The sequence below is a fragment of the Vigna unguiculata genome, chromosome 10 (assembly GCF_037176805.1).
Source record: "Vigna unguiculata cultivar grain cowpea cultivar isolate G323 ecotype 2 chromosome 10, ASM3717680v1, whole genome shotgun sequence".
NCBI classification, from domain to species: Eukaryota; Viridiplantae; Streptophyta; class Magnoliopsida; order Fabales; family Fabaceae; genus Vigna; species Vigna unguiculata.
The window spans coordinates 38,285,151-38,429,329 of NC_140801.1; the positions used below are offsets into that span (position 1 = coordinate 38,285,151).

At 33.8% G+C, this 144,179-nt stretch overlaps 6 protein-coding genes, 1 long non-coding RNA gene and 2 pseudogenes across 9 annotated transcripts; 6 read left to right on the forward strand and 3 right to left on the reverse strand.

Moving 5' to 3' along the window:
* Window positions 1-15,433: 15,433 nt before the first annotated feature.
* LOC146882533 (uncharacterized) lies at window positions 15,434-17,346 on the reverse strand. The gene is made up of 5 exons (XM_085667619.1): window positions 17,036-17,346; window positions 16,317-16,947; window positions 16,078-16,239; window positions 15,899-16,003; window positions 15,434-15,823 (listed from the first exon to the last, which is right to left on the reverse strand). Exons 2-5 carry the CDS (start codon window positions 16,448-16,450, stop codon window positions 15,742-15,744), a joined length of 483 nt encoding a protein of 160 aa, XP_085523745.1. The 5' UTR covers window positions 16,451-16,947; window positions 17,036-17,346; the 3' UTR covers window positions 15,434-15,741.
* Window positions 17,347-27,293: 9,947 nt separating this feature from the next.
* LOC114167022 (uncharacterized) lies at window positions 27,294-48,387 on the forward strand. 2 transcript variants are annotated; one of them, XM_028051926.2, is made up of 14 exons: window positions 27,294-30,359; window positions 30,434-30,682; window positions 30,817-31,527; window positions 31,708-32,520; window positions 32,650-33,264; window positions 33,506-34,150; window positions 34,271-34,987; window positions 35,074-35,712; window positions 35,985-36,785; window positions 37,028-37,501; window positions 37,635-38,519; window positions 38,767-38,824; window positions 38,913-38,958; window positions 48,082-48,387. In XM_028051926.2, the coding sequence occupies exons 1-13, from the start codon at window positions 27,369-27,371 to the stop codon at window positions 38,939-38,941; spliced, it is 9,627 nt and encodes a 3,208-aa protein (XP_027907727.2). In that variant the 5' UTR covers window positions 27,294-27,368; the 3' UTR covers window positions 38,942-38,958; window positions 48,082-48,387. The 2 variants fall into 2 exon arrangements, with proteins under 2 accessions (XP_027907727.2, XP_027907729.2); XM_028051928.2 differs by having other exon boundaries at window positions 48,116-48,387.
* A 4,416-nt stretch (window positions 48,388-52,803) lies between these two features.
* On the forward strand, window positions 52,804-53,394 carry LOC114167469 (uncharacterized). Its single transcript, XR_003600229.2, has 2 exons — window positions 52,804-52,957; window positions 53,023-53,394. It is a non-coding gene; the product is annotated as an uncharacterized LOC114167469 (long non-coding RNA).
* Window positions 53,395-59,035: 5,641 nt separating this feature from the next.
* LOC146882534 (disease resistance protein RPV1-like) lies at window positions 59,036-62,966 on the reverse strand (annotated as a pseudogene). Its single transcript, XR_014984944.1, has 5 exons — window positions 62,422-62,966; window positions 61,197-62,319; window positions 60,770-61,045; window positions 59,925-60,641; window positions 59,036-59,491 (listed from the first exon to the last, which is right to left on the reverse strand). The product of XR_014984944.1 is annotated as a disease resistance protein RPV1-like (transcript).
* Window positions 62,967-68,110: 5,144 nt separating this feature from the next.
* LOC146882535 (disease resistance protein RUN1-like) lies at window positions 68,111-72,066 on the reverse strand. The gene is made up of 5 exons (XM_085667842.1): window positions 71,498-72,066; window positions 70,302-71,394; window positions 69,881-70,156; window positions 69,017-69,745; window positions 68,111-68,671 (listed from the first exon to the last, which is right to left on the reverse strand). The coding sequence occupies exons 1-5, from the start codon at window positions 72,004-72,006 to the stop codon at window positions 68,477-68,479; spliced, it is 2,802 nt and encodes a 933-aa protein (XP_085523968.1). The 5' UTR covers window positions 72,007-72,066; the 3' UTR covers window positions 68,111-68,476.
* Window positions 72,067-74,883: 2,817 nt separating this feature from the next.
* LOC146882536 (uncharacterized) lies at window positions 74,884-80,917 on the forward strand. The gene is made up of 7 exons (XM_085667441.1): window positions 74,884-75,065; window positions 75,156-75,396; window positions 79,005-79,447; window positions 79,543-79,669; window positions 79,809-80,087; window positions 80,180-80,284; window positions 80,373-80,917. Exons 1-7 carry the CDS (start codon window positions 74,884-74,886, stop codon window positions 80,904-80,906), a joined length of 1,911 nt encoding a protein of 636 aa, XP_085523567.1. The 3' UTR covers window positions 80,907-80,917.
* Window positions 80,918-103,025: 22,108 nt separating this feature from the next.
* LOC146882537 (zinc finger A20 and AN1 domain-containing stress-associated protein 9-like) lies at window positions 103,026-114,715 on the forward strand. Its single transcript, XM_085667442.1, has 3 exons — window positions 103,026-103,069; window positions 114,334-114,443; window positions 114,585-114,715. Exons 1-3 carry the CDS (start codon window positions 103,026-103,028, stop codon window positions 114,713-114,715), a joined length of 285 nt encoding a protein of 94 aa, XP_085523568.1.
* A 27,000-nt stretch (window positions 114,716-141,715) lies between these two features.
* Window positions 141,716-142,999, forward strand: LOC146882538 (uncharacterized). Its single transcript, XM_085667443.1, has 2 exons — window positions 141,716-142,355; window positions 142,446-142,999. Exons 1-2 carry the CDS (start codon window positions 141,716-141,718, stop codon window positions 142,997-142,999), a joined length of 1,194 nt encoding a protein of 397 aa, XP_085523569.1.
* Window positions 143,000-143,196: 197 nt separating this feature from the next.
* The window catches only part of LOC146882539 (uncharacterized), a 7,905-nt pseudogene continuing 6,922 nt past the window's right edge, over window positions 143,197-144,179 (forward strand).

The following is a 144,179-nucleotide window of genomic DNA, read 5'->3' on the forward strand; positions in this document are numbered from 1 at the left end:
CATAATTGATGGTCTTCATAATTAATGTTTTGAAGTAAGTATGACAACTTTATAAACCTTTACAAAGTTTATTGGAGAAGGTAACTAATTTTTATAAAATAAAATAAATTAAAAATTGTAATACAATAAATTAATTAGGATTTGGTGTGAAATTTACGTATATTACATGACCGAAATATTTTATAGAATTGAGAGTAAATACTTTCAAATATAATATTTGATGTTATTTGATAAGATAAGATTTACTATTTGAGAATCCAAATTTCAAAATTTTCAAACAAAAAAAATTAAAATCAAGTTCCTCACTCCATTAATTTGTTTCATTAATGATAACATAGACTTTTAAAAACTTCAAAGTAGAATAACTATTTATAACTAACAAATATTTTTAGTTAAGTATTAATATTTTCTCTTCTTCTATAAAAAAATCATGTATTTTATTAATTTATTTTAAAAATAGTCATTAAATATTACACTTTTTTTTTAAATTCGACCAGTTAATAGTTTCTTATTAATTAATAATAATATTATTAATTAATGCAAATAAAATTACTTACCTTAAATATATTTGATTACCAAATTAAAAATTAAGACTTTGTTTTTTTTACCTAACTTACTGAAGAAGCTTTTTATATTTTTTAAAACCTACTTTTCATCTTTCAAAATTAAAAAGATGTTAAGAGGAATAAAAACAACTTTTTAGTTTCTTTAAAATCTAATTCCAAGTTATATTTTCTCAACTTCTCAAAGATAAAGAATTTTTTGTCTCTTCCAACATGTTTTCGTCATTAATTATTAGCATTAAGTATGATGAAAACAATGACTTTTTGTCTTTTTGTGTATCTTATTACAATGTTGTATATGAATTTATTGTATTGTAATTTGAAACGAAAAATATTTTAAAAATCTACCTACCTTTTAAAAAAAAAAAATCTATACAACATTCAAAAATCTTCTTAAATTTCAATTAGCTTTTGAATAAACTTTCATAAATCAACACTTAAATCTTCCATTATAAATATCAACAATATAAAGAATAAATGGAAAACTTTTGGTCACACTAACAATGAAAAACTTCTCATATTCTTTTTGTCTTCTAGTATTTACGTTGTCAATGTCAAAAACTTTTCGTAATTCTAAGAATTTTGCATCATTAGACTTCAAAGAGTATAAATTATGAAGAAAAACATTTCAATATTTTTCTCTCTCAATGCACTGCTAGCATAAAATAACACAAAGTCACACAAAATGAAGAAAATTTACCTCAAATGTTCATTTATTATGAACAACAACAATTGTGATTTGTGGAACTCAATGGACTGTAAAACATTGATCAACATATAATTAGGATTTAATACATTCCAAAAAGTATTATTTATCAATTTTAAATATATAAAAAATATAAAAAATTTATATCATTATGTTGTTCTTTGGAGATATTACCTATTTCTTATTTATCATTAATCATTAACATTCAATCTTTTATTATTGTTATATATTATTAATTAGTAATTAGTATTATTAAAATTGAGAGATTGTTTAAAAATATTGTATTGGAAACCAAAATCTGCTACCATTAATGTGCTTGAAAACTGAATGATTTAATATTACTTATTATGCTTATATTCTTAACTTTATATCAATCTATGATTAAATTTAAATATTAATTTAAGAATAAATTTATATTTATATAGAATTAATGTAATATTATCATTTAATTTTTTTAATATAATATTACATTACATTGAATTTACATTGGAAACTATTTTTTTTTTTCATTTAATATTCTTGAAAATCAAAATTTATAGTCGATTTTTTCAAACATCAAGCAGTAGATAATACCAGGTAATATATTCCTTCTTAATTTTTTAGAATAAAATTCAAAATTAATTCATTGGAATTCAAATCATACTCTGATTTGAAGTTGTGAAAAATTTCTCATAATATATATAATAGTAATAAATTTTGGATTCAAAATTGAAATTCTAACACATAGTAAAAGAATTTAAATTTAATATTTAAAATAAAAAATATATAAATTGAAATATATAATAAATTTGATGACTAATTACGATATAATAAAATATTATAAAATCTAATAATATTTAATAAGAATGTAAATATAAAATATAATAATATTAATATAATAAAAATAATAAAAATAAAATTTATAAATTTTTTTAACTTTTTAAGATATGGAAATAATTAACTATTTGAATTTCAATCTTATTCAAAGATTAAGATCTATATATTGTCAAAATGGAAATTCTAAATATATACAACAACAAATTTTTTAAAATCAAAATTTCAGAAAACTTAAAAAATATAATAATGAAGTTTGAATTTGAAATTCAAATTCCAAAAAAATTGTAAATTTGTGTAGGTTTTTTAAGAGATATATTTTAATGTCAACAATTTTCAAATATTTTTAACGTATGGAAAAGGTTGGTATTTAAGATATTGTCAAAATCTGAAAAATGGTAAATTGAAAAAATTTAATGAAAATATATTAATAATTACAATTAAAAATATAAAAATAAAAAAATGATATAAAAAATAAATAAGTAATATAAATATTTGAGAATAAAAATTTTGTGGTTCTTAATAATATAATAATATATTATTAGCCCTAATATAATAATAATAGTAACAATAATTAAAATACGGTATAAAACAAGAAATAAATAATTGTAAAATTTAAATTTGAATTTTTAAATGTTTTTGAACAACTTTAACATATTTTCAACATTTCACACAAGATTAAATAATAATTTAAAAAATAATTTTTATAGCATAGACATATATGTATCATTACAAAGTAAAAATTATAAATTCTTAAAATTTTTAAAGATATAAAAATTACTAATGATTTCAATTTCAATTAGGTTACATATTGTCAAATTCGAAATTCAAAATATTTAGCTATAAATTTTGAATTTAAAATTTAAAATTGTAAAAGCCGTAAAAATATGGGAGCAAAATTTAAATTTGAAATTCAAAATCTAAAAAAAAATTGAAAAATGACTCCAATAGATAAGTCTACAAGACGTCTAACCTTTGTATTCTTTTAGAGTCTACACTTTATATTTGTCTACATGGTCTACATTTTGTAGTTTTCAATCATTTACTATTTATATTTTGTAGAGTTTACGCTCTATACTTGTCTATGTGGTCTACATTTTATAGTTTCCGATCGTTTACTATTTATATCTTGTTTGGATCACGTAACATTTGTATTTTTAAAGAATCTACTATTTACATTTATATACACGATCTATCATTTGTAGTTTATATCGTCCACTTTTCATATTTTTTTGTATCGTCTAACTTTTCTATTTTTATAGCGTCTATTACATTTTTCTACATTTTTTACTGAATATTTAATTTAATTTCTTAATTTTAATTAACTAAATTTTTTAATATATTATTTAAAATAATTATATATAATACATTTTATTAAAAATATATATAAATAATTTAAATAAATTTTTATCGTAAAATTAATTAAAATATTATTTTTGAATTTTCTAAAATAAAATATTTATATTAAATTTAATTATAATTTTATAATTTCAAATTAATTTAATAAATATACTATAATTTTTAATTTTAAAAATTCGGTGTCCCGGATAGAAATACTAATTAATTGAAAAAGTCAAAAGAAAAAATTATGAAAAGGTGAGTATGTTGGCTTGATTAGTTGGCGCGGAAATAGAACTTTTAAAAGGCAAAAAGATATAGAGGAAATGCTAAACAACTAAACACTACCTCTACCTCTTGTGTTTCCCGATAATGAACAAGGACGGTGTTCCATAGTCCTGAAGAGAAAATAGTGAAAAGAAATTGAAGTTACATGTTATTGGCAAATTAAGAGCAAAACGCCACAAACGGATTTATTTCCAAATGAAAAATACTACACAAAAAGAAAGATGGATGGCTGGATCATTATACAAAATCATATGAAAAGATAAAAAGCCAAGATAAATTAAACATCGGTCAATTATCCTATCTACGATATGTTAAAGAAAAGAAGAATAATGTTTTGAGAACTAAATTTTGACAATTTTATTTTATAATCTTTAAGTGTCATTTTTTAAATGATTCTCTATTTTTTTCATCTTTTTATTTTTAATATTCCAAAACTGAGTAAAAAATATCACTTATCTTATAAAAGAAAATTGTCAAAATTTAATAGTAAAATTTGTTTACGATTGAAACGGCCTCCACCAGGATTCACATCAGATCTTATAGTACCAACATCAACACGTGCATTACACCGGTTAAGTGCACCATCCACACCGGTCAAGACAGCATCTAGAACTTGACATATGTTGTCATCACCACAATCGCTCTCTTAGGATTCTTGCTCCAAACGGCGACCTCTCCTCATTGATTATGTGATACACCTTCAACACGTCCACAGGATTTAGGTGCAATCACGGTTGGATTCAGATCTCATGCTAACAATCACATAGCTCGCGGTGTTCATTGCGTCGTCCGATTCGTAGTCGGAGAAACATTCAGCGGAACCACAATTTTTGCTTGCTCCACAACTAAATGGAGCTGTGCAGAGATTGGTAGAGGTTGGTCGAACAAAGAAAAGAAGATTAGTTAAAGTAACTATCGCTTGATTAAAGGTATAATATAAGTAGGACTGGGTAAAATAAACCAAACTGCACTGCACTACCAAAAACTGTACTGAACTAAAAAACTGTTCGCATGAACTGCACTGAACTGGAAAACAATTCAGATGAACTGCACTGAATTGTTATTCTTAAAAATAAACTGGACTGAACTGCACTGCACTGAACTGCACTGCACTATAATATAAACTGAACTGAACTGTTATAAACTGAACTGTTTTATGAACTGCACTACGTCAGAACTGAACTGCATTATTTTTGGATTGAACTACACTAATTTTTAACTTAACTACACTGTTTTTGAACCGTTTTTGAACCAAATTGCACTACTTTTGAATAAACTTCACTCTTTTTGAACTGAATTGTACTATTTTTGAACCGGATTGCATTGATTTTGAATTGAATTGCACTATTTTTGAACTGAATTACACTATTTTGAATCGAATTACACTAATTACATATGATTGTACTACGCAATAATAATCTAAAGTTTATAATTTGAAAATGCTTAGAAAATAATACTTGAAATATGCATCATACTTCAATACACCAATTAACAGTTTTATAATTTTTTTATTTATATTAAAGTTTTTTGTAACTTAAAATGTAATTAAAATATTAAAATTAATATAATAAATATAAATATCAGTATTAACTTATTTTTTATATTTTAAAATCTTATGTAATATTACTTTTTAGTTTTACAATGTTTATTATGTTGCATAAATTTTTTTAAAAGGATTTATTTTAGAAAATTCTCAAAATTAATATTTTTTTAACATTTGTATTCATTAATATTTGTGTGAAAAATGTTATAGAAATTTTATGACGTTCTAAAATTAATATTTTAAGAATTTTTTAAAATAAATTCTCTTTAAAAAAGTTGATGCCACATAATGAATATTTTAAAACTAAAAAATAATATTATATAAGATTTTAAAATAAAAAATACGTTAGTACCAATATTTATATTTATTATACTAATTTCAATATTTAAGTTGCAAAAAACTTTAATATAAATAAAAAATTATAAAAATGTTAGTTGTCACATAATTTAATTTTTAAAAATAACTTCTGTAAAATCATAACATAAAAATAACATTACATAGTAAAATTCATTCAAAATAAATTAAGATATTGAATTAATTTATAATTTTTTTTAATAAATTAATTATAAATATTTTATATTTTTCTCAAAGAAAGAGTAAAGAAAAAAATTAAGACAAAATAAAATAAATATTTTAATATGAAAGAGAAAGAATAGAACGTAAGATATAAAACACATAAGTCCAATTCTTATCCTACTACTAATATTTTATTTGAGGTATTTTGCTCTTTCAATCTATTATAGTTCAATAGTTAACTTAGTTAACTTAACATAAGTTTAGTTTCTTAAAACTGAACTATTTTATAGTACAGTTCAATTATTATTATGAATAGTTTAGTATATTTTAGTTTAATATAGTACAATTAACTATAGTTTAGTATAGTTTAGTAAATTATGTCCAGCCCTAAATATAAGTTATAACTATAAAATACGGTGACTGTTACAAATAATTGACAAAAATAAATATATTATTATCGCTTTATTTCACCGCTACAAGAGAATGACTGATAAAAAATATATTTTTTTTAGTGACTAACTATCATGTAATCCCCTATTATTTTCATTTTCATTAGTTACCATATAAAATAATTTAATAACAATAATAATATAATATAATTTCATTCAATGAAATATTTATTTTATCAGGAAGTTAGATTTCAACTTTCCCAAAATGTGCTGTTAGGAAACTTAATAAAATCTTCTCGCTTACACTTTTATTTCAATATCATTTTAAAAGTATACAAACATTATTACTACAAAATCATTAATTTATTACTAATAATTAAGCCTATTTAATAGAATAAAATTATGTTTTATAAGTAACATTTTTTATAATTTACAAAAGTTGAATTTTCAGTTCCGTAAAAGTGTTTCTTTTAAAATTAACTCAAAACATTCCAAAAGTATTATTTCTTTGAAACATTTCTTTTAAAAGTCATCCAAATAAGAGAAATATTTTTTTTCAAATTTAAAATAATTCAATATTATTAAATAAAGTCCATGCATTCAATAAAATAAGAGAAATAATTCTGAAAATAAGGAGAGTAAGGAGAGAAACAGAGAACAAACTCAAACAAAGTATTCAATAATATTTCATGTCACAATTTCCATAATTTAAAGAATATTAAAACTAAACAATATAAAATAAAATATTACAAAAATACATTTTTTCTTATTTACTCTGGAGTCATGGTCGGCTAATATCTCAAGAACTCTGCATTTAAGTGTTTCAAATTTTCTTCTTAGTTGATGCTAAAAACAGAATGTCATCAAAGAAAACCAACACACATTTTCAGAGAAAATGTTTCAATAGCTCATTCATTGAAGATTGGAATGTGGAAGGAGTGTTTGATAATCTAGAAGGTCCTCATGTGACCTAAAAGTTGTTTTTTCAATATCTTCCTCCGACATTCTTATTTGATGCCTCCCCATTTTAAGATCCAATTTGGAAAAAATAGTAGCTCCCACAATTTCATCTAATAACTCCTCTATAACTAGAATAAAAATTTATTGATTACGACAACTTTGTTCAAAGCTTTATAATCAACATAGAATGGTCATCCAATACAAGAATTTTTTTTATTAGAGACCGGTTTTAGAGACTAAAAATAATTAGTTATTATAATGAACAATTTAGATACAAATTTATAAACAAAAATTATTGATAACTAAAATAATGTCTAAATTGGTTACCATAATGAATTGGTATCTAAATTAATTATTAACATTAGTTATCAAGACTTTAGCTACAACAAAAATTAATTTCTAGGTTTGTCCAATTAGTGACCAATTTGGATACAAATTTAGAGATCAATTTTTTTTATAGTTAAAACATTGATAAATAATGTTAGTAACTAATTTATAGAACAAATCACTATAATAACCAATTTAGAAACTATTTTAGTTACCAACAATTTTTAGTTTATAAATTAATATTTAAATTTAGTCACTATAATACTGATTATTTTTTATCACTAAAATTGAACTTAGAAATTTTCTAACAGTGATCTTCCTAATTTCTTTTTGAGCAAAATAATAGAGCAACCGTTTGTTTATTTACACATATTTATAATTTTACATAAAATTCAGACAATAAAAAGAATGTGCTCTAAAATATCTTTCTAACCTTTCTCATTCAGATTATATTTCTCTTGTTTCGAGTAAGCCTCTGTAATTAGGTTTAATTAGTTAGTTACATGGTTCTAAATTACGGCTGTGATGGCTATATCCTAATTGCAGAATTGGCGATTATGCATATGCACTAGGAGTAAAATACTTTGTAATTATTGATGTATCTTTTACAATATTGGAATGCTATTTTCTACTATTTATGATGTATAATGAGATACCTCTTGGTGTGGTATATTTCTTACTGTAACAACCATCCTAGAATAAATTGGACATTTAATCGTTGATTACTTTATTAAGTAGGTGGAACGTTGCCTGATGAAACAATATTTAAAAGGACTTCAGCTGAAGTCGTTCAAAGCAGCCATGTAAAAAATAATAAAATAAACTGAATACAGGACCATGATAGATCTAACTAATGTTTAAGTACGAAAACATGTTTTATTATTAACCCAAAATTTAATCATTCTTGGTTCACAGTTACCAGACAGTAGCACGTGAACACCACAAGGGGAAAATAATTAATGAATAGATATCCAGCTAATCTTTAAGGGATGTATGTTTTATTAGAACCTGAAAGTTATTCTCTCAGCCGCCGAAAGTCATTCTCTGAGCTGCATTACACATGAGTGAAACTTTCTCAAACAAAAGTGTGTGAAATATATATCCTTTAACTCAATCGAGAGCGCTGGTGGGAATCATTTCTGTTAGTACTCTCCTCTTCCTCATATGCTCTCAGTATTCTCTTACAGTGTTGCTCGGTGTTACGCTTGGGAACAATGGCAAGTAAATGCGAATCACAACTTAATTAAGGTCATCCATTTCCAATAACAGGTGTGTTTCGTAGCTCATATAAATATCAGTCTATCAATCTGTGTATCGGCTAATCTTTTTAGTTCGTTTTTTTTAAGAAATTTGACTCATACAAAGATGGATATTACGTATATACAAATATTATGAAGTTAACAAACAATAATAATTTGAAGTTTTACACAGCAGCAGCGGCAGTTCTTCAACGAGGGGAATATTCAGAAAGGGAAAGAGAACGGAAAAGGAGAAAAGAAATGGCAAAGGGAGCGCTTGATGGTGATGAATAGGAGATTTCTTATTCTTAGGTTGTCTCACATTCAAGGTAAGATCCTTAACAATGCCCCTAGGTTACTAGTTACTTTACCTTGTGTTTGTACGAGGAATTTTTAAAATTCCAAGAAATTAAAATACATAGTATTTTTATTAAATTTCCTTCATTTCTTAAGTAGTTTTATTTTTATTAAATTTCCTTCATTTCTTAAGTAGTTTATTTGGATGGAGTAATTAAAAATTTCATTTTATTTATAAAGCAATTAATTTCTATTTTAGAACTAATCAAATCTATCATTGAGTTTGAGTTGAATTAGCTTGCTCGATCTTCGATTTGGGATGACTCATCTTGACTTTTGGTTTGTGTCAACTCACGAAGATTCAATAAGGGTTCACTAGGTCTGACCTTCAACATGTGGTGACTCGACTCGACCTTTGGCACAAGCCAACTCAGCTAAACCCTTGCCTCACGCATGACACCACACGACCTCCGACCTAGGTTAACTCGGCTCGATTTGGTCAGGCCGACTCGGCTCGGCCTCTGGCCTAGGCCGACTCGGCTCGGCCTCTGGCCTAGGCCAACTCGGCTCGACCTTTGGCCTAGGCCAACTCTGTTCAGTCTTTGGTCTAGGCTAACTCGAACTGCCCATTGACTTGGCTTTGTTGACATGGCTTGACCTTTGACCTAGGCCGACTCAATTTGACCTTTGAATTGGGTTGACTCGGTTTGAACTTTGATCCAAGCCGACTTGGCTCAACTTCAACCCAGATCGATTCAGTCCAACCTTTGTGAGTGGAGTGAAAGGAGTGGAATTTCAATTTCCTCCTCTTTTGAGTGAATTTCAAATTCTTCTATTTTTGTTATTTGAAATAGCTTCTTGAAAATTTTCAAATTCAATTTCTTTGTAATTTTCTCATCTAGTCAAGTCATATTATTTCAAACAATTTTAAATCCTCCAAATAAATAAATTACTCTATTAAATTGCATCCTCCAAACCAACGTTAGGTCTTTCAATGGATCCATTACTGAAATGATAAGTTTCGGTTAGTGTAAAATTTAGTTACGGAAGATACAAAATAAATAGTTTAGATGACAATTATTAAAAAATTTAATCGACTATAAGAAATCATTTTATGATTATCATCAAATAAAAATATCATTTATGGTGATGATTTAGATTGTCAGTCTATATTTATTCATAGACATTTTCATAAACATGCATCATATAACCAAAATATTCGGTCTCCTACAGCAAATTCTAATAAATCTAGCATGTGTATATGTATAACAACATTTCACCGCCATTACCAAATACAGAAGCATCCCATAAAATCTCCGCTGGGTTTGTCGTTATGGTGCCAACAATCTCTTATAATTTAGGTATAGGATTGTCAGTAACTATACATAATTTCTTTATCTAAGGACTTTATTTGTGATGATGTTATTGACACGTGGAAAACAACTTAAGTTTCAACTTCAAAAAATGCAAACTTAAAAATATAATAACACAAGCTAAGAAAGTTTTATTGGGAGGTCAAAAATAGGTCTAACAAGTCCAACAAGTTGTTCAAGTGAGATAAAACTGCTTTTAGAAAAGGAAAGTTCATTGCTAAACCAAAAAGGCAACGGTAAAATGGCTTGAACAATGGGACATAAACTTTAAATACTTTCATTTTAGAATTAGATGGAGAAGAGTTAAGAATGAATTAAAAGAGGTGGATGTGAATGGCTTATGGTGTGAGGATCCAGTTAAGGTTAGAAAGGAAGTAAGGAAAGTCTCTGTAAAGTGTTTCTCTGCACCTAAGCAATTTAGCCTCAACCTTCAAAACATGGAGTTCCCAACCATATCAGAAGATGATAATAGGCTTTTAACGAAGGATATAGGTGACCATGAAATAAAGGAGGCAATAAACAAATGTGGCAGAACCAAAAGTCCTGGTCCAGACAAATTTAATTTCCTTTTCTTAAAGCATAATTGAGATACCTTGAAGACTGATGTCTATCAAGCACTAAGATGGTTAAATGTTGAAGGGAAGATACTAAAAGGGTGTAATGCTTCTTTCATAGCACTTGTTCTAAAACATACTAAGGGATGTATGTTTTATTATAACCTGAAAGTTATTCTCTCAGCCGCCGAAAGTCATTCTCTGAGCTGCATTACACATAGGTGAAACTTTCTCAAACAAAAGTTCGTGAAATATGTATCCTTTAACTCAATTGAGAGAGCTGGAGGGTATCATTTCTGTTAGTTCTCTCCTCTTTCTCATATGCTCTCAATATTCTCTTACAGTGTTGCTCGGTGTTACGCTTGGGAACAATGGAAAGTAAATGCGAATCACAACTTAATTAAGGTCATCCATTTCCAATAACAGGTGTGTTTTGTAGCTCATACAAATATCAATCTATCAATCTGTGTATCGGCTAATCTTTTTAGTTCGTTTTTTAAGAATTTGACTCGTACAAAGATGGATATTCGTATATACAAATATTATGAAGTTAACAAACAATAATTTGAAGTTTTACACAGCAGCAGCGGTTCTTAAACGAGGGGAATATTCAGAAAGGGAAAGAGAACGGAAAAGGAGAAAAGAAATGGCAACGGGAGCGCTTGATGATGATGAATAAGAGATTTCTTATTCTTAGTTTGTCCCACATTCAAGGTAAGATCCTTAACAATACCCCAGGTTACAGTTAATTTACATTGTGTTTGAATGAGGAATTTTAAAAATTCCAAGAAATTAAAATACATAGTATTTTTATTGAATTTCCTTCATTTCTTATGTAGTTTATTTGGATGAAGTAATTGAAAATTTCAATTTTTTGTTTTGTTTCGATAAAGCAATTTAATTTCTATTTTAAGTCTAAATCAAATCTATCATTGAGTCTGAGTTGAGTTAGCTCGACCTTCGATTCAGGACGACTCGTCTTGACTTTTGGTTCGGGTCAACTCACGAAGATTGAACAAGGGCTCACTAGGTCTGACCTTCAACATGTGGCGACTCGACTCGACCTTTAGCATAAGCCAACTTAGCTAAACCCTTGCCTCGTGCATGACACCACACGACCTCCGACCTAGGTTAACTCTGCTCGATTTGGTCAGGCCGACTCGGCTCGACCTTTGACTTAGGCCGACTCGGTTCGGCCTTTGGCCTAGGCAAACTCTGCTCAGTCTTTGGTCTAGGCTAACTCGAACTACCCATCAACTTGGCTTTGCAGACATGGTTGATCTTTGACCTAGGCCGACTCGATTTAACCTTTGAATTGGGTCGACTCAATTTACACTTTGATCCAGGCCGACTCAGCTCAACTTCAACCTGGGCCAACATGACTCAACCTTTGGCTCAAACTTCGCACTAGATCGACTCAGTCCAACCTTCGTGAGTGGAGTGAAAGGAGTGGAATTTCAATTTCCTCCTCTTTTGAGTGAATTTCAAATTCTTCTATTTTTGCTATTTGAAATACCTTCTTGAAATTCCTCAATTTCAATTTCTTTGTAATTTTCTCATCTAGTCAAGTCATTTTATTTCAAAGAATTTTAAATCCTCCAAATAAATGAATTACTCTATTAAATTGCATCATCCAAACCAACGTTAGGTCTTTCAATGGATCCATTGCTGAAATGATAAGTTTGAAGTAGTGTAAAATTTAGTTACGGAAGATACAAAATAAATAGTTTAGATGACAATTATTTGAAAATTTTTGGTGATGATTTAGATTGTCGTCTATATTTATTCATAGACATTTTCATAAACATGCATCATATAACCAAAATATTCGGTCCCCTACTGCAAATTCTAATAAATCTAGCATGAGTATATGTATAACAACATTTCACCGCCATTTCCAAATACAGAAGCATCCCATAAAATCTCCGCTGGGTTTGTCGTTATGGTGCCAACAATCTCTTATAATCTAGGTATAGGATTGTCAGTAACTATACATAATTTCTTTATCTAAGGATTTTATTTGTGATGATGTTATTGACACGTGGAAAACAACTTAAGTTTCAACTTCAAAAAATGCAAACTTAAAAATATAATAGCACAAACTAAGAAAGTTTTATTGGGAGGTCAAAAATAGGTCTAACAAGTCCAACTAGTTGTTCAAGTGAGATAAAACTACTTTTAGAAAAGGAAAGTTCATTGCTAAACCAAAAAGGCAAGTGTAAAATGGCTTAACAATGGGACATAAACTTTAAATACTTTCATTTTAGAATTAGATGGAGAAGAGTTAAGAATGAAATTAAATACTTTCATTTTAGAATTAGATGGAGAAGAGTTAAGAATGAATTAAAAGGGGTGGATGTGAATGGCTTATGGTGTGAGGATCCCATTAAGGTTAGAAAGGAGGTAAGGAAAGTCTATGTAAAGTGTTTTTCTGCACCTAAGCAATTTAGCCTCAACCTTCAGAATTTGGAGTTCCCAACCATATCAGACGATGATAATAGGCTTTTAACGAAGGATATAGGTGACCATGAAATAAAAGAGGCGATAAACAAATGTGGTGGAACCAAAAGTCCTGGTCCAGACAAATTTAATTTCCTTTTCTTAAAGCATAATTGAGATACTTTGAAGACCGATGTCTATCAAGCACTAAGATGGTTAAATGTTAAAGGAAAGATACTAAAAGGGTGTAATGCTTCTTTCATAGCACTTGTTCCAAAAAAGACAAGACCCTTTAAATGTGGATGACTGTAGGCCTATATCTCTAGTCGGTTGTATGCATAAGATTATCTCTAAGATCCTCGCCAATAGACTCAAAAGTATGCTACCTAAGATTATAGATTGCTCTCAGTCAGCATTTATTAAAGGAAGAGGACTCCTAGATAGTATCATGGTAGCCAACGAGGTTGTGGAAGAATGCAGGCTTAAAAAGAAGAGGCTAGCAATAGTTAAGGTAGATTATGAAAAAGCTTATGACTTAGTAAGTTGGGATTTCCTATATTACATGTTATCTAGATTGGGGTTTTGTGCTAGATGGGTTGGGTGGATTAAAGAATGCTTGGAATCATCGTTTATATCGATACTGGTTAATGGAAGCCCTACCAAGGAGTTCGTCCCTACAAGAGGCTTAGGTAAGGAGCTCCTATGGAACCTTTCCTATTCCTTCTAGTTGTGGAAGGCCTAGTAGGGCTAGTTAGACAGGTTGTCAAGAAAAACTTGTACTGTGGTGTAGAAAGGGGTTCTAACGGAACCAAAGTGGGGCTATTACTGTTTGTAGATGATACTCTCTTTATGTACGACACAAAAGTTCAAAATGCAAGGGTTATAAAGGCAATATTAAGAAGTTTTGAAATGGTATCAAGGCTTAGAGTAAATTTCTTCAAAACCAAAATCAAGGGGTTGGGTGTAACGTCCTGGGTTGCGCTGCAACAGGCTGCATAACATCAACCATCCTATGAATTGCCTGTACAATCTCGTCAGCACCGACATCGTTCCTCCTCCTTCTATTCGCCATAGCCTGAATGCGCCACATATTTAACTGGTAAATCACACAATTTAACTTTAATAACAAAAAAAGTTAAAACAACACATATACATATCACGTGACAAGCTCACTCCCCAAAGATCCCATGAAATCATTGAAATCACGGCTCTGATACCAAATGTAACGTCCTATCCGGAAATTACTTATTTAAAATAAAACAAAATAAATATAATAAAACAACCTCATTTATTCTCAACACTTTCCCAAAATGCGGGAAAATTAAAACTTCAAAACATCGCTTCATTAATAAATAAAACTGCAGTGCTTAGTTATTACAAAACCAAACCATTCGTAAAAGTATTACAAAAGAAAATCCATAACAAAACATAGTAACAATCCCATAGTGATCGCCACTCCCACCAGTGCAGGAAGGGCCTTTGGCAGCGGTTGTTTTCAATATTCTGCACCGGTTCGGGAACCGAAGCATATTGGGGCGAGGCCAAAAGGTCATAGCTTTTGGCCTCGGTTAAGAACCGAAGCCATAGAGGGAGCTTCTGCCTCGGTTTTTAGGGCACCCGAGGCCATATGGGCCTTTTTTCTTTTTTTTTTTAAAATTCCAGAACCCTTTTGGCCTCGGTTTTTGCTGCAACCGAGGCCATAGGGGCTGTTTTTGGCTTCGGTTTTTCTGGCACCCGAGGCCATATGTGTTTTTTTTTTTTTTTTTTTTTAAAATTCGATACTCTTTTGGCCTCGGTTTTGGCTTCACCCGAGGCCAAAAGGACCCTTTTTGCTTCGGTTCTGGTATGAACCGAGGCCTAATACTCTGTTTTTTTTTTAAATGCAGTTTCTGTTTTGCTGTTATTCCCACATTTAAACCTGCAAATTTTGTTCAGCACCCAGCACAGACCAGAATAGACCAGAACAAAATAGTTTAAAACACATCCACAATTCAAATTCATTTAAAAGACAATTACAAATCATTTACAATCAAGATACATGTTCTAATCAATAGTATTGTACATTTCAATTATATATTTAGCACATGCTATCCTACCAAACTTGATGGACTTTGCGGGAATTGCTGCAGGACTCTTGAATGTCTACAAAATAATAGATTAAGTTAAGTTAGTATATAAAAAGGAAATATTGCAAAGTATTCATTTTAATTCAAATATATATTACCGTTTCCCAATTTGTTGTAATACGAGCACGCACAGTGGTTGTCATCCATTGCATTATATAGTAACCGCACTCATATGAGCCGGTTTGTCTATTACACTACATTATATTAACAACGTTACAATTAATTAATGAAGAAAATCAAGCAAACAATCATGAAGATATGGATAGAAATATCAAACCTGGAGAGAACACCATACAAGACCTTTTGCCTTAGCCGTTGATCTCCCTAACAACATGTTATGTGCAGCAATTGAACTATGATATAGGGAATAAGTTAGGATATTTTTATATAACATGTCATATTTATAAAATTGATATTGAGGTTCTTACCAATCTATCACTTGTCTAAGATGGTTGGGGGGAGGGCGATGCAAAGAGCAAAACCACACAGCAAGGTTCTCCCTTAGGGAAACCACAAGTAACTGCCAATGACGCCTGATAAGAAAATAAATTCATTGTTATGCATTAAAATGACTTATTATATTCATAAGTTAACAAAAATGACTTACCCAGCAAGATAAGGGACAAAATAAATTTCTTTTCCACGTTGAAAGCATTTGGTCACATATGCTTGAATGTCATCAAACTTGTTGCCTTCATGGGTGAGTTGGGGGTCTATAAACCCATATACATCATTCAGCCCCATAGTTTCAGTGACACCAGACAGATACCTAAACCAAAAATTGATTTGATATAAGTAAATACATAAATATATCAAATAACTATATATAATGACTAAAAGACTTACATCATCCATAATTGAATAATGGTAATATTGAGTTCTTCTTGTCCTCGTGCAAGCTCCAAGACATCTTGGGAATGCAAGTAAAGTGGGATGTCAAGATCTCTCCCAAAAATGTTAGCATCCCAAGGAACCTGCATCGGCTTATCAGCTATGATTTCTGCAAGTTGGAGCAATGCACCAAGAGGATCATCCAAAGAGAGAAGAATCTTCTTTGATTGAGGTTTTTCCTATATTGATGCAATTTCAGTTAAAATGGAATATAATTTAAGTTTGAATATAATAAACATGTAAACTTAAAAATGTAGTATATTTGTGGGTTTAAGAGTCTGTACCGGGGGGTCAGTATCAACCAAATCTCTAGGCCAGGCGAGGAAACACTGGAATGCCTGTGCCACAGTATACACCTCATCTGTTGGCACAGGAACTAAAGCATGCGGCATGAGAACCTCCTCTACCGTGACCTTAACCTCATCCTCTGATAACTCCATGCCATGAAGAACTGTGGCTGCCTCAAATACTTTTCCACGAGCCACTAGTGTCTTCTCTGTACCATCCCAAATATATAGCTGACATGGATGAGTGTCATCCATGTCATCCCCGGGTGGAGCTGAACAACTCCCCTTTCCGCTTCTACCTGTTAGAGCCAACGATTTATTAATGTTATTCAATTACTTTATTAAATATCATTTATTCAATTCATAACTTATAGAAAACAAATTTACCCGTGGGAGGCACAAATGGGTCTAGTTCTGGCGGATGATCCACTGGCGAACGAATGCCATAATGCTCAAATTGGCGCATTAGTTCTTCTCTCACTTGCGCCGTGATCATTTCCTTTAGTCTTTGTTCATAATCAGCACCATGACTGCATGAAGACTGACGAAAGGAGGAACCAAAAAATTGGCGTATGCCGACTCCTGATCCAGCACCACGCACACGTCCAGGGTGCTCAGGTCGTCCAATTGCAGCAGCAAGTATGTCATGACGACCTTCTGGAATGAATCCTCCTTGGGAGGTCTGCTCAACCAACGAATCCTACAAGGTAACAAAAACATTTATAAATCAAAATACAATATAAAACATGAACGAGCAATTTAGATAAAAATTGTATCTTACAATTTTCTCAGAAATTTCTCGTGCAGAGTCAGAAGTGTAGTCGCCTGATGAGCGTAAACGGGCTAACTTCCACTTCTGATGACGTGATGGTGGTGAAGGAGGCTCAGTATCTTCACCCTCAGAAGGTGGGGGCCTAGATTTTTTCTTTTCTGTCATTATCTTCTCTTCAAGTTTTCTATACCCACCACGAGATAATATGTGCGGGTTTGTATTTTGAGCACTTATGCTTTGAGCCTTTTTCCTCTTGACCTGTAACATATAAAACCCATTTTATGAATTAGTTAAAATGTTGCATAATTATCAATTGTGCTATTCATGATTTCAAATAAACATACCTGCCATCCCTCAGATGTCCGAAGCTCAACAAACTGACGCCATGTGTCTTCATCAATCCAAGTGTAATTCAACAATGGATTTTCATTCTTTTTGTGTCCAAAGACATACCTTGACGTCAACTTGGTCTTAAAACCACGAAATTTCTCAGCCACCGATGACAAACATTTTTGTCTTAAAGTCGGCACATTTGGAATATCAAATGTTAGCTGCAATATAGAAAATGTCATCAACAATATTTATCATATTATCAACAAAGTCAAAGTATAACTTTAATAACATTAATATTACTTACCAATAAATCTTGCCATATCATTTCCCGATCAACTTCAGTGACATGATCAAAAGATGGCGTAAGAATTGATATTCTCTCTCGTGCCAACATTCCTAAATAGCTTTTGAAGACGTCCCCAGAACGACCACTAGGTTCACCAGTGTCGACGTTAATATCAACATGTGTTTTCTGACCTTTAGCTCTTCTAATTAAGAGCTCTCTCAACCTAGTGGCTCCTCTAGTGGGTCTCTTAGTAGGTGCTTCATCCTCTGATGAAGTATGTTCAGCCATGTATCTGTGAAATGAAAACATAAAAAAACATTAATAAGCAACTGACAAATTAATATATAAAACATTATTTAACAAAACACCTAAATGTTAACAAGAATATGAAATTCATACATAAAGTTATTGATTGGTCATATGTATATTCCTTCATCGTGATCTTCTCGAATTGCATGTACATCATCAACTAGATGGATTTCATCAATATTTGTCGTTCTTCTAAATGGATGGGTGACAGCAATATTAAGATCACTCATATTCTCTTCATTAGGATCAATTTGTTTTTTTCCATGAAGAGCGACAAACCAATGTTCAGACGCAGGATCTTTAACATAGAAAACCTGAGATGCTTGTTGTGCCATGATAAATGGCTCGTCTCGATAACCCACCTTTCGAAAATCCACTAAAGTCATTCCTGATTCATCTATTTTGACACCACTCTTATTGTCAATCCACTTACATTTGAACAGTGGAATAGTAAACATGGTATAATCAACCTCCCATATCTCTTGTATTACACCATAGTATGTCATTGATCCTACTACGGGATTTTGATCTTTAGATGTAGAAAATTGTAGCGACTCGGCTTCAAGACTGACTCCACTATTTTGTACTGTGCTTTTATCATCAAGACACTTTGTATAGAATGTGCAATTATTGATTTCATAACCTGTACAACAGATGACATCAAATTTCAACCCATTTGCTAACCACATCAAAGTCTCAGAGCATTGCGCATCTTTCAAAACCTCAGATTTAAACCAAGGCATGAATGTTCTATTATGTTCCATCAAATGCCATTTCTCTGATTGTCTTGGATTGTTCTCTTTCACAATGACTTTGTGTGCAGATAAGTAAGGCATTACCTCATTTGTGTTGTTCAAAATGTATAGGTGTGCTTGCATCAACTCTTCGCGATTTTTGGTAACCACACTCACACCTCGTATGCTGTTACTTATAGAACACCTGTTCAACCATGATCTGTGAGGAACTCCTATCGGTTTTGCTTTTGCCATGTAATCTGAACAGAACTCGACACTTTCTTCAGCAATATATCTTTCGATCATTGAAGCTTCTGGACGATATTGATTTTTCACATACCCTTTCAAAATCTTCATGTAACGTTCAATGGGATACATCCATCTTAAGTATACTGGTCCACAAAACTTGATTTCTCTCACCACATGAACAAGTAAATGTACCATGATGTCAAAAAATGATGGAGGGAAAAACATCTCTAGCTGACACAAGATGATAACAATTTCGGCTTGAAGTTCATCTAACTTTAAAGGATCAATGACTTTGCTACAAATTGAAGAGAAGAATGCACACAAACGCGTTATAGTTTGTCTAACATTTTTGGGTAAAATTCCACGAATAGCTACAGGTAACAATTGTTGCATTAAGATGTGGCAATCGTGAGACTTGAGGCCAACAAGCTTCAAGTCTTGCATGGACACTAAACTCTGAATATTTGAAGAGTATCCTTGAGGTACCTTGACACTCTTTAAACATAAGCAAAAACTTATCTTCTCTTGTCTGGACATAGTGTAACATGCAGGGGGCAAATAAGTGCGCCTACCAACCTCCCTTGGTGCCAAGTCTTCTCGGATCTTCATTTCAACCAAATCCAAACGAGCATTTACTCCATCTTTTGTCTTTCCCTGAATGTTGAGTAGTGTACCAATCAAGCTATCACACACATTCTTCTCTACATGCATGACATCTATGCAATGCCTAACTTCTAACTTCGACCAATATGGAAGGTCAAAGAATATTGATTTTTTCTTCCAAGGGCTCGATGCAGATGACTTCTTGGACGTTTTACCAAATACATGGTGTACTTTATTAACTTTTTCATGAATTTCAATGCCAGTTAATGGAGTTGGTGCTTTGTCATTCTCTTGATGTCCATTGAATGCTTTCTTTAACCTTCGATAAGGATGATTAGCTTGTAAAAACCTTCGATGGCGCAGATACACGGTCTTCCTTCCATTTTTCAATTGATGAGATGCAGTGTTTTCTTCACATATAGGACATGCTTTATGACCCTTGACACTGTACCCCGACAAATTACCATAAGCTGGAAAGTCATTAATGGTGCAAAATAACATTGCATGCATCATGAAAGTTTCAGAAGCAACAGCATCAAATACTTCAACACCATCAACCCACAACACCTTCAAGTCTTCAACTAGAGGATTGAGATATACATCTATGTCATTTCCAGGCTGCTTTGGACCAGATATCATCATAGACAACATCATGTATTTTCTCTTCATGCAGAGTCCAGGAGATAAGTTGTAAATGAATAATATAACAGGCCAACAACTGTGATTTGTACTTAAATTACCAAAAGGATTCATTCCATCGGTAGCTAAGCCAAAACGAATATTTCTACATTCTTCACCGAACTTGGGAAATTCCTGATCAATATTTTTCCATTGCATTGAATCAGCTGGATGACGAAGGAGTCCGTCACATCTTCTCTCAATTGCATGCCATCTAAGGTTTTTAGCGTCTTTAGGATTTGCAAACAAACGCTTAAGTCTAGGCACGATTGGAAGGTACCAGACTACTTTCAAAGCAGATCCTTCCTTCTCTATTTGACCATTATCTTCACTGTTTCTTTTCTGCTTGTACCGTGATGACCCACACTTTGGACATTTTTTCAAATCTTCAAATTCTTTTCTGTATAATATGCAATCATTAGGACATGCGTGTATCCTTTTATACTCCATACCCATCGGACAAAGAATTTTCTTGGCATCATAGTTTCGAGTGGGTAGAGTATTTCCTTCGGGAAGAATTTCATTCAAGAGCACGAGCAATTCTGTGAAGCTTTTATCTGTCCAACCATTGGTCGCTTTCAAATTCATAAGTCTTAAAACCGCTGATAATCGCGTGAACTTAGTTGAACCAACATACAGCGGAGTTTCCGCATCAGCAGACATCGTCTCATACACATGCGCTTGTGCAAAAGCTTCTGCGCCAACATCCCGTATCATGTCCTCTATATTGTCTTCTTCTACTCGCTCTTCACATCGCTCTTCACATCGCTCTTCCCGTCGCTCTTCTCGTCGCTCTTTCATGGAGGAATTGGCAAGATATTCAGATCGAGAAACAGTTGGAATGTGTATTAATTCGCCGTGCCATGTCCATATTGTATAACTTTTAAGGAAACCATCACAAATAAGATGTTCCCTAACTTGAGTTGCATTCAATTTTCTTCCATTCAAACAGTTGACACACGGACATCTGAACTTCACCTCATCATCACTTCTCCCCTCATAACGTTGCGCAAATTTTATAAATTCTTCTACTCCATTCTCATACTCAGCGCTAATACGTGGTAAACTAATCCAATCTCGATCCATACTGAAATTGCGTGAACAATTTCAGTAATCTTTGAATTAATGCTCACGTCGTAATCAAGGTGTGACCCTATCCCATTTAAGAAGATTCACTTTCCTTATTTTATTGGTACATATTACTTTTAAAATACATATCTTAAATTTCACGAAATTTTGCCAGCATTTCGCATTGGCCTTCAGGATACACGAAATGAAAGTGATTATAAACCACAATCAAATATGCACCCGAAGATCAATACAAAACACAATTGACAAATATTCATGAATTTTAAGATATGTATTTTAAATATATATGCACTAATAAATTACTAGAAAGTGATTAATCTTCTTAAACTGTCCAATCGGACAATTCAAGATTCAATACATTTAAATTATTAGCATTGTATCCCCTTATATCTAATTTTAAAAAAATGTAATTTTTTCAAAATGAAAACTCGGGGACAATACATAATTTACGTATTGAATCTCAAACGGGAAACTAAGGCTAACTCACATATAAGAAAAAACAAACAACATGTTTTAACAAATAATTAATAAAATATATAAAGCAAACATCAGATTGGCATAATAGAAAAATATTAGAATTAGGAACCTGGGAGCGCGTAAAAAGAGCAGATGACACTGGAAGATGATGCAATTCAACGCGTTCGAAAGCTACAAGAGATAACAAAAAACACAAGAGAAAGTCATAAGTAACAAATAAAAGCAAAAACAACAATTTCCTTAACATCATATATTACCTATTTAATTATAGTGTTTGTACGATTCTCTTAAATTAAATTCAGACTTAATGCTCTAACACACAGTGCTCTTAAATTGAGACTCAATCCTTTCACAAAATTAATCAAAACACTCCAAACAATTTCTATCTCAATCCAAATTAACACTCACAATAACTAAAATTTAAAATTAACATACACAAAAACAGAAAATCAAACAAAAACGCGTTCAAAATTTACCTTAAAGAAAACCGCGGCGCGACAATTGCGGCAAAAGAACGAAAGTGTTCGCGTGGTGGTAGAGGGACGCCGGAACACTTGCAAAGAGACAGAGAGAGGGACGAGACAGCGGCACGACGAGACTGCGGTGGCCGGTGGAGGCTCGCGTGGTGGTGGCTGGAGGCGCGAGGAGACTGCGGTGGCTGGTGGAGGCTCGCGTGGAGGCTCGCGTGGTGGTGGCTGGAGGCGCGACGGAGGCTCGCGTGGTGGTGGCTGGAGGCGCGACGGAGGCTCGCGTGGTGGTGGCTGGAGGCGCGACGAGACTGCGGTGGCTGGTGGAGGCTCGCGTGGAGGCTCGCGTGGTGGTGGCAGGAGGCTCGCGTGGTGGCAGGAGGTCGCGTGGTGGTCGCCGGAATTTGCAGAGGAGAGAAGAAATGGCAGCTGCGCGCGCGAGGAAGAAGGGGTTCTGTTTTTGAGCCCTAGTTAAACGATATGGCCTCGGTTCCACGTAGAACCGAGGCATATAACCACTCTTTGGCCTCGGTTTCCTTACACCCGAGGCCTATTCCCCCTCTTTGGCACCGGCTTCTCCCAACCGAAGCCTATAGTTCAACCTTTTGGCTTCGGGTCTTCCCAACCGAGGCCTATAAGATGCATTTGGCACCGGTTTCTAATGAACCGAGGCCTAAAGATGCATTTGGCACCGGTTTTTGAATGAACCGAGGCCTATAAGTTCGCTTTAATTTCAAAATTGCCACCGCCTCCTTATAGGCTTCGGTTCCGCCATAACCGAGGCCTATAAGGCGAGGTAAAATCCCAAATCTGCACTAGTGTCCGTCTCTACGCATCTGCATGCTCACCTTCATCAAGATATGCTCCCATGTAACAAGTTACATGATCATCGCCAAACACATACAAATAGGGTGAACTCATTTAAATAAACCAACCAAAACATGACAATAAATATAACATCTCCAAAAATTATAAGATGTGTTAGCATTCCCCTTTTTCTTAGCTCCTCAACTTTCAACAATTGCATTAGACGTCTATTATTTCCATATGTTGGACAAAAACCAAGAGGAGGGTGAATTGAGTTCTTAATAAAAATTGTGCTTTTAAAATTTTTCCTTTTAATATCAAAGATCAACTAAAATCATTTCCTTTATTTTAATAAACACAATAAAATAAAGAGAGTAGAGAAGAGAAAATTGCACAAAGTATTTATACTGATTCGGATCAAAAGACCCTACGTCCAGTTGTTAATCTCTAAAAAACAAGATTAACTTAATCACTAAAATAAAATCAAACTTATAATCAATGATAAGAAAGATTAGGGTTTAGAAAACACCTCTCTTGAATCACACAAGAGATGAAGACACTTCCCTTAAAATCCACAAGGGATGAAAACACCTTCCTTGAATCACACAAGGAATGCAGACACCTCCTTTGAATCACACAAAGGATGACTGGCTTCTCCTAGCAACAACAGCAATACTCAATTACTCAAGATCCCACTTGATGAAAGTTATCGCTTTACCCACACTAGGTTTTTCAAAGCCTTCCCACAAAGAGTTCTCAACTACTCAGACTTCTCTAACTTCTGTGTATTTACAATGAAAGCCTACCACTCTATTTATAGAAGCCTATTTAGGAATTAGGTTAAGAATATGAAAAGTTAAGTCGCAACTGCCATGGATAATCGATTATCATAAGTGATAATCGATTATCACAGAAACTTTTACAAAAATATTTTTCTCGCTGGTAATCTATTATCAGCTAGGATAATCTATTATCAGCAAGTGATAATCGATTATTAGCAGTGATAATCGATTATTCCAGAGGCTTTTCTCAAAAATCAGTTTTAACTAAGATAATCGATTATCACTAAGAATAATCGATTATTCCAGTGAGTTTTGCAAATAAATAAAATTCTCTTAGTGCTCTACTACTTGGGTTTTGCCTTTTGACTCTTGACATGCTAATTTAACTATTTTAAATAACATACACATATTACAAGACCTAAACAATTAAACCCTTAAGTCTTCAATGCATCTCTTGAATCAAAGCATTCTTTTAAGTCTTCAACATTTTTCCATGCATCATCATCAAGTCTTCCATACTTCTTCATAAGTCATCATCATCATCATCAAAACTCCTTATTGGAGGAAGATGTCCATCTTCTTCTTTTTGTCAACAATCTCACCCTTTTTGATGATGATAAAAAATTACTGAAGACTTGTGATGTGTCATGTTCTTAATAAACAACTTAAGAGAAAAGAGTAGTTAATCCAAATAAAAGATAATTAATTTTTCTCTCCTTTTTAAAACATAAGGGATTACAAGATATCAATAAACACATATCTTCCCCTTAAATAGGTACCACTTATCACAAGATAATAACACAAAAATATCTCCCCCTTTTTTATCATAATCAAAAATGAATTCTTTAGACAACTCCCCCTAAATGAAATAACTTAAGTTCCTCTTAAAAAAAATTGTTTAAGATATAAAAATCCTCCTACATGTAATATTTCCCCTTTTTGATAAACACAAACATTTCAAGAACAAATACTCCCCTTTAATCAAAGACTCCCCTTTAATCAAAGACTCAACCTAAATGAAAGACAGACACTAAATATTAAAAAATATGGGTTTAAAGAAGGAAATTTTATATTAACAAAATGAACTCCAACATACTAATTTGCATTTATGAAGTACCTACTTGTTGCTCATGGTTTAAATTTTCGAAAAGCTCACTCAAACGATAAAAATTTGAAAATATGTGTCCTACTATGCAAGATAATCGATTATCAGCTTAAGATAATCGATTATTGGTTCATACCAATAAATAAAAATTTCCAGATTTGCTAATAATCGATTAACACCTGAGATAATCGATTATCATAAAGGAGTTTTTCGGAAAATACTGAAATCAATGATTTTTACCACTTTAGAAAAATATAATTTTCCCAAACCCAACTAAGATCATAAATCTTACCAGTATACCAAAAGTTAGGTGAATATTTTAGCTCTTGAACATCAAAGAGACTTTCTTGATTTTGAAATAACCTGCGAGACAAAAAATAATAATATCTTGGTCCCCAATAAACTTATTTGGGTCCTTTGAGGTTAGAGACATGTTACTTTATAATAGGAATTCAAGCACATCTTCCATTAGGGACATCAAAATGTTTGATTCTACATATATTTGAAGTGTGCCCCTTTTTCATATAATAAAAAAATGTTACATAATTTATATTCCTAAAATAAGGCTTACCTTTTTCTACCCATACCTTATGGGCTCTTTTATTCTTATTTTTAGAAGCTTGCTTGTTGTTACTTAAATCATTTTTCTTAAAATTAGGCTTTTTAACACTTTTATTTTCTAATGCATCTTCCAGTTGTTTTTCTAGAATATTTAAATCAAACATATAACTTTTACAAGATGCACATTTAATAATTTCAGTCTCTTTATTTTCTAAAATTGAAATTTTATTTTTCAAGACTTCTTCTTCCTCAAGAGACTTTTCAAACTTACTTTGTAACTCCTTAAACTCAAATTTTAATTTCTTGTGAGCAACATCTAATTTACTAGATTTAAAGAGCAATTGTTGAAATGCATTATACAAAGAATCATAATCATTGTCATTACTACAAGAGCTTACCTCACTATCAGAAGAGTCATGGTCAGCAATGAAACATAGATTTGCTTCCTCATCAGATTCACTAGAGCTGGATGAGCTTGAAGAAGAACTTGAATCATTATCCTCCCATTTCTTTTCCTTGAAAACCTTTTTGCCCTTCTTCTCTTTACCCTTTTTAGCATTTGAGCAGTCCGCTTTTACGTGACCTGTTTCACCACATCCATAGCAATTGAAATTTGAAACAAAGTTTTAGTTTTGGTTTTTATACCTTTTGTGATGACCTTTGCCATTGCTCTTCATAAACTTTGTGAACTTCTTTATCATTAGACTCATATTCTCATCATCAGAGTCATTATCTTCTTTGGGGCTTTTGCTTTTGATGATCTCAAATTTGAAAGCTATGTTCCTTTTCCTTCCTTGGTCCTCTTCTTCATTTAAACGCCCAAGTTCAAGTTCATTCTCTCTCAATTTACCAAAAAGAGTCGTCATGGACATTGTTGTAAGATTTTGAGATTCAGTGATCGTCGTAACCTTTGGCTGCCATGTCCTGTTCAAAGATTTTAGAATTTTTATATTTAACTCATCAATATCAAAAATTTTACCTAACCCAGAAAGATGATTGACGATGTGCGTAAAACGCTTTTGCACATCAATGATGGTTTCGCCTTGTTGCATTTGAAACATCTCATATTCTTGAATTAATGAGTTCTTCCTTGCACGCTTAACATCATTTGTTCCTTCATGGGTTACTCGTAAAATCTCCCACATTTCCTGGGCGATATATTATCCTAAAAAGTAACTTTGTAGGAAAGAATATTTTATGCTATTTATCTCATAGAAAAATAAAAATAATAATTATAAATGATTTTGGATACTTATTATGAGTTTAAAATGAATCTGTAATATATTATTTAACATAATTATCATGCATTTATAAATTTTAACACAATAATGATTTGATTTTATCATGTATACTTATGATAATTTTTATTAATTAAATTTCTTGTTTACCTAGACTAATAAGTTTCTACTTGACGTTTTGTTGGGAAAGATATGTAGCCAACTTTTTGCTTGATAACCAGGTTCCAAGGATGGATTGTTTGGGGCCTTTTGGCAAAGCTGCTGAAGGAGCGATTAATGTTGTATGGAAACATGGTGTTCGACATGTGACTTACATTATCAATTACAAGCAAAATGTCCTTGAACTAAATGATAGTGCTAAGGATCTTGGATTTGAAAAAGAGAGAATAAATCATCAACGTGATGAAGCTGAGAAAAATTTAAACAACATTGAAGGTAAGGTAACAGAATGGGTTCGAAAAGTGGGTGAAATTGAGACCGTAATCGATGAGTTTGAGAATGACGATGGCCACAAAAGGGCCCGATCGCCTAATTGTTATGTTTTTCCATACTTGTGGAATAGACACAAGTTAGGAAGAAAAGCAAAGAAGATGGAAGTGGATGTTAAAAAATTAATTGATGAGTCCCCTGAGTTTGATGAAGTTTCCTATAGGCAAAATATAACATCTAATGATGCCACACTATATAATTATGGCTTTGTTGAATTTGGTTCTACAAAATCTACAATGGAAAAAGTAATGAGACAACTTGAAGATTCGAGTGTTAGAATGATTGGATTGTATGGGCCAGGGGGTGTGGGTAAGAGCACTTTAGTCAAAGAAATTGCAAGGAAAGCTAAAGACGAGAAGTTGTTTGACGTGGTGGTTAAGGTTGAAATAACAGTCAATCCGAATGTACAGAAAATCCAAGAAGAAATTGCCTACGTGTTAGGATTAAGACTTGAAGGGGAAGGTGAAAATGTGAGAGCTGATTGTCTACGAAGGAGGTTAAAGATAAAAAAAGGGAGCACCCTTTTAATCTTGGATGACCTTTGGGACAAATTAGACCTAAGCAAGTTAGGGGTTCCACTTGATGATGATGATGACGATGATTTAAGTAATGATAAAGTGTTGGAAAAAGACGATAATAACAAGGATCCCAATCGTAAAGTGTTAAAAAAAGAAAAAATCCTTGGTGGTGTCAAGGGGTGCAAAATTTTACTAACTTCACGTGACAAAAAAGTATTGTGTGATGAAATGGATGTAAAGTCGGCTTTTTGTGTAAAAGAATTAGATGACAAGGATGCTTTGATGTTGTTCCAAAAGTTGGTTGGAATACAAAATGAAATATCTGATTCTAAACAAGAAATTGTGAAGAAGTATTGTGCAGGATTACCCATGGCAATAGTTACAGTTGCAAGGGCACTCAAAAGTAAGAGCGAGTCAGTATGGGAAGCTACACTAGAAAAACTTAAAAAGCAAGAATTGGTGGGAGTGCAGATATCTATGGATATTTCAGTGAAGATGAGTTATGACCATCTAGAAAATGAGGAAATCAAGTCAATTTTCTTACTTTGTGCTCAAATGGGTCATCAGCCACTAGTTATGGACTTAGTGAGGTATTGTTTTGGTTTGGGTTTACTTGAAGGTGTCTCTTCACTCTGGGAAGCTCGGGATAGAATTAAAACATCAATTCAAAAGCTAAAAGACTCAGGCTTGTTGTTGGATGGAAGTTCTAATAATCATTTCAATATGCATGACATGGTTCGAGATGCTGCTTTGTCCATAGCCAGCAAGGATAGAAATGTTTTTACTCTACGAAATGCCAAACTAGACGATTGGCCTGAATTTGAGAGTTGCACTTCAATTTCTATATGTAATTGTGATATCATTGATGGGCTTCCTGAAGTCATAAACTCTCCTCAACTTAAATTTTTCCAAATAGAAACTAAAGATACATCCTTAATAATACCTGAGAATTTCTTTGAAGGAATGAAAGATCTCAAAGTTCTAATATTGACAGGTTTTCGTCTATCAAGACTACCATCTTCAATTAAATGCCTATTAAAGCTTAGAATGCTTTGTTTGGAGCGATGCTATGTAGATGACAACTTATCTATTGGAGAGCTGAAAAAATTAAGAATTCTCAGCTTCTCTGGATCTCAACTTCAAAATTTTCCAATTGAGTTAGGGTGCTTGGATAAGTTACAACTGCTAGACATCAGTGATTGTTCCATAGAGACTAATATTCCACTTAATCTTCTATCAAGTTTGAAACATTTAGAAGAGCTGTATATAAGAAAGAGCTTGATCAAAATGTTGGCAGAAGGAGAGACAAGCCAATATCAAAATTTATTTTTTTCTGAGCTAAAGAATTTGCGTGAGTTAAAAGTGGTGGACTTAAGCATCCCATGTGTTACAGTTTTGCCCAATCACTTATTCTTTGACAAGTTAAAAGATTACAAAATTGTGATTGGAGACATGGAAATGTTTGAAGACTTTATCATGCCTGATAAGTATGAAACATTCAGAGTTTTGGCATTGCAATTGCATGATAACACTAACATTCACTCCCAAGAAGACATAAAATCGTTGTTTAAAACAGTACAAAGTCTGTTGTTGGGAAAAGTCGATGGTGTTCAAAATGTTGTTAGTGATTTGAATATAGATGGATTTCCAGATCTGAAGCACTTATCCATCATAAATAACAATCACATCAAATGTGTTAGTTCATCAAAATTCTTTAATAGTGCGGATGTTTTTCCAAATTTGGAATCTCTATGCCTCTACGGTCTGGGGAACTTAGAGATGATATCTTATGGTCCTATTACAGTTGCGTCATTCGCTAAATTGAAATCCATTAAGGTCAAGATGTGTTATCAATTGAAGAATCTCTACTCCTTATACAATTTTAAATTTTCTACTGGTGGGAAAATATCTGAGATTTCTGAATGTGATTCTTTCATGGATCAATTTCGTGCTAGCCTAGAAACAATTGAGGTTTGTGAATGTGGATCTTTTAAGGAGATTCTTCAAATACCAATCGATTATGGTAAGGTTGAGTTTCTTAAGTTGCACACTTTGACACTCCAATCGTTACCATCATTTACATCTTTTTGTACCGAAGTGAAGACGTCTTGCTCACCACATCCGGCAGAGCCTCAAACTACAAGTAATGGTAATAGAGAAATTACCAGTGAAGATGAAGATAGTGTCAAGACACCTACTGTTTTTGGTGAACTGGTATAATATTTCCTATAATTTTAAATACTTTTTTTAGGTTTTGTAAATATATTAATTATGTTGTGCATTTGCAGGTTGAAATTCCAAACTTAGAGAGCTTGAATTTATCTGCACTCAACATTCATAAGATATGGAGTGACCAACCCTCGTCAAGCTTTTGCTTTCAGAACTTGATAAAATTAGTTGTGAAAGAATGTGATAAATTGACATATCTATGTTCATTATCTGTGGCTCACAGTTTGAAGAAGCTAAAGAGCCTCGTCATAATTGAGTGTGCAATTATGGAGAAGATTATTGAGACGAAAGGAAACATTCTAGAAAAGGTGTGTATTAATGCAAACAAGTAATCTTAGTAGTTGACTCAACATTACTTTTATGGTTCTTGATCACAGTCTACCTTGTGTATTTTTGTTCAGCTTCTATATGTAACCAATAATTTATTTTTGTCAAAATGTAGGTTTGTGTTTTCCCAAAGTTAGAGGAAATTCACCTTACCAAAATGAATGCATTAACAGATGTGTGGCAAACCAACGTGAGTGTGGATTCTTTTTCTAGTCTCATTTCTGTGACCATTGAAGAATGCAATAAACTTGACAAGATTTTTCCAAGTCACATGGAAGGATGGTTTGAAAGTTTGGAGAACTTGAGAGTTTCTAGATGTGAGTCGGTGGAAGTGACTTTTGAAATCAATGATTCTCAAGAAATAGATGCATCTGGAGGGATAGACACAAATTTGCAAGTAATTCTTCTTAACGACCTACCAAAGTTGAAACAATTGTGGAGTATAGATCCAGATGGAATTCTTAACTTCAAAAAGTTGCGGACCATAGAAGTATATAGTTGTGGTGAACTTAGGAATTTGTTTCCAGCTTCTATTGCCAACGATGTTCCTAAGCTTGAACGCATGTCAGCATTGTACTGTGACAATATGGTAGAAATTATTGCAAGTGAAGATGCATCAGAAGATGACAAAGATCCATTATTGTTTCCTGAACTAACATATATCAGATTATATTGGCTACGAAACATCAAACATTTCTACAAGGGGAGACGTCCTATAAGGTGTCCAAAGTTGAAGGAGTTTAGCATAGACAACTATGTGAACATATTTATCAAAGAAATCAGTAAAACAAACGAAGAGGAAAATTTTGTTTTTTCAGCTCAAGAGGTATGTTATCCTTCATCTTTGATAAAAAGATATTTGGTAAATTATGATATGTTTGGCAGATAATAAAAAGATACACACAAATAAGTTAAAATAACGAAATACGTGAGAAGTGAAGTGAAAACAAACACAAAATTTACTTCATTCTTCATAGTATTTACTTTTATTTCTTTTATTATTTAGGTATTCTCCAACTTGGAGTGTATGGAAATTGACTTCTACCAAGCACAAAAATTGTTACCCAAGTTCCAAATGCACCGTCTAAAAGAACTTAGTTTGATTTCAGTAAAAAGTGTAAATCTTCTCCACCAATTTCCGTATGCAATGCCAAATCTACAAAAGCTAAAATTGTTTTCCTCTTATGGTGAAGATTTAGTGACAAGTGCAAACTCTGTGCCACAAAATGGATTGGGAATCGTACTAGAGCTGAAGGAACTGGTTTTGCAATATTTAGGGATAAAAGATCTAGGATTAGGACAACTTCCGGTGCTACGAAAGCTAGAGTTTTTAAGCTTAGAACATTGCGACGAATTGAAGAATTTAGGTCCTTCCTCTGTATCATTGACTTACTTGACACATTTGGAACTGAAGTCCTGTCAAGGATTAAGAAATTTAATGGCATCCTCCACAGCTAAAAGCATGGTTCAACTCAAGACCATGAAGGTAATCGATTGTGATGGCGTGGACCAAATAGTTAGTAATGAAGGAAGCGAAGAAGTCAATGTGATGAAAATTGTATTCCCCAAATTGATTTCTATAGGACTTGTGGGGCTAAAGAACATGACAAGTTTTTGTCGTTCCAAGGAGTTTGAATTTGAATTCCCATCACTCGAAATATTGATTGTAAGAGAATGTCCAAAGATGGAGAAATTCAGTGAAAGAAAATCAATAACACCAAAGTTAAAGAATGTGTTTGGTGTGGAAGGAGATGAAAAAACCAAATGGCAATGGGAAGGTGACTTGAACGCCACCATACAGAAGGTTTTCAATGATAAGGTACGTACTCATTTTTTCATTTATTTAATACAATTTCTCCTCATATTGTTATGTTTTCTTATTCTTTTGAGAGATAGAGATGCATGATTGAAAATTATAATATCACCTCCTTTTTGGCTGATTTTACAGGTCACTTACGCATACACTGAGCAACTAGCTCTGGGTCGTTTCAGTTATACTGAATTTATACAGCAAATATGGCATGACAGTCATTCGGTGCACCAAAGTAGCTTTCGCTCTTTGAAAAGGTTGTCGGCATACAAAGTGAATCTACTACGTGTTATTCCATCTCATTTACTTTCTTGCTTTGAGAATTTGGAGGAGTTAGATATACGGAGTTGCAGTGCAACACAGTTCATATTTAATATCAATGAGAACAGGGTGAGAAAACCTTCGGGAATATTCCGTTTGAAAAGTTTGTATTTATTTAATCTACCAAAACTGGAGCATGTATGGGACAAGGATCCGAAGGGAATTATTGGCCTTAAAGTGCTAAAGGAAGTTCGTGTTTCAAGATGTGAGTGTCTTAAAAGTTTATTTCCAGCATCGGTGGCCAAAGATCTTACCAGACTTGAGGTGCTTGAGGTAACAGAGTGTGAGGAATTGGCAGAAATATTTTGGAAGGATGAAAAGGGTGAAGAAGGAGAAGGAACAACACCACAGTTTGTGTTTGCTCGTCTCACCTCATTGACGCTAAAACAACTGCCAGGCTTCAAATACTCTATCCGCTGCTCCAAAGAAGAGGTAATTTCACAACTTTGCCTCCAACTAAAATTAGTTTATACATACATACATAATCAAATGTATAAGAGAGTTTGGGATTAGCTATTCATTAACGTGAGAAGCGTAAACATGGAAAAACGAAATGACGAAAACAAGAAAATATCAATGGCACCGACTTTGTAAACCATTTAATAGTGTGAAGTTTCTATTCATGACCTTTTCTTTTCTATAACGAAATTCATGAATCTATTTTCTTTTGCAGGAGATTATATCAAATTTGAGTGAAAGAGATATAGAAGAGTTATGTCTTGGCTCACGACCCATCCCAAACTCCTGCTTCGGTCTCTTAGAATCTCTGACGGTGGATGGTTGTCAGTTTTTATCAAATGTACTTCTACCATTCAATTTACTCATTTCCCTAACTAATTTGGAAACATTAGAAGTTCGAAACAGTGATTTTGTCAAAACCATTTTCGATGTTAAATGTACAACACAAAACAGAGATGTGACTTCTGTGGGACAAACCCTTCCTTTTTCCCTGAAGAAACTGACTTTATCCATGCTACCGAATCTGGAGAATGTTTGGAATGAAGATCCTCATAGAATTTTAAGTATGCACCATCTAAAACAAGTGTTGGTTGATAATTGTAAATGTCTTACAAGCCTGTTTCCGGCATCGGTAGCCAAAGATTTTGTGGAACTTGAACATCTAGAAGTGGAAGACTGTGAGGGATTGATGACTATTGTTGCAGAGGATAATACAGATCCAAGCGGAACAAAGCAAGAGCTCCCCTGTCCCCCTGTAAGGTCATTGCTACTGAGGGGTTTGCCCAAGTTCAAATATTTTTACTACAGCTCGCTGCAGTGCGATAATTTTGCCACTGAGAATGAAGTCTACGTAGAAAAGGTTTGTTCTACTCTCTTACGACTTCCTCATGAAAGGTTATTTTTTTCATTGTATACAAAATTGCTTGATCTCTATTTGCCATGACCTGTTTTTGCTTGTGCTTTTGCACGGTTATTACAGTGCTTATCACTGGGAGAAAAAGGTCTGGAGATGATTTTAAGTGGAGAATTTCAGAGAGATCTTTTATACAACTTAAAAGTTCTTGCTCTCTGGTTTGAGAGGGATGTATTTCCACATGAAATTCTAGAACTGGTGCCCAATATAGAGAAGCTTGTGCTGTGTGGTGGTTCCTTCAGGGAGATGTTTTGTTGTGAAAGTCCTAATAATGTGGATTATAATGGACTTCTATTACAACTGAAAGTATTACACTTGGAGTCCCTCGGAAATCTCATTTCCATTGCAGCATGCAAACTCACTTTTTCCAATTTGACATATTTAAACGTAAAAGGTTGTAATAACCTACGATATTTGTTTAAATCGTCAGCGGCCAAAAATTTAGGTCAACTCAAAAGAATGGAAATAAAATGGTGTGAATCAATTGAAGAGATAGTGTCTAAAGAGATGGGGGACTTGTCAAATGAGGATGAGATAATATTTCCACAGCTCAATTGTTTGAATTTTGAAGATTTAGAAAATCTGAGAATATTCTACAAAGGAAACTTAAGTTTCCCATCCTTAGAAGAATTTTCAGTAACAGATTGCCACCAGCTGATAACTTTAAGTACAGGTACGCTAGAAGTACACAAGTTGTCTCATGTTACAATTGATTCCAAAGAGATTATTATTCCATTAAAAAGTGATCTCAACACTATTATGCGGAAGACATTTCTCGCTGAGGTATGTGTTTAATATTTTGTTGTTGCACATTGTTGTGATTCTTCTTGTAATATGTTATACTTTTATTTATTCTTTTGCATTTGCAGATTTCAGAGCTTGAGCAACTTGATCTAGAAAGCAGTCCAAAACTACAAAAGATATGGCATGACTTGGTGTATATCCCCGACTTGTGTTTCAGTGAGTTGACCACATTAATTGTGTACAATTGCCAGTTTTTATCTGATGCAGTGCTACCCTTCCATCTACTTCCTTCACTACCCAAATTGGAAACATTGCGAGTTCAAAACTGTTATTACGTTAAAGCCATATTTGATGTAAAATGTGCACAAGAAAGAGTGAATTTTCCTCTTAAGAAAATGATTTTATGGGAACTGCAAAATCTGAAGAATGTTTGGAACGAAGATCCTCATGAAATTCTAACCATGCATCAATTACAAAATGTATATATTAAGAAATGTAAAGGCCTTACAAGTGTGTTTCCGGCCTCAGTAGCCAAAGGTATTGTGAAACTTAAAATGCTAACTGTGAAACGCTGTAAGGAATTGATGACAATTGTTGCAGATATGAAAGGAACAAATGTGGAGGTTACGTTTCCCTGTCCTTGTGTTAGATCATTGAAATTACGACGTTTGCCCAGGTTCAAGTATTTCTACTACTGCTCACTCAAATCTGACGTTTATATGCATCTAGAATCACACACTGAGGATCGAGTCTCAACTGAAAAGGTATTATTGTTTTAGCACTTTCTCCTTGTTTCATAATCTGGATCGGTGTCTGCAAATTGAATATATAATTAATTAGATTTCACAACTTCTATTACTACAGTGTTTCTTCTTCATTTTTTTTTTGGGTTTGTGGCAAATTGTTTTGTTTTTGAAATTGACCTATTTGCACCTCTTTTGGTTGAAATAGTTACTGATTATGATTTGAAATTAAAAGGAGTTGTGTCTTTAATTGTCCTAACCAGCTTTTGCTTTTGTTTTGTTGGTTACTTCAGTGCCTGTCACTGGGGGAAAAGGGAATGGAGATGATTTTATACGGAGAGTTTCAGAAAAGCCTCCTTTACAACTTAAAAGTCCTTACCCTCTATTTTCGGTCTGATGTATTTCGATACGAAATTATAGAACAGGTTCCCAATATAAACAAGCTTGTGGTGCGTGATGGTTCCTTCAAGAAGATGTTCTGCTCTCAAAATCCTAATTATAATGTGGAATATAGTGGAGTTCTATCACAACTGAAAGAATTACGATTGGATTCCCTTAAAGAGTTGGTTTCCATTGGGTTAGATAACTCTTGGACTCATCCCTTGGTCAGAACTCTAGAAACCTTTGAAGTCATTAAATGTTCAAGTTTAGAAACCTTGGTAGCTTGCAAAGTAGCTTTCTCCAATCTTACATATTTGAACGTGGAAAGTTGCAATAGCTTATCATATTTGTTCACATCCTTAACAGCCAAAAGTTTGGTTCAACTGAAAAGAATGGTGATAAAACAGTGTGAATCAATTGAAGAGATAGTACTGTTTATGGAGGCGGATGAAGCAGACGAGGATAAGATAATATTTCCGAATCTTAATTGTTTGAATATTGAATATTTAACAAATCTGAGAAGGTTCTATAGAGGGAGCTTAAGTTTCCCGTCCTTACAGGAACTGTCAGTAACAGAATGTGACAAGATGATAACCCTATGCACAGGAACGCTAGAAGCAGATAAGTTATCACAGGTTACAGTTGATATCTCAGAGACTATTCCATTGCAAACTGATCTCCACCTTACCATGCGAAAGAAATTTCTGAGAAAGGTATGTGTTTAATACTTTTTAATTCAACATTTGTTCAGTTATAAGTGGCGAAATACAATTGTGATAGAGATGTGATTTGAAAAGAAAAACTATCAAATTGCATTTCTGAATAACTAGTTTTAAGTAAAGTTGGTGGTTTCTAGCAAAACTGTTAAAAAAAAGATCTCAATTTTGTTAATCCTTATAAGAGATTAATTTCATATTTTTTTTATTTATTCGTTTACATGTGGTGATTTCGAAAGAATGGATGGCAACAGAAGCTTGAGTTCAGAGATAGGACAGACCTACCAGAAATATGGCGTGTCTCACTGCAGATCCCATACTTCTGCTTCAGTTACTTGGAAACCTTGATTGTGAAAGGGTGCCAATTTTTATCATCTGTAATCCCCTTCACTCTGCTTCCTTTATTACCTCAATTGAAAAAGTTGGAAGTTGGAAACTGTGATTCTGTCAAAACCATATTTGATGTTAAATTTACAACACAAGCCGCAATTACTTTTCCTCTCAACACATTAGCTTTATGGAAGCTGCCAAATCTGGAAACTGTTTGGAATGAAGATCCTGCTGAAATTGTTACACAGGCTAATCCAGCTCATCCAAAACAAACAAATCTTAAGCTTACGTTCCCCAGTGTGACCTCACTCACACTATGGGATTTGCCGAAGTTGAAGCGTAATAGTATATATTGCATTCATCATGCAACACCAACATTTGAGGTTTGGACATTTTTTCCAAGTCAATTACATAGGCTTCTTTTACATTAAAGTTCACATAATTTCAATTTTATAGAGAGCTGAATCTACGACTATCCTAACTTTCTTTTACTTCGTTATTGTTTTCTATGTGTAGCTAATTACACCCAACTTACAGCATCTATCAGTGGGTGAAGATGAATTGAAGATGATTGTGGATGGAGAATTTCAGGAAAATCACTTTAACAAGTTAAAAATTCTTACTCTGTGCTTTCTTACTGAGTCCGGTGTATTTCTTGAATTTCTACAATTGGTACCAAATGTAGAGAACCTTATAGTGTACGGTGGATCCTTGAAGGAGATTTTCTGCTCTCAAAGTTCTAATAATGTTGATTACAGTGGACTTCCCTTACAGTTGAAAGGATTACTCTTTGAATCACTTGGAGAATTGATTTCCATTGGGTTCGAGAACTCTTGGACTGAACCCTTTGTAAGAAATCTAGAAACCTTTGAAGTCATTAGCTGTTCAAGTTTAAAAAACTTGGTTGCAAGCAAAGTGTTTCTCTCCAATCTGACATATTTAAAAATTGAAAGTTGTGATAACTTGTCATATTTATTCACATCCTCAACAGCTAAAAGTTTGCGTGAACTCAAAGAGATGGTGATAAAAAGGTGTAAATCAATTGAAGAGATAGTATCTAAGGAGGGAGAAGAATGGTGTGAGGATAAAGAAATAATATTTGAGAAGTTGCAGGTTTTGTATCTTAAAAGCTTAGATGAACTGAGGTGCTTTTACCCTGGCAATTTTACTTTAAGTTTTCCATCCTTGGAGAGAGTCCACGTCATCAACTGCAGCTCCATGAAAACTTTCAGTGCATTCAACGAAATAGATCATTCCACACAGTGGTATAATGCAGAATATGCGATACCCCTCGAGGAAACTGATCTTAATTCTGCTGTGCATAGAACTCATGAAGAAGAGGTGATACCACCAGAGGAAGGTGATCTTAATACTGGTGTGCAGAGAACTCTTGAAGAAGAGGTACGCATACTTTTACGTCTTAATCATTGTTCGATAGAGAATGATAGAATTAGAAGTATATGGGCCTGCTAATTTGTAACCTTCTTGATTTCTTTTTATAGAGTGGTATGTAGAATTGAATTTATCATTTTCGTAAAAAGTACTAAGCATCTTTTCTCCTTTGAAAAGTATAATTCAATTCATTCACAAAAGTATTGATGTGCATCATCCTTGAAATTAACTTGTATTATTCTTTTGTTTTAACTAGGGTCTTGATCATTGGAGTTTCTCAAGTCCAAGTTCATATAGTGATGGATATAAAGATGGTACATCAAATGTTAACTAATGCAGTGACAAATTGTTAATTTATTTATGGTCACTTATATTATCTTATGCGCTTTATACCACTTGCAGGTGATTCAGTTTATGACAGCATACCATGATTATCAGTCTGATTACTGTAAGCAATTTTATATTAGTGTCATTTTATGTTTTGTTGATATTTATTTAAGTGGATGATTCTTTGTGATGTTTTAGTTATGAGACTTCTGCATAGAATCTAATGGGAGAAACCAAACAAAACAACAACAAATATTTAAGTATTTAGAGAAATGACTCTCCTAAATTTGCAAAAATATATGAGGAGTAACAACAATAGAAAATAGCAAAACTCTAATACTTTTAAGGTACAAAATCATCTCATAACACATCTTTCTCTCACAACGATGTGGAAGTGACCATTAATTTAGCAATCTCACAACGAACTTCAAACTTTTGTCTTTCCTCATTAAAATCAACAACCTTTTTATGTCTAAAATCTTTCACAAGTAGTATGACATTTACCTTAGAAATGTAGAATTAACTTCTGCCTTCACCCTCAAAATCCTCCTGCTCCATATAATGCCCTCTTTTTGTTTAGGCAATTGTACCATGCAAAGATTTCATCTCATCTTGCATTGCATTCCACCATTATGATTGTTTTCTTCATTTTCTAACACTTCTTCAAAACACTCATATTCTCCATCAATAATCAATGTTACATACTCGTCAAAAGGATACTTGCAATTTGGTTTTATTAGTTTGGTAGGGACTATGGTAATTTAGGTGTATCTCCAAGATCATCATCATGTAACATTATGTTAGTCTTGAGCTTCATCAATCAGAACCTCTTCCAACCTATTGATCATCAACATTGCTAATCATTTTGAGCATCAGTCTCAACATTATGCAAATTGTGAACATGCAACTATACCATCAATAAGATTACTATCTTTCTCGATGTAGTCTTCTCCACCTTGTTAATGTATTCAATGATTTGGTCTTCCATAAACTACACATCACGAGTTTTTACTAGCTTTTTCTCAATAGGATCATACAACATGTAGCCAAAAAATCAATCTAACCATAACCAATAAAGATATATACAATGTTGTCTTTGCATCTAATATGGATTTTTCATCCTTTGGAACATAAACAAATGTCATGGAACCAAAGACACAAAAATAAGGGTTAAGTATGTTTTTAGTTCCTGAACTTTGACCCAAAATTGGAATTCGTTCTTGGTCGAAACTTTGATAAATTTTGGTCTCTAAACTTTAAAAATGAATGAATATAGTCCTTTTAACCTAATTTTGTTAACTTTTTTTTAGGTTTCGAATACATTTCTCAATAAATATTGAGTTGAGAATGTGTGAAATGGCGTAAACAACTCCAATATTTACTGAGAAATGCGTTCGAAACCTAAAAAAAAGTTAACAAAATTGGGTTAAAAGGATTATATTCATTTATTTTTAAAGTTTAGGGACCGAAATTTTTCAAAGTTTCGACCAGGGATGAATTCCAATTTTGGGCCAAAGTTCAGGGACTAAAAACATACTCAATCCCAAAAATAATCATAGCTAACATTCATTTAGTGGCGGATCTTAACCAAAAGTTTTGGAGGGGCCAAAATTATATAATTCTTTGATCATTAGATTGTTGGATCATTAGTATAATGTTTCAAAAAATGGTTTAACTGAACAATTTGATCATTAGTATAATGTTGTGAAGAAGTATAATCTATCTTGTTGCCATCTTCCCAAATAGCTTCACTTTTATCACTTTTAAATAATCAATCTATTCTTTTATTCTTCATCAATATACCTATTTTTTTAAGAGTTAAATATCTTTTTGGTCATTCAACTTTAAGTGAAAATTTGAATTAGTCCCTCTTGGAAACCTTGAACCAATTTAGTCCCTCAACTCTCTAAATGCATGGATTTAGTATTTTAATCAAATTTTATTAAGTTTATTTGACGTTTGAAACACATTTCATTATAGTATTTTAGTTTGTTTATACATTTGATACATTTTTGCTTCAATGTTAGTTGAGAAACGCATTTCAAACGTCAAAAAAACTTATAAAATTTGGTTTAAAGAACTAAATCCATGCATTTCGAAATATGAGGGACTAAATTGGTTCTAGGTTTCCAAAAGGCACTAATTTCAATTTTCACTAAAAGTTAAAGGACCAAAAACATATTTAACTTTTTTTAAAAAAATAATATTAAAAATAGTTTATAATAATCTAACAAAAAATTGAGAGTCGTAATTATTAAAGGAAAAATATATTATAGTTAATTCATAGTTAAAGAAAAAACACATAAATCATCAAAGGCTCATAAAAAATGAATATACCAAAGACTCATTAGATATAAAAAAAAAACAATTTTAACTATTAAATTAATATTTCATTATCAAGTAAGATAAAAGAGAGTTACTTATTTTTCTTCAAAAAAGAAATAGGAGAGATGAAAGAAAAATAATGATTTTATATCTAATTCTCTTTTTTTCTACAAAAACAAAAAGAAAATATATGAGAGTGACAGATGAGTACAATTTGTATAAAACTAACAAGACAATACGAAAGGAAATAAAAATATCTTAATAAATATTTTTTAATCTTTTGGTTATTGCTTTCGTTAAAAAATATTAAGTTGGTTCTCTAGTTTTTTTTAGTCTCATTTTGGTTTTGAATTTTGAAAAAACTGATGCAATTTGGTCATTTTCATTAAATTTCTTAAAAAGAATCAATGTTTTTCCTTAAAATTGAAGCTGGAAATAAAGATGACTTGTTTTGGTTGTGTGAAACGGATCAATGCATTTTCATTAAAATTGAAGTTGTAAATAAAGATGACTTATTTTGTTGGTATAATTAACGTAATCCTACTGTCAATTTTGGCGAAAATCCTTGATCCTCTTCAATAAATTTAAAGAAAATGACCAAATTGTATCAATTTTTCAAAATGGCATGGTGGCATTTTTGCAATTTTTTCCAAGTTTTATTCATCGATTTACCATATACCCGAAGCAGAAAACGCCTTTCTTCTTCAGTTATAAGAAAATCGGTGCCAAAAAGTTTGTCAGTATTTCCAAAATGCCACTATAGTGATATTTGGCCTGGGTGAAATTGAACCGGTGCCAAAAAGGGTTTTCTGCCTTGGTTAGAAATTGAACGGAGGCCAAAAAGTTGGCCAGTATTTCAAAAATGCCACTAGGGTGATATTTGACCTCGGGTGAAATTGAACTGATGCCAAAAAGCTTTTATGCCTTGGGTAAAAATTGAACCGAGGCCATATCCTTTAGTTAGGGTTCAAATCGTGAACCCATTTCACTCTTCTTCTTCTTCCGCACAACTCCAACCTCCATTCTCTCTTTTCTCTCTCTCTCTCTCTCTCTCGGAAACCAGCATCCACCACAGTGCCACCATTCTACTCCGACGAACGTAGCCACTACTTCGACGAACCTCTACAGCGCCTTCTTCCCCACTTCCAGCCACCGTCGTGCCACCATTTCTCGCAAGGGGTAAGTTTAAAATGTTTTCCCATTTTTTTTTGTTTTGAAAACGCGTTCCACTTTTGTATTTCTTCCATCACTGATTGCCAACTCTTCCACTTTTGGGCTGAACCTTGATCTGACCAGCGCACGTCACTTTGGGGGAGGTTGGTTCTATGATTGTCGAGCCCATTGACTTGGTTTTGGACCATAATAAAGGACTGGCTTGACCTTCAGCGCCACCTCTATGGTGGTGGTTGTTATGGTGGCATTATGGTAACGAAAAGAGGCAGTATATGGCCTTGGTTCTCTACAGAATTGAGGCAAAAAGAGACAGTATATGGCCTCGGTTCTCTGTAAAATCGAGGCAGAAATAGGGTTTTGCTGCCTCGGGTAACACCTGAAGCTAAAAGCTTATCCTTTTTTGCCTCAGCCTTATATGTCTCAATTCTGGAACTGGGGCAAAATAGTAAAAATAACTGCTGTCAAATACCCTTTCTGCATTGGTGTAATACCATGCACGAATGCAAGTGATGCCTCTCCCAAAAAATTATTATGTAACTTTGCTTCAAAAAGCACAACCTAACTCTATCAACAAAGTCATGTTCATTGTCTTTGCTAAACCATTCAACAAAGAAGTTTTGGGATGAGTTTTCTTATGTTTGATACCCTACTACATGCAATAAACATCAAAGGGTCCTCGGTACTCACCACTGTTACCATTTTGAATACATTTTAACTTCTAGCTTGATTATCTCTCGATCAAAGCATGATTTTCTTTGAACTTTTCAAGTACTTGATCCTTTCTCTGAAATACACAAACTTATAGCTTATTGGAATAATCATCAATAAAAGTAACAAAGTAAAGTGCACCACTAAACCACTTTACCTTTAATGGAGCAAAAAGTCAAAATGCAACAATTCAAACAACTTTTCCTTAAGGGAGGATCCTTCTTCAATGATATTTGATTTATTTACCAACCATGTACAAGAACCTTTCTCCAATCCCAAAACACATATTTTTAGCTAAGCAATTAATCTTTTTTTTTTCATTGATATAACCGAGCCTTTGGTGTCAGAAAGATGCCTTCATACACATAGCATTTACATTGTCTTTTAACAACCAAAAATTTAGTCCAATTTAACTTACAATTTTTCTCCCTTCTAGCCACAACCAAGTTACCTTTAGTGAACTTCCATTTACTAGAATGAAAGTGATTTTACTAGAATGAAAGTGATTGTCATTAGGGGTGAGCAAGAATATTCAAACCACCTGAAACCGTTAAACCCAAAAAAGAAAATAAGGACTCAATTAGCTATGTTTGAATTAGGTTCAAGTGGATAAAACAATGCAGATATAAACGGTCGGGTTCAGATACCAAATTAAATTTTTGTGGATACCCAACCCGATCCGGAACTACTAAAACATTTTCTTAAACCCAAATTTGTTGATCTCCTCAACCGCACCTGCCAATAACCTTTAAAAGCTAAAGCAACGATCTGTCAAAACCTTCTCTGGTTTTACAGGAACAATAGACAATACAAACGTCTCATATCTTTCGTGTGCTCCTTTCTTGTATCTCAACTTGCAAGTAGGTCCCCTAACTCTAAGAAATGATTTTGCTTTGGAGGAGGGGTGCCAAAGAAGACAGTGGAATTGCCTACCAAGCTTGTAGCGTCTTAGGCGAGTGTGTGGTAGGTAGTTATGAATCGATATGCTGTGATCTACCTTGATCAGCTTCGATCTACCTTAATCTGCTCCAAATCGCATTTAACTACTTTGATCTACCTTTATCTGTTCTGATTTGCTCCAATTTATGTCGTAGGTGGTAGTGTAGTGGCATTTACACTATTTGTGCAATGACATAGTAATAAAGAGAACCAAGGATAGTGGAAAAACTATGGTTGGAAATCATCTTCCTCTCTATTCGTCACATTTTTTACATTTCATTCGGGGTAAACCATCATCCATCTGCATTTAACCAGATCTGAACTAACCCAAACCCACTTAATCTAAAAACTAAAAAAGTTGGATACGGATTTTAATTATTAAATTTGGGTTTGGTTGGATTGGTCATATTGGACCCGAATCTAGCCTAATCCAATTGTTGCTCAGCCCTAATTGTCATAACCACTATCATAACGAAAATATAGAGGTAAAGTTAAAGCGAACATATGAAGCTTGTTTATCTCCTTAAAGTAATAATTGCACTTCAATCTTCATTTGCAATCAAACATTACAAACACCAATAACCTTTGAAACAACATCATTATTCGTCTTCGAAACTCCAAAATCACCAAAAGTGAAAGATGTATAGAAATCATTCCTTAGTGTAACATGCAGTGTAGCACCGTTATCAATTATCTATATCCTCACATCAGATACAAGATTAATAGACTCATAGTCACAAAAAAGATCAAGATTGCTACATGTAGTAGTAGTAATAGTATCATCATCATCATCATCATTGTGATCATTCTCTCTTTACTTGATCTTTTCATCTTTGTTATCCATTTTCCACTTAAAATAGTATCTTTAAATGTGCCCATGTTTATTATAATAATTACAATCCACATTTTTGTATCTTATGTTGGACTTGATCTTATTTTTCTCCTTCACCAAACATAGAATTCGACTTCATAGTTTTTGCTAACACATCCATATATGATGGAAGATTGTGTGTGTAATGGAAGAGTTATGCAAGAGTGGGGGAAAGGGCCTGAGGGGAAGAGGCCAGTGTCCACGATGCCTAATATTAATGGCAAAGTTTTTGTTAAAGAGGTGGGTGGTTTAGAGGGAAGAAGGTTGTGCGAGAGCGAGGGAGAAGGTTCGAGGTGACCCCGACCCCAATTTGACTACATTGGACTGAGTCGACCTAGACAAAATTTGACCGTATTTGGCCAAGACGGTCGTGACCACAATTTGGTCGTATTCAACCTAGTTGGTTCGGTCAAAATTTGGTTGAATTCAATCGAGTTGGCCCCGATCGAGATTTGGCCGAGTTGGCCCTGACCCAAATTTGGCTGAGTAGGCCCTGACCCAAATTTGGCCGTATTAAGTTGAGATGACCTAGGACGAAATTTGGCCGTATTCGAACGAGTCGGTCACGATCAAAATTAGGTAGTATTCAACCGAGTCGGCCACAATCGAAATTCGGCCGAATTCCATCGAGTTCGCTTTGGTTAAAATTTAGTAGTGTTGGCCTCGACCAAAAATTTTGCTGAGTTGGTCCTATCCCGAATTTGGTCGTATTCGACAAAGTCGATCGCGACCGAAATTTGGTCGTATTCAAGTGATTCGGTCTCAACCTAAATTTGGCCAAATTCAGTCGAATTGGCCATGAGCAAAATTTGGTTGAGTCGGCCCTAACCCATATTTATTCGTATTTGATCGAGTAAGCTCCGAACAAAATTTGACTGTATTCAACTGAGTCGGTCTGAATAAAAATTTGCCATATTCAGCTGGACCGACGAATTTAGTGGAATCAACCCTGATCGAAATTTGACTGATCAAGCCCTGGCCCAAATGTGGCCATATTTGGCCAAGTCAGCTCTGGCAAAAATTTGGTTGTATTATGCAGAATCGACCTTAGCCGAAATTCGACCAAATCTAGTAAAGTTGATCCTGACTGAAATTTTGTCGAGTCATACCTAACCAAAATTCGGCTAAATTCGACCAAGTTGTGCTCGACCAAAATTCGGTCAACCCTAACCGAAATTCAATCGAGTTCGTCCCATGCTGAAATTTGGCCTCGTTGGCCTCGACAAAAAATCTGCTGAATTCTATGGTGTCGACCCTGTGGACCCAAGTTTTAGAAAATTCAATTTAAATTTATTTTATAAAAAATGAATTTTGGATTTTGAACTTGATCCAAATATTTTGATCTGGATTTAAACTCGATCCAAATATTTTGATCTAGATTTTAAAAAAAATTCAATCTACTTTTTCTAAAAGAATGGATTTGGATCGAAAATCTAATCCAATTATTTGGATTCAAAATGAATGTGGATTGGATCATTAAAAATTCAATCCATGATCACCCTTACCCGTACTACATAGGTTCTACACTAAAGTTTTTGCCAGAGGGAGGAAGAAGATGGTGTGGAGAAGAAGGGTGTTAAGACTCCGACAAGTGTACCAGGTCGCGCAAGTAGTAATCGGTGAGACTGGGATATCGTTTCCCAAGAGGCTCGTGTATACTAAATAATCATGCAATTAATAACTAATTTAAACTAAAGAATAAATCCATATTTTAAGTTTCATGTAAGAAATTAAATTTTTGCATAAATGATTCAAATTGAACTTTGGAAGTTAAATGCACTTATTGAATGGAAAAGATTAAAAATGATATGAATTGATATTGTCGGGGTTAGAATTCACCAACTATGCTCTCATGAAACTAAAATTTTACATCTTCTACATTAATATGCTAATGTTAACCCATAATTCTACTCAAACCCTAATTCCTTAATGGATTGAGCCTAAATTTCCTTATTAAGAGTCAATCCCTTGAACTTTTAATAAGAAAATTTGCTTTATGCACTAGAGTTTAAGACAACCAATGAGTCAAGCTCCATTCCTAGATACAAGCTCCATTGAGTTTTCTTGTTCCAAATAAAGGTTTTAAAAGATATTTCCACACCCAATGAACCAAATATCATGCAATGGATGACCAAATAAATGCAAGCATTAAGTGAAGAAACAAGAAGACTAGCATTCAATGAAAGAGGCATTTATATATTCAAAACATTGCAATTACAAGAGAGTGTAGTGACTACATCTAACCCCAACAAAAATGGGTTTAGCTCTCCAATGTCATGGAGAACTTAAGCTTACAAATGGAAGAAAGGGAAGAGAAAGGAGATACAAAGAGAAAGAAGGAGTCGTTCCCACAAGCCCTAATACACCTTCAAGCTCTCCAAAATGTGTTCTTTGTGCCTCCACACTACAAAAGATGCATTCCCCTCGAGAATCCAGAAGAAATAGGTTTAATTTTTTCACATCAACACAAGTGTCGCTTAGCGCTGTCCCCGCATTGCTCAGCGTAAAAAAATGCGAACTAATCAGCGCTCAGCACCCAAAAGTGCGAACCAAATGGTGTTAAGTGTTGGCGTTAAGCATCTAAAAATGCGAATCAACTTACACTCAACGCTGATTCTGGCGCTCAGCGCTGAAAAATACCAGAAGAATGGTGCTCAGCCTTGGCGCTCAGCCTTGAAATGCTATGTTCATATCTTCAATTTTGGTTTTTTTCTTCTTTCTTCTCTGGTTGACAGCTTCTTTGGCTTGAGACAAAAGTTTCCTATCATTAAATTGGAAACAAAAATGGAGATTAGTGGTATAATTAGATCTATGTAACCCATATTGTATTTATTCACAAAAGTAAAGTAAAAGTGAGGATTAAGTGGGTTAAAAGATCAAGAGGAGTTGAATTTGTTAGCAAAAGATAGCTAAGATCATGGTAAAAATCAACATTATCAAGACGGAGGAGGAAGAAGATGATGAGAATAAGATAAGGAAAAATGGTCTTTTTACTTTGCCTGTAGAGTTGTAGGGAAAAACTATGAAGGTGTGGGAAAAAGGACCATTAGGTTAAGTGAGGCAAAATGAACTTAACTAATTTGAACCTTTTACAAAAATAGTTTGGAGTTCAATCCAATATAGTCATATTAGCCATTATGCTACTTTTACTCCTATAATTAAATTTATAATTTGTTTTTCTTAACTACCGTTATAAAAGTAAAATAGTTGTTTTTATAATTTTTCTAGGTTGAATATGAGTTGCGGATTCCAATATTTGCAGTAATAAAGAGGAGATTGAAGGCATGAAGATATGAAGATGAATATGCCTCTGTTTTCCTACGCATGTCTGTATGTTCAACAAATAAAAAGTGTGTTGTTCCACTTAATTGATGATGATGAAATACATTCTTCTATTACATATACTATTTGGAGATCGTAAGTGTTATACGGCCATGACCGTCTAAAACGATGAATTGATGAAGTGTGTCACTAAATATTGACATTGACGGTTTAAATATGTATGTATGTTGTATTTTATATTTTCTCAGTTCATATACATAATTTTATCTAAATTTTAGGTTTTAATACCTTATTTTAATTTATATTTCCTAGGTTTATTTGTATATAATTTTATCTATATTTTAGGTTTTGACATTATACTTTATTTTAATTGATGTAAAACAATTTTACTATAACAAAATGTCAAATTAACTTCTAAATATTACTGTTAGTTAATTTGCAACGTTATTAGAATATACTAAAACTAACTATAATGTGACATAAAAGCTTAATTTGCAAAAAGAAATGTTAAAAAGTTAAAAAAAAAAAAACCTTGTTCGTATAATGTTAAACACTAGTATCTAGGTGGTCATTAACTATTATTAATTGTTTTTAGTAATTGAATATTTATGTTAGTATGGAATTAGTGTCCACTACTATACTCTTGGACAATAATAGAACCAATATCTATCTAGTCAATTCTAATTGCCCTTTATTTTAAAATAGTGGGATTCTAGTCCAAATTTCATCTTGAGGTAAGAAAATCCATCTTTTTCAAGACTTCCACCTGGAAGTGGTAAGAAATGGAGAATGCATGTGGTTAATGTGGGGTTCATATTTCCTGTGCTTTTATTTAGTTGTGGTTAAAAACATGTAATTAAAATGTATTCCTACAATTCTCAACAAATTTAAATTTTATCTTCCCAAATTTAACTTTATTTTTAATTAAAAATATGAATATCCATTTAATTTTCATATCATTTTCATTATTTAATTTAAAATTATACCATATTTTTTAGCAAATGGTAATCACTTACTTTTATCTATTAAAAAAAATTAATCTATCATACACATCATATCATATACTAACTTTCACAAAATCTCATCTCAAATCTACTTAAATCACATAATCTATCCCTTAATACAAATAACAACACAATTCTCTCTATCTCCTCAAATTCATCCGGTCATTCTACTTCAAATTCACTTCCCAATCCAAACACACCCTTAGTGACAAAATTAGAAAAGAAGGTGAGAGGGGTTGTGAGTTCAACTTTCTACACTAATAAAAAAACTAACATCTAACAATGACGATCAAAACAAAAAATTAGTCAACATTAAGATGATGTCGATTAGTTTTAAATTTTTTAAAAGGTAAAAAATAAATATTAAAAATAAAAAATTTTAATGTCAATATGATCGACTGTATCTAGAGATGGCAAATAAACTCGTCCCCGTGGGTATTGCCCGAACCCGTTCCCCTTTTTGATGGGGAATCCGCTTTGATTGGGTATAGGTATGAGTATGGAGAATCTCCGACTTTATCAATTGGGTATGGGGATGGGTATGGGGATGTACATTTCCGCCATATCTCTGTTTCCGTTTAAATTATGAAAATATTCATAATTAATTAAGTAACCATATATATATATATATATATATATATATATATATATATACACACACACATATGTACTTTCTATTTTTTATTTCTTCTAATTATTTGGCTTGTCATCAAACACATTCGCATCTCCAATATATTTTTTATCTTATCATAACATTTATGTAATTATGTTAACATGTGTGTGTGTAATTATGTTAACATTTATGTAATTATGTTAACATGTGTGTGTATGTTATCTTCAGGGATCCGAATTCTGAACTTGGGTTTTTTTTTAAAAAAAAAAATTAGAATAAATTTTTTAAAATTTTTGTAATAAAATAGATATAAGATTTATTTTTTATCTTTTATCTTATGTAAAAATTTTATCTTAAAGGTTAAATATATATTTTTTAGAAATAGATATAGAATTATATTTTTAGTTATTTTAGGTATTATTTGAAAGAAAAAAAATAATAAATAATATTTTTTTATTTTTAAATTTGTGGATTTAAAAATAGATTTTATATTGTGTAGTAAGTTATTTTTATGTGCAATTTGAAAATATAAAAATCAATTTAATTTAATTTAATTTTTTTTATAATTTGTGTAATATTAATTATTTTTAATAGATGTTTATAAATATCAAAATTACAGTTATCTTTTAATTTTTGATAATTTTAAAAAATTGTATATTATAAACATTGAAAATTTGTTAAAAATATTTTAAAAATGATGGAAATAACTAAAATAATTTAAAAGCATTTCATTATTGTATTTTAAATAATTTTGTTATTTGTTTTTGGTTTATATAAAATAAGTAACAATAAAAGATAATAAGAAAAGATGTATCATTGAATTGAATCAAGTACAAGTTTATTGAACACAATTAAAAGTACAACATAAACTAAGTGGTTTGATGTGAATCATCTAAGTGCAGGGTTATTAGGACAATGATTTCTTGTGTGTCATTCAGTTCTACAAAAGGAACACTTTTTTGATTGTCTTCCTTCCTTAATGTCCATCTCAGTCCTAATTGTACTTGATTTAGGACGACCCCTCTCGCTCCTTTTTGTGGTAGGATGAGGCCAAACCTGTGGCCCTTGGTATGGTGGCTAATATTCTTCATGTCTTAACTCGCCAAATAAATTGTCATATACTTTCATGATGACATCCAGCCTATAATGGGGACTGAAGTCGTGATGTGCATGCTTGCAAGCTGCAATAACATGTGAACATGGTAGATGTATTTTTTGAAACTTTCCACAATCGCACCACCTTTCATCTAATCTAACCACAAATTTTCCTACAGGATGTACTTCTCTGGGATTGGCCTCACTTACACCTTCTAATTATGAAAAGACTTGTCAACTTTATTGGGAGGTGCTAAGGCTGATATTTAATTCAGAAATTTACTCTTACCTTGCAATTTGGACAAGACTTGTCAATGATATTGGGATAGTGTGCGAATAAAGATACATAATTTTACCACTTCATAAAGGGTTATATGAACGGTGGACCTTTTTGAAATTGTGCTAATACTGATATTGTTTGTAAGTGAGGAGTACATAGGTAGTAAGTGGGGAGTTGTGATGACTATTTTGGTCTTCACTCCTCACACTAACCTTAACATAATACAAATTCATTTCCATGACCATGACATTAAATGTTGGGTAATGTGGCCACAGGGTTTTTTAGAATTTTCGAGTCACACTATCTTCGAAATTGAGGAGTGAAGAACAATGAAGTGGGAAGTTATGTTGGATATTTTGGTCATTAGTACCTGTTTTTGTTTCATATTTTCAGTTACTGCAACCGATAATAAAAAAATTTACAATAACTCCCCATTTAATCTGACACGGCTCCCCACATACCATTTACGTTACTTATAGGATAATTTGTAATGTTCACCATCCAAATAAGCTACAATTAAATTTGGTCGTCATGGAAATAATTTACTTTTGTTGTTCATAACTCAATATCAAAATGTCCATCGTAACTCCCCACTTAATCCATCATTAGTCCCTACCTACCTCATTCATTAGTTATGAGACATTTTTCCATTATCCCCATCCAATTAACATTTAGTAGTCTTGGAAATATTATTGTGTTATCATATGATTACAATGAACATTTTTCTCTTGACTCTCAAGTTTTATATTTTCCATTTTTATACTTTCCATTGAATTACTACAACTGATGTTAAAAATAATAAGAATAACTCACAACTTAATCTAACAAGACTCCTCACATACCTCATACATACTTTAAGGGACATCTTTTCATTACACCGTCCAAAAAAGCTACTTTTCAATTTCGTGGTAATGAAAATAGTTTTTTTCTATGATACAATGACAACGAACATTTTGTCTTAACATTCAAGTTTCATATTTTACATTAACAAAACTGTTAGCGATGTTCATAATATTAAGAAAAACTCCTCACTTATTCCAGCATTACTCCCCACATATAGAACCCACAATAAAATGAAAGTTCACGAAGGAAAGATTCCAAACATAGCACCAAATTACTCCTATTAAAAAAAATCAATACTACACAAATTATTAAAAGAAATTAAATTAAATTGACGTTTATATTTTCAAATTACACATAAAAAACTTACTACACAATACAAAAATTTATTTTTAAATCAACAAATTCAAAAAGAAAAAAATATTATTTTTTTTCTTTCAAATAATATCTAAAATAACTAAAAACACAATACTACATCTATTTTAAAAAAAAATATTTAACCTTTAATGTAACATTTTTTACAAAAAAAAAAACAAAAAATAACTCATATATATTTTATTAAAAAAGTTTAAAAATATTAATTTTAATTTATTTACAAAAAAAAAAATAACAAGTTCAGAATTCGGATCCTGCAACCGAATTCTGACTTGGAATAAAAAAAAAAAAAAAAGCATCATAAATTGAAATTCGGCCGCCAGAGGACTGAATTCTCAACTGAAAAAAAAATCATGTCATCTATATAAATTTAAACTACAGTATGCTATTTAAGTAAAAAACTGGTCAACCGTGCTTTTTGGGAAAAAAAAATCTATATTTTTACGGTCTCTCTTCAATTTCACTTTACCTTTTCGACTTTGAGCTTTCCCTCTTCGATATCACTTTCCCTTTTCAAAAGTTCCGCTTCCATCCTCCATGCCCTTTTTGAATTTGTGCTTCCATCTAGCATGCACCTTGTCGCTGCTGAGGTGTGAGGTCCAATGTATCAATAATGTAAGCAATTTAGCATAACCCTTACGTATCTCTCGTAATTTGAGAAACCCTCTTGTGCATTGAAGGTTTCTGCATCGGGGCTGAAGTTTGTCATCATTGGGAGGAGGCGAACATGCAACATGCAAGCCACGATGCCTTAGCAGATCCACGAGATTAAGGATTTCTGATAGCACGGAGGAATGATGCAACGTTGATGAAAATCGAGAGGGGCAGAGATGTTCTTAAGTTCAAGGTTTGATGCTCCAAGTATTTGTACACGCTTTGTTAAGTAAAAGACCTGTAAAGGTGCTCAATGCGACACCATTAATTTATCTTTTTATCCCTTCATGTTCTTGATTTGTAGCTTGGTTTTTACGTACTAGTAATTTTTACGCAGTGATGGTCTGGCAGAAGATTTTTTTTCTCAATTTTAGTATTTTACACTTATTCAATTTTAATTTGCTTTCTAATGTTGTAAGGCCGATTTGATTTTTTTTTTCTTTTTGAATTGTTGTTTTTGAGTTTAAATCCAGTTTTAACTAACTCTGGTGTTGCCATCGTAGCTATTGTTTATATTTGTATGGTAGTTATATAATTGTTGTATTTAATTTTAAGGTTTAATTATGCTCTTTATTTTCATTATTTTTTTAAAATATCGATTTAATTCCTCTATTTTTATATATATTAATTAGGTCTCATTTTCGAAAAATAGTTATTTTCGTTAAGTTGGCTTAAACAATATTAAGAGAACAGTAACATTAAGAGAACAGTGACTTGACTTAAACAATATTAAGAGAACAGTAACATTAAGAGAACAGTGACTTGACATGTTTATGTCTGCATGAATAGTGACAAAGAATTTACTAAAACAAATTACTGACATGGAAAATTAAATTTTAATAATTAAACCTAATTTTATATTTAGGATTTTTTCAAGAACACAAATTAGGTACGAATATGTGAATTTGGGATTTTTTAGTTAAAGAAAATGGGGTCTCAAGAGTGATACAAGATTGAGCGGATAGGTGAAGGGGAAGGAATTTGAATGCCAGATGGGTGAAATATTCTTGATGCCATTTAAACCCAAATCATTCAAAGATACCTCTCCAAAGGAAGACACATCTCATTCATAAGAATAGTGACTTTAAGTAAATTAGTGTTATCCGCCACGTCTCTATTCTTCATATCACTTTTCAAAATGTCATCTCCTGTAAGGAAATAAATAGTTAAAATACAGAGACTTTTTATGGGGATGGAGCCATGAGGGTAGAAAGATTGTATGGATAAAATAGAAATCCATATCTAAGCCCAAGGAAAAGGGATGATTAGGAATAAAAGACTTGGGAATATTTAATAATTTATAGGCAAGTGGATATGGAGACTAGGTGATAGCCTCCTCCTCAAGCTAGGTTGGGCCAAAGCTTGAAATGGTGATTATGATGGATGGTGGATGTGCGAAAGCTTGGTGTTGAGAGAAAATGGATCTCGGTTCGTGGTACTAAGAAAGGTTAGGCCAACTCTAGAGAAAGGGGTGCTATAGAGACCTCTTGGGATGCTCTAACAAGTAACTAAGATAAGAAGTATGACTTAAATTTGAATTTGGCAGCATAACATTAATATTTTCAAAGTGAGAAATACATGAGGGGCACACTTCTATTTATAAACTATAAGGTGTCTACAAAATGGTCCAAACACTAAAATGCTAACATGTATCAAAATCCAAAAAATGCTATCTTGGTGAAGGAGAGCTTGACATGTGACAATCCTCACTCTCACAAAATGAACCACTCATATGTTGCCATGTGGAAAGCTACTTTATTAAAAGTCTCTCCTAAAGGACAATGACACATGGCCACTACCTTTGTAAGAGAACTCTCCATTAAGGGGTGAAGGAGAGCTTGACATGTGGCCATCATCACTCTCACAAAACAAACCATTAATGTGTTGCTAAGTGGAAAGCTATTTTATGAAAAACCTCTCATATAAGATAATGACACATGACCACTTTCTCTATAAGAGAACTATCTATGAAAAGCCTCTTATATAAGATAATGTTTGAGAATTTGTGTCCTCCTTTATATTTGCTGGATATGGTGCTTTATGTTGATTCATTGGCAAAGTTTGAGAATTTGTGTCCTCCTTTACAGGGTTTCATATGTTTGAGATTATGAATATAACAAATTTGGATGTGTGGTCAGCATATAATAGTAGTTGGATACCATTTTCATTGGTTAGTCTCTCTTCCAAGGCAACTTGTGTGCATTGTATCCAAATCATGAGCATGAGCAGAGTCTTTTGAGGTTAGACTAGGTACAATCTTATTTGCAGCCCTCAGATTTATGCCTTTCTTATGGTTTAACTATGCCTATATGATAGAGTTGTCTAGTAGGATTCGGGTAACATAGGTTTCAAATGTGCTCTATATTGGGTGGTTGGGCTAATTAATGTTGAGGAAAATTGGTGTTAAGAGTTTATGATGCAGCAACATTTGGAGGAATAACTTAAGCCCTATAACAATATGATGCGAATGAAGATTAGGTGTAGGAGTATTGGTGTGACCTTTAAAGATGTAGACAAATATATAAGGGTGTCATGGAAAACAGAGGAAAATATTGTGGTCGCACTTTGTGGCTGGTATGTTAGCAAGTACACAAGTGATCTGGTTTTGAAATGGCACTTGGATAAAGACATGAAGCAGGGAGAGTGAGGCATACCTTCAAAGGAAGATGAAATACTCAACCACAACAATTGTCCAATGCTGGTTTTTCAGAGAAAGATGCAGTCGCTTAAAGTAACTAAAAAAAGTTGGAATAAAACGGCTTTTGGCAATGTTGATAATATGGTCGTGGAGAAGCAACAAATCCTCCCTTCTATTCAAAGTCAGATTGAGGCTGCTAATGTTTATGAGTTGGATTCTTTGCTAATTAAGGAAACTCAGATCATGAAACCTTAATTTTGCATTAGATTGTCAGGTGTTTTTCGGAAAGAAAAAGTTAAGATGAATTGGTTTCAGGATGGGAACCAAAGTACTGTTTTCTTTGTGTAAAAGATACATAGCGCTAGTTGTATACACAAACTCGTTGTTAATGAACACATTCTTTAATATACGAAACAAATAGAGGAACATGTTTTAGCCTTTTACACAGATCTATATTCCGAAAATAATCATAGGAGTGGTTCTCTTTCTGAGATGATTAATTTCGTTTCCACACATTCCATCTTTAGTGACTGCTAAGGAAAATGATATATTGATAGAAACCCATGATAAGGTAGAAATAAAAAATAAAATGTTGGTTTGATAAGTTCAACTCCCAACTAACACTTGGGAGATGTAAGGTTGATGTGATGAATTTGGAAGAAAGAGTGAGAGAAGTTGTAGATTTAACTTTCCTACTAAAAAATACTAATAACTAACATTGTCGATAGAAAAAAATATTGCAAGCTAAAAAGTCATTGAATATATATTCCTACATGGACTTAAGGGATTATCACATAATCTTTTTCCTTTTTATCATTCAAGTCGAATATGTTTGGAAGATGCAAATAATTATTCAATGCTGTCAGCGATAGTGTTTCTGAGATTCTTCTCTTTCTTTGCCTTTTGTTCATTACCTTCACCATTATCTTTAGCTATTAATTAAGAGAACAAATATAACCCTAATGAAGTATCTAGCAGAAACTACTATTCTAAGTTTTAGCAGCCACCCTTCGCTTCTACAACCACAGAACTTCATCGAAATGTATCTAATAATAATAATCAACTAACCAAGTGATTTTGCTTATACTAAGTACTACCAAATTGATTTCCACTTTCTTGCTTTACAAGCTCCATGACTATTATTCCCAATGAGAGTAAAAATATAAACTAAAAGAGACAAAAACAGAACTACATATTCCGAACGAATCCTTAAAGAAAATGATGGTGTATATAAGATACACAGTTATAATTACAATCACTGTCATATGTTGACAAGAAATTTAAGAGAAAAGTAAAATAGAAACTAATTAAAAGAACCGGTTTATAACACAATTGTTGTTTTATTTTGCATAAACGAGGACATTTAACTATAGGTATCGTCATATATTGAATTCCAATGACAACTCAACAAATCTTCTCTTTTCAATGATGCCTATATATTAATGACAATTCTAGGACTATTGTTAAAAGATCATTTTAACCATTCTTATGTTCTCTTACCCTTGCTTACGGTTTATAATTTAGGAAATATCTGAGTTGATGCACTATATCGACATGTTCTTTTTACAATGGATTACTCTTGTTGCACACCAACTAGGTGTGTATTTTGTAACTAGTACCCCCAATTTTAGGCCACATGCAGCAGTAAAAGGAAAACAAAGAAAGAATTAAAAGCTTCAAATGTATAGAGTGGCTAAGGAAATATGATCCACTCAAATTGAATTCCAAAATACAGCATAAAACTAAGAAACAAGGTAAAATAAACATTGAATTTCATAACTATAAACTTCTACTCAACAGTAGGGCTGGGCAAAAAATCTAATTTTCTTAATTCAATCCACTTTTGCTCCAATCCAATCCATTTATAATCCATTTTATTAAAAATCCAATCCATTTAAAATCCATTTAATGGATCTGGATTTCAATCTAATTTACATTTTATATATCTTATGGATTGGATATCCATTTTATAAATCAAGATTTTTAAATGTGGATAATCCAAAAAATCCAATCCAAATTTTCAATTTAAATTTTAAGTTGGGTTAGATTAAAGGTTGAGATGGATTATGCTAAATTCAGACTTGGACGGGCCTTGCTCGACGACCTATACGGATCGGGCAGGCCCGACGACCATAAGAGGTTAGGCGAGCCTAAAGATATGAACGGACTAGGCGGGCCCAATGACCCGAATGGGCCCAACGATCCGGAAAATTCGAGTGAGCTCGATGACCTGAACGGGGCAGGCAGGCCCAATGACCAGATGAGTCAGGTGGGCCCGAAGACCCGAACGGGCCATACAGGTTCGAAGATCCGAATAGGCCAAGCAGGCCCGATGACCTGAACGGGTCAAGCGGGCTTGAAGAACCGAACGGGTCAGGCGGACCCAAAGACTTGAAAGGGTCACGCGGACCCGAAGACCCGAACGAACCAGGCGGGACCACTGACGAAAACAGGTCAGGCAGCCCAAAGACCCGAACGGGTTAGGCAGGCCCAGAGACCCGAACGGACCCGACGACCCGGACGGGCCCGACGAACCGAACGGGCCCAAAGACCCGAATGGGGCGGACGACCTAGATGGGCCCGACGACCCGGACGAGCCTGACAACCTACACGGGCCTTACGATCTGGATGACACGACGAAACAAAGACTTGGACGGGCATTACGACCTAGACACTCCCTACGACCCGGACGGGCTCGACGACCCAAACGGGCCTGACGACCCAGACATGCCCGATGACCCAGATCGGTCCGATGACCCGGACAGGCCTGACAACCTTGACGTACCCGACGACCCAGACGGGCCCACGACTCGAACGTGCCCGACTACCTGATTGGGCCGGACTGTTTGGACGGGTCTATCTAGGTCGTCTGGCTTGTCTGGCCCATCCGGGTTGTCGGACCCATTCGGGTTGTTCGGCCCGTTCGTGTCGTTGAGCCTGTTCGTGTTGTCGGGCCCGTCCGGGTTGTCTAGCCCGCCCAGGTCGTCGAGCCCGTTCGGGTCGTCGAGCCCATCTGGGTCGTCCGGGTCCTCGGGTCATCCGGGCCTTAATGACACAAGTTTTAAAAAATTCAATTTAAATTTCTTTTATAAAAAATGGATTCTGCATTTTGAACTTGATCCAAATATTTGGATTGGATTTAAATCTTGATCCAAATATTTGGATCTGGATTTTAAAAAAATCCAAACTACTTTTGCTAAAATTATGGATTTAGGTCAAAAATCTAATCCAATTATTTGGATCTAAAATAGATGTAGATTGGATCATTAAAAATCCAATCCATGCCCACCCCTACTCAACAGAAACAAGAAAACGGTGCAAAGAAATAAATTATAAACAAGGATAGGATTTAATTCCATAACTCAAGGGATCATGTCCTGCTGTCAATGAAGAAAAATAACTTAATAGAAATCACACCTTCCCATTTTCTTAATGAATTTATTTAGGGCATTTTCCTTTGGCTCGGCAAGGCTCTATTTCTATGTCATTTGATTCACCATATAAAAGATAAACAGCTGTGTTCTTGACCACCAATCCATGACCAAAAGTCAAAAGTCTCCGGGTCCTAAATTTGATATTATGCCACGCCAATCTTCATCATTAAGGGAATATACTGTGTCATGGTTGTGCATGTGTAGTGTGCACTTTGTGTAATTAGCAATTAAGATACTTGTAACACATTCAGTTGCCACGATTACAGGGATTGATAGATAAACAAAACACAAAATCATTCCCTTGATCTCACAATCCTGAGGCACAGTGAAAGAAACAAAATATCCCTTACCCATATGGGCAAACCAATAAGGATGGTTGTCACCTGGACGAGAGAATTCACAAGACTCACTGCTTGCCAATTCCTATACCATGAAATCAAAGGGTTAGTCATGTATGTAACTTTGCTATTCATTATTTGATCATTCCAATTCACAAATATGGGCATTTTTTATTCAAATTTCAATGTATTACAAAACACAAAAATAAGCTTTTTAATTAAACTACAATGTAATACGCAGTTCAAATTTAACCAAACTGTTAATAGTTTTTGTTGTACATTTTGTTTAATTATTACAAGTCTTTGAACCAAGTGTAGCATGATCGTTTAGCTAGTCAATCATTAAAACCAGGTACTTTTAAATGAAGCATTGCAACTATAGAAACCACAAATGCAAAACAGTGAGTATTGTAGTTTTGTTAGATACTGTATTTGGATCATTTCATGTTGTATTAACTAATGGCCGAAATGAATATGGTGATAATATGTTAACAAAGGTACAGAGATAGAGAAGGAACCTCAGAAACTCTAGTGCTGAGTGTATTGAGGAATTCATTATATCTCCCGACACCAATCAAAGAAAACCTCAAGCGCTGGTTTGAAATTCTTGAGTCTGTAAAATTTATGCCATATTTGAATACAATTGAACCCACTAGCAAAGATAGTTTACTCTCAGTGTCACATTTAACCAAAATACTTCGAAGATTTGCAACGCCGGTATACAATGGCGAAAGCACACGCCAATTAGAATGCTTTATTTTCCACCTATACAGACTTTAAGACAGCGGATTCAATGTTGGTGACATCCAAGATTGAAGGATAATGTGAGAAAATTCAGCTTCAAATCCTTTTGGGAATATATATCCCGTGCTTTGTGAACTTACAATTGAAAAAGGAAGTTATCTAACAACTGTATTTTCTGCAACTAGCATTATCAAGGATTGCATCTGCGCTATATCTTCTTCCAATATGTCAATCTTCAAACAACCAGAAAGGATGAAAGTTGTTAAAGATTTCAACTTGTATACCTCTTTGGGGAGATTGCTTAGACTTGTACAGTCCTTTAAATTTATCAATAGCAGATTGCAGAGATTTCCAATGGATGGGTGTACCTTGCACAAACTTGGGCAATCTTCTAGAATGAGTTGTTCAAGATTTGGTAATCCGGAAAAATCAGGTGTTTCTCTCAAGTACATAGAGTGACTGAGATTAAGAAATTTTAGCCACTGTAAAAGCTACAAAGATTATTGGTAGAAGATTAGAGAAGAAAATAAAACTTTAATTGTTGTAACCAAAACCAATTATATTATTCTTGTTTAATGAACCTATTGAGTTTTAAAAGAAAGGAGCATGAAATATATACCTGGGGTTTTTTCCAAACGAGATGAAGATAACTATGTTTTAAATCAATTGCAATTACACTTTCCATATGAAAGTTGTTTGGAATGTATTTAGAAGGAAACCCCTGCCAACAAATCCATCTCAATTGTTTAGAAAGGTACCCATAATCTCCAGTAAGTTGTACATGTTCCAGTTGTAGCAGTCTTAATCTCTACATTTCCTTGAAAGCATGAGCTTTGAAGATATCTCTACTGGTTGAAAGCAGTTTCAAGGACAATCCCTCAGTAGCTTCTGTTCCCTGTGATGAAAATAACAAATAGAAACAATTGAGAAATCCCTAATATCTGTTGATTAATAATACTTAATATTGAGTCTAATAACAAATGCATTGCCCATGAAAGAAAACACTTTGAGGAGAAATTTCAAAATCATATAAAGAATGTTCTTACAGTATTGCTTGTCAGTATATCTTTTACATCATCATCAAACCATAATCGACTCCTGTTCTCTGGTTCCACTGGCCATCTTTCACGAATAATTTCTCTTCCCATGTCTCGTAGCAAAGGATGCATTCCAAGTTTGTTGTTCCTTTCAACTCTAATGAGAGCCCGCTCTATGAGAACTCTTATTTCAATATCACCTCGTAGTCCACAACCATTTAGTATCTCTGTAACATAGCCTCTTTCTTTACCAATAAAGAAACAACATATATCAAGAAATATATCCTGTTCCACCTCATCACTTAAACCGTCAAAACTTATTCTCAACTTCTCTTGAACTTGTTTATTTGGAATTATTTTTAGTTTTGAAAACACACTTTTCCACTCCTTCTTTTTCCTCTCACTTAAATAAGTACCAAGAACCTCTAGAGCAAGAGGCAGTCCTCGACAATAACCAACTACATTTCTTGCAACATCATTGAAATCTTCTATTGGTTTTTCTTCTTTAAAAGCGTGCCAACTAAAAAGCTCGAAGGACTCATTTTCGTTCATTTCCTCTGTCTTATAAACATAATCTACTTTAAGTCTCTTGAGAAGACCTACATCTCTAGTTGTAATGATTACTACACTTCCTTCACCAAGCCATTCACCATTTCCAAATATGGCTTCTAATTGGTCAAATTCATTTACATCATCAAGCACAATGAGCAGGTGCAACTTTAAGCCATTCACCCTTTTTCGAGAAAGTTCCTTCATGATCGTATTTGTTCCCATCGGAATGTTTTTCAGGTGCAACTTGGATTTTAGGACATCAGAAAGAAGATTTTCTTGCAAATGAATGTGGCTTCTACTTACTCCATCACAAACTTCTCTAATATTTTCAATAAAACTCTTACCAATGAATGTACGATAAATTCGATTGTATACAGATTTGGCTATGGTCGTTTTACCCGATCCTCCCATTCCCCATATCCCTATCATACAGACTTTGGTGAAATGATTTTCAATACGTTCAATCACCTTTTCCACACGGGACTCTAATCCAACAGGAAATTGAGTAATAAACAAGTCTGTATAATCCAGTAATGTTTGAACGCGGTTAACAATTACCTTCACAAGTTCACCATCATGCCTTCAAGATGAATGCCAATGTATTAACAAAATTAAACCACAACTTTAACATATGCTGCATTCAGTCTCAAACGAAAAGAGAACGAAGGATTCATTTGTTTACCTGAAATCTCGGACATCCCAACCAGTGATAACTGCAGCTTTGGCGAGTGCATAGCGCCACCTGGATAATGCATGTTTCAGCTGTTTCTCTGAATAGCTTTCCTGTGCAGCTGCTTCCAACGCTTTTCCAAAATCATATTTAGTACATACATCGAATGGGTCAACATGGTAAAATACGGGCATAACTATTTGGCCGAAAGTTTCGTGGCATTCAATGATTTTTTCAAGCTCTCGAAGACACAGGGCAGATTCAGAGTACGTTTCGGAGAAAACAATTATTGCAATCTTAGAGCAAGCTATTGCTCCCATGTGTTCTTTTAGCTTCATTCTCTCCTGCAGATTCTCCTCGTCAACCAAAGTTTTGACTTGAGCTTGTAAAAGAATATTTTTTAGATGCCAAACAAACTTTCCACTGATTTCCTCTTCCCGAAAGTTGATGAACACGTCGTTTATGAAGTGGGGTTCAGATTTTAAGAACGATGAAGATGAAGATGAAGAAGAAGTAGCAATCTCCATCAAAGGAATTAAAGTCAAGTCTTTTCCAAAGTAAAGCAATAATGGGAAATAGAGATAGTGCTAGTACCTTCTTGTTACGACTTTTAAATTGGTTTTAATTTTTAACAAAGTCTTCGAATTCTGCCATGCTACTCTCTGCAATCTATTATTAATCAGTTAAAAGATGTAACTATAACAATTGTTCGTAAACTTTAGAAAAATGATATATTAACCAAAGTTTTTTAATAAAATTTGACAAACTATTAAATAAGGTAAAAAATTACTATTTTTATTATTTTTTTATTAAAAAATAATAAATAATCTACTTTAATATTTATTAAAAAATTGTTAAATTTGTCGAAACCTCATCTTCCTAAACTTTATCATCTCACTAAGGAATTTCAGAATAAAATACTATATGTTATTAATGTATCAAAATTTAAAATGGAATCACAGAATATAAGTTGTCATAAAACAAAAAAAAGCTTAAATCATTCTATTAGTTCTTATTTTCATAGAAAAATCTTAAGTAGGTCTTTTCTCTTTTTTTTTTTGTCAAAATTAGGTTTTTATTTTAAAAATTCATTGCAATTATGTTCTATGATTACTACACTAGCAACAATAACTATATATTACGTGGTATTTTTGATTTTTTTTAACTTAATTTTTTTTTTAATTTTTTTATTTAGTAGTACACTAATAGAGAAAAGCTTGTTTTAAACTACTTGTCTGACATTTGAAATGGTTGCTGATGATTAGGCCCGTTTGCTTGTTGAAAGTGTTGTTGAACTATTGTTAGGATGTTTCTTGAAGACAGTTGGTGTAGTAAGAGGTAACGCAACTGGTTAGGTGTATAGTCAAAGTGGGAAAGTGCAACCATATATATAGTCCATGTGTGATAGGTTTATATATTTCATCATATATGGTTTATGGTTATAGTCATCTTATAGATTGTGGTTTCATATGGTTATATGACATTAGTCTTTTACACATATAAGACCTTAGACACCACTTTAACTCCAAAACCTTAAGGCAATGTTGTTATGGATATTTATTCTTATATAGTGTTTAACTTTGTCTTTTCTATCCAATGTGAGACTTTTGACTCTTTTTGACTCACACTTGGATTATTCTCAACAATCTCCCCTCAAGGGTGAGTCCCTTGTTTTTTTTTTCATATGATATATTTCCCTTCAGGTGTATATTGAATAACCCCTTTTTGGTTATGGTTATGCGATCAGTCACTCCGAACCATCGGCTACTGAAGAGAATGCTCTCATAGTCAAGAAAAATAGAAGGAACAAATACAACAACACACAGATTTTTCCATCTTGTCCCCATTGTAAGAGAAAAGGTCATCAACCCAACTGGTGTTGGTAGAGGCCAGATGTCAAATGTCACAAATGCGGTCAATTAGGACATGTGGAAAAGGTATGCAAATCTAAAGATTCTCAAGAAGATGTTCTGATTGTGGAGAATAAATCAGATGAAGATAAATCAAAGGAGGATCTAGTTCTTATAACATCATGTGTCACAACCAACGAATCTACAAAAGATTGGATTATAGATAGTGGTTGCACAAACCACATGACTCATGATAGAGAACTTTTCAAGGAGCTCAATAAATCAAATATTTTCAAGGTAATAATTGGGAATGGAGAACAACTTATTGTTAAAGGTACATGAACACACTAGTGCAGGAAGGACTTTTGACAGCGGTTATTTTTGTCATTTTGCCCCGGTTCTAGAACCGAGGCATATTAGGACGAGGCCAAAAAGGTTAGCTTTTTGCCTCGGGTCTCAACCGAAGCAGAAACTCCATATTCTGCCTCGGTTCTGCTAAGAACCGAGGCCATATGTGCTTCTTTGCCCATCTTCTCCACCAGAAACCCTAGGTAGTCACCATGGTTACACCATAACTCCGTCAACCACCACCAGATCTAAAACTCAAAACGAAAGATTCGTAGCCACTGTAGTCTTCTCCTTCATCGTAAGAGCAATTTTTGAATCGTGCAACCACCATGGAACCTCCATGTTCTTCATACACAAAAATGTGAAGATCACACTTGCATAAATGCAAACAAAAATCAACCATATGCAGCAAATCACAAACCCTAAATCGCGTCTCCTCCTCCAAATCGCGAAACCACCTCCTTCGCAATGACAAGTTTCTTCACGCTACTACCACCTACACATCTCGCCACCATCAACGACAGATCTCCATCCACGCACAACACCAATCTACCACGCACATGTAACACAACGAACTGATGCCCACTTCGCGAGCCCCAAATCGCACTTCGCCAAGCCAGAACACGAATGAGCCAAACGTCTAGTAGTTGTGAGTGGTCGGAGTGCAACAACAGCAGTTGAGGTGGGTGGTTGAGAGAGAGAACGCGCACGCGAGGAAGAAGAGGAAAACAAGTGATTCACGATTTTTGAACCCTAATGAACCTTTTGGCCTCGGTTCAATTTTTAACCGAGGCAGAAAACTGGTTTTTGGCAACGGTTCAATTCCACCCGAGGCAAAAAATACTTTTTGGCCTCGGTTCAATTTTAACCGAGGCAAAAAACAATTTTTGGCAGCGGTTCAATTCCAACCGAGGCCAAATGTCACTGCTATAATGGCATTTTTGAAATATTAGCCAACTTTTAGGCTTCGAGTCTTCAAAACCGAGGCATATTAGACCTTTTGGCACCGGTTTTCTAATGAACTGAGGCATAAAAGTTGAAAAAAATTGCAAAATTGCCACCGCACCATTTTATGCTTCGGTTAAGCGACAACCGAGGCCTATAACGCGAGTTAAAAGGCCAAAACTGCACTAGTGACAGTTTTAATTAAAACTCATTCAGGTATAAAATTAATTTTTGATGTCTTATATGTTCCTGAGATTACCCGAAATTTGTTAAGTGTTGCTCAATTGTTAGAGAAAGATTATAAAGTCTCCTTTGAAAATAAAGTATGTGTGATAAAAAATGCTAACAACATAGAGGTATTCAAAGTCCACATGAAAGACAAAAGATTTGCGCTGGATTTTATGAAGGAGGAATTTGCTACAAAGAAAGTGAGTATGAAAGAAGGATCAAAATTAGAAAATAAATATCTTTGGAAGAAAGTAGATGTCCGAGTGAAGAAAGTAGATGGGGGTTCACATTCTAATATTCACAAAAGGTCCAATGCCACTCCAATGAAATCCACACCGGACAAAGAAAAAGAAGATGATGCTAATGTAAGAAGAAATATGAAGGATGATGCCAAATTGAAGAAAGATGTGATGCTATGGAAGAAGAAAATCAAGCCTCAAAAGATGGAGAATCAAATATGAAGATATAAAATTTAAATAAACAGATATTAAGCAAGGAGGAATGTTGAGAATATTACTTAATATCTTTTTTATTTAAATTAGCTTTTAGGAAATATTTCAATTTTAGAGATATGTTTCAGTTTTAGAAATAAGTTATTATTTTAGATTAGGAGTGAGATATTCTAAATATTTTATACTTGATATTTGTTATATTTTGCTCTATATATAGGGTATATCAATAAAATACAAAAAAATGTTCCTCCGTACAACATATCACATATATCTCTCAAATATTTTATATCTCTTATATTTTCAAAAGCCTTAAAAATCCCAACGTGTCTCAGGGTTTGTGGTTTCTGATTCTACTTACTGCCCGTTGGGGTGTATTCCTGATCAAAAGTGGTGCAATAATAGGAGTGATTATGTGTTTTGGGATGAAGTCCATCCCACTGAGGCATGGAACCTACTCAATGCAATCCCAACTTATGATTTTTTCTTTTCTGTAAAAAATTATCAATTTGGACCCTTAGAATTAAAAGCAACAGTTAGCACTAGTTTCCTACTTCGTAGCATTCTGTCCGAGAGAAAAAAGATTGATTACCTAAAGAATTTATGTTGTTGTAACAAGTAAATGTATGCTTTATTATTCGACTTTTTTTTATTGTTTAACACAAGATGCATGACTGATTGAAATTTTGAAATAGAACTTCATTCAATGAGGGATAATAGTCGAATATTCAAGATGAATCATTTATCAAAATACATTGTTTTTATTGTGGTAAACTCTTATCTCTGCCTCTCTGAAAGTCTACTTTCACCATACTTGGTCATTATTCCCATGATTTCTTTGGTTGTAGTTATAAAAGTCATTGATAAGAAATCGATTATGAAAGGTGGTAGATGAATTTTGTTAAAGTTTGGATGATTCGACCATTTTGTCTATTTGTATGTGAAAAATAATAGTTATAATTATGAGATGTTCAGCAACATATCATTAGAGATTACTAGTTTTCTTATTCATTCTCTAGATTTGAATTATCATCAAACAGTAAATGTGTGTATTTGTTTAGTCTAAGATAGTTTCTCAATAACGCTGTATAATATTAGTTTTTTTACTCCTATACTTATGTATTTTTATCAAGTAACATAGTATATTAGTAACATTTGTTAAAATGTTACAGTTTCATTAAATAAATTTGACTAAAGGTATCTAATAATATTTTTATAAATGTTTCAATTGTAAAAATATCACTAATAATTATAATTATTAGTAACATACGGTATAACATGTGGTATAATGTTTTTAAATCATATTAATAACATTTTTTATAATTTAGTAACATTTTATAATTGTTACTAATTATTATACATGTAGCAGTGAAAAATACATCTTCACTTCCTTTCCATTCCTTTATCATTTCTTTTCAACTCTTCAAAACATAATATTACCTTTAAAAACTACAAATTAGGAGTGTTTTGTCGAAATCGTATACAATTAAAAATATTGATATAAAATGGACCCAATCACTATAAAATATTGGAAAGTTATAAAAATTATACCCGCATCAGTTTATCAACTCCACGCAATCAAGCTTAAAAGTGATGAAATACTTTGTTTAGAAAATTAGAAACTAAACTAATGGAATTCTCCAAACGAATAAAAGTAAATTAATCATATAGCAAACTCCATTTTTTTTACGTGGAGTTAGTATATAATTTTGTTTAGTAAATATATGAAAGAAGTTGGTCTTGTACACCTGATTTTATTACAACCACAATTAATATTATTACACATAAAAATAAGAGAATGAGCAACTAGAATGGCAGTATAATAAACAACTCAACCACCGCCAAAAAGATATAATATGAAAAGTGAGAGACAGAGCAATATAAACATTTAATTTCTTAACTATAGCAATCAAGGACACAAGGATTAATTCCATAACTAAAGGGATCCTGCTGTTCCAAAGAAGATAATGCCTTACCAGAAGTCACATATTACAATTTTATTTATGAATATGAATGAAACTATTTTTTTTTTTTCGCCAATGTTCTCTTTCCAAGTCATTTTCAGTCACCGTATATCAAATAGACTGCTGTGTTCTAGAACACCAATCCATGACCAAAACTCACAAAAAACTCCACCTTGTCTCCAGACTCTAAATTTGACATTATGCCATGCCAATCTTCATCATTAAAGGACATTACTCTGCCATGGTTGTGTATATGGCATGTGCACTTTGTGTAATTAACAATTTACACACTTCTAAGGCATTCAGTTGCCACCATTTCAGGGGTTGATAAATAAACAACACACAAAGCTATTCCCTTCATGTCACAATCCTTAGGCATAGTGAAAGAAACAGAATTTCCATCACCAATATGGCTCAGCCAATAAGGATGGTTGTCACCTGGAAGAGGAACATCACAACACTCACTCCTTGCGAATCCCTGTACCAGCAGATCAAAGTCTTAGTCATGTATGTAATTTTTCTACTCAAATAATCACCAACGATAACTATTTTATCATTCCAAATTACAAATATGGGCATTTAGTTCAATTTATAGTGTAATACACAGATCAAATATAAAACCAAATTGTTAATGGTTTTGTTGTGCATCTCTGTTTTAAATATTAGAGGTCTTTCACTTTATATCTTTACTATCAACGGGAATCCAACAAAACGAACCAAGTACAACATCATCGTTTGGGTTGTCTATCATTAAAATTAGATACTTTTAAATGAAGCTTTCAGGCTATAGAAACCACACAAAAGTCAGAGGTAGAGAAGGAACCTTAGAAACATTATCGTTGAGAGTGTTGAAGAATTCATTGCAACTTCCAACACCGATCAAAGAGAAACTCAAATGATGATTTGAAATTCCTGATTCTATAAAATTTGCACCGTATTCGACAAGAATTTTGTTTAGTTGCATAGATAGTTGAAGCTCCGTGTCACATTGAACCAACATACTTCGAAGATTTGTGAGGCAGCTATGCAATGGCGCAAGTTCTCCCCAATTATCATTGTTCGTATCAAGGCACAATGGACTAATATAAGATTGGGAATTCATTGTTGGGGACATCCAAGACCGAATGATAGAAGCAAAAATATTACGTGAGAATCCTTCAAATCCATGCAGGGATATATATGCCATGTGTTTTGAGCTTACAATTGAACAAGGCACTTGTTTCACAACAGTATTTTCAGAAATTAGTGTTGTCAAGGATTCCATCTGCATTATATCTTCCTTCACTATGTCAATCTTGAAACAACCAGAGAGGATGAAAGTTTTTAAAGATTTCAATTTATATACCTCTTTGGGGAGACTGGTTAGACTTGTGCAGTCCCTCAAATTAATCAGTAGTAGATTACAGAGATCTCCAATGGATGGGTGTACCTTGCACAAACTTGGGCAATCTTTTAGAATAAGTTGTTCAAGACTTGGTAGTCCTGAAAAATCAGGTGTTTCTCTCAAGTACTTGGAGTGACTAAGATTAAGGAATTTTAACCCCTCTAAAACCTACAAAGATGGTTTTTTGAGAAAAGATTAGAGAAATAAAATAGAAAAATGCAGTAGTTATAACAAGAACCAATTACACTATATCTATGTTGATTAAGTCATGGGTTCTAAACGGAAAAACTATGTAATAAATACCCGGGGTTGTTTCCAGACGAGTTGAAGATGACTATGTTTTAAATCAATTGCAATTACATTTTCCATACGAAAGTTGTTTGGAATGTATTGTGAAGGAAACCCTTGCCAACAAATCCATCTCAGTTGTTTAGAAAGGTACCCATAGTCTCCAACAAGTTGTACATGATCCAGTTGTAGCAGTCTCAATCTCTTCATTTTCTTGAAAGCATGAGCTTTGAAGCAATCTCTGCTTGTTGAATGCAATTTCAGGGACAATCCTTCAGTCGCTTTTGACCCCTGTAAAATTGGGAAATCTCTCAATATTTGTTGATCAATCATACTTGGTCCTGAGTCTAACAAGTTAACAACACATGCGTTGCATTGAAAAAGAAAACACTTTCCAAAGAAGTTTATAAATCATATATATAAAGAGTGTTCTTACAGTTTTATTTTGCAGTACATATTTTACATCCTCATGAAACCATAATCGACTCCTTTTCCCCGGTTCCTTTGGCCATCTTCGACGAATAATATCTCTTCCCATATCCCGTAACAAAGGATGCATTTCAAGTTTATTGTTCCTTTCAACTTTTATAAGACCACGTTCTATGAGAATTGTCATTCCAATATCAGCATGTAGTCCACAGCCATTTAGTATCTCTGTGACATAGCCTCTATCTTTACCAATAAAGAAACAACATACATCAAGAAATATATCCTTTAAAATGTCATCACATAAAGCATCAAAACCTTTTTCCAAATTTCCTAGAATGCGTTCATCAGGAAATATTTGTAGCTTTAAAACACTTTCCCACATTTCCAATGTCTTATCGTATAAATGGGAACCAAGGACCACAATAGCTAGTGGTAGTCCTCCACAATAAGTAACTATGTTTCTGGCAAGTTCACTGAAGTCTTCACTTGGTTTTGCATCTCTAAATGCATGCCAACATAAAAGCTCAAGGGAATCATTTTCGTTCATCACATCCATTTTATACACAAAATCAACTTTGAGTTGGTTCAGTACTCGAACATCTCTAGTGGTAATGATTATCACAGTTCCTTGACCAAACCATCCACGATTCCCGCATAGGTTTTCTAAATGGCAAAACTCATTCGCATCATCAAGCACAATGAGCAACCTTTTTTTAGAAAGTTCATTCTCGATGATACTTCTTCCCATCCCAATGGTTTTAACCTCAAACTTGGATTTAAGAACCTCATAAAGAAATTTTTCTTGGAAATCAACATGCCCATTTACTTGATTCCTAACTTCAATATTTTCAATAAAACTCTTACCAATAAATGGATGATAAATTTGATTGTAGATGGCTTTGGCTAAGGTAGTTTTACCTGATCCTCCCATTCCCCATATCCCTATCATGCACACTTTGGTGGAATGATTTTCAATACATCCAATCACCTTTTCCACACGGGACTCTAATCCAACAGGAAATTGGGTAATAAACAAGTCTTTATAGTCCAATAATGCCTGAACGCGGCTAACAATTTCCTCCACAAGTTCAGCATCATGCCTTCAAAATGAATTTCAATGTATTACGAAAATTAAATCAAACCTTAACATATGCTTCATTCAATCTAAAAAAACGAATCAAAGAACGAAGTTCATTTCTCTACCTGAAATCTCTGACTTCCCAACCAGTAATACTTGCAGCTATGGTGAGTGCACGGCTCCAACTCGATAATGCATGTTCTAGTTGTTTTCCTGAATAGCTTTTGTGTACAGTTTCTTCCAACGATTTTCCAAAGTCATTTTGATGATAAATTACATCGAATGGATAAATCTCGTAAAATACTGGCAGAACTATTTGGCCAAAAGTTTCCCGGCATTCGATGATTTTTTCAAGCTCTCGAAGACAACAGGTAGATTCAGTGTATGTTTTGGAGAAAACGATTATTGCAATCTTAGAGGCTGCTATTGCTCGCATGTGCTCTTCCAGCGTAATTCCCTCCTGCAGGTTCTCCTCGTTAATCAATGTTTTGACTTGAGCTTGTAAAAGAACAGAATGAAGATGAGAAACGAATTTTCTCGGGATGTCTTCTCCCCAAAAGTTGATGAACACATCATATATGAAATGGGGTTCCGATTTTAGGAAGAATGAAGATGATGAAGAAGCCAACTCCATCAAATAATTGAAGTGAGTAAAACAGTCTATGGACTTATCATCATTTCGAAGAGTATCATAAGAAATTTTAGGACGAAATATATATATTATATAAAAGTTTATACGTGAAAATTTAAAGGATAATGTAAAATAAATATTATATTCAAAAATCCAGGTTACTGCTGCAAAGATTAATATTTTTTACATGTAATCTCGAAGTCGGTTATGACAGACCCATATAAGTTTTATATATTTGCTCGTGAACCCAGCTCAGCGTGCATACTTCACGTTAAACCTTTAGAAAGGCACTTTAAGGGGTGCATTATTGATCAATTAGATTTCAGAATTCAAGTCAAAAGACTTTTTTATAGAAACTATCGCGGAATGTTTTTAAAGATCAAAATAGTTGGTGAAGAAGTAACAGATTGTGTATTATATTTAAGGTTAAATTATATCTTTGGTTTCTATTTTCTTAGCAAAATGTTAATTTGGTCCTTCTATTTTTTTTAACTCAATTTGATTTTTATTTTGGGAAATTTGATACAATCAAGTTGTTTCCATTAGTGGTGTAATAACGGCCTTAAATGGGGTGTCACGTGTCAGTTTCTAGATTTTTTGAATTTTTTATTAATTTTTTTTGAATTATTTAATTTTTTTTGAATTATTTTTTAATTTTTAAAAAAATTTAAAAATTGTCCAAGTGTCAAGCTGACATCGTGCCATGTGACAATGATAGTGTCACGTGTTACTATTATACCAGGTGTCATTTTCTCTTTCTCAATTTGGTCCCTCTATTTTAATTTCGTCTCAATTTAATCCCAATTTTTGTTAAAATTGTATAATTTCGTCCCCATCCAAATTGAAACAAAAATTAATTTTTATATAAATGTTATACAAATATTTTTATTAAATTTGATTTTTTTTATACAAATTGATATTTTTATTATATATTTTTAACAAAATTAAGTTTATTTAAATTTGTTTCACATTCAATTTTACTTGAAATTATTTTTCAATTTTTAATTTATTTGTTTTTGATTGTTACATAAACTAGTTAATTTTTTAAAATTTATATAATTGTTATTTTACACCAACTAAAACATTTATATAGAAATTATTGAATTTTACACATTTAAAAATATGTAATTATTTAAAATATAAATTCAAATAAAAAACAATATTAAAGTATGATGTAATAAAACATCAATATAAGTTATGAATTTTTTTTGTTATTAGCATTATTTTCTATTAACAACTTTAAAACAATTTTAAATAAAGTTTAATGTAAAATATAAATTAAAATAAACTTAATCTTGTTAAAAATATTTACTTGAAAATATCAATTTTGATAGAAATATTTGTGTACATTTATATAGAAATTAAATTTGGTTTCAATTTGGAGAGGGACAAAATTGCACAATTTTAACAAAAATTAGGACTAAATTGAGACAAAAATTAAAATACTAGTACCAAATTGATAATAGGGAAATGACATCTAGCATAATAGTGACATGTGGCACTGTCACTGCCACGTGGCACGATGTTAGCTTGACACGTGACAAATTTTTAAAACTTTTAAAAAATTTCAAAAAATTCAGGAACTAACACATGACACCCCATTTAACACTGTCACTACACCACTAACGGAAAGGACTTGATTGCATCAAATTTCCCAAAATAGGGAACAAATTGAGATAAAAAAAAATAAAAGGACCAAATTGATATTTTGCTACGAAAATAGGGACCAAAGATATACTTTAACCTATATTTAAAGAAACCAGGTTAGTCTGCAAGATTAATATTTGTTATATATATGTTTTATATTTTTTCTCCTGAACCTAGCTTAGTGTCCATAATTTTCTTTAAAGAAGCCTTCACGTTAAACTTTTAGAAAAACAAGTGTCTTTCTTTCTCTTTTTGATTAAAGTGAAGTGCTTGGCTCAAGATTATGGCTATGAAATTATTCTAGAAAGTATATTTGTACCTAATTTCCTATTAGATGATATCTTGAAATCTTGCACCATTCAAGAAAGAAATGTCTCTGAAGCAATAGTTTTTTTATCAATGCATCTACAAGATCATCCCCTTCAATTGTTACTTCTAAAAGAAAATTAAGAAATTGAGTCTCCTATCCTACCATGTGATGGTTATTCAAGTAAATAATTTTTAATTTTGTTAGATAACCTTAGATTACAGACTTGTTTTTATTTATCAAAGTTATTAGGTAGTTTATACTTGGTGAGTTAGATTTAAGTTAGTTTTTATTTTAATTAGTTAGAATATTTAAGATTTAGTTTGGTTTGTTAATATTTGGATTGTGCACGGGTATATAATACCCCTTTATGTATCAATGAAAATACCACAGTGAACTATGTTGAATATTCTTCTTATGTGTATGTGTTTTTTCAAAAAGTGGTATCAGAGCTTTATGCTCTGATTATCGAGTGCAAAAAAAAGGAGAGAGAGTGAAATAGTGTGAGAAAAAAAAGTGTGCGCTTGGGTGCTTTGAAAAGAAAAAAGGAAAGATGACAAAAGTTGTTAATGGTATGACTGTGCTACAATTGTCGAAGATAACCAATTATGATAATTCGTGTTTACAAATGAAGACCCTTCTAAGATCTAAGACATATGAGATATAGTGAAGAGCGAATACCAAGAACCCGCGGAGGACACAAATTAGACGGTGGCCCAGATTACCACATTGAAAAAGATGCGAGTGAAAGACAAATTGACCTTGTACTTCTTGTACAATGCGGTGGATGAGTCAGGCTTTGAAAGATTGCAAACGTTGCATCTCCAAAAGAAGCATGGGATATTCTAGAGGATGTATACAAAAGGAACGATCGCGTTAGACAAGTCTGACTTCATGATCTTAGAGCAGAGTTTAAAGGGCTGAAAATGGAATATAAAGAGCAAGTAGAGAAGGTGGCCAACCAACTCGACAGCAATGGAGAACCAATGTCGGCAAGTCAGGTTGTGGAGAAAATCTTGAGATCACTAATAGATGATTTCGAGAGCATCATATGCGCCATCGAGAAGTCAAAGGACTTGTCAGTTCTCTTAGTGGAAGAACTTGTTGGGTCACTTAAGGCCACGAACAAAGGAAAAGGAAGAAGCACGAACCGTGTGACCAAATACTACAGGCGCAACTTGATTTGAATGAAACTCAGAACACTCAGGGTCGAGATCCTAGAGTTAGAGAACGAGGTGACAGAGGACGAGGTGGATGTTATCGAGATGATGTTGAAGACGACACAGATCAGACTAGGCTATAGAACAGGCGTGACCGTGGTCAATAAAGGGGTCAAGGAGATTAGTCCAAGTCAAAAGTGGAATGCTTTAGGTGTGGCAAGCACGACCACTACACAAGAGAATACAGATCGACAAGTTGTTACAACTATGGCAAGGCTGGTCATATAACGAAGTTTTGTCAAAATGAAGGAAAAGAGAAAAATATTCTCATAGAGGAAAACGACGAGGAGGAGATAGGAATTTTGATGACGTGAAGGAAAGGAGATCAGGTGACAAGCTTAGTCCAAGCTGTTTAAACAGCTCGATTTGGTATTTAAACACTAGATCGAGCAATCACATGTGTGGAGATGAGAGTTTCTTCAACGAACTTACCATGATGGAGGCCAGATTAGTGTTATGTGGAGATGATTCCAAGGTAGCGGTAAAAGGAGGTGAAACAATTTGGCACATGCCTAAGGATGGACGAGTTAGAGAAATCAGGGATGTCTACAATCTTGAGCTGAAAAGTGATATTTTAAGCATAGGTCAAATAGTGGAAAAAGAAAACTCGATTCTGATAAAGAACCGGGAATTGTACTTGAAAGACAAACATGATTGGCTAGCAGCCCGAGTAGAAATAAAGAAAAATTAAAGGTGAATAAAGGTGATCATGACTTCGAATGACGTGCAAAGTAAATGTGAACCTAAAGACGCTCGAAATAGTTCAAAGACTATGCAGATTGAGTTTGCCTCTAATTTAGTAGAGTTAGAGCAAGAGGATGATGGACCTTTAAGCCCCAACCCTCATTAGAGAAAAAGTAAAAGAAGGAGGTGTGGAGCTCGAGTACGTAAGAAGCAAAGAGTAGAAGCTAATATGTTCACAAAACCACTACCTACACCATCATTCTAGGAATTCAGGAAATTGCTCGGATGAAAGAAGGAAAAGTTTAAAGCTTATAGGAGAGTTTTGTTAGATAATCTTAGATTATGGAGTTGTTTTTTTTAGCAAAGTGATAGGGTAGTTTATATTTGGTGAATTAGATTTAAGTTAGTTTTTATTTTAGTTAGTTGGAATATTAAGATTTAGTTTGGTTTGTTAATATTTGGTTTGTACGTGGCTATATATTAGCCCATTCTCTATAAATGAAAATACCAGTGAACTACGTTGAATATTCTTCTTGTGTGTGCGTTTGTTCAAAAATTGAAAGTGACCAAAATGAAAGACCTAAAGTTTTCGTAAATTGAAAATCCTTTTTAGAAAATGACTCTAGACCATTGAAGGCCATTGAAGTTGTTAATCTATTCTTGAAGGCCATTGAAGTTGTTAATCTATTGACACTCACTTGAGGTTCTCATACTGGGGAAGACTCCAATTTAGGAAAATTTGTTAGATGGAATATTTTTAGATGTGAAAGGTTTTGTCATGCATTGCCATTTGAGATGGAGAAGAATTTATCTTGTGTTTGGATAAGGAATTTTAACAATTTTAACAAATTCAATGGTATTTGAATTAATTACAATTGATTTTTTTTTCATTCCTTAGTTTGTTTAGATGGAATACTTGAAATATCTTAGATTTTAATTTTTTTTTTGGATAAAAAAATTAATTTCTCCTTTAGGAAAAGTTATATTCTAAAAAATATTTCAATAATTAGACTCTACATTTTAGCCCGAGTCAACTTAGCTTGACATTTGACTTAGGTTGACTCATCTCGAATTGTCAACTCTAGGCTTGGAACGAATCGTCTCAACCTTTGACATGAGATAACTCGACTTAACCCTTTGCCCCATGCCAATTTGTCTCGACCTTCCGTCTAAGCCTAGTCTTCACAACCTACGATTCGAGCCAATTAGTCTAGACCTTGGACCTGGGACAACTTGTCAAAACCTTTGACATAATGAACACATTTGTACCTTCAGTTTGAACTTAATGTTGTGTTGATTTAGCCCAGGATGAAGGTTAAGATCATTCGACCTGGGCTAAAGGTCGAGACTAGCAGCCTACGTGTAAACAAACCTCGTTCAACAGGCGGCCAACATGCACTAGATAACCTAGTGCACCACAACATATAACACCTTCACCCTTTAACGCTCAAACCAAAAGGGTTTTCCACTTAGTGTACTTTCATGGGTCATCTAATACATGCATTCCACACTTAACCATTTCTCAGTGTACAATACACATGTCATCCAATCAATGCAAACTACAATTAGTATTTCCCCATACTCACTAGACAAAAAGCATACACCGACCCAAATGGGTCTGCTTGCCTCAAAGCATCATTTCCTCTAGCACCACACTCGTTTAATATCGCATTAGATGACTCCACCTCTTCTAGTCCTACAATAAACATCCCCATTTCTCTTAGTCCATACATGACCTACACGACAGAGCGATGCTATGATCGATGATACTGGGTGGCTGCTTTTATCCTTCATTGGAACAAATATGCATTGCACGTTCTTTTTTCCATTCTAGATTGTAGATAGGGCCTACAAGCAATGTTGTTTGGAGATTCAAGGTTGTTGGTCTCATGTTGAGTGTTGGTTGCACTTTCGTGAGTATGGGTGTAAAGGGTTAAGTCGTTGTCGGTGAGGACTAGGTGGTCGGAGTGGAGTTATATGGCGGTTAATTGTAAATGTTTAAATATTGTTTGACTATCAACTAAAGTAATGTCACATCATTTAAAATTATTACACAAGACAATTTACATTGGATCTATATAGAAGGACACCAAACCTCTTCTTTTAAAAGGGTACCTATAAAAGATATCAAGATTTTCGATGAAAAATTAATATTGTGTAAGTGAAAATGGAGATAATATTAGGCTTGGTTAAACATATTTTCCCTAAGGTTTTCTTACATAGATTGGTCTGATTGTGAAAAAATGTACTAAATCTCTATTGTAGAAATTATTGTAAACCTAGATTGGGATTGATGATTTGATGAAGGAGAATCTAGGTAAAGCCAAAGAGACTTGGGAATAACATAGGAAGTAGAGGGGTATGTGATGAAGGATTATCTTGTTTCCTTTTAAGATTATTGAATATGGTGTGAGTTGATTAAGAAAGCTAAGTGAAATCCCCACTGGACATTAAGATAGCAAGCTATCTAGATGTGAAGGTTCCTTTCACAAAGCTCAAGAGAAGAAGATGATGGATTGATTCAAAGCGAAAAGGAAATGGAAAGCACATAAACCATAGAAAACCAAGAACAATTAAAGGAAGAAGAAAACACAAAATGGAAAGGAAAGAAATGGTAAAAATGTGAGAAGCACGCCACTACAAGGCTAGGCTAGAAGCCATGACAACCTTGAAGATGAGTGGATGTGTGCCGCCACTTGCTATGCAAGATAAGACTTAAAAGTATTCACTCCATAGGGAGAAAACTCTCACAAATGGTTGAGACACAAGAGTGTTTTTACTTCAAAATGTTCAACCCTTTTACATGTTTAGGAGCACCCCTTATATAGAAGAACTTAGGGGCCTCTAAGCAAATAACAGATACATAAGGATGTCTCGACAAAAACCTAACCCTAGGTTCTAGAAACTAGGTCAAATAAGGTTACAAAAAATGAGAGACAAAAAAGCTAACTATGGTGTGTGCAAGGCTAATTTCGTTCTAGCACAAAAGGAGACAAAGAATGTGTCTCATATGTCTCCAAAAAGTGGCCAAAGTGTGCTAAAAATAAAGGAGACGTCCATCTACTTCCGATAAAGGGAAGAAGACAAAGCCAAGAAGACAGCCAGCACGGTATATCATAAGGGTTCCTGGCCAAATACCACAGAGTGCGCCCATTCAGGCACCATCACTTGCTAGGGTACCCACACCACACCTTGCCGGGGTTTCCACACCATCTACATCCATTCCGTCACCACACCCTATTGTGGTACCCACACTAGATCCCACCATGGTACTCACACCACCTACCTCCACACCACACCCTACTGTGGTTTCCGCACCCCCTACCTTCACAGCACACCCTACTATGGTTCCCGCACCAGCTACCTTCACACCAAACCCTACTGTGGCTCCTGCACCACCTACCTACACACCACAACCTTCCCATCAAGGACCCTCCCCTGTTGTGGTTCACACTTCTTCTAGACCTTCCTCATCCACTAATCCCTCTCCTGATGTTGCTCCTACAGCAGATGCTCCTGATTCAGCTGCTGATGATGTTGACCCTCCTCTCCATGAGCGACCGATGATTGAGCCTTTTAATCGGGGGTAATATCTATTTAGATCTTAAATACTAATTTGTATGCCATGACTTGTTATTTGCCTTGCCTTCTTTTTGATGACTTTTATGCATTTATATTTAGGTTTGTTCCTTCTAGAGTTGCTTCTCAGGCAATCACAAGATCTATTAAGCAACAGTTCCTTTCGCCTTGGCCATCATGGGGAGCCATACCTCCAGAAGAGAAAGAACCTTTTTGGCAACGATTTAAGGTAAAACGTCATGAAACTTATTTTCATTCTATATTTATGTATGTATTTCAAAGGAAAAGTAGATTGTCACTGCTATTAGACTTTAAATACCATGCATATTGTGTTGTCAACATCATATGTACTTGATTTATTGTTACAGAGATCGGTTCAGTGGAGACCTGAGCACGAAGGTCAAATCAAAAAAAATTTCCATTCTAAAGCATCTCATAGGCTATCTGAGATGTTTAGAGATGCCCGGATTGCTGGAGAGCGCCCTTATTGGATTGGGGACCATATCTGGAATCGATTGCTAGAACATTGGAATTCTCCTTCTTATCGCAACAAGCAAATTACAGCCCAGAGGAATAGAGCTTCAGAAAAGGGTGGCACCCTACACACAGGTGGTTCCATTACCACTCATGAGCATGCCCTTCGTATGGTATAAACCTTAATCTTTTTTATTTTCATATTATGATATAATTTACTTCTTTTAAAATCGATGTATACATATAACCATTTAATTTGTTAAAGGAAAAAGAGTTGGGGCGAGAGGCATATATTGATGAGGTATTTTACCAAACTCATCTTCGCAAGGGATCTGGCCAGTTTGTTGATGAAAGGTCTCGAAGAACACATGTAAGGAAATCCTTTTACTATTTATTATTTCCTTTAAACTTAAATGTTGTACCTTATGTAACTAATTTGTCATTGTTTTCTTTAACAGGAAGAATTTTCAACTAGACTGTCACAGGTTAGATCTGAGCAAGGGTCCTGTGCTGAGGCGTCAGAGCATAATGATGAGGAAGACGTCATTAGGACACAGTGTTGGGTTGATGTTGTCGGCGGAAAAAATAAAGGAAGACTTTATGGCACTGGAGAACTTGGCAAAGGTTACACTGCTGGAAGAGGTATCCACAAACAACAAGCATCTTCTTCTAGCAATGCTGAGGAGGCCGTGAACCGACTCACGCAACGACTAGAAGAACGTGATCAAGCTTATGAAAATTTGACAAGGCAGTTTCAAAACTTCCAAAATCTAGTCATGGCCTTTCTACCTCCTGATGCCCAGACCCGTCTTCAACAACAGCAGTCCAACCCAACACCGCCCCAGCAACAACCCACTCCAGTCCAACCCACACCAGTCCAACCCACACCAGTCCAACCCACTCCAGTCCAGCCCACTCCAGTCCAGCCACAGATTGAGCAACAAGAAGACCCTACAGAAGAAAATCATTCAGATGATTATGTAGATTATTAGGACATTTTTCTATACTGAGTTTGTTATTTATGTCTGCTTTTACATTAGTTAAACATATATAACCTATGAGATTGTGATTGAAAGATGTGTGTGATGTATGTTTATTTGACTTTTATATGCAGACTCTGAAAATATTTATGCGTGTGATGTATGTATAAGATACCTGTCTGGATTGGCTATGGATAACTATCAAATGGGCAGGTCTGATTGTATTTGTGAGATTGCAGGTTTGATAAATTTTGTGGACAGTGCGAATACAAACTGCACTGGAAAACAGTTTTCAAATTACCGACGGATTATTCCGTCGACAATCCGTCGGAAAATGCTGCGTCAAATGCATGTAAATACCGACGGATATCGCCGTCGATAATTTCAGACGGATCCCGCGGTCGGTAATTACCGACGGATTATGCGGTCGGTAATTACCGACGGATACCGCGGTCGGTAATTACCGACGGATACTGCGATCGGTAATTACCGACGGATACCGCGGTCGGTAATTACCGACGGGCACTATCCGTCGGTAACTGTTAGCTACGACCCTTTTACCGACGGATTTTGGCTCGTCGGATATCCGTCGGAAAAAGTAGTTTACCGACGGATATATGTTGGTACCGACGGATCTAGACCGTCGGTAATATCTATTTTTTTTGTAGTGGCAATTGAGTTTCAACTTTGATGGCCAAATGTAAAACTTTGTCAAGAGAGGAGTACTCATATAACTCTACTAAATCTTGTATGTCCCTCCTTAACCCACTCACAAATCTAGCTACCTTTTCCTTTTCACTTTCAAATTGGAGTCCTATTTTTAGAAGCATGGACTCCATTAACTTGTAATATTCATCCACACACATGGACCCTTGTTGAAGCATTTGGAGCTTAAAAAGATTCTTCCTCCTATAGTAGGAAGGAACAAATCTAGCGCGCATCAAATTTTTAAGGTCCCTCCAAGAAGTCGCGAGTGACTCTTGTTAATATTGTCAATACATAATTGATGCCACCAAGTCATGGCATAATCCTCAAACTCTAAGACTACCAAATCTACTTGCTTTTGACCACTAAGTACATGAATGGTAAAAATTTGGTCCACTTTTTGTTCCCACTCAATGTAGATGTTTGGGTCATTTTCTCCTTTGAACTTAGGAATCTTTGGAGTTTGCTTCTCTTGTGATGGGTTGCGCCTAAAATGCCCTCTTTTCCTAGCCTCTCTTTCTTGCTCCCTAGCTTCAAGCCTTTGAATGTGCTCTTGGATTCTTAGGTCACTTTGCTCCTTGTCCTTTCTCAATTGTTCAAAGGCCTCCTTCCTAGACAGCTCCAAATCCCAAAGCAATCTCATCAATGTATTGTTTTTGTTTGGTGTAGGTGCATTTGATGAACTTGCCATGATTCCTACAACAAAAACACTCACAGCCAAAACAAAATAAATGAATTAGGGGTTATACAACATGAAAACCAAGACCAATTCCAACCCAAGTGTTTAGATCAGTCTCCCAAAGTAACAAGGCAAGGCTAGCACTCAAAATCCACCAAAGGAGTGAAGCAAACACTTTTCAAAACTTGTTCAAAACCTTTCAAATGCAAGACAAGTGATTCGGCCACAACATCCCAAGAGTTTCAAGAAAAGAAAACTACTAAGACACAACAAAGAACACCTAGTGACAAGCAAGAAAAGCACAAAAACAAGAAAGTTTAACTTCTAAGGACATTTTGTTTTAAAGACAAAACTTGAACAAGACTAAAGCAATGAAAAACACTTTTAAAGACTCTATGGAAAGCATTTGAACAAGCCAAGATTATACCTCAAATTATGCATACACCAAGAAAGATCATAACCAAGTTAAAGCATGGAACTAATTTGCCAATATCACCCAAAATTCAAGTATAAAATTTGGTAGCATAACACCTAGTAAAAATGGCCAAATGGATTCACCAAGCAACACATTAGCTCTCAGCCAAACTATTTTTGGTCATGAAAATAATTTTTCTTTTCAAAACTAGGTACTTAAGATGATGAGAAGGATATTTTAGGGTGTCTTGAACACTTAGTTCCTTAAAAATTAGGTCAAAATCAATTTCAAGGAGCATGCTACAACAAAAGGCATAGATCTCATGCAATAGCTCAAATACTTAGAAACAAGAATAAGAAAACTCAAAGAAGCATATGACATATGACTCAAGCAAAAGTTAGACACATTTAAAGACTCAACATGACATACACAAAGACACAAACATGTAGTTATCATGCATTTAAACTCATGGATTTGATGCTCAAAGACTAAGCATCCAAAGATATGTTATCCAACCACATTTAGGAGTAAGAAGAGTAACAAAAACAGTAGCCAAAACTGCCCAACATAACCTGAAAAACGTTGATTCGCGGTGATCTCGGTAGCTCTGACCTTTGCTCATTATTTCAATCATAACTCTCTCCACAAAACTCCAAATGCATTGATTCTTTTCTTGTTAGAAACTAGACTAACATAGCTTTCGTTTGACATCAAGAACGTAATTTTTGGATCACTGAGCAGGTGCAGTTTAATCTTTTAAAATCGTGAACAGTTTCTGCCAACATTGTTTTTGTGTGCAATGGAAGTGGATTTGAACCATACAAAGATAGCTACAACAAGACAAGGTTAGCACATGAAAAACACCATATTCAAGATAACCTAGGCTCTAGATACCAAATGATAAAGGATTATCTTGTTTCCTTTTAAGATTATTGAATATGGTGTCAGTTGATTAAGAGGGCTAAGTGAAATCACCACTTGACATTAAGATAGCAAGTTATCTAGATGTGAAGGTTCTTTTCACAAAGCTCAAGACAAGAAGATGATGGATTGATTCAAAGCGAAAAGGAAATGGAAAGCACATAAACCATAGAAAACCAAGAACAATTAAAGGAAGAAGAAAACACAAAATGGAAAGGAAAGAAATGGTAAAAATGTGAGAAGCACGCCACTACAAGGCTAGGCTAGAAGCCATGACAACCTTGAAGATGAGTGGATGTGTGCCGCCACTTGCTATGCAAGATAAGGCTTAAAAGTATTCACTTCCTAGGGAGGAAACTCTCACAAATGGTTGAGACACAAAAGTGTTTTTACTTCAAAATGTTCAACCCTTTTACATGTCTAGGAGCACCCCTTATATAGAAGAACTTAGGGGCCTCTAAGCAAATAACAAATACATAAGGATGTCTCTACAAAAACCTAACCCTAGCTTCTAGAAACTAGGTCAAATAAGGTTACAAAAAATGGGAGACAAAAAAGCTAACTATGGTGTGTGCAAGGCTAATTTCGTTCTAGCACAAAAAGAGACAAAGAATGTGTCTCATATGTCTCCAAAAAGTGGCCAAAGTGTGCTAAAAACAAAGGAGACCAAAGGTACATAGGTACACTTGTTTTATGCCTTTTACTTTATGCTTTATGTCTTTGCTTTACTCTCTCATCCACATCATTTATGCTCCCTAATCACCATGCACCACCTAGCATTTCTTTCTTACTCCTAATTAACCTACAAAGCAAATAAACATAGATTAGTATGTTGGCTTAAGTCAAGTCAACTATAGTCAACAAGTCAAACCTAGTCAAAGGTTAACAAGTCAACTAAAGTTGATTCAACTAAGTCAACTTAGGGAATCAAAAATAACAAACACAAATGAAAGGGATGAAGGATTAGTGAACTTCCTTTCTAAACATGCTTAGTCTTCTTAAGCATGTGCCTCCATCCTTGGTTGGGGTCAATCCTTCATCAGTATGTATAACTCAAGATAGTGCAAAAATAGGCTTTTAAACTTGTCAATTTAAGTCTCTTTAGAAGGGAACAAACCTAAAACATGTGCAGTGGCATTTTTGTAAATAAAAGGCACTATTAGTCTGATAATAGATTTAAATTTATGTTTCAAGTTTGTTCAAAGAGAAACGGACTTAAATTTTGCATCTTTTCAATTTTTTAACATACTTAAATCGATGTATTTAAGTCTGCTAGGTAGGGATGACAATGGGGCGGGACGGAGATGAGTTTCATTATCCCATACTCATCCCTAGAGAAAAAATTCTTTCTTATCCCCATACCTAAATCCAATAGGTATCAAATTTTTGTCCGATCCCACTAAGTATCGGGTATATTATAACATCCCCGTAGGATATTACTTAAATAAAATAAAATAAACAGGGCAAAAATAAATACATCATTTATTAAATAAATCATTTCTCAAAAACACGAAAAAATTCAAAAACATTCAAATTTAATATCCAACATAAGCAGATAAAGTATTAATAAAATACTCAAATCGTCTTATTACAAATTTGAAGTCCAAACCATAAAGAAATTACAGAAAATTATTTAAAAATGCTTTATAAACAATCTCACGATCTCTATTCCCACTCTCCGCTACTAGGCATCTTCTGGCCCACCTGAAACATCGTCTGCTCCTGGATAACAAGTTACTCGATCATCGCCACACACACATAGATAGGATGAGCTATGCACAAATATATATATATATATATATATATATATATATATATATATATATATATATATATATATGTCATCCATCCCAAGGAAAATAACATCACTAAAGTATTTCATTATTCTCAAATTACACATCCCTGATCTCATAGTCCTTCACTATGCACCTTGTAAGACCCGTGAAATTTAATTAATTAAATAAATAATTAATTAATAAATGAGGGTCGTGGAAGCCTTTATGGAATTTAATAGTGGTTGATATGATGTGGAAAAGTACTAGCTCAACTGGTTGAGAGTACTTTGATTGTGTGAGAGGACTTGGGTTCGAGTCTTATGTATGCCAATTATGTGTTATTTAATTATTATTGTTTTAATAATATGAATGTGCGTGTTAAGTAAGAATATAGTATTTGAATTATGTTAGTTAGCACGAAACATGAATTTGCTTGATGGTTTAGCATTAACTTAATATTTGCATGGTTAGGGGTTCAAACCTTGGTGAGACTTAAATTAAGTTTTCTTTTTGCTAAACTTGATTTTTGGCAAAGAAGAGAAGAGATAGAGAACCTAGCAACCACGTTAAGGCAGCCAAAGGGGCTGAAAAACAACCCCATAATATTTTCGTTTTTGGCTAATTAACCTTCATTAAGAAGTAATTAAAAGACAAAATTGAAGGGAGAAAGAGGGTTTTCTTGGTCTGGACTGGTACTGCACGAAAAGGGAGAGAAATCAGAGTGATGAGAGTGAGTTGGGTGAATCTGTGAGGCATTTTTCAGGAGGACTAAGAGATACCTTTGGAAGCAAGTGGAAATCTAGAGCCATTCAAGTTTTAAGCAAAAGGATCCAGGTTAGGGGAGTTCCTTCGTTGTTTTAAATTGTGATTGTTGCGTAATCATGTAATGTATGGAATTGTTAAAGCCTGCATCTCTGTTAATGCCGAGTTTTGCTCGCGTTTCTGGATTTTCCAGAAACCGCCTAGCGGTAGGTCATGTGCCGCCAGGCGGCCTATGTGTTTTAGTCTATTTTCTGGGTTCGCGTATGAACCGCCTGGCGGCTGAGGGTGGCCCGCCAGGCGACGCAACGTGCATCTTCCCATTTTCTTGTTTTGGTTGGTTTGTCAGCGATGCCGTGGTGTTTGGGTTGTATTTCTATTGTACATATTTAATTGGCATGATGAATTATGGGATTGTAGTTACTAAATTGATTGGACATTGCATGAACTTGAGAATGGAATTGGGGGTTAGGGTTTATGCGGGAATTGGGGATAATAAGCACGAAATATTTCAATGATTGGTGCGATGATTATCCAGAATTGACTATAATATGAATGTTGTACCAACCTTGTATGGTGTGTGCATATAGAAATACGTTGGGATGAAGGTGCGTACTGTAATTGGAAAAATTGGGGTGCAGTTCGGTGCTGGAAAATCTGGGCAGAACCCAGATGTGTATGCACCGCCTGGCGGCGCATGAACTGCTGCCAGGCGGCCTGTCAATGCAGTGAATTTTTTTGGGCAGTCTTGTGTGGGTTTCGTGTCTTTGGGTATTTAATTGGCAAACTATACTTGTATGATTTAGAAATTTAACAGGTAGGAAGAATTTTACTTAAACGAGACTAGGGGAGACTAAAATAAGTGAAAGTGTGATATAGATAGTGGTGATCTTTGAACATTTGGGTGCATGTGGTAAGTTAAATTCAGAATGTATGTTAATTGGGTACGAGTGAGACAATTATGTGAGATATGGTATGGATGGTGCAACTTTACCCTAGTCATGGTTTTGTGCTTGTGAATTTTTATTGAGGTACATATGCAATATTGACCAAAGTCTGGTGTCATGAGTTTATACAAATATAAGACCGTATGATCCTAAGACTGGGTGTATGTGGAATGTATGTGGCATGTTTAAAGGGGTAAGTGAAGGAGAGTATGGGTGCATGACAATACTTGATTTGATGGCATGTTTGAATGGGTGTGATGCAATCCTATTATAGTTGTATGACTGGAGAAACCAGGTTGTGTTATAAAATGTTGTATTGTATGATTGGGATCCCTTGGGGATCTGTTTAAGTGCCAAGAAACCAGTAGCAGTGCGCTACTAGTATGGCGCCTGGTGGCGCAAGCGATGGACGGAACACAAATCAATGACAGTGGTCACAACGCGAGCAGGGTGCCTGGTGGTAGGGAGGGTTCCGCCAGGCGGAATGGTATAGCAGACACCCTGACGATGCGGTGGTGCCTGGCGGCGCGGGAAGGGTGCGCCAGGCGGTGGCGACGAGTGGCACCTGGCGGCATGGTGTAGTCCGCCCAGCGGTGACAGTGCAGTGATGATGCTGCATGCACGTGGTGCCTGGCGGTGTGTGATGCCCGCTAGGCGGTTTGGACCAAGTCTCCGCCTAGCGACGTGGGATGTGCGCTAGGCGGTTTTGGTTCAGTGATGGTGCACAAGTAAAGGTTTCTACACAGCTTTAGGTGATGTTCATGATGTGAGGCTTTGGCTGGGGGTCCAGTTACGAGTGTAACTCGTATTGGAGTAACATGTGACCACTCTAGGTTGTAGCCTGGTGGTTTAGGAAGTCCAGTGCAGTGTGCGAGTTGTGGCTCGTACGGCGAGGTTCGGGTGATTGCCTTCTTTAGAGCATTTTGATAGAGTTTTTGGTAGTCTGGAATAGCTACAAACATTATGTTTGTTTCGGGGAGCTTCACTTGGTGTCACGGTGAGATGTTGTGGCAAGGTCATTCCCACGTGTGGACTATCAAGTGGTGGCCTATAGTCGGAGGGGCGAGTAGACACTCGTGTAGCAAAGATCGATCATTGTTCTCACCTAAAAGGTATAGAAATGTTAAACGTCTAATGAAAGTATTGGAAGTGGAGAAGTAAGGAAAAAGGGAGAAGAATACTAACCCGGGTTTAAATGTTTTGATGTTGTATTTAATAATTTATTGGTTGGTTTTATTTAAATGAGCTCACCCTATCTGTGTGTGTGTGACGATGATCATGTAACTTGTTACAAGGGAGCAGATGTTGATGCAGGTGAGCGGACAGGTGCATAGAGACAAAGTGGGGATCTCTTGGGGATTTTCTCACTAGTTTATTTTATTGGACTATGGTGTTATTGTAATAATTTTATAGACCATTTTAATTGTATTACAGTATTAATGCGAATTATTTAATCTGTTTTGGCGCGTTGAACTTAAGGTTTTTAAATATTTCCCGCGTTTTGGGAAATTGTTGAATGATAAATGAGGTTGTTTTATTGAATTTTATTTTTGTTTTATTTTAATAAGTAATTTCCGGCTAGGATATTACACTCCCACGAAACTAACCCTTTGGTGGTCCGACCCTACGAGCTTATCCTACTCATAGTCCTGCCCTACAGACTACTCGTCCGTAGTAAAACATCCAAGCCTCCCTCGCTCGGACCATGGCACGCACACAATCACCATACTATGGACTCCTCGTCCAATAGCAGCCGACGGGAACATAACAGTTCCTTGCCCATCGTGCCTTCAACGCATGTAATCACCATACTAAGGAATCCTCGCCACTTAGCAACCAACGAGAACTACACAGTTCCTTGCCCATCATGCATCCAACCATCAAGCACATCCCAGACCCGTATTGGACTTAGTCCTTCAAGCCCAAACACCACAAACTCAAGCATATATTTCCTATACCTGAAACTCACAATCAAATAGTCCTAGATCACACACAAACATGAAACTCGTAGTATTCTCGCTTAAGCTAGAGCTCTTCGCCCAGGCTAGCCCGTCAGCCTCGCATAAGCAACCACACCTCGCTTGAGCGAGCGTGAAATAGTGGCTTCAACACCTCATCTCGGTTAGGCGAGCTCTTCTCGCCTGAGCGAGTCATACTTACGCCCAAAAAACACCACTTCGTGAACTCGCTTTGGCAAGCCACTTTCGCCTAAGCGAGAGTATCCATCGCTCAGAACTCAAAACTTCTCGCCTGGACGAGAAGTCACGCTCAAAATGGTACAGGTTTCATCGCGACCTCGCTTAGGCGAGCCATTCTCGCCTAAGCGAGAGAATCTGTCGCTCAACCCTCACCCAGGTCGCCTGAGCGTCGCCTGAGCGAGCAACGCGAACCAAAATCAGAACGAGGTTCAGCAACTCTCGCTTAGGCGAGATAGACTCGCATGGGCGAAACTTGCAGAGTTTCGTCTTTGTCACGCACACAATTTCACAAATTCAATACCAAAACATCCCTCCATCAATACCAACACAATGTAATGGCAAGAACAACTCAGAATCATGGTTTCTAAACATATGGACAACCAAAATTCGAGTATACAATCATTAATAAACTTGCAATATCAAAACTCTCATCCCAAAACATATAATGCATAACATAATGGTGCACCCAACCTCAAACCAAACAAGTTCTCAATCACTGCACATAAGGCACGACTTTCCCAATCAAACAAGAATCAATTGAGACACCAATAACTCAAAATCATAACACTTAACAGTTTATTTGCACGCACAAAGTACAGCTCCCCTAACCTGGACCTCTTGGTTCAAATTGGGACAAAGATGGATGTTCCTTTGTTCACCACAATTTTGCTTTAGACCTCCTCCCAATCAGCCTCTCATGCACCCAAATTCACCTCCCACTCTCAAAAATTCGTTCTCCTCTCTATAGGTAAGATAACCAAACTGCAGAAACCCTATTTTCACTTAAATTTTGCCTTTTATAAGTGTCTTAATAGTGCTTAAGTTTTAAAACGAAAATAGGCTTTATGGTGGGTTTAGTTTCTATTAAAGGATCTTTATATGGCCAGCCCCTCTTGGCTGCCCCTTCTGCTAGGTTTTCCTTTGTCCATCTACATTCCCTCCAAAACTCCATTTATAAAAAAAATAAAGTCCTTTTTATATCTAACAAGGTTTGAACCCATGACCCTCCACTCATAACGCCAAGCACAACCATTATGCCAATTCATTTTTGGTGATAACTATTATAATCCTATTATTATGATATCAATCACTATTCACAATTATATTATCCAAATAAAAGTAAATCAAATAAAACACAACAGGCTTACATAGGACTTAAACCCAAGTCCTCTCACACAAACATAGTACTTTTAACCACTTGAGCTAGTACTTTTCTACGTCACATCAAACAATATTTAATGCCATAAAGGCTCTTCCTACCCGTATTTATTAATTAATTAATTATTTAATTAATTAATTTTCACAGGTCTTACATGTATACTTGTACCCATACCTGTACACAATTTCTTACTGTTTCAATATCAATTAATTAATATCTATAAAATAATATTTATAAAATAATACAAAATTACGATAAATGAAATATGATATTATCAAATATTCAATATTAAAAGGAGGTTTGTTTCTTCAATATCAAATATTTAGAAAGAAATTATAATTGTATACATTTCAAATTAGAATACATATTAAATTTCATGAGAACCAAAACATTTATTATATTTGCAAACATTAATGAAACCTAGATGATAGAATTTAAAAAATTTAACATCATGCACACCACATCGAAAAACGAGGCTCAATGAAAGTGAGAGCGAACACTCATAAATCACCTCTTAAACAAGCATGATGACGACGAAGCCTACCCACTCCTCAGATCGGTGATGTGACGACGAGTCTCACCCACACCATCTTCTCAAATCTATGATGACGAGTTTCACCTACCTCATCTTCTCAATTTACTATGACGATTTCCACCCCATCTTTTCATATCTACAACAATGAGTCCCACACACCCTCATCTTCTCAGATCTACGACGACGAGTCCATCCACCTCATCTTCTCAAATCTACTACGGTGATTCCCACACTCATCTTCTCAAACCAAAATAGAGGCACCACCACAAGAATTCGTTTTCTAGATTTTGACTTATATTTTGTTTTCTTGTTGATTTGTCCTGGTTTGTTGCAGATCTAGAATATACCCATTTTTTATTCTTCTTCCTATGTGTTTGGTTTATTGCATGTAGAAAATGCCATTTTGATTCTTCTACCTATGTGTTTGGCATTCTTACTTCTAATGATTTTAATTACTTGACCGTATTGATTCTTTATTTCATTTAAAAAAGGATATGAATATGGATAACAATTTAGAACAATCTTTCATAAGATAAACTTAAGTACATTTCAAAAATTCATCAATGAATGTAACAAAAGAGCTAAAACTAAAAGATGGGACATGACTAGGTCCCCAAATATCAGAATTGATGATTGAAAAAAAAAACATTACACTTTGATTGAGGCCTTTTAGGAAAGATATATCTAACATGTTTGCCTAGTTGACATGACATTAATACATTTTTTTTTAATTTTGATAGATGAGGATGGCCAAGCTAATCATGTAACATTTTAAGACAAGCAGCTACGGTAAGACCTGTGGAATCTAATTAATTAATTAATTAATGCGGGTAGTGGGAAACTTTATAGCATTTAATTATGAGTTGTATGATGTGGAAAAGTACTAGCTTAAGTGGTTGAGAGTACTTAATTATGTGAGAGGACTTGGGTTCAAGTCCTATGTATGCTATTATTGTGTGATTTAATTTATTATTATTTTTTATAATATGCTTGATCATGTTGAGTGATAATATAATCATAGAATTATATTAATCATCACGAAACATGAATTGGTTAAATGGTTGTGCATTGATTTGACATTGGCATGGTATGAGTTCAAACCCCAGTGAGACCAAATTAAGCTTTCTTTTTGCCAATTTTATACTCGATTATGATGTTTGGACGTGTCTAGGTTGATTCTGAATCGGGGGACATGGGATTCCATAAATTTTTTGTTGTTTGAATGTCCTATATTGTTGAATTACATGAGAGTGAAGGTTAAAAATTGATGAAATTGTTGTGAAAGCTAGTTTAGGGTCAAAATCCTTGGGATTGATTGTACCTCGAATAAAGGGTGTTTAAATTGATCTAGGAAACGATAATGAATGTTCTCTGATTGCGAATTATGATTATTATGAGCAGGATTGAGTGGGAATTGATGGGGAACCGCAAGTGAAGGGAGATTGGGGTTTCTCAGGTGCAAGAATTGCTGGAAAATCTCCAGAATTCTATGCACCGCCTAACGACACTTGCATGGCCGCCAGGCAATAGGCGCCAACGCAGAAGAGTGGATCCTTTGCGTGGCAGTGGGAATTCTTGGAATTCTGAGACTTTTGGTGAATTAGGTTCTTGTTATCTGTGATATATGGGAGGTAGTTGGGTAAAATTCTTTAGCAATGGTAAGTGTAAATTAGAAGTTTGAATTTTCGCCTACGAAGGGGAAGAACAAGTTATGATAATGCTGCTGGAGATGTAACTTAGGGAAAATGGTTAGTGCAGAGGCTGGTTGCAGAGGGATCATAATTCGGGTAATGATATTCCTAGTTTTACCTTATAAACAAATTGATTGGAAGTATGCATATAGAAGTTGAGGGAATAGTAATTAGTAATATAGTGAGTATGATATAAAATGTAAAGTTTGAGTGTTGTCAGGACCATAGCTCGTAACGTCCCAAGACTACCAAACTCGTCAGCCAATTACTGATGAAGGCAATCTATCTGGACCCATTCGTACTGGCCACAACCAGCACACTCACATCGGCAACACTCGCCAACTCGAGCCCTAACTCAAGAGTTTCTCGTGTTCATCTGCTATCCTTTGAAACACCAGCAAAGCCCACCTTTGAGATATTGTAGAAGCCTTGTAGACCACGCTTGCCTTGAACACACAATTGCACTTTTTTTCGCTTAGGCTAAAAGCCTTTGTCCAAATAGCCCAACCAATCTCACTTAAGCTAGGCCCACTAAGCGAGCTCCTTCTCGCTTGGGCGAGACCATCTCTCGCCCAGAACTAATTCCATACCATGCTCATCATCAAATCACAACCACTCAAGCAATTTATGTTTCATAATAATTCACATAATTCTATAATTATGTTATCACTCAACATCATCATGCATATTATTAAAATTAATAATAAATAAAATAAGACATAATTGGCATATACAAGAATTGAATCCAAGTCTTTTCACACAATAAACTACACTCAACCATTTGAGCTAGCACTTTTCCACGTCACATCAATCAATATTTAATGTCATAAAGGCTCCCACTACCCCCATTTATTAATTAATTAATTAATTTCCCCGAGTCTTACATGAATGTTACAGCTACAATAAATGACACTCTTGGACGAAATCCAAAATGGTATAATCCACCCGCTTCATATCCTTCTCCAATTTGTCTTTCCGGACTACGCTCCTACATAACAAAAGATTTGTGAACGAAGGTTACTGAACAATTTAACATTTTGGTTAACTGGCTTAAGGAAATTAAATTGAATGGAGAATTAGGGACAAAAAGGATAGATTTTAGATTTATAGAGGGAGACATGATGACTTAATCGACTCCCTTTGAGGAAGTTTGAAGATCATTTGCAAGGGTTATAAAATGATGTTTTTCTTGAAATGAAATGGTTTAAAACAAGAAAGTATTACCAGATATATGGTCAAAAGCACCTGAATCAATTACCCATGAATTTTGACATTCAATGGATTGAGAGACATAAGTTGTTGATGTACTTCGAGCTTGAGATGATTGTGACAAGTTGTTGGACTTAAGTCACAGATACTCTTGATACTCGTTCTCAATGAACTTGGATTCAGCAGTTTCAGCCTTAGAGACATTGGTCGTTTTGGTAGGAAACCCATGGAGGGAGTAACATTGAGTGTGACCCATTCTTTTATAGTAGGTGCATTGAGAACTCCCTCGACCTCCACATCCTCTGCCTTTGATGCCTCGTCCTCCTCTTTCTCGGGTGGCAACCATGATAAATTGTTCTACTAGAGCAGGAGTTTTCGGAGTTGAGGTGTTGGGACACAAATCATGTGTGAGATCAAAATGTCCATGGAAGGGACCTCATGAGAGGTCAAAATTTGATCTCTGATATGACTAAAGTTTGGATGTATACCGCGGAGTATTATCACCATAAATTACTTGTCAAGCTTTTTCTTCATTTCATCTAGAGAGTCGACTTCCAAAAAAATTTGCAATTCTTCCATAACAGATTGGGCTTCATTCATGAAGGAAATCATATCATGGTTGGTCATTCTTAGAGATGCCAACTTGTTTGCCGAACAATAAAGGTGATGGATATCATTTGCATAGATATTTTGAGCCCTCTTCCAAAATGAGTGGCATGTTTTGAAGGTTCGGAGAGACATCAAAAGTCGTGATTCACCCGACTTCCACAATAGAGCATATAGTATGAAATCTGTTTGTTTCCACTATTAAGCTTTTTCAGTAGGTACGTGGCTTCCATCTTTCACATTGTAGTGGCCATTTCGGATCAGGGAGATGAAGTACAGTGACCAAATTTGAAAAACAACAAGAGAAACCCTAAATCCTAGGGTGATTTCCCCAAGGGAGGCTTCAGGATCTCACCCAAATAGGCTTCAAGGGGGCTGAACAGAGAGAGGAAGCTCCGGCGATTCCTACAATGGTGTCATGATGAAATTTCGGCAATAGGAAGGCGGCATGTGAAGCACATGCGCCTGACTACAGCAGACTATGAAGCGGGGGGGTTTGCCCTCGCTCAGAGAGGCAATCCAGATCTAGTGGTCATCAGAAGAAATAGCGGCAACGGACGGTGGTGGACAATGGCAGATGGTGGCAGACTGGCAAAAAACAATGGTGATAGTGTTGGATAGTTCAAAACAACAGTGGGTAACTTCAGATAGTGATGAACCAAGCTAGATAGCCGCGGGCGGGCAGCTATGACTAGTGGTGGATTGTCGCGCACAACGATGACTAATGGTGGTGGACAGGACGAGACAAAAACCAGAATGGGATCGACCCGCTCTAATTCCATGTTAAGACTGAAACTGAAAAATATATGATTAGAGGGCTAATATGACCCCTCTCACTTTCTTCTATTGATAATAAAAAGCTGATACAAGATTACATAGAAGACTAAGAAACTACACTAGGATCCTAGATGTAGAACTAGATACAATAGTAGGAGGTTTTCTACACTCTACACCCTATACATAAGATTAATGATACTACATAAAATAATAATTCTAACAATATGAAATATTACTCTGACCAATTCATACATTGTTCATAACACCCGCATGGTGTCTTAAAAAAATAGTACAAATTCAAAATTTTGTGCATATTGTTGCATTAGACTTTTTGAGAAGTGCGTTTATAGGACACTGTAATTTACCTCCTGCAAACTACTAGTGAAGTTGTTAGCATTTGCCAGTTCTGCTGCATCTATAACTTCTCCCTCTGTTGCATCCTCGCCTTTGCCATATGCAATATTGGCTCGAATGGTGTCATTAAGCGCAGACTCTTGGCTCACCAGATCCATCTACTTTCTTATCCATTTAACTTGCATGCTTTGGATTTCTTTACCATCCAGTGTCATGTGACCTCAGTCTAGATCATAAAATCTCAGCAATAATGAGATCACTGTTGATTCCCACTTCCACTTTCCCCAACTGGTGCAACTGTCTGTTTATTTTATCAATTAGTCAATCAAGCTAATAGTTTCAAAAGAACAATCAACCTAGTCTATCAGACAGGACAGGATGTACAGTTAGAGAGTTACCGTGCCACTACGAATAGTCCGGCAAAGATCTCTAAATATTTGAACATCAGGTCTGGTAGGATACTTGAAACTAACATTTTTTAAATTCAATCTCTCCCTTCACTTCTTCCAATGTGAATCCAGAGTCATCACTTGGGTCAATTTGCAACTTTCGATCAAGAATAGAAAATACAAAAGTTGCAGCACTTTTTGATTTAGCAGAATCAAGGACCAAAGAGCCAGATCGATAGATTCCTGTAGTTGCCATGTTGAGTGCAAAAAGGACCTGGAAATCAGGAATCAAAATGCCAATCAAAAAAAGGTTCCCATAAATGTTTTTTAAAGATTTTGTCAGTTGATATAATATAAAACTATTTTAAAAATTTAATACAATATGAACATATGGATTTGATGATCACTATTATTATGACAACTAAAAAAGAGGAAAACTACTGGTTTTCTATAGTCTAATACTATAACTTGTTAATTACACTTAACCAAAAATTAAACTCCAGTTTCTATCACAATTAAGACCATTACTTGCACATTGGTGGCCGACCTTCTGGATTGAAAAAGAATAACAATTTATTAGGAATCTCATTTAAGGACAAGGCAGTTTCAATATTGATAAGAAGCAACTACAAAATTTGGCTGGCATTAAAAGTATGTAAATATCCAATGCTAGTGATAGCACATCATAAGAATTACGAAATTCTTTCTGTTTAACATGAAACTTTTCATTGCCAATTAAAATGTTGGATATACCTGTTCAAGAACAAAATTAATTTGGATAACGATGGAGGCACTGAAGGATAAAATTTTAGATGACTCTGTCCTAAAGGTGCGTATTCCATGTTATGAATTTGGTTAAATAGGTACGTTAGTTGGTATATTATAAGTATGTAAGGTGATGTGTGAGAGGTGTAAATGACTAGTACTATTCTTCTTCCTTTGTGAACAAATGATTGATTTGATTTCAAGATAATTAGCATGGGTAATGCATTCTTATCACACATGATTAGTTAGAAAGAACTTAGGAAATCTTATAGACCAGATACTGATCATGATAACGCTATTTAGTGACAGCAATGTGAGTATCTTCTAACAATAAATACCATAAAACAATTTTAGCAGGTACTCCTTTTGATTGTTAAGGGACTGAAAGATAGCACACAACAAACAATCATATGTGAAATATCAACCAACCAATATCCAGTATTTGAATTCACTCATTGAAAAATCAACATACTTCACATTTCATAAAATCCTCTGTCTTAAACTTTATCACCAAATACATCTTTTATATATATATATATATATATATATATATATATATATATATATATATATATATATATATATATATATATTAGATCTTGTATCATAGGATAAAGATAGTACATATCAAGTGATCGTTTGGAGATGTGTCATTTTGACCCTTGCCCAAACAACTATCAATTGATTATTCATATATGAATTTGTTAGCATTAATCTAAAACATGCATAAAAATTTAACATCGGAAAGAGATATTACATAGAACCAGGAAATATAATAAACATTGAATCAACACTATATGTAATTATATTAAATGACAACAACGGATAAACGCGAACTTTATTATCATTTATGAAATATCTTTATTAGAATATTAAGAACCCATAAAAACTGTACATACCATTATATTAATAATTTTCCATCTAGATTCTCTTCATCATTTGTAAAAGAATATGTTGCTCAATTCACCTTCCTAAATAAATAGAGCAAGAATTATGAAAGGAACCTTTAAATTGGTAATATGGATTAGAAAATGTAACTGCGTTGGATTTTGTGATTCAAGGAGGGAAGTATGGATACATTATGAAAAACTTTAAATTTTGTTATGAAAAAGAATTTGCAAGAAATTTCTGCCATTTTTTTTTTGCAAAATATTTTGTATAAAACACTATTTTTAACAAATTTTGTAGAAAATACTTGCGAATTTTATAATTTTGTAGGAAATAATTACCCATGAAGGAATTACCTGTCAATTAAAATTCTAGAAAAAATAGCAAGAAAAAAGTCTTTTCTTGCAAATTCTTTTAACAAATTGTAAATAAATGATCTAAATTAAAACTTTAATCAAAGCTTTTAAGATTTAAATTGTTTGAAAATTATATCATGCTAAATGTTAATGCAATTTTCTTTATTATTATTAGAATATATTTATAATTTTTAAAAAATTTAATGTAATTATAGATAAAATTTAATTATTTATCATCATTTTACTTACTCACTTACTATTAGTTAATGATTTTGTTACTAAATGGTTAATGTTATACTGAACAGAAAATCAATTTAAAATTTTAACAACAATATTTTATAGTTAATATTCTTAATTATTGAAATTTGAAAAGTCTATTAATCATTTTTGAACTATATCAATTTTTGACTAAGAAATATAAGATTGTAAAATAAAATAGAAGATAATTGTTTTGCATATAATATAATTATTTATATTAAAAAAAATATAACTGAAAATTTTAGTTTTGACTTAATCATAGGTTAAAGGTTCAATAATTTAAGAATACATAGAAAAATCTACTAAATATATAAAATTTCTATTATAATTATAATTCTATTAAATTATATATTATTTTTGTTGTATAAGTAATAATGATAAAATATATAAATTTTAAATATATTATTTTCACTTCTCAAAATTAATGAAGATCTGTTATGACTTACGTATTATTATATGACTTACATATAGATGTTGAGTTTAACGTTTAAAATTAAACAGGGTTTGGGGAAAGCTTTGACTATAGCCTAACATAATATAATTAAGTACATAAGCAAGGTCAACTAAGCTATGTAGGCATCTAAGAATTAACTTGGATTATTTTTATTGTCATTGGCACATCAGGTAGAAATGGTTATTTATATAGAAAGACACTTGAGACTAGCTATTAGAGGCATTCTTAAAATTTATACTCCACAAATCTCTAGATAAAAAATTACACGAGAATGAAATTGATTTAAACTTAATTACATTTAAAAGTTTAAAATTACAATTATGCTTATTTTTACTTAAAAAATAGAATATGCTAATTAAATTGAATTCTTTCCAACTTCACAATAGTGAAGTATGTAACTAAACTACTTGTGAAGAATTGAATTCAGTTAATGCATTCAATGCATCTAACATGGTAGCTTTAAATTTGTTTAACCATGTAGTGAAGTCTCCTATTGTAAACACAGACCCTTACTTTATATTACTTGTCATTAACCCTAACTTTATTACCTTTCATAAACACTAATAACTCTTCATCAATGTTGCATCACAACTGCCGATAGTGTCTAGCACCTCGTTACATTTTCTCACTCAACTTGGAACCATCACTGCTAGTACGCCTATACATTGCCTGCATTGCGCTAAGACACTCACACCCCCCTGCCTGGGCCGAGATATACTCGACTTTCTCCTTTGCCTAGCTGGGGCGAGATATACTTGGCCCCTATGCTCCCACGTTCCCAGCCTCCCAATTCTTCTATACATCAACTCGTCTGTACCAGCTCATCTGTACACCAGCTCCTCTATATATCAGCCCCTATATGCTAGCTCCTCTGTACACCAGCTCCTTTATACACCAACTCCTTTGTACACTAGCCCCCTGTACAAAATAATTTAATTTAGGAGTCATGAATCAATTCACCTAAAATGATTGGATTGGATGAAGGATAACATTCCTGCAAATGTTGTAGAACTTGGACCAATTTGGACTCGACTCCTTGAACCTAGGAGGGTGGCAAAGACATTTTGTGTCAAAGAAAAAAAAAACAAGTTTAAATTATATATCTTAAGGTGAGATATTTAATTTTTAAATTAATACTTTTGTATAAAAGTTGTATGAAAATTGGACAATGGTAAACACTTATAGCTACTGCATGAATTCTACGGTTTGAGGTACTCCACTATATAATAACATTGTTTGTTTTAGGTGTTCGATGATTTGTCACCTATATGAAAGTAGGACATTGCCTAAAGAACACATCAATGAGCAAATTATCTAATCCAACATGCAAATTAGGTTTTGATTAAGTTTTGTTTAGGTCTTATTTTAAGTTTTAGACTATGAATTTTAAGTTAGAAATCTAATTGTTTATTTTGATTTTGGAACTGTTTATTATGTACTAGAAATGAATAATTTCAATTATATATTTTATTCTAGGAGATTTTCTATATTAAAGATTTTGGTTTCGTTCTAAAACAAAATTAATTTTAAAAAAATATATGAAATTTAATTGTGTTGCGAAACAACAAACTTCAATTTTAAGTTTGTTAAGTATGCCAAATCTAAGTTTGTTCGGAAATAAACTTAAAAAAATCAAAATAACCAACTTAAAGAGTATGTTTTGTACTAGTCACTAAACTATCTCAAGATGTGAAGCCTAAAGTTATTTCATATGTTTTGCACAGATAATCACACCATAAACCTCCACATTGAGTTATAATGGGTAGAATTTTGGACAACAATGTTTTAAGAGGACGTTGAACATTGCTCACATTGGCCAATGCATGTAGCGTCAACATCTCTTGTACTTGTTGTTATTGTACAATAACCTTACTTAGTACAAAAGGGACAACAACCTTTGCTCTCTTTTATGCATGGGCTTCATGTTTAGATTGTGTTATGATGGCCTTCCTCTATGATCCTTGAACACTTGCTTGATGAATGGAGACTCCATTGATGAGTAGTGACATGGAAGCTATGAAATGGAGAAGAAAAAGAAGTGTTTTGGTGAGGATTTCCTTAGAGAGGCGAGGCCAACTCTTCGGGAATGAAACTAAAGTAGTCTAGAGAGGTTCTACTCTAAGGTTTCAAACAAGAGTCATGTACACACAATTGGGCAAAATTTCATTACTAAAGTTCAAGCTTAATTTTACAATGGTAAAAACTGTAATTTATTGGCCAAGAAACCCAAAAAATGGTCTCCAAAAAGGAGAGCCAAAAACTATTCAAACTAGTCTAGAAATTTTAATTTTGGAGCCAGAAGAGAGCATGCTCAAGGTGTGACTTGCCACCTAATTAAGTCACATGTTCCTTGCCATGGTGCTCATAAAGAGAGGTCTAAAGCTACCCTGCTCTTCAAGTTCGCACATTCTACAGTAGAAAAACCTTAATTTTAGGCACCTTTCTTCAAGACCCAATTGGCATATCTCCTTTTAGGCCTAAACAACCTTGTTAGGCACAAGCCCAAAACATGGCCCAAATGAAAATCCTACACAATGCGTGGATTTCTTTTTAATATTCCAAGGCCTCCCCAATAAAATATGACAAGCTTCCAATGAGACTATATCACAAAACACAATATCTTCATTTTTCCCAATGGAGAACTTGACCTTCACTTGTTGGTTAACTCTCATATCCATATCTTTTTTAAGCTAATGAAGTTTATAAGGTTTGAGATGAGGTATAATAGTCAATTCCAACTTGTTAACCAACCTAGTACTACAACAGTTGCAACCAGACCCATTCTCTATAATAAGAAAACATGTGTTTTCTTGAACTTTACACTTGTACGAAAGATGTTCTCTCGTTGGGAAAATTGTTGTTGACTAGGTTGATCATTGAGAATCATTCTAATCATAAGAAGTTCTCCATCACAAGGGTTGGTATCCTCAAATGATTCTTCACTCTCACTAGAATTTTTTCATCTCGGCTACTATAAATGTCAATGCCCCTTAAGATCATGATCTTTTTGGCGGGACATTGTGATTCAATGTGACCTCTATCAAGACATTTAAAACACTTAATTCCACTACTATGAGTGTGTGATGATGACCCTTCCCATGGTTTTTCTTTCTCTTTGCCTAGGTACCTAGAGGGTTCATATTCTTCTTTAACTTGTTTCCTCTCCCCCTTATAGTCCTTCTTCTTATAAGAACTAGAGTGGTTATTTTTTTAAAACTTTTTCTCAAAATTTGTTGCTCTACCTTTATACAAATTTGTACAAGTTATTTAGATCTTGGTAGGGCAACAACTCCACTCTATCTCTTATTTCAAGACTTAGACCATTAAGGAACCTAGAAATTATGGTATCCTCATGCTCCCTAATCCCAAATCTCATATGTATAACTCCATCTTTTGCCTATATTCTCAACTTTTCATGTTATTTTGATCAAGTATTTGGAGCTTATCCATAAGCTCCCTATTCTAGTAGGAGGGAATGTTTCGACTAATCTATTATCCTCCTCATAGTGTTGACAAGTGTAGAAGTCTTGAAGCTTCTAGAGGGAGTCCTAGTTTCATTCTTTCTTATAACCTTTCTTCTTTTTCTTTAAGAAGCTTAAGCTCTTCTTTTAGAATAGCAAGTTGGAAACATGAATTTGACATCCTTAACCAGTAAATTGCTCAAAGGCTTTCCAATCTTTAAGAAATCTTGTACAAACATTAATGCATGACACTAGTGCACAAAAGCATTTTTATATTAGTGGCTTTTTATACTAGTTCCAAAATAAGTATAGATGCAGACGATATAAAAAAAATTCACTTTTTATACCAGTTCTAAAATTGGTACAAAAAGTGCTACTTTTTATACTGATTAAGCCCACAACTAGTATAAAAAATTTTCATTCCTATCTACATCATTCATGTTCGCCCTCCATCTTCGCGCTTAATGCACTTAGTCGTATATAAGGCACAAAACATGGAAACAATGACTAGGACATAATAAAATTGGTACCACAAAGAACCACATACCCTAAAACCACGAATGTTGGTTCTGCCTCCCTCAGGTCCTCCGAATACATCTCCACCATGACCTCATCATCAATACTCTATCCAAAATCAGAAGCGGCCCGACTGCACACGCCGAAATTGACGACAACAACGGCGTGGAACAGAATGCCATGAAGAAATATGCTACCACCATTAGCATCGTGATTCCCATCAACGTTTGTGTTACCGATGTTGGCGATATCATTGACAACCGTCTTGACCATTGGTGTTATAGTGGTGACGACCTTGGCACAAAGGACAAACGATGGAAATGGACATGGGTGCTTCGTTTAGGTGGCCCGCACATGGGTGAAGTATAGAAAAAGAAAAACCTTAAAGAATACGCTTTGAGAGCCCTTTGTTTGTGTGTTTACAAATAAAAAAAAAATAAGAAACTACTTTCTATATAGGTTATAACTAGAACTGGTACAAAAAATCTTATAATATTTACACATCATCGCACCATTTTTATACCAGGTGGATTATAACTAGTACAAAAGGTCGCTATAAAAAGTGATTTTTGCAATAGTGTGACCTACAAAGCTTCTAACCCCCTTCACATTAGTAGGTTGAGGAAGTTTGGAAATACTTCCCCCTTTATTAGATCTACTTCAATTCCCTTCTCATATATTTTGTGGCCTAACACAATAAATTCCTTCACCATGAAATGTCAATTCTCCCAATTAAGCATTAAATTAGTCATCACACATCTCTTTAAGTATTGAGGTTTTCTAGGCACATAACAAAAGAATCACCATGGACAGAAAAATCATTCATAAATACCTCAATGCTCTTCTCAATTAGGCTTGAGAAGATGGCTAGCATACAACTTTGGAAGGTTGTTGGTGCATTACATAGTCCAAAAGGAATCTTCCTATAAGCCAAAAAAAGGACAATTGAATGTTGTCTTCTCTTAATCTTGAGGATCTAGAGCTATTTGATTATAGCCAAAGTATCAATCAAGGAAACAATAAAATGCTTGACTAGTTAATCTCTCTGCATTTGATCCAGGAAAATGGAAGTGGAAAATGATCCTTTCTTATTGCTTGATTGAGTTTTCTGTAGTCCATGCACATTTTCCAACTCGTGAGAATTCTAGAAGAAATTAATTCATTATTTTCACTGCAAATCACAACCATTCTACCTTTCTTAGGTACCACTTGCATGGGGCTTACCTAAACAATTTGATCACTTCCTTCCTTAAAACTTCCTTTGTGGTTAAGCTACAAGTTTGTAGTTGTGCTTTGTTAAGAAATTGGCAAATGTACCAAATCGCACAAGTAATAAAGTGGATAAGTCCACATATCATTTTCAAATATACTTTTGCAACACTTGACAACTCTTGTAATTCACAACTCAATTAAACAACAAATTTCACAAAAACAAAAATAAAACTCTTTTTGTATTTTTATCAAACATATGGTGTTCAACAATATATGATAAAGACTTCACTAGGATTGAGTTTCGTGATCCAATTCAAAGAAAAAACACCAAACAATATTCTTATAATTTCTACTCTAACATTCACACTTTATGTAACAAGCCCTAATGTTCTAGGGACAAGTCTAAACTTGAATAGTAAAAAACCTAATGTACTCTATGTCTATATGCACAATCAATTAGTTGTCTATTTTAGTCTAGGTTTTAATATCGTGTCCAATGATTAGATACCCACAAATATGCAATTAATAATTATCGTGCAATTAAACCAAGAATAGCACACAAGAATGATGGAAAAGAATTATATTGAATAGTGGAATTCACAAAGAGTTAAGAATACATTACATCCAATCTCATGAATAAGGGAGTTGGCTACTGCTTAACATTTTCAACACTAGAAAAAGAATAAATATGAATGCCTCCAACCTTTAGAATGTATATCTACTTTCTCTAATTTTAGGTCAAGTGTCTTTCTTCTTATAAGAATTATTTTTCTCTCTCTTTCTCTCCCGAAAGGGGAGGTTCCCTAAAAAGGAAATTTTATTCCCCAAAAGGGGGTTGTTCTCTCAAATTATCACCAATCCCCTTATCTATCATTGTGCTTGGTCTAGTTATGATGGACTTACATTGTTCCTTTTGATTAATTTTGGTATTGGCTGATATTTGAGTTTCCTACTAGTTTGCTAGTTGCTTTGTAATCTAGCCAATATGCACCTCAAGGCTTTTCATGGATGCCTCTATGGTATCCTAATTTGAAGTTGACACATGTATCAATTGAGCTAAGGCATCTTCAATTTTATAAACGTTGTCATGTTGGTGATTTTTTTGTCCTTTGTAAGCATATTGTCTATTTAAAGGTCCAACTTCTTGTCTCCAATTTGGTTGTTGATTTTCTCCAAGTGTTGGAATAATTATCTGACCTTTTGTTGTTATTCATATAGTTCACCTCCTCCTCTCTCTCTTTGAGTTTTGGATATAAAGTAGTGACCATTTTCATGATTACCTGAACAAAAATCACATTTTGCCACATGTTGAGCTAAGCTTTGAGGTCGTGGCTCAAGTTTCAACTTTGTCATCTACTTTTTCAACTCTTCCATTTGTTGTGAAATGATTTTATTTTAAGCAAAGATAGCATCTTAAGTTCCCAGCTCCAAAATTCATGTTTTAGATGGTTGACTCCTATCATGTTGAGTTTGGTATTGGTTGCCAATGATTTAATGATTATAGTTTTCTTCCTTAGCATCTTTGAGAATTATAGTTCCTCTTGTAAAAGCATTTAATAACATTCTGGTTTGAGGTCTCAATCCACTGTAAAACATGTTCAATTGTGATATATCATCAAATCCATGATTGCAACATTTTCTTAGCTTAGATTTATACCTCTCACATGCTTTACAGAATGGTTCATCAATTCCTTATGAGAAGGTTGCAATTGTAGATTTCATGTTGATATATTTTCCTGGAGGGAAATGTAACATCCCTACTGAAAATTACTTGGTTTAAATAAATCAATATATAATTAATAATAAAGGAGTTCAAATGTTGCACTTCACTACTCCCAAAATGCGGGAAAATTTATCACAATAATAAAAGCACCATAAATTTAAAGAAATTAAATAGAACTTTTATTACAATTTCCAAAATCTGACAAGACAATGAAAACCCTAAGAATTTTCCTAAATCATAATCCCCATAGTAGCCCTCTCTCCGTCTCAGGGCTTAGCAGCATCACCTGTATCATCAACTGCTCCCGTGTAAAGAATTACACGATCATCACCACACACAAACATAAAGGGTGAGCTCAACAAAATATGAGAAACATAACAGTTAAATAATACAATTACACATAATTATATTCTCAAAGTTAGACCCTAATCACATCTTTAATACCCTCAAGGCTTTTAAACCTCCAATTTAATCAATAAAGTTAACCATGGACTCAGGATTCATGATGCTCACACGAACCTGCCCGCTCGTGGTCCTACCTCTACGGACCTTCCCGCTCGTAGTCCTACTCTACGGACCTGCCTGCCCGTAGTCCAACACATGTGATCCTCCAGCTACGTACCTCCCCGCACGCAACATCTCTCAACTGTGAGCACGGAACATACAAACCTACCTCGCTCGTATCTTCACAGGAGAGTAATAGAGTATGAACCTCCCCGCTCATACCATCACATGTCAACCTCCATCCATGAACCTACCCGCTCATGGCACAGCATCTCCTGGTCCACATTCGCATCAAAGCACACAACAATATACACAAACTGCACTAGAGTCACTTGGGCAAGAAGCCTTAACTTAAGCGACCAGGCCTGTCTCGCTCAAGCTAAGCTTCCTCGCTTGAGCGAGCGTGCTACCAACGTTACGTACTAAGTCTCGCTTAGGCGAGCTCATCTCGCCTAGGCGAGGCCTCTCTTCGCTCAACACAACCTCTCTCGCCTAGGCGGCCAAAACAGCAGAACGCACACGCATATACCCCGATTTCTCGCTTAGGCGAGTACCTCTCGCCTGAGCGAGGGACTCTGTCGCTCAAAACATGGTTTCCTCGCCTGGGCGAGACCCTCGAGCACAACCTCACCTTTTCGCGAATCCTCGCCTGAGCGAGATGTGCAAACACAACCCAAAATTTCTTTCCTGCTATTCTCGCCTAGGCGAGCCTAGATAGCTTGAGTGAGAATAGCACTTACCCCCCCTGTAATGCATGCAGAAACCTATCCCAACATGCCTAAAACCCCATTCTACTATGCCAAACAAATCATCTCAGGTTACAACATTATGTGCATGATTTGGACACCAATTAGTCACCCAAAAGTACGAAATCAGACCTTACACATCATCAGTACATAGCTCCATAGTTTCCATACAAACCCATAAGGGTTTTATCACATTACAACAAAACAATCCCACACCCCAATTCACAGCCTGTTGTCAAACAATTTACATGGCAAAGGTACATAATTGCTGCACATTACACAATACACGAAATTCATCTCAATAAACATATAATTGCATAGAAAAGGAGCTCCCCTAACCTGTGAATCTTTGCTTCAAAAGGTTGCCTAACCTTGGCTTTGTAATACCTAAGAAACCTCCCTTTTTACTCTCTCAACCACCATCGCTTTGCTCTCAATCCCAATTCGCTTTCTTACTCAAAATTCGTGATCCTTTCTCACTCTAATTTTTCAGACTTCCAAAACCCTTCTAGTTGCCTAACCCTCCCTTTTTATATGGCTCTTAATTGTGGTAAAAAGAAATAAAACGAAAATTGACTTTTTAATGTCTATTATTACCTTTCATAAGCCATTATGGACTATTTTTCCAAACTCCCTTGGCTGCCCATTACCTCTAGGGCTTTCCCACCCTTTCACATTCAGACCATAAGTATTATTAGCAACAATGAAGAGATTAATTTGTTCTCATCAAGGTTTGAACCACAACCCATCAATTACCAAGTCAATTGCTCAACCAATTCACATTTATGATAATTCCTAAAATTTTAGGATTATATTATCACGTCTAGCCTTCAAATATACTAACGAAATAATGCATAAATTGAAATAACACACAAAGGCATACATAGGACTCGAACCCAAGTCCTCTCACACAATCAAAATACTCTCAACCAATTGAGCTAGTACTTTTCCACACCACAATGATTAACATTAAGTGTCATAAAGGCTTCCACTACCAGCATTTATTAAATAATTATTAATTTAATTATTTAAATTTCTCGGGTCTTACAGGAAAACTCTAGATAAAAACTTCTTCTCCAAATCTTCATAGTTGATTAGCTTTGGTTAACGTGAGATTATAACCATGTTTTAGCCTTCCCAAAGAGTGAAAATGGGAATAACTTAAGATAAATGGCTTTCTCATTGTTAATATCAGTTCCAAGAGTTCCACATAGTTCAAAAAGATAACAGCGTTGGCTTCATCACCACACCTTTAGTAGGTTTCACAATACAAGAGAAGTAACATGATCCCTTTTGTTATGTGTAGTCACCTAGCAACCTCATTTGATAGTTTTCTATAGCCATTTGATCTGGTGTAAGAAAGTGCAGATCTAAGTTTGAGTTAACTACTTCTTCTTGCTATTGTCACTATTTTTTCACGAGTTGGTTGTGCTTCTTATCCATGCTATTATTTTTCCTTGTTGTCCATTCAATTACAAGATCAAAGAACATAACCTATTTTTGTTTTCTTCTTTGCATACAAAACAACTTCAAATAGTGGTAAGTAATAAAAACATGCAGCAAACACTAAATAGAAATCAAACTAATTATAACACTAGTTTTCTTAACTTGTTGATGCCTAGAGGCAATCAATTTTCCAACAAGTATACTAGGTAGATGTAGAACAACAAGTGCCATATCCATAGAGATTTGGAAAAGTGTTTGTATTGTGTGAGAAGTGCATCAAAATGGATTTGTATAAAAAAAGAAGTGATTTCAATATCTAAACATCAAAATAAAATAATTTTAAAGAATTTTATTAGAATCTATTAAATATATAATGTAAATATCCTAATATATATTGTAAGTATCCTAAATTCATAATTGAATCTTATCTTGTATATAAAATTTATATTAATATTTTTGTATTTGAAAAAGAGTCGATTAGAAAGAAACTTTGTATATTTCTCTCCATAGATCCTTTAATAATACTCAAAAAATTCAGATTCTAAATCCAATTCCAAATAGGGTCAAATAGGGATTTTTCTTTCTTTTGACCATTTTTCGATTGTTAATACAATCCCGATTTTTTATTCTTTTTTTTTTTGAAATAACAGGTATAAATTGACTTTTTTAACATAAAAATACAAGTTTTTCCTTCTCCTCGATTTTTATAGATATATTTATTGATCAGTAATTATAATGACACTAATTTTTAATTTTTTGATAGAAATTCAAAATCTAATTTTTTTATTACTGAAATCAATCTAAACCCAATATCACCGTACTTACGTGTATCATTAACCAATGGGACTATAAAGCAGACACTAATTTTAACGATTCATGCATTTCAGTTAAAAGACCCGAAGTAGCAAGGTCATATCAAGTATTCAGAGTTTGCCTCTATTTGGTATTGCTCTTGCGGCCCACACTGAAACAGTGTTTTACCCCTAGATGTCTAGTCAAATGTTGCGACTAAACACATTTCAGAGAGAATCAAATCCGAAGATGAAACAGAAACGAAAAAGATTACTACCTTATAAACAAAAAGTTTTAGAGTAAGCATTATGAAATCTCCAAGATAATTAAAAACCGACAAAGAAAGAGAATAAATTCTCTTATATTACAACATATTTTGTTTCTTTTGGTACTCCGAAGAAACAAATTTTGATTGAATCTATATCTGTCTAATGGATACTATCTACTCATGGAGATAATAAAGATGTGTTGAGATAGATTTAAGTAAAAGCATTGGTTTCAATACGATGAAGATGTGTTGAGATTAGATTTTACCACCCCTTCCTTCTCTTATACCAATCCAATATTATTTACAAAGATGCAATTATTCATATCTTGGGAGTACTCTTAAATGTAACTTTAGGTCCATTCCAACTATAGGCTAAGATCATCAAACTTCAGTATAATTCCTCTATGACTGCATGAATGAGTTACTTGCATTAGGATTAGGACTTTATAACCAATTAGAGCCTTAGATATATTCCTAGCATCTAAAAGCATGAGGAGAATTAGTTGGACCACAACTTGGAACCAATTCCTACTCAATCCCAAGTGGATGAAATAAGATGAGTGATTTTTTCATCCAACAACGAGTATAAACTAATCTACAAACATCTAAACAAAATCTTACTTTAATAAATACAATAATACCAATTAATGAGAGTTTCAAAGGGTTACATCATGACCACCACACAAGAGAGATTTAGCTCCTCATGATAGATGGAAACATTACAATGCTTTGAATAACCATCTCTCTTATGCTCTCTAAAGTTATTCAAGAAGTACAGAGAATGTGTTCCTAAAAATCTCTCTAAAAGTTCTCTCCCCAATGTCTCTCTAAAGCAGAGATTCAACTCTATTTTTATAGACTGTCTAGGGTTGTACTCAATAGTGCACATGTGGTTCAGGTGTAGAGGTTTCCTTTCTATGTGTGGGTTTGCTTTAATGGCTCAAGCTTAGGCTCATCCTCTTATGCTTAGCTCTTGAGATAACTTCTTTGAAAAGGAGTCTTTATATCTCAGGTGCAAGTTTAGATCTTGAGGTTTCTTCTCCTAAGAGGTTTGCTCTTTGTGGCTCAGCCTTAATTCTGCTGCACAGAAACTTACCAAAATTAAATCAAGATAAGAGTCAAAATTATCTTAAAATTTACTCAAACTAGTATCAATAAACTTAAGGGTTATGTATCCTCATTACACCAAGAACAAGCAAAATTTCGTTTAGTACTCCATCCCTATAGATGCATATAATAGTCCACAAAATAGATCATTTAATATAAATGTTTCTTCCATTAACACATCATATGTTTCTACATGGTTCTCCCATAGTTTTTTCAATTCATCAATCAAAGGTTGTACATTTCCAAAAGCTTTAGGATCTAGAATAAATGAAGTAAGGATCTTTCACGCACATCCAATGTGACAAGTTGAAACAACTTAAAACAACTAGTCACACACTACCTGAATTCCTCATTTTTCTAAATGGATTAAAATTGCCACTTGTTAGGTCAAATCCAACATTACATGAATCTACCACAAAAAAGTGAGATATTTCGAATCAAAATTCTTTGAGGCAGTAAAATCAACTAGATGTCTCATTTTTTCATCTTCATCAAAAGTCCTATATTTGTGTCACCTCATTTCTTCGGCAATATTAGATTATACATATAATTGTTAAGCTAAAGAAGAATAACACAACTTTCTTTGGACAACTTGTTATGCATATCTTTATATCAAGAAAAATTACAAGTTCTATATAATAAGTTATATATAATGTTGATTTCAAATAATTACCTCGAAAAAGAATCAAATCATTTATACAAACATTTGTTTTGTTTAATCAAGTCTAGTTCACAAATAATTTATTAAGTTTCAGAATAAGATCAAGGAACTTCATTTCCTTGTGCATATGTTTTGTTAATAAAGTATGAATTGAATTTTTGCATTGAAACTAAATAAACATTTTATATTTAATAATTGAATAATAAATGATAAGTTGAAATTTTCACAACCATAATATATTCTTTATTCAATATCCTCCAATAAATTATAAAATTTGGTTTTTATTTTTCATTTACTTTATTTGTGGACTAATAACTTGTTTTCTTAATTTTGTTTAACAGCATTTCCAAGATTATATGACATATTATGAATCCCATAATTAGAAGTTTGTCTATTATCATTTTTATTATATTCCTCTGTTATTCTTCGTGGAGATTATATATAATATAATTTTTTTTATTAAAGGTGATGCTTTCATATATATGGCTACTTTGAATTTATAGAGATTATTGTAACATTTTCTCCTTGGACATGTAATCTTCTTTCCTCAAAACTATTAAATATAAATTCAACAAGTTCAAGAATTCCTTTTCCATATAAAGGATGTTGTATCAATAATTTACCTTCAATGTTTTTTATTTACTTTTATACCTATATCAAAGAAACATATTATACTTTTCACATGTGAAATCGTACAAATTAAATATGTCAAACAAATCGTGAAAATCATAATAAAAAACATATAAAGTTATATAATAAATAATCAAAATACTAAAGTATTCTCTAATTTACTTTATTTTATATAGACTTATACTATTTAACTAACTTTATGTCTAATTTTAAATATATTTCTAAACATTAATTTATTTTTTGTATTCGATTAGGTCTTAGCCTTCGGCAAGACTTAGGGGTGGGCAAAAAATTCAATTTTCATGATCCAATTCACCTTTTTTCTGATCAATCCATTTAATATCTATTTTATTAAAAATTCAATCTATTTAAAATCCATTTTATTAGATTTAGATTTCAATTTGATCTACATTTTATATATTTTATGGATTGGATATGCATTCTCTAAATCTAGATTTTCAAAATGGATAATCTAAAATATTCAATCCAAATTTTCATTTTATATTTTTGGTTAGGTTAGGCTAAAGGTCGAGACAAGTTAGTCCAAATTTAGTCGTATTTGACTGAGTTGATGTGACCCTATACAAAATTTGGCTGAATTCGGTCGAATTTAGTCAAGTCGGTCCAGATCAAAATTTGGCCCAGCTGGTTGTGGATAAAATTTGGAAGTATTCGGTCGAGTTGACCCCGACCCAAATTTGACTACATTGGGCTGACTTGACCAGGAAAAAAATTGACTGTATTCGACCGAGATGACCACAACCAAAATTTAGCAGTATTTAGCCTAGTTGGCTTTGATAAAAACTCGATCGAATTCAATCGAGTTGGCCCTAATTGAGAATTGGCCGAGTCGGCCCTGGCCCAAATTTGATCGTATTCGGTTGAGACGGCATAGGATGAAATTTGGCCGTATTCAAATGAGTCATTCACAATAAAAATTTGGCCATATTCAACTGAGTCGTCCACGATCGAAATTCGGCTGAATTCAGTCGAGTTGGCTCCGGTCAAAATTCGGTCGTGTTGGCCTCGACTGAAATTTGGCCGAGTTGGTTCTGGCCTGAATTTGGTCGTAATCGCAGAGTCGTTCGCGACCGAAATTTGGTCGTATTTAGGCGAGTCAATCCCGACCTAAATTTTGTCGAATTCAGTCGAGTTGGCCATGACCAAAATTTGGTCGAGTCAGTCCTAGCCCAAATTTTGCCATATTCAGTCGAGTAAGTGCCGAACAAAATTTGATTGTATTCAACTAAGTTGGCTGTGATCGAAAATTAGTCATATTTAGCCGAGTCAGTCCCGACTTACGAATTTAGTGGAGTCAACCTTGACCAAAATTTGACTGATTAGGGCCTTGCCCAAATGTGGCCATATTTGGCCAAAATGGATATGTATTGGATCATTAAAAATCCAATCCATGATCACCCCTAGCAGGACTTTAGGCCGAGTACCTATCAACCCCTTTCAAGCAAAGTAAATCCCAAGACTGCAACAAAATATTCATACAAGAAGGTCTTTTTGACATACCCTCAAGGTCTATTGCTAGTTAGTTCTCTACAAAATCCTAAAAAAAGTGCATACCTACTCCGTTAGGATAAACCTAGGGTAATAGAATATCTTGTGGCAGGGTACTTACCGATAGACTGAAAAGTATTCGGCCTCATATTGTAAACAAAACTTAGTAAAAGTAAGTTTAAAACTCAATAAGATCACCTAACAATTGGGTCTTTAAGAATCAGGTCCAGAAAGCCCATAACTTGGTTCAAACCCACGATAAGGTCAAAACCACACGAGATGCCAAGTAATAATCATTAGAATATTAGTATAAATACATTTGGACCTAGGTAATTCACTCACTTTTTACTTAATTGCTAATTCTACAGATTTGGCTATTGAAGAAAAACCCTACGTTAACTTGAGCATTGAAGTATCTTTTACAAGTACATCCTCATTTTTCACCTTAAGTAGGATGAGAACTCATAAGATGACTACTATCTTCAAATGAGAAATTCCTTATAAGTCCTAAAACCTTTACGAAGTATTATCTCTATAGTGTAAGAACAATTTTTATTTTCAATCTATTCTATATTGTTAATATTTTTATTATATTTATGCAAGGTTTGTTATGTTTAGTTACATAATAAATGTTTACACTTCTTAGTTGATAAAATAACAATTAACAATTTTCGATTAGATATTTAACCTTCTGAATTAAATATTAAATTTAATAAATTATTAAATTTAATTAAATATACCAGATACTACTTTTAGTAAATTAAAAATTGAATCTTATTAAATATTAAAAACAATTAAAAAATAAATAAATCTTACGAAGTTGTTAATAAAATATTTGATTTACTAAAAGTTATATTTGATTAAGATATGATGATTCAGATAAGATTTATTGATAAAGTTGTCACCATTCTTGAGTTATAAATACCATTCAAGTTTCTCCATATTGTTGCACACTTTTTTTCATTCTCTTGACTTCATATTTGTGTGGTGATATCAATATATCTTCAAAGTATTTTTCTTAAAGCAAACAACATGGTTACATCACTTGTGCTAATGGTTTTGGCTTTTATGGTTATGCTGCTAGCAATAACCTTTGTTCAAAGTGTTATAAAGATTATCTCGCCAAATCAAAGGGTTGTGCGTGTAGAATATGAAACGAGAGGCGAGAGTTTTTATTTGGAGATATCATCATCATGTACTTCTGAGAGTGAAAGTTCTACCATTGTTGACATAATTTCTCTTTCTGCCACAAATTCTAAAGCAACAAGTGAGAAGGAGAGATAGAGATGAAGAGTTGCAATAAGAAGATTGGGTTAATAGGGTTTCAATGCCGTTGTGGAGATGTTTTCTGTGAAACACACATATATCCAGAGATAATTGCATGTAAACTAAAAAATAGGGTTTAACATTAGTTTTTTTTATTTAGAATTAATACATATAGATTATAAGAATATATAGGATTTTGGTTCGAATTCATCATTATATGTAAATGTTGGTATTATGAATAAAAAGGTTAATATTCACAATTATGTTATTAAACCTATTATTTTTCATAATTCAGTTTTATATTGATAGAAAAAGCATGAATATATCGTTTCTTTTTATCTTGGCTTTATTTGGCTTAAAAAATGCATTTTTTTTAATGTAAGTCAAAATAATATTTATAATCTATAATTATATATCTATAATCTATAACAATATATAAAGGGAATTCCCCTTTTTGTGTCCACTTTTCAAAATATCGATTTTACCCTTTAAATATAACAATTTATTAAATTTTTAAAAATTGACCGTTACTTTTACAAACTTTTTATAAAATCAAATGTCTCTACTTCTTCTCTTCTTCTTTATTTATCAATGATTATTCTTTTATTTGTTTTGATATATTTCACTTTATTTTTAATAAATATAATTTTAATATATATATTAACTTAATAACATTATAATATCACGCATATTTAAAAAATGCATAAACACAGGCGCGATAGCGCCTGTGTTACGCTAGTTATATATAAAATGAATTCTTTCTTTTGTGTACTAATTACTTATTTCTAATTTATCTTTTATAATATAATTCTTTTATAATATCTTTTTTTCATATTTTTATATAAAGTTATTGGTCCCTTATTATTGTTTGATTCAATTTAATTCATTCATTAACGGTTATTTTCTCTTCTTTCCATTTATTTATCTTTGTTCTTAATAAATATAAATTTACTTTACATATTAATTCAATAATATTACAATATCATTATCTATTAATATAATATTATATATATATATATATATATATATATATATATATATATATATATATATATATATAAAATTAATGCGTATGCATAGATGCTTTGTGTTTACTAGTCTATTATATATTAAGAAAAGAAGATACTAGTATTTTTGTTTTATTTATTTTATATTTATTATTTATGGTTTCAACTATAATATAAATTATAAGTAATATTGTTATATTTGATATTATTATATTTTTATTATTATTTATAATTATTACTAATATTATTATTATAAATTTTATTAAAAATAATATTACAATTATTATTATTATTAGATATTATTATAATATTTATTAATATTACTATTTTTATTAATATTATTAGTAGTAAAAGGATTAATATTTTTATAATTAGAATTATTAGTAAAACTAATATATAATATATTGTTATTATTATTATTATTATCACGTACTTTTACTAATTATCGTTATAATTATTAGTAAAATTTATTAATATAGTTATTGTTATTATTAAATTTATTAATATTATTAAAAGTTGTAAAATAATAATAATTATTATTAACAATATTAATATATAATGTATTAATATTATTGATATTGTTGTTGTTATTTTTAAGAATATTAATATATAATTATTATTTTTATTATTATTGTTGTTATTATTTTTTATAGTATTGTTATTATTATAACTGATTTTTTGTAAAAAAAAGTTGTACTAAATATTTTTATTAAATAAATTTTTAATCTTTTAAAAAAAATATAATTTTTATTAATATTTTTAATAGATAAATATATATTTTTAAATTCATTTAAATAAATATAATATCAATTATATTATTTTTCTAAAACAAAAAACAAAAAAAATCATGGGTCAACTACTTTAATTTTTTTTTTTAGTTTTGTTGCCGATTTTATTTATACCTGTATATAAAGGATTCTTCTCTTTGATGTTTACATTTATTTTTCGAATTTATCCTCTAAATACAAGTTTTTAAAATGGAAATAAATTTTTTTTATCAATTTATTATTTTTTTAATTATAAAACTACTATAAAATAAATAAAAAATATTTACAATAAAGTTATAAAAATATTTATATTTAATTTCATATCTATAATAATAATAGTTTTAAATTTTTTAATATCATAAAAAATCATAAAGAAAGGTAAAGACTCAAGCGCATGACAATGTGTTTTTACTAGTCATTATATAAAGAGATACATAAAAGTATACACCAAATTTGGTGTATATTTTTACTTTTTTTATTTTACCCTTAATATAATTTTCAATTTATTTGTTAAAGATAATTGTATAAAACTATCACTGATTTTTCTTTTCTTTTTGGTTTCAAGGCTCACTTACAGATACTTCTTACTTTCATTGTATTTGGTTTTTTTTTTCAAGTTATCACTTTTTTTTTAATTTTATTATTCACTATTGTTCACATAAGTAAAATGAAATTAAACTTCAGTGAAATTAAATAGCAGTGAAAAAGTACCAAGAATTGCTAAGATGAATGATAGTTTAAAAGTTAAGTGTGAAGGAACTATCGATCCATAGCCAAAAGACAAAAGGCGGTTACGAAAAAAATGTTCAACTTTAAAATTTGGATTAAAATTTTTACTAAAAAATTATCTATATTTTATGTTCTAATTCTTTGCTATTTATTGTACTTTCAAATTAGAATTAAATTTTTACTAAAAAATATTTATATTTTATTTGGTAATACTTTCGTAACTCACATTTTTACACCTTTATAATTTATTTTACTAATTTAAAACTTTTCACATTTTTATTTTATGTGCTCATAATTTTGGAGCTCCAAAAAATTATATTTACTTTTAATAATTTCATTAGTTACTCACTATTTTTAGACATGTGTAACAACTTATTTTACTGCTTATGAATCAAATTAATTGAATTTGGAAAATTACAATAACAGAATATTTAACACTACAAGAAATTTGATCATTATCTATATCCAGAATTTGTAGATAATGACATATTTTCGTAGGTAATTTAATATTATCTACGAAGGCTATTTCGTAGGTAATAAGTTCGTAGGTAACATTATCTACGAAAATTGCATTCGTAGATAATTTCATCTACGAACATTACCTACAAAAACATTCATGGAAAAGAGATACTTCTCGGTATGTAAGTTATCTACGAAATCTTTCGTAGATAATTTATCCACGAAAATTTTCGTAAATAACTTACAAAAATTTTTGTAAATAATTTACCTACAAAAATATTCGTAAATAACTTTTATATATATATATATATATATATATATATATATATATATATATATATATATATATATATATATATATAAAATGAAACATGTTCTAGATGCTCATAAGCACACTTTCAAAAGCTCTATTTCTTATACAATCTCAATGCTCAATGTGCTACCAAATATATTAATTTATACTAATTAACCAATACAATAAATTAGCTCCATATATGGAAACCCCTTCCAAAAGTTGCTGTCCAAAACTTGCAGCATGCATGACATAGCACCAAACACAACCCTCTCTACTCCTTAGGCCCTTCTTTGCCTATTCTTAAGGATCCTAATTAATTAACAACAAAAAGACAAGTTAAAGTCAAGAATATATATATTGAACTAGTTTAATCAATTATCAAGATTTAAATTTAATTCAGTTAATAGTTACCTGATCACTAATTGCTTTCCTCTTCAACCAATTTTCGTTCAACAACTGTATAACAAAAAATTAAATAAAATAAGAATTTGACTAAAAATACAAGTAAATCAGAGAAACTCGGTGGTTTAATTCCTCTCAGAGAATAAATAACAATAAATCAATGCATGCATTTATGGCACACTTTAGCAACCACCACACATCCATTAAATAATGTGCAAGAGCCCAGCCTCATAACAATACCAAATGGATCAACTTACCATCATACCCTAAAAAAAGTGAGATTCCTTCATCTTCAACTTCCCCCTCCCTTTTTCTCATATGTTTCTTTGTCTCTCATGGGATCATAGTTTTAAGTTTCTGCCTTATTTTAAAATCTTCATGCTCACTACTTCTCACTTTTATGTTTGTGCACTTCTTCAACTTCAGTCTTGATTCCATCATAAAAACCTGCACTGGCCACTTTTATGACTAGTGCCACCATCAAAGTTTAGCCTTAATGCCACTAAATATTACACTCTTTATAAAAAACCCTTACCATCAAAGTCTAATATAATACACTCTTTAATATTATTTTCTAAAACACCTTTTTGAATAAAATTCAAATTTTCACATAGCTTAATCATATATTGTAAGTATAACATTAGTATTTGATTTAATAGATTAGAGATAATTTCTGTCGAGATAAAATTCATATGGTTATCAAATTATTGACACTTTCTAACAAATTCATAATATGTTGGATATGTTGATTCCAATTTTAGATCCTCGTGCACCATATATTCAACTTTTTTTATTTCGATTGTTATGCTTCTAATTTCATCATCACGATTAGTGTTCAACATTTTATATTTTAATTTCATCATCACAAAAATTGCACTATGAAGGGTTTACAGTTTTGGTCCGTAAAAAGTTGTATGAAGGTTTGTAATTTTTGCCCGAAAAATTGCCCTTTGGTTGATAATGTCAGGTTTATAAGGAGGGGTATCACTGGGGAGATACAATACCAATGAGACCTGAGCCAAACCATATAAGGCACTAACACCACTCTCAACCCAAAACCTTAAGGCAATGGCTTTATGGGTCTTTATTCTTATATAGTGCTCTACTTTCTCATTTCTGGTCAATGTGGGACTTAGACTCACACTTGGATTCCTAACAGATAATACTTCTTGTTGAGTGTTTGTGGATGTAGGCCTTGAGGTGTCGAACCACGTTAAATTTCTAGTGTGCTTTTATTTATTTCTTTGCTCTTATTTGTGGGTGTGCTTCCGCTTGAAAAGATTATTATTTTTAGTGCATGATTTCCCAACATTGGTATCAGAGCTGAGGTTCTGGCAAAGGATTTCTAATCAAGGGAGGAAGAGCTGTAATTTGTCATTCTGACCAGAATCAGCATCCTTTGAAGATAATGGAGTTCATGTGTGGCGAGATGCTCTTAGATCTACGAAGGAGGTTGCAAATGGTGCTCATGTGGCCAAATGAGTGATGTACAATGAAGATCTTATTTGTGTGAGTCGTGGTTTGCGACATATGCGTGGAGGAAGTGCTTTGTGGCTTACAGATTTGCTCTGGTTGTTGCGTCTGGTGGACTGCGATGTTTGGTAACGTTGGATCTGCATGGTAAGGGTGGAGCTCGAGATCTCCAAAAGTGGTGTTTTACATGGCTAACGCGATGCTTCGTCAACAACGGATGTTGCGTCGTTGTGTTGTGGCAGTGTCGTGGCTTGACCAAGGTGGCGTTATGATGTATTCCCCTTGAGTATCAATGAATTGTTAGTGACAAAGATGTGGAAGTTGTCGACAACGAGTCTGATGTGCAAGGTGGTGAGGGTCGATGATGGGGAAAGATTTTCATCGTCAGTTAGTCCGTGCAGATCACCAGTGACAAGAGTTGTTCAAGTAGATATGTTGGATCACTAGTAGCAAGAGTGGTTCAATCATATCTGTTGGTGGTGTGTCAAATGTTTGTTCCATAGCATGTGAGACTTTTGGTGAAGGGAGGATATGTTGGTTCTCAAGTGAGTATTCGCAAAGTCCCACATCGAGTAATATGAAGAAGAGAGTAGTAGAAAAATACTATAAAAGTAAAGAGTTGGTTTTGGAGTTATCAGCACTATGAAGGGTTTGCAATTTTGGTCCACAAAAATTGCACTATGAAGGGTTTACAGTTTTGGTCCATAAAAAATTTTATGAAGGTTTGCAATTTTTGCCCGAAAAATTGCACTTGGGTGATAATACTTCTTGTTGAGTGTTTGTGGATGTAGGCCTTGAGGTGTCGAACCACATTAAATTTCTAGTGTGCTTTTATTTATTTCTCTGCTCTTATTTGTGGATGTGCTTCCGCTTGAAGAGATTATTATTTTTAGTGTGTGATTTGCCAAATATATATATATATATATATATATATATATATATATAAATGTTTTTACTTTTTTAAATATATTTATTCTTTAGCTTTTCTTTTTAAAAGATGGCAATAAATGAGTGTACCCAAATAAACTAATATTCTTTTGCAGCAATGCATAAAGACCATAGACCACTTATAAGCAAAATGTAAATGATTCCTTCAGTTCTTCGAATAGATTCATACTTAGTTAGGTGGGTTAATAGCCAATATATAAGTTATCAGTTCAAAGGCTGGACCTAACTAATTGGAAGATCAAATTTTCGTCCAACTAATTAATCCATTCATTTCAACTTACTAAACTTAAGATAAATATTTGACTAATAAATGTGTACCAAATATAAATGTGTAATAAATGTGTACTAAATATTAACCAACACAAGTCCTATCATTTAAATTGATTAAAAGTCGACAATTTTGTATCCAACTTAAAAGAGTAGTTGAATGCAAACTTACACATAAATAAGGCCATTAAATTGAATTGATGATAATGGAAAGGTTGAGGTTTTAGAAGCCATTGAATTCTTCCTTAAAGAACAGATTGGTGGCCATCCCATAACTTGCGCCCTTATTCAAAACAACAACAAATTACACAATGATAGTCACCAATTTGACAAAGGAATATATACGAAGTTCAGATATGTATTCTGTCTAGGGTGAATTTTTTTTTTTTTTCAGTAACAAGAAGAATAGAAAATGATATTTAGAGAAGTGAAATCTCAATCATATACCAAAACCAAAAATTACAGACATCCAACCAAAACATCCAAGAAAAGTTATGGAACAACCAAAGTAGCTATAAGATGATTATTAACTTAGAAAGAATATCCTCTGAATTATATAGAAGACAAAAAATAGCACTTCCTTTTAAGCTAGAGACCAACAACATGTTAAGTTTGTTCATTTCAGACCATTTTCTTATTGAATAACAAAAGAAAAGTTTAATCCTAGTAGATGGAATAAATTCAGACTACATGGATCATGCAACTCTAACTAACATGGCAAAAAAACACGTTAGAAACCAAAGCTTGAGGATAAATTCCAATTGACTACAATAGAAAAATAAGAAAGAAAGAAAAAAAATCTTTTATCCACTTACCTAATACCAAAAGAAACTTCTTGAATCCACCTTATTGAAAACATAAAGAGAAACTATAAACACTAAACAAAGACAACATAAAACAGTGAAATAATTTAATAAAGTCTGAGCCAACATCAACAAATTTAGATAAAATAAAACAAAAAAAGAAACAATGCAACAAACAAGAAGAAAAAAATATTAAGCAGCACACACACACACACACTTATCTAATAGTTAATAGCAAGAAATAAGGATAAAATAAAATATAAACTTCGCAGCTGGAGTAGAAATCAGTGGTTTCCTTCTCGACCTTGTCTTGCATCTCGCGAAGTGCTGCCGCTTTCTCTTCCATCTCTTTAAATCGGTGCTTCATCTCGTCGAGCTCCTTGACAGTGGTGTCATCGTCGTTTGAGCGCAAAATCGTTGAGTAGTTCATGAAGGGGCGAGGATTCGAATGTGTCGTGAGAGTAGCTTTAAGGAACTGCAAGCGTGCGTGGTGGAAGGCTCTAGAGGGCCTCACACTTTCTAATCTGAAGGAACGAAAGAAGTGCGAAGTGCGGGAGATAGCAGATTGTTTCGCAGCGGCTAAGGAGAAGTGTGTTGGCTTTGACGAGGAGAAGTGTTTGGTTATGCGAGGATTAGGGTTGCGAAAAGGTTTTTAAGTTCAAGGATGTTAGGCAGTTGATTTGTTTGGGATCGATGCCTATGAGTGGAGGAACATGTGGTTGATGAATCAAATGGGTCTGATTGGTGGTGATTTGGTAATGAAGAAATGGAAGGATGGTGAGTTGCTTGAACCTGATGACTATGTGTAATTCATTTTGGGTGAATGACGAGTCACCTATCAATAACATATTATTTAATTAAAAAAATTATAGTTTTTATCTACGAACCTTTATTTTGTATGTACCTTTTTTTTAAAATAATTTATATATTTTTTTATAGTATTTATTTTCTATACTCCTTTTCGTAGGTAATATTTCGTACGAAAAATTTTCGTTAAAGCCTATTATATTGCTCTACGAAATTTTGTATGTAATTTTATTTTGTAGTTATTTATGAATGTTAATGTTATCTACGAAATTTATTCATAGATAAAACGAAATTATTTATGAAAAATATTTCGTGGATAATTTCTCGTAAATAATAGACCATTTTCTTGTAGTGTAAAGATAAGTACATACAAGCATGAGAACACTTATGTATAGTTTAATTTACAATAACATAAAATCCATATATATATATATATATATATATATATATATATATATATATATATATATATATATATATTATAAACAAGAATAAAATAATAGAATGGAAAGTCACCTTCATTAAAATTGAATGTTTTTTGTTTTTGTTTCTTTATTTAAAAACTTATCTATTTAAAGTTCATAAAATATTTTTTCGCTTAGGTAGCATCCGGTTCTCTCAAAGAGTTAAGATGTTGAAATTTATCTGTCAGAATTTCTCTTGCTTAATCAAAGGTGTCATCATAACAAGTGAATTTTAATTCACCTAACTAAATTTTTTCTCACCCAACAAATGACCATTGAAGATTTAAAAGAAAAAAAAAGCAGTTTCATAGGGTTGCTCGCCCAACGAGACTTGACTTGCCAATGACCAATCATTCCGAGTTTTAGGTTTTTTTTTCACAAAACTAATTTCATCCAACAAGAAATTGTCTCATCTAGTGAATAATAAAACCGAAAATCCTATTTGAGGGTAGGCTTAAGGAGTTTTTTCTCACCAATGAGAAATGTTGTCTAAGCTCTAGCCTTTAGGAGATTGAATTTTGTTCAACAATAGGATGGCTCACCAGATGAGACTTGACTCATTCAACGATCTATCCTTATTTAGCTCCTAAAATTTTCACAAAACTAATTTTTCCCAACGAGAGATTTGATCGTTCGACAAAGTAATTTTAGTATAAACCATAGTTGTTGGCTCGTTATATTATTCATTTACAATTTATCTCCTGGACGCTGCATGAAGAGAAGATACAGGACGTTGTCTATGATGATATGTGATCCAAAGAAGCTTGGAAATGACATCGATGTATATCTCAATGCATTAGTTGAAGACTTGAAGTTGTTATGGGTTGATGGGTTTGAAGTATTTGATGTTGTTGCTTTTGAAACTTTCATCATGCATGAAATGTTATTTTGCACCATTAATGACTTCCATCTTATGGTAATTTGTTGGGGTACAATGTCAAGGGTCATAAAGCATGTCCTATATGTGAAGAAAACACTTCATCTCATCGGTTAAAAAACGGAAGGAAGACCGTGTATCTACGCTATGGAAGGTTTTTACAAGCTAATCATCCCTATCGAAGGTTAAAGAAAGCATTCAATGGATATCAAGAGAATGACGAAGCACCAATTCCATTAACATTCAGGGAAAGACAAAAGATAGAGTAAATGCTCATTTGGATATAATAATTTCACATTCATCTGTTGTACAAATTATGGAATTAATAATTGCACATCCTATACGAAGTCTTTAGATGATAAAAGCACAATACAAAATAGTGGAGTTAGTCTTGAAGCTGTGTTGCTACAATTTTGTACATCTAAATACAAAACCTTGTATTTGGATCAATGACATACTATGGTTCAATACAAGAAATATGGGAGGTTGATTATACCATGTTTACTACTCCACTGTTCAAATGTAAGTGGGTTAACAATAAGAATGGTGTCAAAATGGATGAATCAGGAATGACTCTAGTTGATTTTCGAAAGGTGGGTTATCGAGATGAGCCATTTATCATGGCACAACAAGCATCTCAGGTTTTCTATATTAAAAATCATGTGTCTGAACATTGGTTTGTCGCTCTTCATAGAAAAAAGAAAATTGATCCTAATGAAAAGAATCTTAGTGATCTTAATATTGCTGTCACCCACCCATTTAAAAGAACGATAAATGTTGATGAAATCCCTCTAGTTGATGATGTACATACAATTTGAGAAGATCACGATGAAGGAATATACATATAACCAATCAATAACTTTATGTATGAATTTCATGTTCTTGTTAAAATTTAGTTGTTTTGTTAAATAATGTTTTATGTGATTTTATATGTTGCTTATTAATGTTTTGTGATGTTTTCATTTCACATATATATCGTTGAACATCATAGTCCATCAGAGGATGAAACATCCACTAAGAGACCCACTAGAGGAGCCACTAGGTTGAGACAACTCTTAATTAGAAGAGCTAATGGTCAGAAAACACCTGTTGATATTGACGTCGAGACTGGAATTTCTAGAGGTTCGTTATGCGGACATTTTCAAAAGCTATTTAGGAATGTTGGCACGAGAGAGAATATCAATCCTTACTCCAACTTTTGATCATGTCACTAAAGTTGATCAGGACATGATATGGCAGGATTTATCGGTAACTAGTATTAATGTTATTAACCTTATAGTTTGATTTTGTTGATAATATGTTAAATATTATTGATGACATTTTCTATATTGCAGCTAACATTTGATATTCCAAATGTGGCGACGCTTAAACATAAATGTGGTGACACTTAAACACAAATGTTTGTCATCGGTGGCTGAGAAATTTCGTAGTTTTAAGACCAAGTTGACGTCTAGGTATGTGTTTGGATCTAAAAAGAATGAAAATCCATTGTTGAAATACACATGGATTGATGAAGACACATGACATCGGTTTCTTGAGCATCGGACATCTAAGGGATGACAAGTATGTTTATTTGAAATCATCAATTGCTCAATTGATAATTCTGTACAATTTAACTAATTCATAAAGTGGGTTTTATATGTTACAGGAAAAGAAAAAAAAGGCTCAAAGCATAAGTGCTCAAAATAAAAACCTACACATATTGTCTCGTGATGGGTATAGAAAACTTGAAGAGAAGATAATGTCATAAAAGAAAAAATCTAGGCCCCCACCCTTCTGAGGGTGAAGATATTGATCCTCCTTCACCACCATCACATCATCAAAAGTGGAAGTTAGCTCGTCTACGCACATCAAGCAACTAAACTTCTGAATCTGCACAAGAAATCTCTTAGAAAATTGCAAGATACAATTCTTCTATAAATAACTCGTTCGTGTTTTATAATATATGATGTTTTATAACTTTTTTTTATACATGGTAGGATTCGTTGGTTGAGCAGCGCTCCCAAGGAGGATTCACTCCAGAAGGTCGTCATGACATACTTGCTACTGCAATTAGACGGCCTGAGCACCCTAGACGTGTGCTGGATCAGGAGTCCACATCTGCCAATTTTTCGGTTCCTCCTCTCGTCATAGTGCTGATTATGAAGAGAGATTGATGGAAAGAATCATTGTGAGGGTGAGAAAAGAACTTATGCACCAATTTAAGAATTATGGTATTCGTTCGTCAATGGATCCTCCACCAGAACTAGACCCATCTATGCCTCTCACGGGTAAATAGTTTTTCTATAAGTTTTGAATTGAATAAATGATATTTAATAAAATAATTGAATAACATTAATAAATCATTGACTCTAACATGTAGAAGCAGAAAGAGGAGTTGTTCAGCTTCACCCGGGGATGACATGGACGACACTCATCCATGTCAGCTATATATTTGGGATGGTACAGAGAAGACACTAGTGGCATGTGGAAAAGTATTTGAGGCAGCCATAGTTTTTCATGGCATGGAGTTATCAAAGGATGAGATTAAAGTCACGGTAGAAGAGGTTCTCGTGTCGTTTGCTTTAGTTCTTGTGCCAACAGATGAGGTATATATTGTGGCACATGCATTCCAATGTTTCCTCACCTGATCTAGAGATTTTGTTGATTCTGACCCCTCGGTACAGACTCTTAAACCCACCATATACTAAATTTTTAAGTTTACATGTTTATTATATTCAAACTTAAATTATATTCCATTTTAATTGAAATTGCATCGATATAGGAAAATCCTCAACCAAAGAAGATTCCTCTCTGTTTGGACGATCCTCTACTCCAACTTGTTGAAATCATAGATGATAAGACGATGCAGATTCCATGGGATTCTAACATTTTTAGGAGAGACCTTGAGATCCCACTTTACTTGCATTCCCAAGATGTCTTGGAGCTTGCACAGGGACATGAGGAACTGGATATTACCATTATTCAATTATGGATGATGTAAGTCGTTTAGTCATTATATATATTTATTTGATATATTTATCTATTTACTTATATCAAATCAATTTTATGTTTAGGTATCTATCTGGTGTCACTGAAACTATGCGGCTGAATGATCTATATGGGTTTGTAGACCCCTAACTCACTCATGAAGGCAACAAGTTTGATGACACCCAAGCATATGTGACTAAATGCTTTCAACATGGAAAAGAAATTTATTTTGTCCCTTTTGTTGCTGGGTGGGTCAGTTTTGTTAACTTCTGAATATAATCTGTCATTTTAATGCATAACAATGAACCTTGTTGTGTGGTTTTGCTCTTTGCACTGCCCTCCCCCCAACCATCTTAGACAAGTGATAGATTGGTAAGAACCTCAATGTTAATCTTATGAATATGACATGTTATATAAAAGTATCCTAACTTATTCCCTTTATCATAGTTCAATTGTTGGACAAAACATGTTGTTAGGGTGATCAACGGCTAAGGCAAAATTTCTTGCATGGTGTTTCCTCCAAGTTTGATATTTCTATCCATATATTTATAATTGTTTGATTTTATTTTCTTCCTTAATTAATTGTAATGTTGTTGATATAATGTAATGTAATAGACAAAACGACTCATATGAGTGCGGTTACTATATAATGCAATGGATGACAACCATTGTGCATGCTCGTATTAGAACTAATTGGAAAATGGTAACATATATTTGAATTAAAACGAATACTTCGCAATATTGTCTTTCTATATACTAACTTAAGATAATGTCTTATTTTGCAAACATTCAAGAGTCCTGCGACAATTCTCGCGAAGTTCATAAAGCTTGGTAGGATAGCATGTGCAAAATTTATAATTCAGATGTACAATAGTATTGATTAGGATATGTATTTGGATTGTGGATATTCCAATTGTCTTTTAAATGTATTTGGATTGTGGATGTTTCATAAATTTTTTTTTTAGTCTGTGCTGGTTTTTGAAAAAAATTATGCAGGTTTAAATGTGGGAATGATAATAAAACAAAAAATGCATTTAAAAAAAAGTATATTAGGCCTCAGTTCTTACCATAACTGGATCAAAAAGGTGGTCTATGGTCTCAGTTCTTACAATAACCGAGGCCAAATGTTCTACGAATTTCTAAATTAATTAAAAATTTTGTTAACCTATGGCTTTAGTTAAGGCAAGACCCGAGGCAGAAAAGCGCCTCTATGGCTTCGATCCGTGTAGAACCGAGGCAGAAAAGCGCATTATGGCATCGGTTGGCACCCGACGCCAAAAGTCATCTCCTTTTGGTCTTGTCCCAATATGTCTCGATTCTAAAACCGAGGCAGAATAACAAAAGCAATTGGGGCAAAAAGCCCTTACTGCACTTGTGTACTGTAAAGCCATGATTGCCAATTACACTATTGGACATACCTGTTCAAGAACAAAATTAATGTGGATAAGAATGGAGGCAGTGAAGGATCAAATTTTAGATGACTCAGTCCTAAAGGTGTGTATTCCATGTTATGAATTTGGTTAAATAGGTAAGTTAGTTGGTATATTATAAGTATGTAATGTGATGTGTGAGAGGTGTAAATGACTAGTACTATTGTTCTTCCTTGGTGAACAAATGATTGATTTGATTTCAGGATAATTAACATGGGTAATGCATTCTTATCACACATGATTAGTTAGAAAGAACTCAAGAAATCTTATAGACCATACACTAATAATGACGATTTAATAATCAACAATCAGTAATAATTAATTGAAGGCACTATCCACTCTAATAATTAATTTTCAATAAAATTGGGTTTATAAAATTAAGCAAAGTGATAGTTTCAGCGTTTATAAAATTATCCTGAGTGCCAATAATTTATTAATATTTTATAACACAATTCAAAAATTATTTTTTTATAACTAATACTCTTGTGCCAGTAAAGTCCTTGACATCATTATACTTAAAAAAACATAACTCTATAGCATGTTACTTTCTTGGACGACCACATTCCACCCAATTCACAATCCCAACATTTTATTTATTTACAAATTGGTCAACAGACTCAATGAAAAAATTACTTTTACCAAGATTTAATGCTTTTGTAGGAAAAGAATTAAAAATGTTTTCATACAGACTTTCTTTTTTTTATAGCAAACAAGACTAACTTAAGAATTTCCAATGGACTCTATAGCTTTGTTATAGCAGAATCCTCAATAAAGTATTGATTAGGTTTTCCATCTTTGGAATTGCTATAGCTTTGTTACAGCAGAATCCTCAGTAAAGTTTGGATTTTTCACAATATACAGTTTGCTACCATGATATTTAGTACGCGTCCAGCACATGAAGTCCAGCACATGAAGTGACATGAATAACGCTATTTAATGATAGCAATGTGAGTATCATCTAACAATCAATACCAGAAAACCATGTTAGCAGATACTCCTTTTGATTGTTAAGGGACTAAAATATAGCACACAACAAACAACCATATGTGAAATATCAACCAGCCAATATCCAGTATTTGAATTCACTCATTGAAAATCAACATACTTCACATTTCATGGAATCCTCTGTCTTAGACTTTACCACCAAATACATCATATATATATATATATATATATATATATATATATATATATATATATATATATATATATATATATATATATATATATATATATCCCATATTAGATTTTGTATCATAGGATGAGGATAGCATAGATCAATTGATCATTTGGAGATATGTCATTTTCACCCTTGCCCAAACAACTATCAATTGATTATTCACATATGAATTTGTTAGCATTAATCTAAAACATGCATAAAAATTTAACATCGGAAAGAGATATTACATTTATCCAGGAAATATAATAAACATCGAATCAACGTTATATGTAATTATATTAAATGACAACAATGGATAAACGAGGACTTTATTGTAACACCTCATTTAAATAATAACCTTGATTTAAATGAAATGTCACACAGAATAATATACGAAGCAAAGTCATGGAGTAAAGACACTACGCCTTACAGTTATCCAGAATGAACTAGAAATGAACTAAGGCACACCACGATGCTAGTAACAAAATAGAGTAAGGGATCGATAATATTCAAAATAAAGCCTAGAGGCAAGAAAATACATGGGCCTTAGCCCTAAAAGAAAACTAAAATCAGTCGAATCCAACCTAGATAGACTATGTAGCAGAATCTCCATTACCATGTTGACCACGAGGGGTTCTCGCATTTGCTCCCATCAATAAATTGATGATCATCGCAAAGAGAGAAAACCACACACATAGAACATACAACAAGCAGAAAGGGTAAACTAGAGTAGGAAAAACACACATAAGTGCAGTATGGGCTTTTGGCCCTGGTTGTTTTTGCTATTCTGTCTCGGTTTTAGAACCGAGGCATATAGGGGCGAAGTAAAAAGGGGATATGATTGGTTTCGAGTGTGTTAACCGAAGCCATAAAGCGCTTTTCTACCTCGGGTCACGCTTGAACCGAAGCCATACAACAACAACCAGAAACCTCCTTTGCTGCAGAAATGGAGCTCCACCATTGCAGAAACGCGAGCTCCATTCTCGCATCACTTATCGTCTACCACACTTCATCAACCTGCATCCAAAAACCAGATCTGAAACTGCATATGCGACTTCTTCACCATCCACACCCACGTCACGAGAAGCACCACCATTCTCGAACCTGCAGGGACTTTCAAACGCCATGGGAGTTCCACTTCCATCACGTTTCCACCATTGCAGCATGCACCATCATAGATCTGAATCATCAGCGTTCAATCGTGAACCACCAAGAATTTGCCGGAAACGCATCTAGGAGTGAACCATGGAGCAACAGCTTGTGGAAAGGTTGCCATTGGTCACGGTTGTTCGAGCGCGACTTGTGCTTGATCAACGTCAATGGCCTTAGGTGTTCGCGCGGAGGTTGTTTGGGTCACGATTGAGAAGAAATGGAGTGGTAGAGAGAAATGCAGAGCGCAGGAAGAAGAAAAAGAAAAAGGGGTTCGCGTTTTGAATCCTAAATAAGTTATATGGCCTCGGTTCAATTAATAACCGAGGCATATGCTTTGTTTTGGCACCGGTCATTTGTCACTCGAGGCCAAATATGCAAGTTTTTTGCTTCGGGTCTCCGCAATTGAGGCATATTCTAGCTTTTGGCACCGGTTTTACTATCAACCGAAGCCTATAATTGTGTTTTGCTTTGGGTTTTTTCTGAACCGAGGTATAAAAGTTGTCTGAAATTGCAAAAATGCCACCACGCCATTATATGCTTTGGTTCCTGGACGACCAAGGCATATAAGGCGAGTTAAAATGTGAAATCTGCACTAGTGACATTACCATACAATTTCATACATTTCCATAATCAAACATACATACCTCAACCAAATCATGTGATAACTCACAAACAATACATTAAGACTCAAGACACAGCTTATTCGGATACATATAATTAGTCAGATTCACCGGATGCTTGCACTTTTGGTGGCCTTTTCTGCTCTGTCGAGCTAAATGTCAAAGTGTCTCATCCCACCACTCACAAGGTTAGCCTTAAAGTGTTCCAGGCCTCCTGCTACTCTCACCACTTGAGTCAGTATCCTCTACGTTCGACTAACTAACTCTTTAAAGTGTCAAGATGCAATCCTTACCTTGAATCCTTACTAAATTATATAATGAGGCACCACCATTAAACTCCCACTAACAAGGGTCATGGAATTACATCCTGACCAATGAGGCACCACCACGAAACTATCGTGGAATTACGCCCTGACCACACCAATCATCATGTCGAATTAATCAATATAACAATATTGCTCATACCAATTCCATGTTCACATTTATAACCAATCACCTCATTCATGTTACAGGCCAAGATCATGCCGTACTTATCAATGTCAGCCCATACACCATCCAATACATGCAAAATGACCCATTTCATGCTTTGATATGATACATCCAACCAAATAGGTGACAAACGTCCAAGAACAGATAAGGAAACAGAACCTGGGTGCATTCTCGCCCAATTCTCGCTCAGGTTGAAAGGCCTCGCTCAGGCGAGAGGGTTCTCTTGCTCAGTCGAGCTCCTTTCGCCTAGGCGAGAGCTCGAAAAGGGAAACAATGATGATGTCGCATTCTTTCGCTTAGGCGAGACCTCCTCGCCTAAGCGAGATGGGCTCTCGCTCAAAACAGGAGCTCGTAGCTTGAGCGACAGCTCGCACAACACCTGGGTGGGTTTTCTAATACTCTCGCTTAGGCGAGATCCACTCGCTTGGGCGAAATTATCAGATTTCCGCAACTGTTCGCGCAAGCCAACACAAAAACTATCCAGAGCAAGGCACAATACATGTTCATATTAACTTAAAAGCCATAAAATCACCCAAGAGCACAAGACAGAATTGAAACGCAAGCAAAAGTACATTTACATGCGAAACCTTAGCTTCCCTTACCTGGAAAATGCTAGCCAAGCTCTTGGACACTCAAACAGTTGAGCACGATAGCTCTAGGAACAACTTAGTGAGCTGGGGAAATAGAGAAGCGAAAGGAAACAAGTTACCAATAAGAACCCTAGTTGGAACCAAGACAACAGTGCTAGAAAAAAGAAAGTACTGGATGAGGGACAACTTATGTGATGTAGGAACGGACTTAAGCTAGCTTGAAGATGATAGAGCTCCAAACTCTAGTAGAGCTTTTGTTTGGGAAAAAGGGGGAAGAGTAAAGCGTTGTTTTTACATAGTGAGTGCAAAATAAGGGACCTTGGCTGCTTTAGGGACCTTGACACCCTATGGGCCAGCCTTTAGGCCCATCTGCTTAGGATAGGTCCTTAAAATTAGGACAGAAAAACAAGAAATAAAGTGGGCCTTACATTTATCGTGTATGAAATATCTTTATTAGAATATTAAGAACCCATAAAAACTATACATACCATTATATTCATAATTCTCCATCTAGATTCTTTGCATCATTTGTAAAATAATATGTTGCTCAATTCACCTTCCTGAATAAACAAAGCAAGAATTATGAAAGGAAACTTTGAATTGGTAATATGGATTAGAAAATGTAATTACGTTGGATTTTTTGTGATTTGAGTAGGGAAGTATATATGGATACATTATAATAAAACAATTTTTTAATAATTATTCTATTAAAAATATTTAAATTTGTGATCTATTTAAATTTTTATTAAGTCAAAATTGTAAATACATTATCTAAATTAAAACTTTAATCAAAGATTTTAAGATTTAAATTGTTTGAAAATTATATCATGCTAAATGTTAATGCAATTTTCTTTATTATTGTTATAATATATTTATAATTTTTTTTAAATTTAATGTAATTATAGATAAAATTTAATTATTTATTGAATTTATAAAAGATAATAATATTTATTATCATCATTTTACTTACTCACTTAATATTAGGTAAGGATTTTATTACTAAATTGTTAATATCATATTGAATAGAAAATCAATTTAAGATTTTAACAACAATATTTTATAGTTAATATTGTTAATTATTCAAATTTGAAAAGTCTATCAATCATTTTTGAACTATATCAATTTTTGACTAAGAAATATAAGATTGTGAAATAAAATAGAAGATAATTGTTTTGCACATAATATAATTATTTATATCGAAAAAAATATAACTAAAAATTTTAGTTTTGACTTAATCATTGTTCAATAATTTAAGAGTACATAGAAAAATCTACTAAATATATGAAATTTCTATTATAATTATAATTATATTAAATTATATATTATTTTTGTTGTATAAGTAATAATGATAAAATATATAAATTTTAAATATATTATTTTCACTTCTCAAAATTAATGAAGATCTGTTATGACTTACGTATTATTATATGACTTACATATAAATGTTGAGTTTAACGTTTAAAATTAAAAAGGCTTCGGGGAAAGCTTTGACTATAGCCTAACATAATATAATTAAGTACATAAGCAAGGTCAACTAAGCTATGTAGGCATCTAAGAATTAACTTGGACTATTTTTATTTTCATTGGCACATCAGGTAGAAATGGTAATTTATATAGAAAGACATTTGAGACTAGAGACAATTCTTCAAATTTATACTCCACAAATTTGTAAATAAAAAATTACCCGAGAATAAAATTGGTTTAAACTTAATTAGATTTAAAAGTTTAAAATTACAATTATGCTTATTTTTACTTAAAAAATAAAATTATGCTAATTAAATTGAATTCTTTCCAACTTCAAAACAGTGAACTATGTAACTAAACTACTTGAGAATAATTGAATTCAGTTAATGCATTCAATGCATCTAACATGGTAGCTTTAAATTTCTTTAACCATGTATTGAAGTCTCCTTCTGTAAACACAAACCCTTACTTTATATTACCTGTTATTAACCCTTACTTTATATTACATGTCATTAACCTTGACTATATTACTTGTCATTAACCCTTACTTTATATTACATGTCATCAATGTTGCATCGCAACTGCTGATAATGTCTAGCACCTCGTTACATTTTCTCACTCAACCTGAAATTATCACTCCTAGTCCACCTATACATTACTCGCACTGTGCCAAGACACTCAAACCCTTGCCTGGGTCGAGATATACTCGGTCTTCTCCTTTGCCTAGCTGGACCAAGATATACTTGGCCCCTGTGCTCCCATGTTCCCAGCCTCCCAATTCCTCTATACACTAGCTCCTTTGTACTAGCTCATTTGTACACCAACTCCTCTATACACCAGCCCCTATATACCAGCTCCTATATACACCAGCTCCTCTATACACCAGGCCCTCTATACTAGTTCCTCTGTACATCAGCTCCTCTGTACATCATCTCCTCTATACACTAGCCCTCCTGTACAATATAATTTAATTCAGGAGCCATGAATAAGTTTACCTAAAACGATTGGAGTGGACGAAGGATAACATTTGTGCAAATGCTGTAGGACTTGGACTAATTTGGACTTGACTCCTTGAACCTAGGAAGGTGGCACAGACATTTTATGTGAAAGAAAAAAAAAAACAAGTTTAAATTATATATCTTAAGGTGAGATATTTAATTTTTTAATTAATATTTTTGTATAAAAGTTGTATGAAAATTGGACAACGGTAAACACTTATAACTAATGCATGAATTCTACGGTTTGAGGTACTCCACTATATAATAACATTGTTTGTTTTAGGTGTTCGATGATTTGTCACATATATGAAAGGAGGACATTGCCTAAATAACACATCAATGAGAAAATTATCTCATCCAACATGCAAATTAGGTTTTGATTAAATTTTTTTTAGGTCTTGTTTTAAGTTTTAGACTATGAATTTTAAGTTAGACATCTAATTGTTTATTTTGATTTTGGAATTGTTTATTATGTACTAGAAATGAATAATTTCAATTATATATTTTATTTTGGGAGATTTTCAATATTAAATATTTTGGTTTCGTTCTAAAACAAAATTAATTTTCAAAAAATATATGAAATTTAATTGTGTTGTGGAACAACAAATTTCAATTTTAAGTTTGTTCGGAAATAAACTTAAAAAACTCAAAATAACAAACTTAAAAAGTATGTTTTGTATTAGTCTCTAAACTATCTCCAGATGTGAAGCCTAGAGTTGTTTTATATTTTTTGCATAGATAATCACACCATAAACCTTCACATTGGGTTATAATGGGTAGAATTTTGGACAACAATGTTTTTAGAGGACGTTGAACATTGCTCACATTGGCCAATGCATGTAGCATCAGCATCTCTTGTACTTGGTGTTATTGTACAATAACCTTAGTACAAATGGGACAACAACCTTTATTCTCTTTTATGCATGGGCTTCATGTTTAGATTGTGTTATGATGACCTTCCTCCATGATCCTTGAACACTTGCTTGATGAATAGAGACTCCATTGATGAGTAGTGATATGGAAGTTATGAAATGGAGAAGAAAAAGAAGTGTTTTGGCCAAGAAACCCAAAAACTGGTCTCCAAAAAGGAGAGCCAAAAACAATTCAAACTAGTCTAGAAATTTTAATTTTGGAGCCAAAAGAGAGCATGCTCAAGGTGTGACTTGCCACCTAAGCAAGTCACATGTTCCTTGCCATGGTGCTCATAAAAGGAGCTCTAAAGCTACCTTGCTCTTCAAGTTCACACATTCTACAATAGAAAAACCTTAAGTTTAGGCACCTTTCTTCAAGACCCAAAACTAGGCATATCTCCTTTTAGGCCTAAACATCCTTGTCAGGCACGAGCCCAAAACATGGCCCAAATGAAAATCCTATACTATGCATGGATTTCTTATCAATATTCCAAGGCCTCCCCAATAAAATATGACAAGCTTCCAATAGAACTATATCACAAAACACAATATCTTCATTTTTCCCAATGGAGAACTTGACCTTCACTTGTTGGTTAACTCTCATATCCATATCTTCTTTAAGCTAATGAAGTTTATAAGGTTTGGGATGGGGTATAATAGTCAATGCCAACTTGTTAATCAGCCTAGTACTACAACAGTTGCAACCAGACCCATTCTCTATAATGAGAAAACATGTGTTTTCTTGAACTTTACACTTGTATGAAAGATGTTCTCTCTTTAGGACAAGTGTTGTGGAATAGGTTGATCATTGAGAATCCTTCTAATCATAAGAAGTTCTCCATCACAAGGGTTGGTATCGTCAAATGATTCTTCACTCTCACTAGAAATTTTTCATCTCGGCTACTATAATTGTCAATGCCCTTAAGATCATGATCTTTTTGGTGGGACATTGTGATTCAATGTGACCTCTATCAAGACATTTAAAACACTTAATACCACTACTATGAGTGTGTGATGATGACCCTTCCCATGGTTTCTCTTTCTCTTTGCCTAGGTTCCTAGAGGGTTCATATTCTTCTTTAACTTGTTTCCCCTCCCTCTTATAGTCTTTCTTCTCATAAGAACTAGAGGGGTTATTTTTAAAACTTTTTCTCAAAATTTGTTGCTCTACCTTTATACAAATTTGTACAAGTTATTTAGATCTTGGTAGGGTAACAACTCCACTCTATCACTTATTTCAAAACTTATACCACTAAGGAACCTAGAAATTATGGTATCCTTATGCTCCCTAATCCCAAATCTCGTCATGTATAACTCTATCTTTTGCCTTGTCAACACCCAATTTTGTCCGGATTATAATATATACATTTTGTTCATCTATTTATTTATTTATTACTTTTTGTTATTATTATTTTTACTTATTTATTTATATTATTATTATTATTATTATTATTATTATTTTCTTACTTATCTTGGTTTGCTTTGATTTTATTATGTCCTTTTATCTCATTTTATTTTTATTTGTTTATTTATTTTATTTTATTTTGGTTTTCTTTATTTTTCTTTTTCTTTGTTTTCAGTTTTCTTCATATTTATTTTTATTTTATTTCATTTTATTACTATTATTATTATTATTATTTAAAAAAAACGGATTAAAAAAGAAAGGAAAAAAAAAAGAAAACGAAAAAAAAAGGTGAAAAGAAAAACAAAAAAAAAGAAAGGAAAAAAAAAAGGAAAACGAAAAAAAAAGGTAAAAAGAAAAACATATTTGAAAAAAAGAATAAAGAAGACGTGAAAACAAAAACAAAAACAAAAAAATAAAAACAAAAAAACAAAAAAATAAAAATATACAGTAAAGAGAAAGAAGTGGCGGAGCATTTAATTTCCTGCATGCCTAGCTCTTTCCTTTTTTGGCATCCTGAGGGTGCACTGGCTGAGCTGCACAGGGCCAGAGTCGTGTTGTTGGTGGCTCGAGAGAAGGGTGCCGTTGGTGATGAAGTGAAGAGGGGCGCTTCTCCCTGCACCCCCAAGCCTTCTTCTGCACCTCCAAAATTTACTATTATACCCTTCGGTGAAAGTGAAAGTGGGTGATTTACTGCTTCGTCAACTTCTCTGCACCCCCAAATGATTTCATACGTATTTCTTCTCCCGTTCTGCGTTTCTTCTCCGTCTCATTAGTGTGTCTTCAATTAAATTTTTCTCCGATTCATTCTCTCGTGGTTCTGTCTGAGCTTTAATTTTCTCTGCTTTTCATACGTAAATTTCAAAAAGTATGAAACTGATTCCACATCCAAAAAAACACAGAATCTTTATGAAACGCATTCTGGAATCCGTTTCACACCATTTTGAAACGGTTCACGTAATTCGTTTTGTAGAAAAATTGAAATATTTGTGAAACGGAATACGTATTCCGTTTCAGAAAAATGTGAAACGGATTACAGAATCCGTTTCAAAAAGTTTCCAATTTTTTTTTTGAAACGGATTTCAAATTCCGTTTCACATTTTTCTGAAACGGATCAGGTATTCCGTTTCATGAAACAAATTTTAAAATTTGTGAAACGGAATACGAATTCCGTTTCAGAGAAATGTGAAACGGAATTTGAAATCCGTTTCATCAAGTTTCATGTTCTTTTTTCGCAAACGGGTTTTGGGATCCGTTTCAAAATGGTGTCTCGCAAATGTGTCTTTGGGTCCAGTTTTGAAATATATAGACACACACTTGCATGAATCTTAGTTGGGGCGCGTTCATATTGCATGAATCTTTGGGTCCAGGTTTTAAAAATATCAAATATGTCTCGCAATATTTTTCTTCTTAGTACCAACCACCTAGTCAAGACCAGCTGCAGTAGTGTGGTCCATGAATCACCTGATTTTATAATAGATTGAAAATATGAATTAGGTTGATATCCCATCGAAAATAATAGATTTAAAAAAAAATGGAAGAATGTAGGGTGAAAAAGTGATGAGCGGTGATATGGTTTGGTAGGTGGGGTTAGCAATGGAAGGGGATGGAGGCCACGTGAGGTGATTGAAAGTCATGGGCATGAAAACAAAAGGAATATGAAAACACAACACTGAAACGGATTTCACACTCCATTTTGGTGAAAAACAAAACAAAAAACATCAAAACAGATTTCATGTTCCGTTTGAGCCTTATGCGAGACGGATTCCAGAATCCGTTTTAGTGAAAAAAAGAAGAAGAAACGGATTATGTTTTCCGTTTCAGCCTTTTGCGAAACGGATTTCACAATCCGTTTCGGTGAAAAAAAAAAACCAAAATGGATTGTGTAGGAATTTGATTCCTTTTATTACTTTATTGGGATTAGTTTTGGGAGTACAGAGGATGTATGGTTGTGGGAGTGCAAAGAGTATGCGGTAAACTAATGATGTATGGTTGTGGTTGTGGTTTCTTGGAGTTTTAAAAGAACATGAAACTTGATGAAACGGATTTCAAATTCCGTTTCACATTTTTCTGAAACGGAATTCGTATTCCGTTTCACAAATTTTAAAATTTGTTTCATGAAACGGAATACCTGATCCGTTTCAGAAAAATGTGAAACGGAATTTGAAATCCGTTTCAAAAAAAAAATTGGAAACTTTTTGAAACGGATTCTGTAATCCGTTTCACATTTTCCTGAAACGGAATACGTATTCCGTTTCACAAATATTTCAATTTTTCCACAAAATGGATTACGTGATCCGTTTCAAAATGGTGTGAAACGGATTCCAGAATGCGTTTCATAAAGATTCTGTGTTTTTTTGGATGTGGAATCAGTTTCATACTTTTTGAAATTTACGTATGAAAAGCAGAGAAAATTAAAGCTCAGACAGAACCACGAGAGAATGAATCGGAGAAAAATTTAATTGAAGACACACTAATGAGACGGAGAAGAAACGCAGAACGGGAGAAGAAATATGTATGAAATCATTTGGGGGTGCAGAGAAGTTGACGAAGCAGTAAATCACCCACTTTCACTTTCACCGAAGGGTATAATAGTAAATTTTGGAGGTGCAGAAGAAGGCTTGGGGGTGCAGGGAGAAGCGCCCAGTGAAGAGAAGGAAGCTTGAGTCAAAATTAGGGTTCTCATTCCTTATTTCAACCAAAGTGGATCAGCCCACTTCTTCTGCTCGCTGCACCTCCTTTTTTTTTATTCTTCGCACTCCTCCGTTATCACATGCACTCCCGTTCTTTATCTTATACACCTCCATGTTTATCCTTTTTTATTTTCTTCGTACACCTCCATTTCCGATAATCCCGCACCCCCGCCTCGTTTTTTTGCTTGCTGGGCTTTTGCTGCATTTTTACTTCCTCGCGCACCTCCACAATTACTAATTCCGCACCCCTGCACACACTTTCTACTCTCATTTTGAATTTATTTTATATTTTACTAGCCGCACCACCACCTTTAATAAACACACCTCATTTACTTCATGTACCTCCCATTAATCACTCATACACCCTCATATTTTGTTTCCCACTTTCACCCTTCTTAATTAAATTATTTCGTTTTATTTATTTATTTGTTTATTTACTTTTATTATTACTATTTATTTATTTTCGTTATTTATTTATCATTATTATTATTATTATTATTTTTATTCCTAGAAAACCAAATATTTGAAAATTATTAAAAATTACAAAAATAAAAAATCCAAAAAATGAAAAAAATATTCTCTTTCACTTTATTGTGTTTGTCTGGTCACTCGCACCGCGTGACACTCATTTTCAAAAATACCAAAAATAATTTTCTTTTCTTTTGGTGTCTGTCCGACCGTTCGCGTCGTGTGACACCATTTTTTCAAATAATTCAAATGTCAAAAATATAAAAAAGACCAACTTTTTTAAAACTAAGTATTTTTAAAGGACTACGTAACCCTGATTTCTCATTTTTTATGAGAATACGTAGGACCAAGGTTAATCCTTGTCGGGCCCAAAAAATAAAAAAAAAATATTTTTGTTTCTTTTTAGTATTATTTGTCTCATTATTTTCGGGGAATATTAATATTTTGAAAACCACATCAACTTTGCATTTTTAATTAAAGGTACCGCCCTTGGGCGGGCGCTGTAGGGTGCTAACACCTTCCATACGCGTAACCGACCCTCGGATCCAAAATCTAGTTTTTTCGCAGACTTGTCTTATTCTTTATGGTTTTTCATAGTTTTCCAGAATAACTATGGTGACGACTCCAAATCTTCTTTTTAAACCCATTTTCTTTTTTGGTTCATCGTCCCGTCGCGGTCCCGGTTGCGACAGATGGCGACTCCACTGGGGATGCTAGAGAGTCAAGCCATTTAATTAGAAATGCAAACTTGATGTGATTTTCCTAATGTTTTCTTTCCCCTTTCTTTTATTTGTGTATTTTTGTCTTCATATGTGGTCGTACATATTTGCTTCTTGGATTAGTTGTGTGTAAATTACTTTGTTTATTTCGATATATATTTTGGAATTGCTCTATATCTGCCTGGGAAGTTTTCTGGCTGTTTTGCAGGTGGGGATTTGAGTATGCATCATTCTCCCTTCACACACGCACATTGTGCATTACATGAGTGGGGCCCTACACCCGGGTTTGTTTAACTTAGAATTAGAGGGGATTGTGTAGCAATGCCACAGTGGATGAACTTCCCAAGTGGTCATTGTGAGAACCCCAGCTAGAGTTTGTTTGCTTCGTTGGTACTCCCGCATCTTGTTGTCTACCAACTGTTGTGGGAAATGCCAGGAAGTGGGCCATAGCTCTAGTGACCTTGATCTTTAAGTATTAAGAAACAATCCTGGTGAGGCATGTATTTTAGCTTAGAACCATTAGGCGCCGAACCTCTATTAAGGCACAAAGGGAGGCATGTGCATTACCTTAATTCCCATCTCGCCTTTCTCATTTTATTTCGATTTGCGATAAAGTCACGCATTTGTACATTCTTTTATGACATCATTGTACATGCATTTTGATTATTTGTTCATGCATAACATGTACCCTGTCATAACATGTCATAACATTTTTGAGATTCTAGGTCAGAGATTTTAAGGTCGTGATTGAATTTGTGAGAAACAAGAGAAATTAACATGGAATTTCGAGTCGGGGGAAATTTAGGGTCAGATGCCTTGAAGAAGAAGCTACCTATCAGAGTTATAGACAGTAATTTGAGTGGTCTAAAGGAAATAGTGCAACAAATGAAGACTATACAGAGGAATGCTTTCAAGAAGCAGCATGGGAACTTATTGAGGTTGCTGAATGTGGAAGTCCAAGCATCGGTCGTCACTGCTCTGGCTCAATATTATGATCTGCCACTCAGATGTTTCACCTTCCAGGATTTTCAATTGGCACCAACAATAGAAGAGTTCGAACAAATTCTGGGCTTGTCAGTGGAAGATAAAGTCCCTTACAGACATTCAGAGCAACATGCATCTATCTCTACGTTGGCTGGAATCTTGAAGGTACACCCTGCCGAGCTGGAGGGTAAGATGGCCTCCAAGGGCAACTCGAAGGGGATCCCTCAAGGATATTTAGAAGGGCATTTGCGTCGTTTGGCGGAAAAAGAAGTGGGGGAGACGTTCATGGATGTGTTGGCTCTCACACTTTATGGAGTCATACTCTTCCCTAACATGGAAAATTTTGTTGATCAAACCGCCCTCGATGTGTTTGTTGCCTACAAGATTCATTCAGAAAGTCCAGTCACTACGATTCTAGCTGATGTGTATGGGAGTTTGAACCTATGCCACACACTTAAGAGGAAGAAGATGCTATGCTGTGTACCTATGTTGTATGTGTGGTTTATATCTTGAATCTGTCTAGGTACATTGAATGCCGAATGTCTTATTGGAGAGTTACCACCTAGCGGCATTGAAATTCGGGGGGCGAAGGAATGGGCCCAGTTTTGTGCGAGTTTGAATGGGGGAAGAATTAGATGGTGTGTCCCGGGATTGCCAAAGTCACATGTCATTTCTTGTGGGACTTTCCCTAACGTCCCCCTAATAGGCACTAGAAGTTGCGTGAATTATAACCCTGTCTTGGCTCAGCGACAATTTGGGTGTCCGATCAAGAGCTCCCCAACTCCAGAATCCTTGGTTGCCGTTTGGACTTATTATGAAGAAGGAATTTCCCTTGATCTAATTCGCCGAATCAGGAGTGCTTGGGGTGAGGTCCTGCGTGTAGAAAAAGACCTAAGGCCATGGGTGATCGACGAGAAGATATCCTACCGACGATGGATTCTGGAAAGGGTTAACACGATCAAGTTACCTTTCAAATCAGACTCTCCTGCTCCTGAGCAGTCAGAACCTGCTGAGTCTGAGGAAATGAGGGGGTTGAAAGAGGAGATGGAGAAGATGAAACTCAAAAGTGCCAATTGATTACTGAGCTTCAAAGTCTCCGACACGAGTATATGGAGGAAGTGACAAAAGCGTATGAAGGAATTCTTAGGAAATAAAGAGAAGAACGAGATCATGCTTTCAGAGTTAAACAGGATTTGGCTGCAGCCAACACCGCGTTAAAATCAAGGGACCGAGAGAGAGATGCAGCAGCAACATCTAAGCGCTAAAGAGATCAAATGTGTGAAGAATTTAAGAGAGAGAAGACTGAAGCACTAAAGCGGTTGCACAACGCTCAAGTTAGGATCAGTGAGGTCGAACGACAGATTAGGGAAATGATGTCGACCTATGAGGTGAAGATGGATGAAGAACGTTGGCATAGAGCTGAATTGGAAAAGCAACATGAAGAGGTGATAAGTCGAATGAATGAATACTCAATCGAGCAGGAGATGGCCATGGAACATTGGAGGAGATGTTTCTCACAGCTGGCTTCCCTTGCAAATGGAGCAATCGAAGATATTCCGCGATTATTGGCTGAAGCAGAGGCTGCACTACCGATATTCAATCCGCCTAGGGAAATTGAGGCGTTCTTTAGTCATTGTAAGGAATTGATAAGGGAGATGAAGAACATGATAGCCAGGGCTAGAGAATAGTTTTTCTTTCTTTTCTCGTGTAATGAATGTAAAAGACTAGTGGATGATCGGGTTGTTTTGATAATATGTGATGGACTAAATTTCATGTTAATTTCTATGATATGTTACCTCAAGGTTCTCACGGCTTTAAAATTTCTGGCTAAGATAAATGTTTGCATTCATTTTCATTTTTTTCATTTTTCATAATTCATTTCATTTAATAAAAATAATAGAGCAAAAGCAAATACAACGGCAAACTTTCCACGACACCCTTACCGCACACGAGCTAACCATAGAATCATGGAAGATTGGGAAGAAGCTCATGAAGCTGTGAAGGCCGACATTAACCAGTTGAAAGATCAAGTGAGCCAGATCCTAGAAGCCTTAAAGTCGTGAAGACTTCGGGAGAAGCCTCCTCTGCAAGGATCGAGGAAAACATTCACCCTCAAGTTCCTCGATATGAAGTCCAGAACACTCAGGGCATGTCAATCCCGTTCCCAATGTACGGTCTGCCTCCGGGATACACCCCACCCGTTGGGGAATATTCGGAGGCGGAGCAAACTTCCTTTTCCTTTCCTGTGACTAACAAC

Bases quoted from the DNA above. Each gene is read 5' to 3' on its own strand.
- LOC146882533 (XM_085667619.1), bottom strand. From the start codon at position 16,450: ATGCAGGTTCCTTGGGATGCTAACATTTTTGGGAGAGATCTTGACATC. The intron at 16,240-16,316 runs GTAAGTCTTTTA...TTTTTGGTTTAG, and splicing joins ATTATTCAATTATGGATGAT to GTATCTGTCTGGTGTCACTG. The intron at 15,824-15,898 runs GTAAGAACCTCA...CCTATATCATAG, and splicing joins CTTAGACAAGTGATAGATTG to TTCAATTGCTGCACATAACA.
- LOC114167022 (XM_028051926.2), top strand. From the start codon at position 27,369: ATGGATTGTTTGGGGCCTTTTGGCAAAGCTGCTGAAGGAGCGATTAAT. The intron at 35,713-35,984 runs GTATTATTGTTT...TGGTTACTTCAG, and splicing joins ATCGAGTCTCAACTGAAAAG to TGCCTGTCACTGGGGGAAAA. The intron at 37,502-37,634 runs GTTTGGACATTT...TTCTATGTGTAG, and splicing joins ATGCAACACCAACATTTGAG to CTAATTACACCCAACTTACA.
- LOC146882535 (XM_085667842.1), bottom strand. From the start codon at position 72,006: ATGGAGTTGGCTTCTTCATCATCTTCATTCTTCCTAAAATCGGAACCC. The intron at 71,395-71,497 runs GTAGAGAAATGA...TTCATTTTGAAG, and splicing joins TGGGAAGTCAGAGATTTCAG to GCATGATGCTGAACTTGTGG. The intron at 69,746-69,880 runs GTATTTATTACA...CCATCTTTGTAG, and splicing joins TCGTCTGGAAACAACCCCGG to GTTTTAGAGGGGTTAAAATT.
- LOC146882536 (XM_085667441.1), top strand. From the start codon at position 74,884: ATGGAATATAAAGAGCAAGTAGAGAAGGTGGCCAACCAACTCGACAGC. The intron at 79,670-79,808 runs GTAAAACGTCAT...TTATTGTTACAG, and splicing joins CTTTTTGGCAACGATTTAAG to AGATCGGTTCAGTGGAGACC. The intron at 80,088-80,179 runs GTATAAACCTTA...AATTTGTTAAAG, and splicing joins ATGAGCATGCCCTTCGTATG to GAAAAAGAGTTGGGGCGAGA.
- LOC146882537 (XM_085667442.1), top strand. From the start codon at position 103,026: ATGGAAATGGACATGGGTGCTTCGTTTAGGTGGCCCGCACATGG. The intron at 103,070-114,333 runs GTGAAGTATAGA...TTTTTCTTAAAG, and splicing joins TTTAGGTGGCCCGCACATGG to CAAACAACATGGTTACATCA. The intron at 114,444-114,584 runs GTTGTGCGTGTA...ACAAGTGAGAAG, and splicing joins TTATCTCGCCAAATCAAAGG to GAGAGATAGAGATGAAGAGT.
- LOC146882538 (XM_085667443.1), top strand. From the start codon at position 141,716: ATGGAATTTCGAGTCGGGGGAAATTTAGGGTCAGATGCCTTGAAGAAG. The intron at 142,356-142,445 runs GTTTGAACCTAT...GAATCTGTCTAG, and splicing joins TCTAGCTGATGTGTATGGGA to GTACATTGAATGCCGAATGT.